Source organism: Bos javanicus, chromosome 3, assembly GCF_032452875.1.
Source record: "Bos javanicus breed banteng chromosome 3, ARS-OSU_banteng_1.0, whole genome shotgun sequence".
NCBI lineage: Eukaryota > Metazoa > Chordata > Mammalia > Artiodactyla > Bovidae > Bos > Bos javanicus.
The window spans coordinates 390,531-529,965 of record NC_083870.1 but is presented as its reverse complement, the minus strand read 5'-3'; the positions used below and the strand labels follow the sequence as shown (position 1 = coordinate 529,965).

General features: G+C 40.0%; 1 protein-coding gene across 2 annotated transcripts; it reads left to right on the top strand.

Annotated features, from left to right (window-relative positions):
• The first annotated feature begins 37,831 nt into the window (after positions 1 to 37,831).
• TIPRL (TOR signaling pathway regulator) lies at positions 37,832 to 108,772 on the top strand. 2 transcript variants are annotated; one of them, XM_061399334.1, is made up of 8 exons: positions 38,035 to 38,123; positions 45,800 to 45,919; positions 46,634 to 46,813; positions 47,564 to 47,663; positions 58,089 to 58,220; positions 102,561 to 102,656; positions 105,593 to 105,655; positions 106,612 to 108,772. In XM_061399334.1, exons 2-8 carry the CDS (start codon positions 45,906 to 45,908, stop codon positions 106,753 to 106,755), a joined length of 729 nt encoding a protein of 242 aa, XP_061255318.1. In that variant the 5' UTR covers positions 38,035 to 38,123; positions 45,800 to 45,905; the 3' UTR covers positions 106,756 to 108,772. The 2 variants fall into 2 exon arrangements, with proteins under 2 accessions (XP_061255311.1, XP_061255318.1); XM_061399327.1 differs by lacking the exon at positions 45,800 to 45,919 and having other exon boundaries at positions 37,832 to 38,123.
• The last annotated feature ends 30,663 nt before the right edge of the window (positions 108,773 to 139,435 follow it).

Here is a 139,435-nt window from a genome sequence, read left to right as displayed (position 1 = left end):
CAGTCATCACTCTGGTTACAGGTAGAGTGGAATCCTAGATTGCTGGTCAGTGAATGACCTTTAAGATCCAGCCAGAGAGTCTTTGGCAATTGCTCAAGATAACCAGGATTGACTGTTTGCACCCTCTTCAGCTTGCCGCCCCTCTCCCCCTCCCCAGCCACCACTCCCACCCCACTTGAATCTGAAGGGTTCTGCTGGACCTGATTCTGCACAGCTGTTAGAGGCAGAGGTGTAGGGGGTAAAAAAGCCCAGGTCTCTCAGGTCCAAATCTGGGCTCCCATTTACAAAATGCGAATGTTGGGTAATTTGGTTAATGTTTCCTCACTTCAATTTTCTCCATTGCAATATGGAAATAGTAATAAAGTACCTTGAGGATTTCTCCTGGGAGTTAAGCGTTGTCATACACATAGTGGTTTAAAACCTGAAAACTGTGGAGTTAGACTGCCTAGGTTGAAACCCCATCACCAGCATTCAGTGACTGAGTATCAGGGCAAGTTACTCCCTTTTACTCTCCCTCAGCCTTATTTTCCTCCCGTGAAAAATGGGTTTGATAATAAGACCTATTTCATAGAGTCGTGCTAAGGATTAAATGATATGTTTGTAAGATGCCTTTGTAAGTTCTAGCTAGTTAAAACTAGTTTGTTAGGTTTAGCTATTACCATCTATTTTATTATCATTATTATTGCTATATTAGAAGCTGTCTTAAACTATAAGAACTGAATAGGAATATAAAAGATTACAATAATTCTTACTATTATTATAACTCTCCCCCCAAAATAGCATATACCAAACCAATAAAGTTTTTGCCCAGGAGATAATTCAAGAGTTTACGCAAAGGGTAAATCCTAAATAGATCAGAAATCTAAATGTCAGAAATGAAATCCAAATAAATTCTAGAAGAAAATGAGGATTAATTCCTTTATAATTATATATAATAGGAAAAACTTTCCTATGACACCATATCCAGAAGTAATAATAATAAAAAAGATAAGTTTTATTACAGAATTTAAAAAATGTTTTGTGTGTGTGAAAAATCACCATAAGCAAAGTCAAAGAAAAGAATGACAAACTGGGGAAAAAATGTTTGCAACTCATGTCACATAAAAACCAATAGGTGACCATCAGGATCCTGGCAGGAATGAGAATTCACTCCCAAATTGCTTAAATAAAGATATTTTAATGAAGGGATTATATACAGAGCTCTGAGCAGGGAACAAACCAGGGGTGTGACCTTCCCAGAGGCAGGAGCATCAGGACATCCTCAGTTCCCCTAGGGCTGAAGAGGCAAGGACGAAATAATGTGAGCAGAGTCCACTGGGGGCTGAACTATTGAGAAGGAATTACCCATGAGAGTTTTATCAAGGTAATAGGGATAGAGTAAAGGGACAAAGTAGGCGATTAAATACTTAATCTCACTAGGGGATTGTAAGTAGAAAAATATGGGAGACCCCTGTAAATTAATGATTACTCAATAGAGCAGGTTTGCTTAATCACAAAACCAAGCAGGCTTATATAGCACCAAAATCATGCAACAGAGGCTGAGACATGCTCCCAAAACAAGGGTGGCATAAGACCAATGTACTGCCCAATGAGCTCAGTAAGTTAGGACATTCTCTCTGCACACACAAAAAATAATCATTTGTGGACCTAGCTTGACCATTGGCACCCCACTCCAGTACTCTTGCCTGGAAAATCCCGTGGACGGAGGAGCCTGGTAGGCTGCAGTCCATGGGGTCGCTAAGAGTCGGACAGGACTGAGCGACTTCACTTTCACTTTTCACTTTCATGCACTGGAGAAGGAAATGGCAACCCACTCCAGTGTTCTTGCCTGGAGAATCCCAGGGATGGAGGAGCCTGATGGGCTGCCGTCTATGGGGTCGCACAGAGTCGGACACGACTGAAGCGACTTAGCAGCAGCAGCAGTAGCAGCAACTTTACCATAGGAACAAGAGAACTCCCCTGCCCAACTTGGAGGGGGAGCTGATGATGGAAGCATGACATCTACTCAAGAAAGACAGAGAAAGTCTTCTCCCCCTCCCCACCTTTCCTTTGATTATAAAACTGTAACCCAGTAAGTTCTCAGGGCATGGCACCCCCTTGCCCACCCACTTGTAAGCCTCACAAGTGTCCTAATAAATCACTTTGCCTCTCGCTGAATTCTTTTCTGCACTGAGACATAAGGGACTATAGTACTGGAGCTCTTTGGAGACCCTGAAATGACACCTCAATGGTTTCAAAGGGAAATATAGCCACTGTTGAACTAGGAAGATGAAAAGGAAAATAGCTCAACCTCTCTCATCCCACCCTCCTTTTTCCTGCCATTGCCTCCCACTGGCCACACCCAACCAGAAGCCAACTATCAAGGGGGTGAGGGTGATGGAATATGTAAGGTTTAGCCTCCCAGGCATCCATTCAGACAGTCAGTTGGGAGGTGTCAAACAGATAATAACCAGCCAGGCTAATATCTCTAATCAGTGGAGAGCTGTTAAAAATTCAGAAGCAGAATACCAAGCAATTAAAATGAGCAAGTGATGAAGACAGTTCACAGAAAAAGAAATGTGAAATGCCCCATAAACATAGGAAAATATGCTCAGTTTCACTCTTAATAACTTAAGTGTAAATTAAAACTGCTCTAGAACCAAGTGTTGATGAGAATGTGGAGCAACCAACACTTGGACACACTGCTGTTGGGCGTGTAAACTGGAACAGCCTCTTTGCAAAAATGTGAATCATTGTCTACTAAACCTAAACAAATATATTTTATGACTTGGAAATTCCCCTTCAGGGAGAAATGTATACAAATATTTCATGAAGGACATGTATCAGAATGTTCAGAGCAGCAGTGTTTATAATAGCCCCGAACTAGAAACTACCTTGGAGAAGGCAATGGCACCCCACTCCAGTACTCTTGCCTGGAGAATCCCATGGATGGAGGAGCCTGGTAGGCTGCAGTCCATGGGGTCGCTGAGAGTCGGACACGACTGAGCGACTTCACTTTCGCTTTTCACCTTCATGCATTGGAGAAGGAAACGGCAACCCACTCCAGTGTTCTTGCCTGGAGATTCCCAGGGACGGGAGAGCCTGGTGGGCTGCCGTCTATGGGGTCTCACAGAGTCGGACACGACTGAAGCGACTTAGCAGCAGCAGCAGTAGCAGAAACTACCTAGAGACCCATCAATAATAGAATGCATAAATAAATTATAAAATATTTCCACAATGGAATACAGTTCAGTGATGAGAAGGAATGAATGACTTACAACTTTATATAGCAGTTGGATAAAATAAAAGATGCACAACATGAGAGCTGTGAGTTTCAGTTTTATTTAGAAACCTGTTGACTGAAAAAAAGTTGCACAACATGAGAGTTGCAAGTTAAGCTTTTTGGGGGGCAAAATGAGGACTGCAGACCAGGAGACAGCACCTCAGATAGCTCTGAGAAACTGCTCCAAAGAAGCAGGGGGGCATATTAGTATATACGAGATTTGGGGGAAGGGAGAATATATGCCATCGAACACATAATTTTCCATAATTTTCTGCTATTCTCATGAACCTTTTACTAGTCACAGGGAACAATCATTACCATGAAGGATTTTTGTGTTTTTCTAAACAAGAGGAAATAAAAAATTGGGGTCATAAAATCGACTCCTGAAAATACCTGAGTATCTGAAGACCTGTCCTGTCAGTTCTGTGCCCACTTCACCACCACCACCCCCCAACTCCCGCCACCTGCCCCACCTTCCCTCCCCACCCACCCTGAGCACAGAGTACATCATTTCTGCTCCTTTCCACTCTGAACTCCTTTCAGGGAGTGTTGAAGTTCAGCAGCTGCAGCAGCACATGATTTGATCCTTGTAGAGGTAGATGGCAAGCACCCAGGGCAAGTGCCAATTTGTAGTTGACAAACCTGGCTGAGGACTATAGACCAGAAGAAAACCTCTCAGAGAGCTGTGAGCAACTGGTAAGGACCCAGTACTTATGAATTTTTTGGCTGGGAAATACATGTAGTCAGGCAAGAAATGACTGCTCATCCCAAGAAACACATATCTCAAGTTAATGACTTTACTGTTTTTCTATATATATTCTGTACTTAGTCGCTTAGTCTTGTCCTACTCTTTGTGACCCCATGGACTATAGCCTGCCAGGCTCCTCTGTTCATGGGGATTCTCCAGGCAAGAATGGGTTGCCAGTGGGAGTGGGTTGCCATGCCCTCCTCTAGGGGATCTTTCCAACCCAGGGACTGAACCCAGGTCTCCTGCATTGCAGATGGAATCTTTACCATCTGAGCTGCCAGGAAAGCCCATGAATACTGAAATGGGTAGACTATCCCTTCACCAGGGGAACTTCCCAACACAGGAATCAAACTGGGGTCTCCTGCATTGCAGGCAGATTCTTTACCAGCTGAGCTACAGGGGAAGCCCTTTTCTATATACATGAAGATGCAAAAATCCAGGGTCATTGAAATTCTTCCCTAGATATGCATGTTAAATATCCAGCAGCCCACATATCTACAACACAGAATGCTTCATCATATTTTTCATCCTAAACTCTTTTCAGTGCGTATAGCGGATCAATGGCTAACTGCAGTGGCTAACGACTTGATCCTTGTAGAACTGCATTTCAGGCAACACTCCTTGTTTTACATGACAATATGGGTGAATCTCACAAGCAGAATGTTAAGTTCTTTAAAAAAAAAAAAAAAAAGACCCTAAGGAGCTATATTATATGATTCCCGTTTTTAAAAGTACAAAAAGAGGTAAAACTAATCTCTGCTTTTATAATTTGGGTTAATTAGTGCAATGAGGTAGGTAGTGATTGGAAAGGAGTGTGGAGGGGATAGAGCAGGCAACTTTATATTTTTTGAGCTGGGTGTTGGTTGTACAAATGTGTTCACTGTGAAAATTTATTGAGCTGCATATTTCTTGTAGGGCTTCCCTGGTAGCTCAGATAGTAAACAATCTGCCTACAATGCAGGAGACCCAGGTTTGATCCCTGCGTCAGGAAGATCTCATGGAGAAGGGAGTGGCTACCCACTCCAGTATTTTTGCCTGAAGAATTGCATGAACAGAGGGGTCTGATGGGCTACAGTCCATGGGGTTGCAAAAAGTCAGACATGACTTAGTGACTAACACTTTCACTTCACTTTTCATACTTCTGCTGTGTGCACTATTACACTTGATGACTTAAAAAGTTCACAAACTGAAAGTTGACAGTTATGTTTTATTTGATGGTAAGTTTTAGGACTTCAAGCCCAGGAAGCAGCATCTCAAGTAACCATGAGAGAACTGATCCTAGAAGGTGAGGGGGAGTTAGGTTATACAGAAGTTTTACCACAAAGGGTAGGTAGGTTGGAACATCAAAAGATTATTGTTAATTAAAGGAAACCAGATTTGTCAAGTTAAGAAATTTAGCACTTTTCTTTGTATGGGAAGACAAAAGTCTGGGTCCACTGAAATCACTCCTTTGATATGCACATCAGGCTTCCCTGGGGCCTCAGCTGGTGATGCATCCTGCATCTTTAAAGTCAACCAAGGCACGTCAAGTCCTCCTCACACTCTGAATCTCTCTGGTATCCTCGTAAACCCACATTCTGCCACACACAGCTCATTGCTTTTCAGGGCACATGTGATTAGGTCAGTTCAGTTCAGTTCAGTCGCTCAGTCGTGTCCGACTCTTTGTGACCCCATGAACCGCAGCACACCAGGCCTCCCTGTTCATCACCAACTCCCGGAGTTCACTCAAACTCATGTCCATTGTGTCAGTGAGGCCATCCAACCATCTCATCCTCTGTCGTCCCCTTCTCCTCCTGCCCTCAATCTTTCCCAGCATCAGGGTCTTTTCAAATGAGTCAGTTCTCTGCATCAGGTGGCCAAAGTATTGGAGTTTCACCTTCAACATCAGTCCTTCCAATGAATACCCAGGACTAATCTCCTTTAGGATGGACTAGTTGGATCTCCCTGCAGTCCAAGGGACTCTCAAGAGTCTTCTCCAACACCACAGTTCAAAAACATCAATTCTTCTGAGCTCAGCTTTTTTTATAGTCCAACTCTCACATCCACACATGACTACTGGGAAAACCATAGCCTTCACTAGATGGACCTTTGTTGGCAAAGAAATGTCTCTGCTTTTCAATATGCTGTCTAAGTTGGTCATTACTTTCCTTCCAAGGAGCAAGCATCTTTCAATTTCATGGCTACAGTCACCATCTCCTGTGATTTTGGAGCCCAGAAAAATAAAGTCAGCCCCTGTTTCCACTGTTTCCCCATGTATTTGCCATGAAGTGATGGGACTGGATGCCATTATCTTAGTTTTCTGAATGTTGAGCTTTAAGCCAACTTTTTCACTCTCCACTTTCATCAAGAGGCTCTTTAATTCTTCTTCACTTTCTGCCATAAGGGTGGTGTCATCTGCATATCTGAGGTTATTAATATTTCTCCCAGCAATCTTGATTCCAGAGTGTGCTTCCTCCAGCCCAGCGTTTCTCATGATGTACTTTGCATAGAAGTTAAATAAGCAGGGTGATAATACACAGCCTTGACGTACTCCTTTCCCAATTTGGAACCAGTCTGTTGTTCCATGCCCAGTTCTAACTGTTGCTTCCTGACCTGCATATAGGTTTCTCAAGAGGCAGGTCAGGTGGTCTGGTATTCCCATCTCTTTCAGAATTTTGCACAGTTTATTGTGATCCACACAGTCAAAGGCTTTGGCATAGTCAAGAAAGCAGAAATAGATGTTTTTCTGGAACTCTCTTGCTTTTTCCATGATCCAGCGGATGTTGGCAATTTGATCTCTGGTTCCTCTGCCTTTTCTAAAACCAGTTTGAACATCTGGAAGTTCACGGTTCACGTATTGCTGAAGCCTGGCTTGGAGAATTTTGAACATAACTTTACTAGCGTGTGAGATGAATGCAATTGTGTGGTAGTTTGAGCATTCTTTGGCATTGCCTTTCTTTGGGATTGGAATGAAAACTGACCTTTTCCAGTCCTGTGGCCATTGCTGAATTTTCCAAATTTGCTGGCATATTGAGTGTAGCACTTTCACAGAATCATCTTTTAGAATTTGAAATAGCTCAACTGGAATTCCATGGACTCCACTAGCTTTGTGCTTCCTAATGCCCACCTGACTTCACATTCCAGGATGTCTGGCCCTAGGTGAGTGTGAGTGATCACACCTTTGTGATTATCTTGGTCGTGAAGATCTTTTTTGTACAGTTCTTCTGTGTATTCTTACCACCTCTTCTTAATGTCTTCTGCTTCTGTTAGGTCCATACCATTTCTGTCCTTTATTGATTAGGTCAGGTTACCTGGATAATATTCCTATTTTAAAGTCTCCTGTGCCGTGTAACAACATAATCACGGACATGATATCTTATCATATTCAAAGGCTTAGGGATTATGGCAGGACACCTTTGTGAAGCCCTCTTCCTTCAAATTCTACCACAACAAAGTAGAGAAAAAGTTTCAAGTGAGTTTAGAATATTTTGACTGTACTTCCCTAGTGGGATAAGCTCTAAGGATAAAAAGAATCTTATAAAAATTTAACCTACTTTAATCATATTCTGTCAATAGTAATTTAGTATTGTTTGAAACAATTATACCTATTGTGTAGGAAAAAGCAAATAAGTAATTATGTTTATATTATGAAACCTGAGATTTTTTAGTGATGAAAAAAAAGAGATTAAGTAAAAACTTGAAAAAGTTAAGCAAAAACCGTAAAAGAGCAACTTGAAGTGGGAATGTTAGCATGAATTTATAACTTTTTCCTTGTAAATGGTGTGTATTTTCTAGCTCTTCTTATTTAAAAGGCAAAAAGAAACGACAACCCAGAAGCAATGAGCACTTTTGAGTAATGAATACCACTAGCAACCAGATGTGGTCTCAGAATTCCATTCATCATTAAGGAGAACTAAGGCTCTTTGCCTTTTCATACTCTTCATATTGTTCATGGTGTGATCAACCACTTAGAGCCAGACATCCAGGACTGCAAAGTCAAGCAGGCCTTAGGAAACATCACTATGAACAAAGCTAGTGGAGGTGATGGAATTCCAGTTGAACTATTTCAAATCCTAAAAGATGATGCTATGCTGCACTCAATATGCCAGCAAATTTGGAAGACTCAGCAGTAGCCACAGGACTGGAAAATGTCAGTTTTCATTCCAATCCCAAAGATGGCAATGCCAAAGAATGCTCAAACCACCGTACAACTGCACTCATCTCATATGTTAGCAAAGTAATGCTCAAAATTCTCCAAGCTAGGCTTCAACAGTATGTGAACCAGAACTTCCAGGTGTACAAGCTTGATTTAGAAAAGGCAGAGGAACCAGAGATCAAATTGCCAACATTCATTGGATCATAGGAAAAGCAAGAGAATTCCAGAAAAGCATCAACTTCTTTCATTGACTACCCTAAAGCTGTTCACTGTGTGGATCACAACAAATGGTAGAAAATTCTTGAAGAGATGGGAATACCAGACCACCTTACCTGCTTCCTAAGAAATCTGTATGCAGGTCAAGAAGCAACAATTAGAACTGGACATGGAACAACAGACTGGTTCCAAATTGGGAAAAGAGTACATCAAGGCTGTATACTGTCATCCTGCTTATTTAACTTATATGCAGAATACATTATCATGCAAAAGTGGGTTGAAGGAATCACAAACTGGAATCAAGATTGCTTGGAGAAACATCAATAACCTCAGATATGCAGATGACACCTTCCTTATGGCAGAAAGTGAAGAAGAACTAAAGAACCTCTTGATGAAAGTGAAAGATAAGAGTGAAAAAGCTGGCTTAAAACTCAACATTCAAAAAATTAATTAAGATCCTGACATATGGTCCCATCACTTCATGGCAAATAGATGGGCAAAAAATGGAAACAGTGACAGACTTTATTTTCTTTGGCTCAGAATCACTGTGGATGCTGATCGCAGCCATGAAATTAAAAGATGCTTGCTCCTTGGGAGAAAAGTTATGACCAACCTAGACAGCATATTAAAAAACAAAGACATCACTTTGCCAATAAAGATCCATATAGTCAAAGCTATGGCTCTTCCAGTAGTTATGTATGGATGTGAGAGTTGGACTATAAAGATAGCTGACCATCAAAGAATTGCTGCTTTTGAACTGTGGTGTTGGAGAAGACTCTTGAGAGTCCCTTGGACTGCAAGGAGATCCAACCAGTCAGTCCTAAAGGAAATCAGTCCTGAATATTCATTGGAAAGACTGATGCTGAAGCTGAAACTCCAATACTTTGGCCACCTGATGTGAAGAGCTGACTCACTGGAAAAGACCCTGATGCTGGGAACAATTGAAGGTGGGAGGAGAAGGGGACGACGAGAATGAGATGGTTGGATGGCATCACTGACTCAATGGACTTGAGTATGAGCAAGCTTTGGGAGTTGGTGATGGACAGAAAAGAAAGAATCCATCACGACTGAGTGACTGAACTGAACTGAAATGAAGGCTGTTTGCAGAAACGACGACTTACTGTTCTGGATCAGATAATGTATAAAATGGGTCTGGAACATCTTAAACAGGAAAAGAGCTATCAAAGATTGATAAAGCCGCTTCAAAAAAATACAAGAGTCAATCTAGAGAGACAGTTTGAGCATCAGAAAGAAAAATAATTGCAATGGAATGGAACATAGCCAAACATATAAAAGTCTGAGTTTGTAGATTTTTTTTTTAATCTATTGGTCACCATTGGTGATTTCTACATAGCCAACTCATTCCTCTGAAAAATTAATAAATAAGAGGAAGAAATCAAACACTGATTCCACTCTTCTGTAAGAATTGTATTTCAGTTTAACCCAAGAGTAGGTGAGAGAAGTTTTTCTTAGTAGTAAAATTCCAGCAAATAAATACCCAAGAAAGGATAGAATTTTATTTAATTTCTTTTTTTTTTTTTTTGGTTTGCATAGTCTGCACATTTAATCACTTTAAAACCTGTAACATTATCTGTGTCCACTAAATAGAACCAGTAGTGCTGGGCCTGTTTTATAAGAAATAAATCACTGTGCACTAACCTAGTATCTTACAAAACCAGCTGGGCTGGCTACAAGGGTGGGAGGGATGGGAGGGGAGGGCACACATCTGGGAAAATGGCTGGGTGCCCGGAGGGACTAAGGGAGAGAAAGAAAAGGGGGCTCCTAAAGCAGAGGGGACTATTATCCTAATTGGAGTGGTGCAAAAGGCATCTCAGAAGAAGGGGGGCTGGCGGCAGGACAGTCGGTGCTTTCAGGGCCCAGTCATTAGGGAATGGTTGACGGACAACTGATTGATCTTAATATCACATAAAAAATGAGATGCAATATGCAATAAGAAGCACAAAACCCCATATAGAAATATTCTGGTATAACTATTATGATGGGGGATAGATGCTGAGCAGGGGAAAAGAGGACAAAAAATTGGCTATGCTAAACTGAAAGCAATAATTACTCATTTCGCTGATTGCCAGCTGAGAAAAAAGGCCCCAAAGAAGAGGAGACAAAGTTAGGAACATTACCAACATTTTCCCACCTGCTTTATTATTTTTACCCTGAATAGGTTTTTATCCACTTACTGTCAGTTTGTTGCAGTGCTAATTCCAAGTTGCCTCGTAAAAATTGGCTTTGGCTAGCACGAAGTGACTTAGCAGCAGCAGTAGCAATGGAACATAAATCCTTAGTACACTGAAAGCATCCTCTCAGATTAAAACACGAGTCTTTGAAAACCAGTACACTGCAGGGTGGAGAAAATTATTTTTTTCCCAATGAATGTATGAACTAGCTGAGAAGGCATGCTGCTGCTGCTAAGTTGCTTCAGTCGTGTCCGACTCTGTGCGACCCCATAGATGGCAGCCCATTAGGCTCCCCCATCCCTGGAATTCTCCAGGCAAGATCAATGGAGTGGGTTGCCATTTCCTAGCTGTGAAGGCATAGATGTATTTTATTCTGCACACTTAATTTGTTCAGTTTTAGAACTCAAGATTGGAACTTCCTTGGTGGTCTAGTAGTTAAGACTCTGTTCTTCCACTGCAGGGGACATGGGTTCCATCCTTGGTTGGGAAATTAAGGTCTTTGTGGCCAACAAAAACCAAACAAAATAAAAAAGCCTCAAGATTCAATAGTGTTGCTAGAATGTTAAATGCTTACCTTTTTATTTTTATTGTCACTGTCATATATATATCTGTATGTGTATATGTATGACACACACATACATATGTCACCTCCACATACGGCCCTTTGAAAGAGATTTTTATTATAGTGTAAATGGCAGTCCACATGTTGGGAGTCAAAAGACCTGGGTTCTGATCCTGACTCTGCCCCCCAGCTTGCTGATAGTGGTGACTTCACAGTGAGATGGGGATGAAGAGTCAAGTCAGAGGCTAGCAAGGGAAGCAGTTGAAGGGACCAAGACGTCCCATACTGACAGTCCTAGTGACCTCTAAAGAGCTAAAGAAACACCTGTGAGGCAGGTGCAAGACCAGTGATGTTCCCTCTGGGCCACTGGAGAGAGAGTCAGAGATCAGGATTGCTCCAGAGGAAAATCTCGCCAGGATGAAGAAGCAGGAGCAGAGAGGATCCTCCTAAGTTCATGCTAAGAGAGATGGGTAAGAGCGAAGTGTTGGAGGCAGTAAGCTGCCTGCTAACTTTCACATCATGGTCAATTTAATTTTACCTTTGGTCTGTTTTCTCACTATGGAAGGAGAGGAATGAAGCCTGTGTCCAATTAGTTGTCTCAATCAGACAGCTAGGAGTAGGTTTTGGGGCTTCCTGGGTGGTATATTTGTAAAAAATCTGCCTGCCAATGCAGGGGACACAAGAGATTTGGCTTTGATCCCTGGGTCGGGAAGATCCCCTGGACGAGGAAATGGCAGCCTGCTCCTGTATTCTTGCCTGGAAAATTCCACGGACAGAGAAGCCTGGCAGGCTACTGTGGGGGTTGCACAGGGTAAGACACAACTGAGCAAGCAAAGCAGAGAAGAGTAGGTTTTAGACAACTTAAACTCAGAAACGACATTTACTGTTTGAAGCATCTTTTCTTTATACTTTTTAATTTCCCTTGGTTTGTTCTGGGACAATCTTTTGAAAATACCTGTGAGACTTATTTCTATTAAGAAAATTGGAAAAGAGTAAAGGTGTTTCTCTTCACTCAGGCCAGGGGAGCAGAGGACCCCTAGTGGCCAATGATGGATCTGCAGTAACCCCTGCCTAAGACCTGGTGGGCTTGGAGCTAGATCTGCGGCTGCTGCTCCTGCTGCTAAGTCGCGTCAGTCGTGTCCGACTCTGTGCGACCCCATAGACGGAAGCCCACCAGGCTCCTCTGTTCCTGAGATTCTCCAGGCAAGAACACTGGAGTGGGTTGCCATTTCCTTCTCCAATGCATGAAAGTAAAAAGTGAAAGTGAAGTCGCTCAGTCGCATCCGACTCTCAGCAACCTACCAGGCTCCTCCGTCCATGGGATTTCCCAGGGAAGAGTACTGGAGTGGGGTGCCATTGCCTTCTCCGGGTGTTTGTAAATGACAGGGATGTTGGGAGGGTCAGAAGTTAGAGGGAAGGGAGAGAAAGGGACAGGGAGAGAGGGAAGAAAGGAGAGAGGGAGAGGCTGGGAAGGAGATTGGGAGGGAGGGCGTCAAGAATAGAAAAGAGAAGAAAAGATGAAGAAATGCCAGTACAGGCTTATAAAACATATGCTATATTCAGTAGTTATTTTTAGTAAATAAATAGTTTTATTTATCTTCTCCAAGTATTGTGCTAATTTGTTTCTCTATCCAGGAAAATTGTTGTTGTTCAGTCACCAAGTCTTGTCCAACTCTTCTTGACCCCATGGATTACAGCACACCAGACTATTATGTCCCTCACAGTCTCCCAGAGTTTGCCCAAGTTCATATCCAGTGAATCAGTGATGCCATCCAACCATCCCATCACCCTCTATCACCCTCTTCTCCTTCTGCCTTCAATCTTTCCTAGCATCATGGTCTTTCCCAATGAGTCAGCTGTATAAATCAAGTGGCCAAAGTACTGGAGCTTCAGCTTCAGCATCAGTCCTTTCAAAGAATATTCCGGGTGGATTTCCTTTAAGATTGACTGGTTTGATAACTTTGTTTTCCAGTTCAGTTCAGTTCAGTCGCTTAGTCATGTCCGACTCTTTGCGACCCCATGAATCGCAGCACACCAGGCCTCCCTGTCCATCACCAACTCCCAGAGTTCACTCAGACTCACGTCCATTGAGTCAGTGATGCCATCCAGCCATCTCATCCTCTGTCGTCCCCTTCTCCTCCTGCCCCCAATCCCTCCCAGCATCAGAGTCTTTTCCAATGAATCAACTCTTTGCATGAGGTGGCCAAAGTACTGGAGTTTCAGCTTTAGCATCATTCCTTCCAAAGAACACCCAGGGCTGATCTCCTTCAGAATGGACTGGTTGGATCTCCTTGCAGGCCAAGGGAATCTCAAGAGTCTTCTCCAACACCACAGTTCAAAAGCATCAATTCTTTGGCACTCAGCTTTCTTCACAGTCCAACTCTCACATCCATACATGACCACTGGAAAAACCATAGCCTTGACTAGACTTTCTGGACCTTTGTTGGCAAAGTAATGTCTCTGCTTTTGAATATGCTATCTAGGTTGGTCATAACTTTCCTTCCAAGGAGTAAGCGTCTTTTACTTTCACGGCTGTCACCATCTGCAGTGATTTTGGAACCCCCAAAATTAAAGTCTGACAGTGTTTCCACTGTTCCCCCATCTATTTCCCATGAAGTGATGGGACCAGATGCCATGATCTTCGTTTTCTGAATGTTGAGCTTTAAGCCAACTTTTTCACTCTCCACTTTCACTTTCATCAAGAGGCCTTTTAGTTTCTCTTCACTTTCTGCCATAAGGGTGGTGTCATCTGCATATCTGAGGTTATTGATATTTCTCCCGGCAATCTTGATTCCAGCTTGTGCTTCTTCCAGCCCAGCGTTTCTCATGATGTACTCTGCATAGAAGTTAAATAAGCAGGGTGACAATATACAGCCTTGACATACTCCTTTTCCCATTCCTTGTTTTCCAAGGGACTCTCAAAAATCTTCTCCAGTACCACAGCTTGAAAGCATCAATTCTTCAGTGCTCTGCCTTCCTTATTGTCCAGCTCTCACATCCATATGTGACTGCTGAAATGACCATAGCCCTGACTGTATGGACCTTTGTCAGCAAAGTGATATCTTTGCTTTTTAACACATTATCTAGATTTGTCATAGCTTTCCTGTCAAGAAGCAATCAGATACTAATTTCATGGCTGCAGTCACCATCCACAGTGATTTTAGAGCCCAAGAAGAGGAAATCTGTCAATGCTTCCAACTTTTCCCCTTCTATTTGCCATGAAGTGATGGGACCAGATACCATGATCTTAGTTTTTGGAATGTTGAGATTTAAGCTGACTTTTTCACTCTCCTTCTTCACCCTCATCAAGAAACTCTTTAGTTCCTCTTTGCTTTCTGCCATTAGAGTGGTATCATCTGCATAGCTGAGGTTGTTGATATTTCTCCTGGCAATCTTATTCCAGCTTTTACCTCATCCAGCCTGGCATTTCCCATGATGTGCTTTGTGTATGAGTTGAATAAACAGGGTGACAATAAACAGCCTTGTTGTACTCTTTTCTCAATTCAGAACCAGTCAGTATTCCATACAGGATTCTAACTTTTGCTTCTTGACCCACATACAGGTTTCTCAGGAAACAGGTAAGATGGTCTGGTATTCCCATCTCTATCTCTTTAAGAATTTTCCACAGTTCGTTATGATCAATGTAGTTAAAGGCTTTCAGTTCAGTTCAGTTCAGTTCAGCCACTCAGTCGCGTCTGACTCTTTGCGACCCCATGAATCACAGCATGCCAGGCCTTCCTGTCCATCACCAACTCCCGGAGTCCACCCAAACTCATGTCCATTTTGTCGGTGATGCCATCCAACTATATCATCCTCTATTGTCCCCTTCTCCTCCTGCCCTCAATCTTTTCCAGCATCAGGGTCTTTTCAAATGAGTCAGCTCTTTGCATCAGGTGGCCAAAGTATTGGAGTTTCAGCTTCAACATCAGTGCTTCCAGGGCTGATCTCCTTTAGGATGGACTGGTTGGATCTCCTTGCAGTCCAAGGGACTCTCAAGAGTCTTCTCCAACACCACAGTTCAAAAGCATCAATACTTTTGTGCTTAGCTTTCTTTATTGTCCAACTCTCAGATCCATATATGACTACTGGAAAAACTATAGCCTTGACTAGATGGATCATTGTTGGCAAAGTAATGTCTCTGCTTTTTAATATGCTGTCTAGGTTGGTCATAACGTTCCTTCCAAGGAATAAGCGTCTTTTCATTTCATGGCTGCAATCACCATCTGCAGTGATTTTGGAGCCCAGAAATTGAAACAGAGGAAGATGATTTTCTGGAATTCCCATGCTTTCTCTGTGATCCAGTGAATGCTGGCAATTTGATCTCTGGTTCCTCTGCCTTTTCTAAACCCAGCTTGAACATCTGGAAGTTCTTGGTTCACATAATGCTGAAGCTTAGAGGATTTTGAGCATAACCTTACTAGCATGGGAGACGAGTGCAACTGTCCTGTGTTTTGAACATTCTTTAGTACTACCCTTCTTGGGAGCTGAGGTGAGGATTGACCTTTTCCAGTCCTGTGGCAGCTGCTGGGTTTTCCAAGTTTGCTGACATATTGAGTGCAGCACTTTAATAGCATCATCTCTTTGGATTTTAAATTCCATCACCTTCACTAGCTTTATTGACAGCAATGCTTCCTAAAGTCCTCTTGACTTCACATTCCAGAATGTCTGGCTGAGTGAGAGACTACAGCATTGTGGTTATCCAGGTCTTTAAGATCTTAATTGTACAGTTCTTCTGTGTATTCTTTCCATCTCTTCTTGATCTCTTCTGCTTCTAATAGGTCTTTACTGTTTCTGCCCTTTATTGTGCCCATCTTTGGATGAAATGTTCCTTTGATATTTCCAATTTTCTTGAAAAGATCTCTAGTCTTACTTTCTCTGTTGTTTTCCTCTATTTCTTTGCATTGTTCATTGAAAGATTAGCACATTGAAATATTTTTGATTTATAAAAAGGGTAGTTTTTTTTTTTACAGAAAAATGATATTGAAAAATTCCTCTAATTTATCATTTGAATAATGACCACACATCATACCTAAGGTATGGACTTAACTGAATTTAAAATGTTCCATCACAGATGGCAGTGTTCTACCATATAATTGTGCTGATGACAAAAATTTATTAAAATATAAATATTGCCAGTGAGGATTATCAATAACAAAATATAAATTTAAGGTTAAATTATAAATATTTTCTTTTTTAGTCCTATCAGGGTACCTTTGTTACATATTACTCTTTATAACATGTAATGTCTAAAGTGGAGACCCTTTGTGAAAGGGAATCCCCACTGAATGATTTTCTTAATCCCTGCCCCTTATTCCTCCCTTATGGTAGATCCTGCAGGGAAGCAAACCTATTAATGAACCTATTAAAGTACATGGAGAGACTACTAAATGGACATTTCTGGAGGTGTGGTTGTCCTCAGACTAGCATTTGAATCTAGAGCACTGCTGCTAAAAGTGTACATTTGTTAAACAATTTGAAAAGCAATCTGGCAATATCTGTGAAATTAAAATAACATATGACCCAGAAATTCAGTCATCTGGGACTCTGACCCAGAAATCCAGTCATTTAGCCCAAAGAAACAAAAGCACTGGTACAGGAGACTATACACACTCAAGAAAGTTTATTACACTGCTGTCGGCTGTGACAAAAAGGATAATGCCCATCTAAAGAGGAAAGGCTGAATGAACTGTAGAATGACTCTGCTGCTGCTGCTGCTAAGTCGCTTCAGTTGTGTCCGATTCTGTGCGACCCCATGGACTGCAGCCTACCAGGCTTCTCCATCCATGGGATTCTCCAGGCAAGAACACTGGAGTGGATTGCTATTTCCTTCTCCAATGCATGAAGGTGGAAAGTGAAAGTGAAGTCGCTCACTTGTGTCTGACTCTTAGCGACCCCATGGACTGCAGCCCACCAGGCTCCTCCGTCCATGGGATTTTCCGGGCAACAATACTGGAGTGGGTGCCATTGCCTTCTCCCAGAATGACTCTACTATGGCTTATATTAGTCAACAAGAAAGCACTGTTGTTGTTCGGTTGCTCAGTCATGCTGACTCTTTGCAATACCATGGACTGCAGCACACCAGTCTTCCCTGTCCTTCATCAACTCCCTGAGTTTACTCAAACTCATCTCCGTTGAGTCGGTGATGCCATCCAATCATCTTATCCTCTGTCGTCTCCTTCTCTTCTGCCTTCAGTCTCTCCCAGCATCAGGGTCTTTTCCAATGAGTTGGCTCTTCACACTAAGTGGCCAAAGTATTAGAGTTTCAGCTTCAGCTTCAGTCCTTCCAATGAATATTCAGGGCAGATTTACTTTAGGATTGACTGATTTGATATCCTTGCAGTACAAGGACTCTCAAGAGTCTTCTCTAACACCACAGTTTGAAAGCATCAATTCTTCAGCTCTCAGCCTTCTTTATGGTCCAACTCTTACATCCATACATGACTACTGGAGAAACCATAGCTTTGACTATACAGACCTTTGTTGGCAGAGTGATGTCTCTGCTTTTTAATACCTGTCTAGGTTTGCCATAGCCTTTCTTCCAAGGAGCAAGCATCTTGGAAGTCACCATCCACAATGAAGTCACCATGTACAGTGATTTTGGAGCCCAAGAAAATAAAGTCTGTCATGGTTTCCACTTTTTGCCCATCTATTTCCCATGAAGTGATGGGACTGGTTGCCATGACTTAGTTTTTTGAATGTTGAGTTTTAAGCCAGCTTTTCCCACTCTCCTCCTTCACCTTCATCAAGAGGCTCTTTAGTTCCTCTTCACTTTCTGCCATTAGGGTGGTGTCATCAGCAAATCTGAGATTATTGATATTTCTCCTGGAAATCTTGAGTCCAACTTGGGCTTCATTCAGCCCAGCATTTCGCATGATGTATACTGCGTATAAGTTAAATAAACAGAGTGACAATATATAGACCTGATGTACTCCTTCCCCAATTTGGGACCAGTCCATTGTCCCATGTCTGGTTCTAACTGTTGCTTCTTGACCTGCATACAGGTTTCCCAGGTAGCAGGTAAGGTGGTTTGGTATTCCTATCTCTTTAAAAATTTTCCACAGTTTGTTGTGATCCACACAGTGAAAGGCTTTAGGGTAGTCAATGAAGCAGAAGTAGATGTTTTCTGAAATTTGTTTTTTCTATGATCCAATGAATATTGGCAATTTGATCTCTGGTTCCTCTTCCTGTTCTAAATCCAACTTGTACACTGAAATTTCTCAGTTCATATACTGTTGAATCCTAGCATGGAAGATTTTGAGCATTACCTTGCTAGCATGTGAAATGAGTACAACTGTGCAGTGGTTTGAATATTCTTTAGCATTGTCTTTCTTTGGAATTGGAATGAAAACTGACCTTTTCCAGTCCTGTGGCCACTGCTGAGTTTTCCAAATTTGCTGACATATTGAGTGCAGCATAGAATCATCTTTTAGGGTTTGAAATAGCTCAGCTGGAATTCCATCACATCCACTAGCTTTCTTTTCAGTAATGCTTTCTAAGGCCTGCTTGACTTCGCACTCCAGGATGTCTGGCTCTAGGTGAGTGATCACACTATTGTGGTTATCTGGATCATTAAGATATTTTTAATATAGTTCTTCTGTGTATTCTTACCACCTCCTCTTAATATCTTCTGCTTCTGTTAGGTCCATACCATTTCTGCCTTTTGTTGTGCCATCTTAGCATGAAATATTCCTTTTGTATTTCTAATTTTCCTGAAAAGATCTCTAGTCTTTCCCATTCTATTGTTTTCTTCGATTTATTTGCATTGTTCACTTGAAAAGATTTTCTTATCTCTCCTTGCTATTCTCTGGAACTCTGAGAATGGGTATATCTTTCCTTTTCTCCTTTCCCTTTCACTTCTTTTCTTTTCTCAGTTATTTGTAAGACCTCCTCAGACAACCGTTTTGCCTTTTTGCATTTCTTTTTCTTGTGGATGGTTTTGATCACCACCTCCCATACAACATTATGAACCTCGTCCATAGTTCTTGCAGGCTGTCTATCAGATCTAATCCCTTGAATCTATTTGTCACTTCCACTGTATAATCATAAGGGGTTTGATCTAAGATACAATTAGAGTAATATCAACTGAGCTGGAAAGACTTTCACAATGTACAGCATTAAAAAAATAAAACTACATGTAAAAATACATATTTCACAGAAGTAGAAGAGTATAAAGGGGCTTCCCTGGTAGCTCAGCTGGTAAGGAATCTGCCTGCAATGCAGGAGTCCTTGGTTCACTTCCTGGGTTGGAGAGATCCCCTATAGAAGGAATAGGCTACCCACTTCAGTATTCTTGGGCTTCTCTGGTGGCTTAGATGGTAAATAATCTGCCTGCAATGTGGGAGACCTGGGTTTGATCCCTGGGTTGGGAAGATTCCCTGGAAGAGGGCATGGCAACCCACTCCAGTATTCTTTTTTTTTTTTTTAATTCAACCAGAAAGAATTTATTTTTTTTTAATTTTATTTTATTTTTAAACTTTACAATATTGTATTAGTTTTGCCAAATATCAAAATGAATCCGCCACAGGTATACACATGTTCCCCATCCTGAACCCCCCTCCCTCCTCCCTCCCCATACCATCCCTCTGAGTCATCCCAATGCACCAGCTCCAAGCATCCAGTGTTGTGCATCGAACCTGGACTGGTGACTCGTTTCATACATGATATTATACATGTTTCAATGTCACTCCAGTATTCTTGCCTGGAGAATCCCCATGGACAGGGGAGTCTGGTGGGCTATAGTTCATGGGGTTGCAAAGGGTCAGACATGACAAAGCGACTAAGCACAGAACAGCACAGCACAGAAGAGTATAAAACTATGTATTGTAAGATGTCTATAAAATAATCAGTGGCCAGTCCCCCAGTCCAGGAGGACACAAAAGAGGCAGACATGACCATTAAACAACAACACAATCCCCCAATACCTGCATTATTATGTGATTGTATGACTATGGGGAAATGTATGGGCAATACACACTAAACTGCAATAGTTTTTGTTTGTGGAGAGAGGTGAGCATAGGAAGAAGCTAAGGGTATTGTAAGAGAAAGAAATAACAAGATTATATTATTTAAAAATAACAAAAAATACAAGAAATATTTTATGCTTGTATATATTAAATAAAATAAAGTTGATGTATTTATCTATAATATATAAAGTGTATAGAATATATTAAAACAATGAGACTGGAGCTGTATAATGGCAATTGAAAATGTAGACTATAAAATTCTATTTATGATATTATGGTAAATATGTAAAAATTAAGTATGCAAATGCAAAGTTCCAAAAGGTGATTAACACGAAATTTGATTTGAGTTTTTTATGAGACAAATTTGATTTGATTTTACAGAGAGACTGTGAATTATGCTCTCAGTATGGTGCAGTGAAGAGAACTTAGGTTTTCCAGCTAGACATTCTTGAAGTTGAGTTTTGATTCTACCACTTAGGAGACTTGTGATCTTAAGTGAGATATTTGATTTCTCTAAGCTCTGGCTTCTTCAACGATGAGAATAATCATTCTTCTTCAATAATGATTGTATCCACCTCCTTCATAGAGGGCTTGGTGTAGTCCATGCCATGCAGCAAATGTTAAAAATGTTAGCTATTTGTGATAGATCAGTTTATTGAGATATTAATTTGCATTTCCTTTTTCTTTTGACTACTATGGATTTGTCCAAAAGAAAAAGCTATCTGTGTTTTGAGCTCCTAGTTTCAAGGGAGATTCGCAGCATTTGGTGGGAGAGGGTAGGTGGAGACAGGCATAAGGATCCAGGGACTTCTCCAAACTGGAAAGGATACTGAAAATTGGGGCTTCGCTGATGGTTCAGTGGTAAAGAATATGCCTGTAATGCAGGAGACCCAGATTCAATCCCTGGGTTGGGAATACCCCTTGGAGAAAGGAATGGCTACCCACTCCAGTATTCTTGCCTGGAGAACCCTATGGACGGAGGAGCTTGGTGGGCTAGACTCCACAGGGTCACAAAGGGTGTCAGTATCAGTTAGGGGCAGGAACCCCCCACCCCCATCCTGCCCCCAGCCCCACTTCATCCTGCCTCTCCTGAAGCCTGAGGAGGAAGCCAATTCTTAAAGGGATGAAACACCTAGGAGGCTGAATACAGACAGCAGAGATTCTGGAAACCTGCAGACTGGGGCTGTGGGCATATCAAGGTGAGTATGTGGGACAAGATCAGAGGCCTCCTCAAGCATTTTCCCCTTTCTAAAATCTAGAACCTTATATCTCTGTATTATCCTAGGGATAGTAGTGAATGGGACTGGGGTGAGGAGTCCTTTTCTTTTCGGTAAGGGTCTGAGTTGAATTTAATTTGATTTAAAGAATATACATAGGCTATATCAAATACCTGTCATATTTTTATTCTTTTTCTTATCTGCTGTAGTACTGTATGATATAGGGAGGTGGGTTATTTAACTCTTATTCTCAGCTTCCTCATCTGTAGAATGGGCAATAATTACAAATACATAACTCACAGAGCTGTTGTATGTGAAGACTGGATGGGAGTTTGTCCCTGACATTGTGCAGAAGAGTCCATCACTGCCCATTTTTACTGCCCCTTTTCTCATTCTCTTGGACATTCCTAACTCTTGGTCACTGGACATGATGATTCAGCATTTGGGGTAACTTTTCCTTCTCTGTTATTTGAATCCCACGTTGTCCTTCAAGTCCTAACAAAAGGGCTGTCCATTTATGCCTTTCCTGACCATTGGGCAGACTTTCCTTCTCTGAACTCTCAAGGCATTTATCTTGTTCAGCCCTTCTTTCACACATCTTCTAAACATCCTCCTCAGTTCAGTTCAGTCGATTAGTCATGTCCGACTCTTTGTGACCCCATGAATCGCAGAACGCCAGGCCTCCCTGTCCATCACCATCTCTGAGTTCACTCAGACTCATGTCCATCGAGTCAGTGATCCAGCCATCTCATCCTCTGTGATCCCCTTCTCCTCCTGCCCCCAATCCCTCCCAGCATCAGAGTCTTTTCCAATGAGTCAACTCTTCGAATGAGGTGGCCAAAGTACTGGAGTTTCAGCTTTAGCATCATTCCTTCCAAAGAACACCCAGGGCTGATCTCCTTCAGAATGGACTGGTTGGATCTCCTTGCAGTCCAAGGGACTCTCAAGAGTCTTCTCCAACACCACAGTTCAAAAGCATCAATTCCTCGGTGCTCACCTTTCTTCACAGTCCAACTCTCACATCCATACATGACCACTGGAAAAACCATAGCTTTGACTAGACGGACCTTTGTTGGCAAAGTAATGTCTCTGCTTTTGAATATGCTATCTAGGTTGGCCATAACTTTTCTTCCAAGGAGTAAGCGTCTTTTAATTTCATGGCTGCAGTCACCATCTGCAGTGATTTTGGAGCCCCAAAAAACATCCTCTTAGTGGCTGATTTATTAGAGGGAAGTAAAGTCTGCCTCATGGAGCTCACATAAGCATATTATCTCCATGTCTTTTTTTCCTCCAAAGTTTTCAAGGTTCTATTTACCACAAATAAAGAATGTTCATGAGTTGTTTATTTGCTTTCTTCCCTGTGCAGTCTGGCATTGGGTTTAGTGACTCTCACAGCCAGCTGGGCTGTGCTTTCCAAGATGGCTCTGCCAATTTTGAAGGAAATATCAGGAATTTCAGAACAGTAAGAGCTGTTGTGCCGGGGACCAGCCCCGGCTGATCCAGGGTATTCGAAGCGGGGACGGCGTCAGCGACCTATTTATTTAAATATTTATCAAAGATATAAAGAGTAATAGGATGAGGATAGCTCAGTAAGAAAATTCAGTGGACAAAAGAGGCTGAGTAGCTTGGTTTATGCAGGAGACCAATAAAACTTCAAGACAAGAAGTTTGCACCACTTACGTAGGCCGCAGGCATCCTTCCGTTCTCCCAAAGGAGAGGAGACACTGAGGCCTCCCGGGTCGGATCTTAGAAGCCCAGGCATAATTAGCAAGCATGGCGGGTTCCACGCTCCAGATGGAGACTCAGCCAGAATTTGGGAGAGAGAGCTACATGGGGAGACCAAGTTTCGGTGAACAAGGCCCGCACTTTATTTTCCAAAGTAGTTTTTATACCTTAAGTTGTGCATAGAGGATACTGGGGGAAGGGGTGGAGTCATGCAAGGACAGCAGTTCCTGGTCCTAATCGAAGCCAGGCTTTCAAACTTATCATATGCAAAAGTTCAGGTGAATTACATCATCTTCTGGCCAGGAGGCCTGTTAACATTTTAAGAAACTTATCTTTCTCTAAAGGTGATTATTCCAAAGTCAGGCACCAGCCTCCAAAAAAGCACTGGACAAAGCTGCATTCCTATAGGGCAAAGGTGAGGTGGGCTCAATCAAGAAAAGAATTAACTCAAGGGTCCAAGGTTACAAACTTGAGACTACTACTTACATTTCTATACACCCATTATATCAATCAATACACTGCCAAGGACACAGTAGGTAAGGAGTATGGAGACTTAGCAGCAAACATTGGCCCAAGAGGGAGGGGAGGGGAGGGAGGAGGGTGGAGGGTTGAGGATGGGGAACACGGGTATACCTGTGGCGGATTCATTTCGATATTTGGCAGAACTAATACAATATTGTAAAGTTAAAAAAAAAAAAAAAAACCAATACAATTTCTAATCAATCTTTTAACTACTCAAAGGAATCTGTGTTTAGACAGTTTAGAACATCTCCTGCCTCTCACAGTTGGGAGGCTCTGAACAATCACATGTGGCCGGAAAAACCTATTCAGGCAGGCTAGAGGATTTCCAAAGGAGTTTGTAGGTTAAACACTGTCACACCCAGGAATTATTAACTGGAGCTGTAAGCTAACTCTTTTTTCAGAGAGAGGTAGTGGGGGACAGCCCCCCATAAAGTCAGAGGTGTAGGTAAAAGCACAAAGCAGAAAGTAGGCAGACTCTGGTTTTGGGGGTAGATGCTCAAGAATTTCCAGGGGGACTCCTGAGGCTTGATCCCGCCTTTGCGTATGCCGAGCCTCCTTCCTCATGACCTTTGTCATGGATGGAGCTCCTCACTCTGGCTCCCAGCAGAGATAGATTCCAGTTGAGCTATTCCAGATCCTGAAAGATGATGCTGTGGAAAGTGCTGCACTCAATATGCAATATGCTGGCTCCTGGCACTGTTGCATATTGGCAGTGCTTCCAGCTCCTTGATGTCATGGACGAGGATCTTCCAGAAGCCTCTGGGTAACACGTGCCTTATTTTTCTGTTGCCCCAAAACCCAGTGTTGAGCATCTCCATTTAACTCTTGAGGGCACTATGATGCTGGGTAGGAGATGGCTACCACCGGGGCTGGTAGTGCTAAGTGTCTTTTAAAAAATGGAGATGTGTCACTTTCCCATATACACTATCTGCTTCCTACGGTAAAAATGATGTTTTTAATCTCAATGTTAATCTAGAGCAGTGCCTAAAATACAGATGCCACATCATGTACTGAGTGGCTGTCCCTTGAATGAAGCAATTTCTCCTTCTCCCCTTTTTGATATACCCAAGCCCTCCCTTCTGTCAGTAACTGAAGTTCCTGGGTGATGTTAATCATATCACTGGTCTCTATCCCCCAGTTCAGTTCAGTTCAGTTGCTCACTTGTGTCTGACTCTTCGTGATCCCTTGGACTGCAGCATGCCAGCCTTCCCTGTCCTTCACTAACTCCCGGAGCCTGCTCAAACTCATGTCCATCAAGTCGGTGATGCCATCCAACCATCTCATCCTCTCTCGTCCACTTCTCCTCCTGCCTTCAATCATTCCCAGCATCAGGGTCTTTTCTAATGAGTCAGTTCTTCGCTTCAGGTGGCCAAAGTATTGGAGCTTCAGCTTCAGCATCAGTCCTTCCAATGAATATTCAGGATTGATTTCCTTTAGGATTGACAGGTTTGATCTCCTTAGTCCAAGGAACTCTCAAGAGTCTTCTCCAACCCCACAGTTCAAAACCATCAATTCTTTGGTGCTCAGCTTTCTTTATGGTCCAACTCTCACATCCATACATGACTACTGGAAAAACCATAGCTTTGACTATACAGATCTTTGTTGACAAAGTAATGTCTCTGCTTTTTAATATGCTGTCTAAGTTGGTCATAGCTTTTCTTCCAAGGAACAAGCATCTCTATCCCTAGTCCAGCACAAACCAAGCTTGTAAATGTTGGAATGAACAGAAATACTATCTTTGCAAGCTGGCCAACTTAGGATTGTTGTATGCTATGTGGCATTCTTGGCCTCCGCCCTGCAGATCTGTAAGATCTGTACTTGCCCATCCTTGACACTGAAGAAAGAGCCTGGAGTCAGTGATGAGACATCAGGGGGATAATAGATGGGGGATCTTACATGTCTGAAGCAAGGTTCTGGAGTGATGCCTTACTTTGTGTGGCAGGTGGAAGGTGGAACATGGTGGCAGTCTTCACTTCCTGGTGGGATTAGGGTGAATTGGTGTCAGGTCGACTTCCCTGGTGGCTCAGACAGTAAAGTGTCTGTCTACAATGTGAGAGACCTGGGTTTGATCCCTGGGTTGGGAAGATTCCCTGGAGAAGGAAATGGCAACCCACTCCAGTACTCTTGCCTAGAAAATCCCATGGACGGAGGAGCCTGGTGCAGGCTACTGCTCATGGGGTCACAAAGAGTCAGACACGACTGAGCAACTTCACTTTCACTTTGGCTTATTGATTTGGAAAAGGAAATGGCAACCCACTCCAGTATTCTTGCCTGGAGAATCCCATGGATGGAGGAACCTGGTGGGGTGTAGTCCATGGGGTCGCAGAGTTGGACATGACTGAGTGACTTCACTTTCACTTTTACTGGCTTATTAATTACCAGGAAAACTAGCTGAGGGGCATGCCTCTCTTTGATAAGCTATCATGGTAGAGATGTTCTGATCTAAAGATTAGAACAGTCACTAGCTAGGGCCAGGGGCAAGTGTGTAGGAACATCAGTCAGGTGAGTAGCATGTAGGTGAAGTAGTTGCTAGTCGAGCAGGGGATGTACAGAAAGCAAAAGAACAGTCATTTTGGGTGACCTGATCATACAGGCATGGACCTGAACAAAGTGGTCATCAAATATTCTGAGAAGATGCTTCCACCAAGGACCCAGTCTTTACCTAATTTATCATCTGAACTGGCTTTGGATTCTTAGACTTGTAGGAGAATAAAGAGCTAAAATCATTGGAAATTTCTAGAACTCTAGGTTAGGGGTCAAGTAATAGTCTTCTGTTGGAGAAGGCAATGGCACCCGACTCCAGTACTCTTGCCTGGAAAATCCCATGGGCGGAGAAGCCTGGTGGGCTGCAATCCATGGGGTTGCAAAGAGTCGGACACGACTGAGTGACTTCACTTTCACTTTTCACTTTCCTGCATTGGAGAAGGAAATGGAAACCCACTCCAGCGTTCTTGCCTGGAGAATCCCAGGGACAGGGGAGCCTGGTGGGCTGCCGTCTCTGGGGTCGCACAGAGTCGGACACGACTGAAGTGACTTAGCAGCAATAGTCCTCTGTAACTTTCCACATTTGCTTCACAATCAAGAATATGGAGCTGTATGCTTGAGCATTTTAACCATTATAATAACTGATATTTGCATAAGAATGAATGGTCTATGAATGGCCATAATATTCATGAAGAAGCTAAGGGAAGTTATATACTACCATTCTTATTGTTATTGCTACTATATTATAGAAAAAAAGATTCAAAAACATGATTTAAAGCTGTCAAACAGCAAGGACACAGCAGATCCAGAAAACTAACAGGTCTATAGATTCTAAATCTTGTGTTCTTTACATTATACCACACAGTTTTTAACATAACTTTCTCAGAACTCCACCTCATTTAGCCCTCAAATATTTTATTATTAAGAAGCAAAAAGGCTTACTTCTTGACAAATCTAGTTTATAGTCAAACGTTAAACTAGTTTATAGCCTAGCTTAAGTAAACACCCTTGGTTTCAAACGCCCTGCCATCTATTTTGGGGACAACCACTGGAATTTCCAGAAGTTTTCATACCAGATGTGCTTTTCAGGAGAAAAAAAGAAAGACATTTCTAAGGCGGGAAGTTAATAGGATAGAGACTGGGAGACTTAATGTGATATTGTAATCAAGTTGATTTGTTAATTGAGCTTTTATTAGAAAATATTTATTAAACTGAATTATGGTTATGCAGAAATCAATTAGCTCCAGCTCTATTAGTAAAAACTAATCATTTCTTTGTTGATGTAATAAGAGAGCCCAGTATAATCTGGATGTCTTTATTTACTCTCCAATTTAAGTTAGCTAATGTAGTTCTCTGAAATCCTCAGAGCACTTGCAATGGCTGGCTTTTATTTCTCCTTTACTAATGAGTTAGTTTTATTTCTATGTCATGCCATGATGAGAACAGGCAAAATTTCTTTTTCAAAAAAATATTTGGATGCAATTGCTTCTGCTCTTCTCTCAGCTTTTCAGATCCCATACGTCTTCTACGTCCTCTCTCACTACCCCTAACTCTGCTGAAATATTTATATTCTCATCCCTAGTATGTCCTTCCCTCGTTTTTGAGCTCTCCAAAGTCTGGATGCTCTTATTCTATTCCTTCTTTTCTGCAGAACAGAACTTGGCATCCCTTATATATATATCTTATGTGAATATTTTCACATGACTAGTTCTTGCCTGGAGAATCCCAGGGAAGGGGGAGCCTGGTGGGCTACCATCTGTGGGGTCACACAGAGTCAGACACGACTGAAGTGACTTAGCAGCAGCAGCAGCAGTTGTGGACAGGGGAATTCCAGGGGATGTTGAAAGTAACACTGTTTCAATTGGACTCTTTGGAACAGAGATTCACCTGAGTTTTTCAAGTTCCAAGGAACCTGATGTAATGATACACATGAGACCAAGGAAAGAGCACTCACAGCTCAGGAACTAAGTACTTCCTTTGTTTCTCCATGACTTAGTCTCTGCCTGGAGTAATCGAGACCCGCTTTCTCTCTCTGTGCCAGATACTTGGATGTAATTCCCTGCTGGCAAAATACTTTTTGGCGGATGTGGTTCTGCCTTCCTCTCTTACTCCTAAGGAACTAGAGTCCTGCTCTCGGTCCTCAGATTGTGCCTGGATCTTCTGCCTGAACTGCATCTTCCTTCTCTTTGTGGTATGAGGTCCCCCGCCCCCCACCCCTACCCCTTCTGCCCCTGAACAAGAGAATCTCTGCTTGCCTGTGTTGGACTTCTCCTGAGGGGGCCTATTTGTCCTCCTCTGCTTTCTCACATCAACTCTCTCTGGAATTCATCCGAATCCTTGTGTTGACTCTGTAGGTCCATATAATCCCCTGTCTGCCCTTCCTACCACTTACCAAGCCTTGGATCATCTGTCTATTTCCTTGAGTGCTCTGTTGAAATGACTGTCTCAGACAGGCTCCGAGGACATAAATATGAGTAAGACAGAGGTCCCTGCCCTTGAAGGGGTCACTCTTGAGGACTTTTGAAAATATCTTCAACTTAATGGATAGATCAATGGGAATTTGGGAGTTTGGAACTGGGAAAAAGAGAACTAAGAAGGCAACAGATGGACTTAAGGAAGTAGAAAGGAGAGTTTGTGACATCAAGGTCACAAAAGTTGTGTAAAAACAGCCCTGTATATCTATGGTTTATTTCAGTGTGGTTCATTTGGAAGGTAGAATTAGACCACTAAGATACAAAAGCAATTATTTTATTGTTCATCCTTCTGATTGTGACTCACAAGAAATTGGACAGAATAGAATATTTTTCACTCTATTATCTTATTTATTTAGACCCAGCCCAGTTCTCTCATATGTGTTACAGATTCTCTTTATGTGCACATAGGTGATTTACCATAGAGATTCTGGAAGAAAAGTTCAGTTCTAAGCTGGCTTTTCCTGACACTTTGAAGGTTCCTGGGTCCCATTCCTCCTATCAGAGTTTGTTTGGGGAAAGCAAAACCAATTTTAAAAGGCCTTCCAAATTATTTTGTTTTACTAGAAATATGGTTTTAATGTTGAGATCTTAGAATAATTGGGTTGTCAGAAATCTTTTTTTAAATGTTATAAAATTATTTTTCATAATGAGATTAAACTTTCATTAACTGCTTATTGATAGCACAGTCAAAACAAGCAACAAAAAAATCCAATTGGTTTTTGAATAAGAATAAAGTATGTTGGTTACTAATTTTTAGAGAAATGGAAATTGAAATTAAGAGGGGAGGACTTCCCTGGTGATCCAATGGTTAAGAACCCACCGTGCAATGTAGGAGATGTGGCTTTGATCCCTGGTCAGGAAACTAAAATCCCACACGCCATAGAGCAACTAAATCTGTGCTGCAGCTACTGAGCATGTGCGCTCCAGAGCTCTGCACCACAACTAGAGTCTGTGTGCTGCAGTGAAAGATGCCCCATGCTGCAGCTAAGACCCAATGCAGCCAAATACGTTAATTAAAAAAAACTATAATGAGGTACTACCTCAGACTGGTCAGAATAGACATCATAAAAAGTCTACAAATAACAGATACTGAGGAGGCTGTGTAGAAAAGGGAACGCTTCTACACTGTTGGGAATGTAAATTGGTGCAGCCAGAATGGAAAACAATATGGAGGTTCCTTAAAAAACTAAAAATAGAGTTGCCATATGATCCAGCAATTCCACTCCTGGGCATAAATGTGGAGAAAACTATAATTGGAAAAGATACATGCACCTGTGTGTTCACAGTAACACTAGTCACAATAGCCAAGACATGGAAGCAACTAAATGTCCATTGACAGAGAAATGGATAAAAAAGACGTGGTAAAAATGTACAATGAATACTACTCAATCATAAAAAGAATGAAATAATGCCATTTGCAAGAACATAGATGGACCTAGAGATTATCATACTAAGTGAAGTAAGTCAGAAAGAGAAAGACAAATGCCATTTGATATCACTTCTATGTGGACTTTGTGGGAGAAGGTGAGGGTGGGATGATTTGAAGGAATAGCATTGAAACATGTATATTACCATATGTGAAATAGATCACTAGTCCAGGTTTGATGCATGAAACTGGGCCCTCAAAGCCACTGCACTAGGACAACCCAGAGGGATGGGATGGGGAGGGAGGTGGGAGGGGGTTCAGGATGGGGAACACTGGTACAACCATGGCTGATTCATGTCAATGTATGGCAAAACCACCACAATATTGTAAAGTAATTAGCCTCCTGCTTGTTTGTTCAGTAGGGTGACTAAAACCTGAACTCAGCCATGACTGAGGATGACAGAACTAGAGATAGAGATTTTTCGTGGTTTAATGTAGAAGTAAACCAAAGATACAGAGTGATAAGAATGTTGGAGTGGGTTTCTCACATGTCACCTGCTCATCCACCTCCTAATTATGTCCCCTGGGAAGACTAGCAGATGTGTTTTTTTTTTTACCAAGAACTGCAATGGTGAAGAGAACCCCCATCCTTGGAAAGTGCTCTGATGGTTGACCTCTGTACTTTAGAGATGGATGTGGAAGATGTTTCATTTAAATAGACTCCCTGATTTCTATAGGGGTGTTGCTAAGTCACTTCAGTCGTGTCCGACTCTGTGCGACCCCGTAGACGGGAGCCCACCAGGCTCCCCCGTCCCCGGAATTCTGCAGGTAGGAACACTGGAGTGGGTTGCCATTTCCTTCTCCAATGCATGAAAGTGAAAAGTGAAAGTGAAGTCGCTCAGTCTTGTCCGACCCTCAGCGACCCCATGGACTGCAGCCTTCCAGGCTTCTCCATCCATGGGATTTTCCAGGCAAGAGTACTGGAGTGGGGTGCCATTGCCTTCTCCTATAGGGGTGTAGGGATGTCCAAGATAGAAAAAGCCAAATAGGCGCACTTAATTGACAGAGGCAATGTGAATATGATAAGTACAATAGGCTATGAAGACATTGCCTCTTTTGTACCCTTCATTGCCTATTGTACTTATCAAGTCATCAGAATGAACTGATCCACAGATCTTGGGCAGGGACAGATGATGATGGGTCCCTAGGGCAGGTGGTCCACTGGAGAAGGGAATGGCAAACCACTTCAGCATTCTTGCCTTGAGAACCCCATGAACAGTATGAAAAGGCAAAAACATATGATACTGAAAGATGAAGCTCTCAGGTTGGTAGGTGTCCAATAAGCTACTCAAGAAGAGTGGAGAAGTAGTTCCAGAAGAAATAAAGAGGCTGAGCTACAGAAGGAGCAAAGAGACCGAGTCAACATGGAAGCAACTCCCAGTTGTTTCTGGTGGTGGAAGTAAAGTCCGATGCTGTAAAAAGTAATACTGCACAGGAAACTGGAATGTTAGGTCCATGAGTCAAGGTATCTTGGAAATGGTCAAACAGGAGATGGCAAGAATGGATGTCGACATTTTAGGAATCAGTGAACTAAAATGGAGAGAAATGGGCAAATTGTAGCCAAAAAAGTTGGCTTAAAATGCAAATTTTATTCAGATGACCATCATATCTACTACTATGGGCAAGAATCCCTTAGAAGAAATGGAGTAACCCTCAGAGTCAACAAAAGAGTGAAATGCAGTACTTGGGTGCATTCTCAAAAAAGAGCATGATCTCTGTTCATTTCTGAGCCAAACCATTCAATATCACAGTATTCCAAGTCAACGCCCCAGCCAGTAATGCCAAAGAAACTGAAGTTGAATGTTTCTATGAAGATCTACAAGATCTTCTAGAATTAACACCAAAGAAGATGTTCTTTTCATCATAGGAGATTAGGGTGCAAAAGTAGGAAGTCAAGAGATACCTGGAGTAACAGGCAAGATTTGCCTTCAGTACAAAATGAAGCAGGACAAAGGCTAATAGAGGTTTGCCAGGAGAATGCACTGATTATAGCAAACACCCTCTTCCAACAACACAAGAGAAGACTCTACACATGGACATCACCACATGGTCAATACTGAAATCAGATTGATTATATTCTTTGTAGTTGAAGATGGAAAAGCACTATACAGTCAGCAAAAATAAGACCGGGAGCTGACTGTGGCTCAGATCATGAACTCCTTATTACAAATTCAGACTTAAATTGAAGAAAGTAGGGAAAACCCCAAGGCCATTCATATATAACCTAAATCAAATCTCTTATACAGTGGAAGTGACAAGTAGATTCAAGGGATTAGATCTGATAGAGTGCTTGAAGAACTATGGACAGTGTATAGGAGGCAGTGATCAAAACCATCCCCAAGAAGAAGAAAGGCAATATGGTTATCAGAGGAGGCCTTACAAACAGCTAAAAAAGAAGACAAGTAAAAGGCAAAGGAGAAGAGGAAAGATATACCCATCTAAACGTAGAGTTCCAGAGAATAGCAAGGAGAGATAAGAAAGCCTTTTTAAGTGAACAATGCAAATAAATAGAAGAAAATAACAGAATGGGAAAGACTAGAGATCTTCTCAAGAAAATCAGAGATACCAAGGGAACATTTCAAGCAAAGGGGGGCACAATAAATGACAGAAACAGTATGGACCTCATAGAAACAGAAGATATTAAGAAGAGGTGGCAAGAATACACAGAACTGTACAAAAAAGATATTAATGACCTGAATAACCACAATGGTGTGATTACTCACCTAGAGCCACATATCCAGGAGTGTGAAGTCAAGTGGGCTTTAGGAACCATCACTATGAACAAAGCTAGTGGAGGTGATGGAATTCCAGCTGAGCTATTTCAAAACCTAAAAGATGATGCTGTTAAAGTGCTGTACTCAATATGCCAGCAAATTTGGAAAACAAAGCAGTGGCCACAGGACTGGAAAAGGTCAATTTTCATTCCAGTCACAAAGAAGGGCAATGCCAAAGAATATTCAAACTACTGCACAATTGCACTCATCTCACATGCTAGCGAAGTAATGCTCAAAATTCTCCAAGCCAGGCTTCAACAGTACTTGAACTGTGAACTTCCAGATGTTCAAGCTGGATTTAGAAAAGGCAGAGGAACTGGAGTCAAATTGCCAATATCCCCTGGATCATCAAAAAAGCAAGAAAGTTCCAGAAAAACATCTATTTCTGCTTTATTGACTACACCAAAGCCTTTGACTGCGTGGATCACAACAAACTGTGGAAAAATTTTTCAAGAGATGGGAATATCAGACCACCTTACCTGCCTCCTGAGAAATCTGTAGGCAGCAACAGTTAGAACTGGACATGGAACAACAGACTAGTTCCAAATCGGGAAAGGAGTACATCAAGGTTGCATATTGTCACCCTGCTTATTTAACTTATATGCAGAGTATATAACATGAAATGCTGGGCTGGATTAAGCATAAGATGGAATTAAGATTGCCAGGAGAAATATCAATAACCTCAGATTCGCAGATGATACCACCCTTATGGCAGAAAGCAAGAGAGAACTAAAGAGCCTCTTGATGAAGGTGAAAGAGGAGAGTAAAAAAGTTGGCTTAAAATGCAACATTCAGAAAACTAAGATCATGACATCCACTTCCATTACTTCATGGCAAATAGATGGGGAAACAATGGAGACAGTGACAGACTTTATTATTTTGGGCTCCAAAATTGCTGCAGATGGTGACTGCAGTCATGAAATTAAGACACTTGCTCCTTGGAAGAAAAGTTATGACCAACCTAAACAGCATATTAAAAAGCAGAGACATTACTTTGTCAACAAAGGTCTGTCTAGTCAAAGCTATGGTTTGTCCAGTAGTTATGTATGGATGTGAGAATTGGACTATAAAGAAAGCTGAGTGCTGAAAAATAGATGCTGTTGAACTGTGGTGCTGGAGAAGAATCTTGAGAGTCTTTTGGACTACAAGGAGATCAAATCAGTCAATCCTAAAGGAAATCAGTCCTGAATATTCATTGGAAGGACTGATGTGGAACCTGAAACTCCAATACTTTGGCCACCTGAAATGAAGAACTGACTCACCTGAAAAGACCCTGATGCTGGAAAAGTTTGAAGGTGGGAGGAGAAGAGGATGACAGAGGATGAGATGGTTGGATGGCATCACCAACTCGAAGGACATGAGTTTGAGTAAGCTCTGGGAGTCAGCGATGGACAGGGAAGCCTGGCATGCTGCAGTCCTTGGAGTTGCCAAGAGTCAAACATGACTGAGTGACTGAGAGACAATGCCTTAGCATGTGTCACAGAGAACAAAGTTCCTTGAAGCTGGGGAATGCCATAGCTTACTCATATTTTTCATTGTAATATCTTTCTCCCAGTACTGTGCTTCAGATCCAAGAAATATAAATATTCATTGAAAAAACAGATAGGTGAATGAATGGAAAGGTGGACAATATAAGTAAATGGATGAATGAAAGAGAAGAAAGCTGTTTTGAAATAAGAGCAGTCATGAGGAAGGGGGAATATGCTTGTTCCATGGTGAACCATAGGGGAAGACCAACTTCAAATAACATAAGTAACAAGGAAGTAGATTTTACTTCAAACAAATGGCTCAGTGGTTAAGAAGCCACCTGCAATGCAGGAGACATGAGTTTGATCGATTTTTGGGTAGGGAAGATCCCTTGGAGAAAGAAATGGCAGTGTACCCCGGTATTCTTGCCTGGGAAATCCCATGGACAGAGGAGCCTGGCAGGCTACAGTCCATGGAGTCACAAAAGAGATGGATACCAGTTAGCGACTGAACAACAACAGCAACAAGCTCTAAACAATAGACCTTCATAAATGGTACAGGCTATTTAGAGACAATGAGCCTCTGCTTAACAAAACTTTTTGTTTTTGTTTTTTAAAGACATATACATTAATTTGATAAGCTTGCCAAGAGAGAACATGATATAGCTTACAAATTATCTATGTGGTGGAGAACTTACTTGCCTCTCTGGACTCTTCCCAGTTTCCTTTTACTCCAGTCACACTGGCCTTCTTGCTCTTCCTAAAATGTGACAAGTCCATTGCCTCCTCTAGACCTGAATACCTGATGCTTGGAATGTTCTGTCAGATTTTCTCATGGATCTTCTTTATTATCAGCAAGTCTATGCTTAAATGTTACCTCCATCGATAGGGTTCTTCTGATCACTTCATCTACATAGTCTCCCCACCTCCCAAACACACACACACACAAACACACACATACATGCATTTCCACTTAATTCGCTCAACATTCTGCACAGAATTTATCCATATCTGAAATTATAAATTTTGTATTTACTTATTACCTGTCTTTTATTTTTCCATTAGAACTCCAAGATGAAAGAGATGTTGCCTTTTTTATCCACTGCTCTGTCCTTGTACCTAAAACTTTCTGGCATCATAATAGGTGCCCAAAAATGTTTGTGGAATGAGTTAATTTCTATAATAACCAGTTGACTGTTCTCAGAACTGAATCTTGATAAACTTGTAGATGATTTGATTTGGTGACTCTAACATACTTTGTCAATTTGGTTGAAAATAAATCCACCCTCCCCATCATCCCCATCAAGTCCCAGGAATTATTCCATCCTAAGAACCAGCTTTATAAAGTAGACAGTTGTTGCATGATGGCTCTGGCTCTCTTTGGTTTTTGGCCTAGCCATTTAGCATGTGGAATTTTAGTTCCTCAACCAGGGATCAAATCCATGCACATTGTATTGGGAGAATGGAGTGTTAACCACTGGACCACCAGGGAAGTCTTGCATGATGATTCTTGAATTGACACTGAAAAATACCCTGTTAATGCCTAAATATCTCTTTTCCTAATGTGTGAGTGCTTGATATTGTACTTTTAAAGATTCATTTTCTTATATCCTCAAAGAATTTTAAAGTCCCCTAACACGTTTCTGAATTGGAGGCCATCGAGATAATTGGTTTAATTTTTAGATTTTAGATTTAAATTAACATACCCTTCTAATAAGAAATCTTCATCATATCTTTTCTAGGAAAATTTTGGAAGGGAATAAATGTTTTAGGAGAACAGGTGGGAAAGCACTGACTCAGCTTTGGATAGGGTGGCCTGGTACTTCTCTATCAAGGCTACCTCAAAGCCAGCTCATAGAAAATGATATAAAAATCATTTATACTAAGATGTAAATGACCAACTAAGCCAATCAATGGCCTGTTGCCATATTGAAAAGCAATTAAAATTTTAGATAAAATGTGACAGATGGATAACATATTTTGAGGGGCAGTGAGTCTTTCCATGAATCACTGAAATCATATATTAGAATTCCATTGTCAATCTCTGTTGTAAGTAAGGGGGTGAGTGCTGTTTTGTAATAAAATAAACCCTTGGCAAATAGCAGGTGCTCAAATTTTGACATTTGGATTAATGAATTAACAGTGGTAACTGAAGTGAGAGAAGTTGACAAATCAACATGTTGGCTCAAAGAAAGAAGTGATTAAATCCAGCTCTAGGGTTCAGGAAAATCCTTTTGAAGGAGATGTATCATTCCAAGGATGATCATTCCAATCTAGCGAAAAGCACAGGTGTTGGGGCTGCTGGGAGGAGAGCAAGACAGATTCCATCTTGAAGACTGTCAACCATCTTAAGGCAGGATGTGAACTGGGCTTGAACCCTGTTTACCATCATTGAAGAAAAACCAGGAAACCCCTTCCTACAGACAGCAAACAAAGATTGGAAGGAAAGATCAGGTTGTCTCAGTTAGATTAATGATAGTGCCTGCACTTGTGTCTTGTAACTGTTAATTCTTCCACACCTGCATGTTGTAAAACTAATTACTGATATGTATCCAGTCATGTGGGGGGTGGGTATAAAATCAAGTCCTCCGAAATCATTTGGGTTCTTGTTGGGAAACTATTCCCCTTGGACATGCTGGTGTAATAAACTGTACTCCACTGTTTTGAGTGTTCTCTGAGGTGTGTTTGTGACTTTGGATTCTACAATACAGGGACTGGGGAATCTATACTTTTAGAAAAGTTCCAGGTTGACTCTAAGTGGGACAGGTTTGAGTATGACAGTTTCACGCATATAGAACAGTAAGAGTAAGGTCTCAGTAGTAGGGAGGAGTGCAGGTGAGTAGACCTGAGAGGAGTTGCTGGAAATGAAGCCGGAAAGAAAGATTTGGGAGATCCTCTAACATAAAATCATATCATTTTGAGGCAGCTGAAACCAAATCATTAGTTAAGTGGTTTACCAAGGATTGGGCTTCCCTGGCGGCTCAGAGGTAAAGAATCCACCTGCAAAGCAGCAGACGAGGGTTCAATCCCTGGGTCAGGAAGATCTCCTGAAGGAAATGGCAACCCACTCCAGTATTCTTGCCTGGGAAATCTCATGGACAGAGGAGCCAGGCAGGCTACATACACTCCATAGGGTCCTAAAAGAGTGGGACAACACTTAGCGACTAAACAACAATTGCCAAGCATGCACAGAACAGCATTGCAACGGTGGATGTAGCACCAGATCTCCAGTGTTATTTCCACTGTAACAGAAGCTTAGGTAATAGCTAGATCAGGACAGTCTTGAAATGTCTGAAGGATGAAATTTTAAAGGTCCACTTGTCTTGCCGGACTTGATGCTGAACCTCCTAAACTCTAAGTGATTTTAAAACTTTGTCCTCAACGGAAAATTATTGGGCATTTCCTCTACACCAAATCAGTAACACGCAAAGTAGTTCACTGCTTTGCAAGGTCTACAGGGATCACGTCGGATTCTCCAAACTGGGCTTCCCCCGAAGGGGCCAAGATGATGTCATCCAATGATGTGCACGCCCCTAACCACTTCCCCTGCGGCCGAAGCCTCGCCCCTCGGCATTTTCTCCCCACCTTTTTCAGGTGCGTCGTGACGTAAGACGTGGGTCACACAACCTCGGCAACTGGTCCCGGAAGCAAAAAGTCGAGGGACGGAGAAGGAGGCGGAAAGGAGGGCTTGCGTCCGTGTCGCCGCCAGGGGGCGGGGTGGGGCGGGGCCGGGCATGGTAACGGCTAGGCTGCTGGGCTGGAGGGAGGAGGAGGGACCGGTATCTGCCGCCGCTACCGCTGCCGCCGGTGCTCCAACCTGTTCCGTGTGGCCCACGCTGGCCTTGCCGCGGCCATGATGATCCACGGCTTCCAGAGTAGCCACCAGGACTTCTCCTTCGGGCCCTGGAAGCTAACGGCATCCAAGACCCACATCATGAAGTCGGCGGATGTGGAGAAGTGAGGCTCTAGGGCTGGGATCGGGGTTGCGGGCCTTGGAGCTCGGCCTGGGCGGGAGGCAGAGCGAGGCCTGCGAAGCCCCAGCCCTCCTCTAGGGCGGAGGCTCGTGTCCCTCTGGACGGGACCTTTGAATTGACAACACCAGGAAATATTCCTGTCACTACTTCCTGTCCTTCGGTTCGGGTTCGCCAGGCTCTGGCTTCGTGAAACAGTCACTCCGCCGGGGTTTGAGTAGAGTATGACTGTTCTGGTGGACTGCCCCCTCCCGTAGGTCTCTACCTGCCACAGCCGGCGCCACCTTTAGATTATTTCTGGGTGGCTGTGACCTATTTTCTTGAGGGTTAATAACGGGGGTGGTATATATGCTTGGTTTTTAACGTGTCAGGTGCCATGCCAGGCGCTTGAGATACAGAAGATGAAAGCCTCTTCCTCGAGGAATTCACAGTCTTGTGAAAGAGACAGTTGTACAGTGGGAATTGATAGAGGTGTACCTGCAGGGTTATTTGGGAATTTTTTTTTTTTTTTTTGAGGTGGGGAACAAGGCATCCAGGAAATTGAGATGCCTGAAATGGATCTTACTAAAGACGGTGGGATGGGGTGGGGCTGGGCTCGTGTGTAGCGCCGCAGGGCCAGTGAGAGTGACAACCGTGATGCATTGTGATGCCCGAGCTGAATCTTGACAAGGTATGGGGAGGTCCAGGGGGACGTACAAAGCCAGGGGAGTCAGAGAGAGTGGGAGGCATGAAGAACAGTTCCTGTGTGATTAGAGCATGAGGTATTAGAAGGGAAGAACTGCAGTGAGAAGCCAGTGGCAGATAGGCTCCGGAGCAGCGAAGATACCACGGAGAGAACTTTTATGCCAGGCTAAGGAGTTTTGTTGGATTTTATCTGACTACCAGCAGGTGTTATTTTATACTAAGGGACGACATTATCAGATGTACACTCTGAAGGATCTGAACAAAGAATCTGAACATGATGTGGCAGTTGGATTGGAGGGCTGCAGGACCGGGGAAAGAGATCAGTTAGAAGGGTAGAGAGGAGAGGAGAGGTTTTAGAGATTAAGTGATTTGATGGTCACTTAATAGGAGGAGTAAGGGTAAAAGGAAGAATCTATACCCTTGGCAAGATTTCTGGCTTGGGTCATGGAAAGTTTTGCCATTGGATATGGTGAGAAATACAGGAGGAAGAGCAGTTGGGGGCAGGTGTTGGATGGAGGATGAGTTTAGTTTGTTGAAAGATGAATTGAGTGTAGTTTATAAAGTGGAGATGTCTTAGGCACTTATCTTGGAGCTTAAAAAAGATGATTTATTTATGGGTTTATGTTTGGGAATCATCAGTTGGTACCTGGAGGCTTGAGAGTGCATTAAGACTGTCTAGAAATCATCCAGAAGAAAAGAAAAAGGTCATGAGGTGAAACTCTAGGGAGCAATGACAGATTTAGGCAGAGGAAAGTGACCAGAAGAGAGTTTGAAAGGATGTTTAGTATCATAATTAGTAAAAAGGTAACTTTCTTGCAGAGTCACTAAGAAAAATTTTGTTTCATCCCACCACAGGTTGAGTTATTCTCTGAGTTTTCCTCTGTTGTATAACTTTCTGCTATATATTGCGCCATATATATATAATTGTGGTATATATTAAGTTCAGTGCTGGTGCAAATCTAATTGTGATTTCGGATTGTGAATTTTAAATCGTTGTAACTAGGCTCAAGCACATCTTTATTAATCAAAATAGGAACCATTACAGTCATCACATTTTTACCTATGAGAAATGTTTGTTTATTTCTGTAGTTTAAAAATCTGTGCTTTGGGATTCAGCAATGAACTCTTGGTAGCATTTTCTGCCTCCTACTTGTTGTGGAAGCGTTTTCCCTGCAAAAAGTTGAGATGCTTGGAGAAGTGGTCATCAGTTGGTGAGAGGTCAGGTGAATATGGAGGATGAGGCAAAACTTGGTAGCCCAATTCATTCAACTTTTGAAGCATTGATTGTGCAACCTGCAGTCAGGCATTGCTGTGGAGAAGAATTGGGTCCTTTGTGTTGACCAGTGCTGGCTGCACCCTTTGCAATTTTCAATGTACCTCATCAGTTTGCTGAGCATACATCTCAGATGTAATGGTTTCCCCCAGATTCAGAAAGCTGCCGTGGATTGGACCGGCAGCAGACCACCAAACAGTGACTCTAACCTTTTTTTTCTGATGCATGTTTGGCTTTGAGAAGTGCTCTGGACAACCACTGAGCTGATTGTCGCTGGTTATTGTATATTAATATTTAAGTGAATTAGGAAAATTTTGAATTAATAATGGCTCAGATGGTAAAGAATCTGCCTGCAGTAAGAGACCCGGGTTCTATCTCTGGGTTGGGAAGATCCCCTGGAGAAGGAAATGGTAACCCACTCCAGTATTTTTGCCTGGAGAATTCCATGGACAGAGGAACCTGGTGGGTTACAGTCCACAAGGTCACAAAGAGGCAGACACAACTGAGCAACTAACGCTTTCACTTTTCTTTGAATTAGTGAAATTTCCTTTAATGAGTTAAGGCATCTTAATCCTATAAAGGCTTCCTGTCTTCTTGGCCTTATAAATTTGTTGTTCAGTTGCTCAGTGAATCTGACTCTTTGTGACCCCCATGGACTGCAGCATGCCAGGCTTCTCTGTCCTTCACTAACTCCCAGAGTTTGCTCAAACTTGTCTCCATTGAGTCGGTGATGCCATCCAACCATCTTGTTCTCTGTCGTCCTCTTCTCCTCCTGCCCTCAATTTTTCCCAGCATCAGGGTCTTTTCCAGTGAGTAGGCTCTTTGCGTCAGGTGGCCAAAGTATTGGAGCTTCAGCTTCAGCATCAGTCCTTCTAATGAATATTCAGGATTGATTTCCTTTAGGATTGATTGGTTTGATCTCCTTGAAGTCCAAGGGTCTCTCGAGAGTCTTCTCCAGCACCATAGTTCAAAAGCATCAATTCTTTGGTGCTCAGCCTTCTTTATGGTCCAACTCTCACATCCATACATGACTACTGGAAAAACCATAGCTTTGACTAGACGGACCTTTGTTGGCAAAGTGATGTCTCTGCTTTTTAATATGCTGTCTAGACTTGTCATAGCTTTTCTTTGAAGGAGCAAGTGTCTTAATTTCCTGGCTTCAGTCACCATTTGCAGTGATTTTGGAGTCCAGGAAAATAAAGTCTGTCATTGTTTCCATTGTTTCCCCATCTATTTGCCATGAAGTGATGGGACTGGATGCCATGATCTTAGTTTTTTGAATGTTGAGTTTTAAGCAGCTTTTTCACTCTCCTTTTTCACCTTCATCAAGAGGCTCTTTAGTTCCTTTTTGCTTTCTGCCATCCGGGTGGTGTCATCTGCCTATATGAGGTTATTGATTCAGGCAATGAGCTTCATCCAGCCTGGCATTTTTCATGATATACTGTACATATAAATTTAGAAGCAGGGGCTTCCCTGGTGGCTCAGCTGGTAAAGAATCCACCTGCGATGTCGGAGACCCTGGGTTCGATCCCTGGGTTGGGAACTCCAGTATTCTGACCTGGAGAATTCCATGGACTGCAAAGAGTCAGAGACAACTGAGAGACTTTCATTAGCACTAACTAGCACTAAGCAGGGTGACAATATACAGCCTTGACGTACTCCTTTCCTGATTTTGAGCCAGTCTGTTGTTCCATGTTGGGTTCTAACTGTTGCTTCTTGACCTGCATTCAGGTTTCTCAGGAGGCAGGTAAGGTGGTCTGGTATTCCCAACTCTTCAAGAGTTTTCCAGTTTGTTGTGATCCACACAGTCAAAGGCTTTAGCACAGTCAATGAAGCAGATGTTTTTCTGGAATTCCCTTGCTTTCTCTGTGATCCAGTGGATGTTGGCAATTTGATGTCTGGTTCCTCTGCCTTTTCTAAATCCAACTTACACATCTGGAAGTTCTTGGTTCATGTACTATTGAAACCTAGCTTGGAGGATTTTGAGCATTTGCTAGCATGTGAAATGAGTGAAGTTGTATGGTAGTTTGAACATTCTTTGGCATTGCCCTTCTTTGGGACTGGAATGAAAACTGACCTTTTCCAGTCCTGTGGCCACTGCTGACTTTTCTTTGACCTTATAAATAGGCATGCTGCTGCTGCTGCTGCTAAGTCACTTCAGTCATGTCCAACTCTGTGCGACCCCATAGTCTATGCCCACCAGGCTCCGCTGTCCCTGGGATTACCTGTATGTTACAAAGAGTAAAATTTGCCATTAAAAATGGGGTTAAAACACTCTGTTTGGCCTGTATTCAAGATACTCTGAATTTAGGATGTTTGAAGAAATGTAAGTTATTGGCAGGTATTTTTTTGACATATATATAACTGGAGTATTTCAGAGGACTACCAGATTTTTTCAGATATGTTGGGAAAATCCACAGAATCACATCTTATGTTAGTTTATATTTCATATGCACTTTGCAGTGGTTGCAGGTTATTTATATCTAATCTTTTTATGAAATGTTTATTCTGATTATAATCCATCCTATTTAGTCTTTTAAGTATTTAATATTTTCTTTTTTTAAAAATTTTGTTTTATTGTGGTAAAAACACTTAATATGAATTCTACCCTCCTGACAAATTAATAAATTTAGAATGCATTATTATTGGCTATAGGGACAGTGTTGTATAGCAGATCTCTAGAAGTTATTCATCTTGCTTGCCTGAAATTTTACATCTATTGATTAGCAACTTGTTTTTCCCTTCCTCCAACCCTTGGCAACTACCATTTCACTCTTTGATTCTATGAATAAGTGGAATCATGTAGTGTCTGTCTTTCTATGACTGGTTTGTTTTACTTAGCATAATGTTCTTAGGTTCATACATGCCGTCACAGATTGCAGAGTTTCCTACTTTTAAAGGCTGCATAATATTCCGTTGTATATATAAACCATATTTTATTTTCTCTCTTTTTTTAAAATAATATTTTCGCTGTCTGTCATGTCTATGGCATTTGCATGGGAGTATTGATCTTTCTAGTATTTGTTATTTTCTATTTCCTAATAACAAAAGAATAAATTTTACTTAAATTTATGATGAAAATTAATGGTATCAGGTATCACCCTAAAGATGTGCAACTTAAAATGTTAGATCACTGATAAGTGCTTATATACATAAACACAGAGATCTGATGAATAAACAGTGAGCCTGATTTTTTCCTTACTGTTGTATCATAAGCATTTTTCAACATTATTATATTCTCCTTTTAAATATTTTTAATGATTCGGTAATGTTTTATCATTTGGATAGACAGTTGTTTGTGTGCTCAGTCGCTTGGTCATGTCTGTCTTGTGACTCCCTGGACTGTAACCTGCCAGGCTCCTCTGTTCAAGGAATTTTCCAGGCAAGAATATTGGAGTGGATTGCCATTTCTACCCTAGGGGAATCTTCCCGACCCAGGGATCGAACCCGTGTCTCTTACATCTCCTGCATTGGCAGGTGGATTCTTTACCACTGCACCATCTGGGAAACCCAGACAACAGTTTACATAACTATTTATTTCCTTATCATTAGATTGTTTCTTTATTGTTATAAATGAGATGATTATGAGTATTAATGTACATAGTTTTTTTCTTCCCTGCATTGGGGATTATTTCTTTATTACAGATTTCCCAAAGCTGATATTTTGAGTCAAAGAATATAAATTTGATTAAATTATTGGTACTTTTTTTCTTAATTTTTGCCCCAGGGTGGAATGTAAATTGACATAGTTCTTCTGAAAATCTAAGCGAGCAAGTGCTGGTTTCCCTCAGTGGGTGTATTTGCTTTTTTCATTATCACCTTTTAAAGCTTGCAACAAGTTGAGAATTTTACTGGCAAAGGTGTTTTCCTATAAGAAATAGCAGCTTTAATTTTTTAGTGTTTTTTTCTTTGTTTCATAGCCAAAATTAATTGTTATGTGAGAACAGAAAATTCAGCAGAGATAGGAAGCCTATGGAAACATGCGGCTGTGGTACATTAACTTCTCTTCTGGGCAGTCATGGTAAAATTAGAACCCATCTTCATTCTTAAAAGTGGTGAGGCTTTGATGATCCAGGAATGAAATAGATGTTTCTACTATCAATATTTTTTACATTAAAAGTTTAAATAATTTGTTTATGCATAGTTTTTACAATATTTGATTGGTATGTCTAATTGGGAATAGATTTAAAGCAACTGGAAAGAGGATAATTGTGGTCTTGGGATATACATAGATCTTTGTTAGCTTTATGTAAAAATACATTCTGTAATATATTGTTTCACCTTACCTAACTTGTATAGCTATATAGCTTTCAAAAATCTGGAAGTCTTAAAAAAGGAAAAAAAAAGAAAACCTGATCTGCTAAAGTAGCTGTCATATACCACTTGCACTAAAATCCTGTGCTTTGTTCAGGATCCATTAGAACTTCATTCAAAGCATTTTTAAACTTTGGACTCTATTGCATACTTTATAACTGTATTAGAAATGTAAGGAAGGAGAAAAGATCCCTACAGTCTCTTTGCCCTAATAAATGAATTATTATTATTTTTCCTGTTCTCTTTTTATTCATTATGCAGTTTAAAGATGTGTGCTTGTTTGCTTTTTCCAGCCTTTGATAGGTTAAAACAAAATAAAAAGGGATCAGGGTGTTTCAGGGGCAGATACCTACATTCTAGAGCAGCTAGAGGTATAAACCCTCGAACTTGAGGACCTTGTCTTAACAAGTTTGTTAAATATGATGATCTTTGATCAGTAGGAAAAGATGAAATAACATTTTAAAGTTTTTGTTTGTGAACAAAGTACCTAATACTTTTTGAAAATTTTCTGAAAGCAATAAAATTAAAAAATTGATATAAAAGATAATTAGAAAATTGCTTCCATGGAGCCTCTGTGTTAGTTATGCTTTCAGGTTGCAAGGAAAAGAGAATCCCTGCCCCACCCCTCAGCCCCCTTCCCATCCCTGTCCACCTCGGTTGCCTTGAGTGATGAGAATTTAATAGTACATGAAGAAATAATTAAACACAGGATTTAGCTCAGAAAATGAACAGTTCTTATGACCAAAACAACTGTAGATGTTTCTAATCTTATTATCCTTATTTTTCAGTTTCTCCTTTGCTCTGTCTGCTTCTCTGGCTGTTACTTAAAATGTTCACTCTCCCCTCCTCACTACCTCATGGTTCTGTGTCATGCCATATCTCTTGGTTTGTGCTTTATTTAACTGTCATCCAAACTTATGAAAAGAGGGATCAGAATAAATTTAATTGGCCATTATTCAATTCAGCATGACTGTATTGGGCAGAGTTCTCAGGCTAAAATTCAGGGGTTCCTGTTCCTGCCAGCCCATAGATAATTGCTGTTGTTTGAGAAGCTGAACTTTCATCCCTAAACTGAATGTCCTGTTTATAACTGAGGTGATAGGGTTATAAGGCATGGTAACCTATACATAAAGGGCTTCCCTGGTGGCTCAATGGTAAAGGATCCACCTACCAATGCAAGAGACACAGATTCAATCCCTGGGTGAGAAAGATCCCCTGGAGAAGGAAATGGCAACCCACTCCAGTATTGTTGTCTGGGAAATGCCAGAGACAGAGGACTCTGGTAGGCAAAAGAGTCAGACATAACAACTAAACAACAACAACAAAAAACCTATACATAGAGTTACTTTTTCCAGAAGTAACTAGTAGCCACTTCAAAATCTTTAAAACAGGGCTTACAAACTCAGCTTTCTAAAGAGTCAAGGGGACTGGTGAACCAGCAAGCTCATACCCCACGTAAAGAGAGAAGCCTCTACTCTGTTCCAGCCAGTTGGTGTCATGTGGAAATACAGGTGCAGTATTGGCCAAATCTTCCTTTTTATTTTCCAAAGAGAAACCGAAAGTCCAGATTTCTCAAAAATCTCTCCACTTTTATTGGCAACTCAATAATTTCGCCAGTTATTTCAAATATTAAAAAAGTATTCTGTGTAGGCTAGTCGTAACATATCTGTGAGTTAATAATTTGTGATCTTGGCCTCATAGTAGGTCTAATATAACTTTCTTGTGTAATAAGACTAGCCAGGTGAGGTCCAAGTTTTTATAAAGCAGGCCAGTATAATGGAAAGAGGCCTAGTTTTACCACTTACTAGCTCTGTGATTTCAGTTAGCTACTTAAGTTCTCTGAGCCTTTCTTAGCTCACAGGATAGTTTTGAGGCTCAGATTCAATTATCTCAGACTTCGATCATCCTACCTTAAATGGTACCCTTCCATTGCTTTGCTTCAATTTTCGTGTATCACTTATTACTAGCTGACATTATATTATGTATTTTTTGTATATTTGTTTATTACTTATCTTGTTATTTAGCCCACTACCTAGTACAGGCCAAAAAGGTATACACAAAGACAATGGATGATGAAAGCATTTCTAGACTTCACAACTATATCATCTTATTAAATCATATTATTTAACTCACTTAGGAGTAGAAGGTATTCTGTGGAGATCAGAAGGAAACAAGAGTGCCAACAGTGATATAAAATAATCCTCCTGCCTTTTGATTATGCATAGGTTAGCTGATGAATTGCATATGCCGTCTCTCCCCGAAATGATGTTTGGAGACAATGTTTTAAGAATCCAGCATGGCTCTGGCTTTGGAATTGAGTTCAATGCTACAGATGCATTAAGATGTGTGAACAACTACCAAGGAATGCTTAAAGTAGCCTGTGCTGAAGAGTGGCAGGAAAGCAGGTGAGAACCTGGGCAGTTAGGGGTTGAAATAGAAAAGAGTTGAAAAAGTATTCAGTTGTGATATTTTATTAGAATGAAGGGCTAGTGTTATTATTAAATTTGATAGTTGAATCTAGAGTTCATTTTTCTCATTGATAAAAGAGATCAATTACCCCCTTTTTAGTACTTCTTGAGTTAAATTGAATGATAGTTGAGGTGAGCTATGGAAGCTTTAGTTTTTTGAGCTTTCAGTGTTCTTTCGTGAGACCCATTACACTGTGTACTTTAATGTTCCTGTTTTTGAAGAAAAATGTTTGCTTATGATTTGCATTGAAAATCTAAGGAGGATTGAAATCAAGAAAAATGAAAAATGTATTTTATTTTGTAATCAAATCGAGAGTTATTTATTTTGTTCCTGTTATGTATTAGGTTCTTTGAAAAAAGTATAAACCTTTAAAACCATGTCCTTAGGCAGTGTACAGATTAACTGGGGAGACTACATTATCAATTCATGAATAACAGGTTAAATAACAATACATGTACAGAAAAGCTAAGAAAGATCTTATATTAGTGAATTTTGACAAGTATATGTGTTTATTAATAGAATACTTTATATTATGTATAGAATGTAATTTGGTGTGATGCGTGAATACTACAGTCCAGGGGGTCACAAAAGAGTTGGACATGACTTATCAGCTAAACAACAAAATGAATGCAGATGTTCTATATTCTACCTCACTGAATCTGATCCTTCTCATTTTGGTATTTGAGGACGGAGGGTGAACACTCTAAAGAGGTTATTAAACCGTATGATTGGACCTATACAACGGATTATAAGGGAACATTACTTGGAGAATCACTTAAGTTAAAGGTAAATCTTATTTTTTGCTTTTATAAATCATTGATTGCTTTGGATAGTCTCAATATTAAAGCTTCCTAGTAATGGGTTATTTTATGCTGCTACTTTCATCCTACTTACTTTGTATTGTGGGAGGCTTTAGAACCTATTGTGAGGGAATTTTGCTCATTGATTATCAGCACAAAATAAAAGAAGGCCATAGTGGAACAATTTTTATTAAAAATATGGTTGTAGTAGTTGGCAGATTGCCTTAATGTTATTATGTAATATCAAGAAGCATTAAAATGTATTGTCCTTGGTGTACTGTATTAGGTGTTTTAGACAAACCCTGCTTGCTAGTAGCTTGCAGTTTTACAGATAAACGGATATGTGGGCAGGGAGGAATTTTGATCAGACAACTGGGATTATTTTTCTGTCTGCACTGTGTGTGAATCAGGTATGACTTTAGGTGAGTTATTTAATGTCTGATTCTATTTTATAAGTAAATTGGATAAACAGAAATATCTACCTTATAGCAGAATTTTGATATAAAATTATCTGTGGGAGTTTTCAGTGAATTCTGAAACTCTGTATTGATTTTAAACTGCATCTGTATAAGACCTGCTTAAGAAGAAATTCACTTCATGGTAAATGACACTAGGAATGTGGAACCGGCAGGCCTCGTATTGGGAGCTTAGCTACATAGAGTCATGGATACAGCAGAGTACAGACAAATAATCCCTCCACTACAGTCTAATGGGGGAGGAAGGTCATTCTAGTCTGTTAATACTTTATAGATTAATATTCCCTCTTTTCATTCCTGATTGAAAAACTTTTCAAAGTGTGTAGACCGTTTGCTGTTTCATTGCAGAAAGTGAGGAAATGAGAATTTGTTTTCCCTTATGCAATACTGATGACTTTCTTTGTGGGAGACAGGAGTGTGAGAGCAGTAGGAGGTGAAAGGCATATGCTCAGTGCTCTTCATTGGCACTTCACCCTGTCATCTGATTTGTCCTAAGGTGTTGCTGACAAATGTCAGTATGATCAACCACTCATTAGTGGTCAGGAGCTGAGGCTTTGGCAGACCTTAGTTCAAATCTCAGCACCAGTACTTAACAGCTTGGAAAAGCAATTTAATCTTTGCTAAGCCTTTGGGCTTCCCTGATAGCTCAATTGGTAAAGGATCCGCCTGCAATGCAGGAGACCCCAGTTCGATTTTTGAGTCAGGAAGATCCGCTGGAGAAGGGATAGGCTACCCACTCCAGTATTCTTGGGCTTCCCTTGTGGCTCAGCTGGTAAAGAATCTGCCTGTGATGTGGGAGACCTGGGTTCCCTCCCTGGGTTGGGAAGATCCAGTATTCTGGCCTGGAGAATTCCAGGAGATCACAAAGAGTTGGACACAACTGAGCACCTTTCATTTTCACTTTCAAGCCTTTGGTAAACTAAGGATAATACCAGTTGTGATGTAGTAAAGAATATATGTATTAAGTGTTTATAGCACAGTGTCTGTTAACACAATTAGGTCTTAATAGCAGCTGCTATTATTATAGTATCATATTTCAAATGTCAAGTTAATATTATTGAAATACCAAAAATAAAAGTAGATACATTGTCTAAATAGTATTTATCTCTTGCTTTATGATCTAAATAGAGTTGATAAATGTGTTCCTTTGTTGCCTTAAAAAATAGTGACTATTTTCCAGGTAAAATTGTTAGGACTTTGTTGCTTAACTCTCAAAATAATCTTGTTAGATAGGCATTATTCTCATTTTGTAGATGAAGAAATGGGTTCAAGATCTTTAAGTGTGTATCTCTTAGTAAGGTAACACTGATGCTAGAGCTTATTGTTAAGCACATTTGTTACATGCGGAAGATCACTTTCATAGGAACATATTTTACATTTAACTTTCTTTTAATACCTAAGAATTTTTTGACCTATAATATATATATTTTTGACCTGTAATATTATTTGAGATTTTTAATTATTTAATCCTTCAGCTGTTCCTCAGAACACTTATTCAGAAGCCCTAGTATATATAGGAAGTGTATGCCAGTGTAGGAGAAGGTATTTTATATGTATAGTAAGAATATCAGAGAATGAGGCATTAGAATGAAGCCTTTCCTTTGCCCTTAAATTTTTGCTTTTTAGTTGCTGGTGGCTTCTGGTGTGTGTGTATATTTAATGTTTTCTCACTCTTCAGATTGTTTAACCCATTACCCTCAGTTGTATCATGGTGTAATAGGAGAGAGAGCCAGTCACGGAGTAATACTGACCTTGCTGGATTCATACCCAGCCTTGTCATTTGTTGTCTGGGCTACCATGGGCACTTCTCTTAGATTATGGTATGAGGATATTATGAGAAAACAGGTCAAATGCATAATATGTACCTGGCCCATAGTAACCTATCAACATTTGGCTGTTTTTTTTTTTTTTCTTTCCTATAAAATAAATGGGCTTCCTTGATAGCTCAGTTGGTAAAGAATCTGCCTGCAATGCAGGAGACCCCAGTTTGATTCCTGGGTCAGGAAGATCCACTGGAGAAGGGATGGGCTACCCACTCCAGTATTCTTGGGCTTCCTTTGTGGCTCAGCTGATAAAGAATCCGCCTGCAATGCGGGAGACCTGGGTTTGATCCCTAGGTTGGGAAGATCCCCTGGAGAAGGGAAAGGCTACCGACTCAAGTATTCTGGCCTGGAGAAATCCATGGACTATATAGTCATGGGGTTGCAAGGAGTTGGACATGACTGAGCAACTTTCACTTATTAAATAAATAAATTGGATATACAGGAAGATAGAAGTACAAGGTTGCCTCTTCTATTGATACTGTGTTTTAGAAATAAAACATGCTTAGTGTGCATGCATTTTAAAAAGTTTTTTTTTTTTTTAAAGCACATTGGAACATTTGCCCAGTTATTTTAGTATGATTCAGTATCTTAAATTTTCTTTTTCTTTTTTCCTTTTGGTAAAAATGTATATAACATAAAACTACTATCTTAGTTATTTTCAAGCATATTAATTAGTGTTAAAGTATATTCATGCTGTTGTGCCACCAATCTCCAGAACTTCCTCTTTAAAAACTGAAAATCTATACCTATTGAACATGAACTTCTCCATTTCTTCCTTCTTCAGCACCTGGCAACTGCCATTCTCCTTTCTGTTATTGTGAATTTGACTACTTTAGATACCTCATGTAAGTGGAACCATACATTGCCTTTTTGTGACTGGCTTGTGTCACTTAGCATAATGTCCTCAAGGCTTATCCATGTTGTGGCATGTGTCAGACTTCCCATCCTTTTTAGGGCTGGATGATATTCCATTGCATGTATACACATTTTGTTCTTCCATTCCCTTCCTCTTGACTATGGTGAATAGTGCTGCTATGAACATAGGTGTGCAAATATCTCTTCAGAATTCCGCTTTCATTTCTTCGAGTGTATACCCAGAAGTGGAATTGCTAGATCACATGGTAATAATTCTATTTTTAATTTTCTGAGGAACCTCTGTACTATTTTCCATAGCAGCTATACGTTTCACATTCTACCAGCAGTGTGTGAGAGGTTTTGATTTGCATTTCCCTAATGACTTGTGATGCTGAGCATCTTTTCATATGCTTTTTGGCCATTTGTATATAATCTTTAATATTTTGAGCTTTAAAAGTAAATTAAGTGGGAGGGCGGGGGTAACGTGCTGACACAAACATTGGAAATGAGTGGAATTTGTAAGATAAAAGGCAAGAAGAACATATATGAATACTGTATGCTTCTTGATAGTTGTTTACCACAGAAGTGTAGGTTAACAATTCTGATACTGTTTTAGTTTTGCAAGATGAAAAAGTTTTAGAGATCTGTCTGACAACAATGTGAATATAATTAACACTATTGAACTGTACACTTATAAATGATTTACATGGTAGATTTCTTGTTACTTATTTTTTCTCACCAGCAATTAAATAAAGTTAAGCACAGTTATCATGTAACCCAGCAATTCCACTCCTAGGTATACACTCAAGAGAGAAAACTATATATCCACATAAAAACTTATATGCAAATATTCATAGCTGCATTACTCATAATAGCTAAAATGTGAAAACTACCCAGATGTTCATCATTGGATAAGCAAAACTGGTATATCTAGACAGTGAAATATTATTTAGTCTTGAAAAAGAAACAAAACAGTGATACATACCTTGGAAATGTTATGCCAAGTGAAAGAAGCCAGACACAAAGTTACACGTATATGATTCCAGAAGGATTTGCAAAACAAATCTATAAAAAAAAATTAGAGTAGTGGCTTCCAGGAACTGTGGGAAGTGGGGAATGGAGAGAGACTGCTAGTGGGTATGACAGTTTCTTTTTGGGGTGATGATATGTTCTGGAATTAGGTAATAGGGATGTCTACACAGTCTTGTGAACATACTAAAAACCAGTGATTTATGGGAGTTGTATCTCTTTTTCTTTTTAAAGAAAGAAATCACCATAAAACATAGCAATTTCATGGTATTTCCTAATGGGATGTACATACACACACACACTATTTTCAGTAATTTTTGAAAAGGAAATTTAACATTGGGTTCTTAACATTTGCTATTAATTAACTTTATAGGATAAATATAAAAGTATTTATATCAAGTAATTTCCCTATTATAAACCTTCATCTGATGTGAGAGATAGAGAGACGTTCACTTGAAAGATGTGATCAAGACTTACTTTTCTTGCAAGGTATCAAGAATATTTTTAGCTTGAATATTTGTACATTTTTAAGCCTTTGAAAATTGTGAAATAACTTATAAAAGTTCATGAAATATGAAAATACAGTTTAATGTAACCACAGAGTAAAAGAAATAGAAGATTGTTATCACCCCCTGCACCCCCAGCAGGATTTGCCTGATCATAATTCTGTTTGAAAAGTATGTCTTAGTTTCTTTTGATATGTTCAACCTTAATTTTATTTCCTTGAAATAAAACTAGTGTACCTTGTTGTTTATAGCTTGGGCCTCGTTATTTTCAGCATTTAGAGTCTCTAGTGTCTTTTATTGTCTTATTTCTGTTGGTTCTGATTTACGGTGTCTAGACTCCTAATAAATCAGTACCAACAAATCACTGCAGATGGTGACTGCAGCCATGAAATTAAAGACGCTTACTCCTTGGAAGAAAAGTTATGACCAACCTAGATAGCATATTCAAAAGCAGAGACATTACTTTGCCAACAAAGGTCTGTCTAGTCAAGGCTATGGTTTTTCCTGTGGTCATGTATGGATGTGAGAGTTGGACTGTGAAGAAAGCTGAGCACTGAAGAATTGATGCTTTTGAACTGTGGTGTTGGAGAAGACTCTTGAGAGTCCCTTGGATTGCAAGGAGATCCAGCCAGTCCATTCTAAAGGAGATCAGCCCTGGGATTTCTTTGGAGGGAATGATGCTAAAGCTGAAACTCCAGTACTTTGGCCACCTCATGTGAAGAGTTGACTCATTGGAAAAGACTCTGATGCTGGGAGGGATTGGGGGCAGGAAGAGAAGGGGACGACAGAGGATGAGATGGCTGGATGGCATCACTGACTTGATGGACGTGAGTCTGAGTGAACTCCGGGAGTTGGTGATGGACAGGGAGGCCTGGTGTGCTGCGATTCATGGGGTCGCAAAGAGTCGGACACGACTGAGTGGCTGAACTGAACTGACTCCTAATATACCTTATTTTCTTTGAATCCTAGGATGATGATATTTTCCTCCACAGAGGATTTTTGTTTATTTCTCATAAGCTACTAAGGGCATTCATAGTCAAGGCCATAGGTCTGCAATCTGTTTATGTAAAGGATCAGATAGTAAATATTACAGGCTTTGAGGACCATAGAGTTATGTTGCAGTTACTCAGCTGTGCTGTTGTAGTTGAAAGCAGCCATAGACAATATGCAAACAAGTAGGCACAGCTGTGTTTCAACAAATGTTTTTTATGGACATGGAAATTTGCATTTCATATAGTTTTTTATTCATGAAATATTAAAAAAAATTTTCCCCACAGTCATTTGAAAAAATGGAAAGATGATTCTTAGCTTGCATTCATACAAAACTAAGTAGCAAACCACATTGGCCTGGAAGTCTTAGTTTGCTAACCTCTTTTATGGGATCAGAGCTTGAGGTTTCAGTTCAGTTCACTTCAGTTGCTCAGTTGTGTCCAGCTCTTTGTGACCCCATGGACTGAAACACACCAGGCCTCCCTGTCCATCACCAACTCCCAGAGCTTGCTCAAACCCATGTCCACCGAGTCGGTGATGCCATCCAGCCATCTCATCCTCTGTCGTCCCCTTCTCCTCCTGCCCTCAGTCTTTCCCAGCATCAGTCTTTTCCAATGAGTCAGTTCTTCACATCAGGTGGCCAAAGTATTGGAGTTTCAGCTTCAGCATCAGTCCTTCCAATGAATATCCAGGACTGATTTCCTTTAGGATGGACCGGTTTGATCTTCTTGCAGTCCAAGGGACTCTCAAGAGTCTTCTTCAACACTACAGTTCAAAAGCATCAATTCTTCGGCACTCAACTTTCTTTATAGTCCAACTCTCACATCCATACATGACTACTGTAAAAACCATAGCTTTGAGTATATAGACCTTTGTTGGCAAAGTGATGTCTCTGCTTTTTAATGTTCTGTCTAGGTTGGTCATAGCTTTTCTTTCAATGAGTAAGCATCTTTTAATTTCATGGCAGCAGTCACCATCTGCAGTGATTTTGGAGCCCCCAAAAATAAAGTCTCTCATGTTTCCACTGTTTCCCTTTCTACTTGCCATAAAGTGATAGGACTGGATGCCGTGATCTTAGTTTTCTAAATGTTGTTTTAAGCCAACTTTTTCACTTTCCTCTTTCACTTTCATCAAGAGGCTTATTAGTTCCTCTTCACTTTCTGCCATAAGGGTGGTGTCATCTGCATATCTGAGGTTATTGATATTTCTCCCAGCAATCTTGATTCCAGCTTGTGCTTCATTCAGCCGGAATTTCACTTGATGTACTCTGCATATAAGTTAAATAAGCAGGGTGACAATATACAGCCTTGATGTACTCCTTTCCTGATTTGGAACCAGTCTGTTTTCCATGTCCAGTTCAAACTGTTGCTTCTTGACCTGCATACAGATTTCTCAGGAGGCAGGTAAGGTGGTTTGATATTCCCATCACTTTAAGAATTTTCCACAGTTTATTGTGATCCACACAGTCAAAGGTTTTCGCTTAGTCAATAAAGCGGAAGTAGATGTTCTTCTGAAATTCTCTTGCTTTTTCTATGATCCAGTGGATATTGGCAATTTGATTTCTGGTTCCTCTGCCTTTTCTAAATCCAGCTTGAACATCTGGAAGTTCATGGTTCATGTACTATTAAAGCCTGTCTTGCAAAATTTTGAGCATTACTTTGCTAACGTGTGAGATGAGTGCAACTGTGCTATAGTTTGAACATTCTTTGCCATTGCTTTTTGGGATTGGAATGAAAACTGACCTTTTCCAGTCCTGTGGCCGCTGCTGAGTTTTCCACATTTGCTGGCATATTGAGTGCAGCACCTTAACAGCATCATCTTTGAGGATTTGAAATAGCTGAACTGGAATTCCATCACCTCTGCTAGCTTTGTTCGTAGTGATGCTTCCTAAGGCCCACTTGACTTCACATTCTAGGATGTCTGGCTCTAGGTGAGTGATCACACCATCCTGGATGTTTGGGTCATGAAGATCTTTTTTGTATAGTTCTTCAGTGTATTCTGAAGAAGGAAATGGCAACCCACTCCAGTATTCTTGCCTGGAAAATCCCATGGACAGAGGAGCCTGGTAAGCTACAGTCCATGGGGTCGCAAAGAGTCGGACACGACTGAACGACTTCACTTCACTTCACTTCAGTGTATTCTTGCCACGTCTTCTTAGTATCTTCAGCTTCTGTTGTGTCCATGCCATTTCTTTTATTGTGCCCATCTTTGCATGAAATGTTCCCTTGGTATCTCTAATTTTCTTGAAGAGATCTCTAGTCTTTCCCATTGTTTTCCTCTGTTTCTTTGCATTGATCACTGAGGAAGGCTTTCTTGTCTCTCCTTGCTATTCTTTGGAATTCTGCATTCAAATGGGTATATCTTTCCTTTTCTCCTTTGCCTTTAGCTTAGTGGGCCTGTAATATAAGAAGTTGTGGATCCACTGTAGTACTTTGAGATGTCTTTGCAAAACTGGGAGCAGGGTAAGGAATTCTCCAAGGCCTCTGCTCCTGGTGAAGACTGAACAGTGTCACTTTTCTGCACTCCAGTCCTCTTCCAGATCTCAGTCCAGTCCTTCTTCACTTCATTGGCTATATAATGCTTTTAAGAAGTTTTTTTTTTTTTTTTCATCCCGCTTTTTAAATTGCCTTTAGCTTACTTGGGCTTCCCTGATAGCTCAGTTGGTTAAGAATCTGCCTGCAATGCAGGAGACCCCAATTCGATTCCTGGGTCAGGAAGATCCGCTGAAGAAGGGATAGGCTACCCACTCTACTACTCTTGGGCTTCCCTTGTGGCTTAACTGGTAAAGAATCCGCCTGCAATGCGGGAGACCTGGGTTTGATCCCTAGGTTGGGAAGATCCCCTGGAGAAGGGAAAGGCTACCCACTCCAGTATTCTGGCCTGGAGAATTCCATGGACTGTATAGTTGATAGGCTCACAAAGAGTCTGACACAAGTGAGCGACTTTCACTTTTACCTTTCACTTTCAGCAAGAAAGTTTGTCTAGATTATTTATTTTGACAATGCCAGAAGCCAGAAATGTTCAGTATCTCTTAAGTTTAACTGTTTTACCTCTTCAGATGCTTGAGTTTAGAGAGGAGATAAGTGGAGTTGAGGAAGAAAAAAGGCTGAGATATATTAAGTTTTAAATATATTTTTCCTTATGAATGAAGAAAATAGTATATAGCTAAGCTAAATATAATGAATTTCCCTAATCCACATGTTATCTAATTATTTTTTGTCTTTCTGTTTCAAACATTTTATGAGAACTCACTTGGCAAACGGATGGATTCATGTTCACCAATCACTTACTGAAGGCTTATTTGAAATATTAGTGAAATGGCCATTTACTAACGAGATGTAATGGTTAATTTTTGGAAATCAGATGTATCTATAAGGAGGATCTTTCAAATGTGTTCCTTTGAACTAAAACTAAATAAAAAGTAAGGAATTAAAAGTTGTATTTATTTAATACTAACTAAGTTTTATGCTCTTAGGCGGTCCTAGAGGCACGGACCTTTGTCTTAAATAGATCACAAACATGCAGGTGATGCAAGGCACTGGTCATATGCCCTAAATCCTATCCCTACCCCTCACCGTCCTTCCGCCCCCTTTAGTTTCACCTCCATTGTGGTCTCATGTCTGCTGGATGTTGAAATAAAATTGTAGAGAGCTAAAATATCATCTCTAAGTAAACATGGAAGAACTATGGACATTTTTTTCACCTCTTGGGAATCAAACTGCCAGATTCTTTCATAGCACCCTTTCCTCCTCTGCATTACTTAATAGGGAGCTAAAACCATTTTCCTACAAAGTCTGTGTAATCACTTAGACATCCATTGTCATATTTTTCTAATTCTTATCCAGTTTTCTGAAGCTACTCTAAATTTCTTAATTCTGTCCTTGAATGAAAAAAAAATGACCTATTCAACAGCTTCTAAGTAAAGTACAATAATAGCTACCATATACCAAATACTTATAGTTTGGCAGGCATTGCTTTGTTGTGTTTATTCATGATACAGCTTTTTTAAAGAGTTGAAAAGCTGAACATTTTATAGTAAAAATGAATGTAGTATTGAATAGTACCACAAAACATACTTTCATGTTACGTTAGGAGATACTTGGATTTAGTGAATTACTGATGTGACCCACCTTGAGATTGTTGGTGCTTTTGTTGGGTTTTATATGTTTGTGTCTTGTAGCTGTAAAATAATACTTAAAAAAAAATATAGCCAGTATCTTCTAAAGCTCTTTGGAATGCTAGGAGTTTCCCTTAAAATTTCTCTGAAGTTCTTATTTATCTCAATATTTAAAACACTTTTGTTTGTAGACTTGGAGATAGATCTAAACTATGTAACATCATTCTTATAGGAAAGATTTTTTTTAAGTTGCAAAAAATGTCTTATAAGTAGACTTTTATAGCACCAAACTGCTTTGAACTTCTATGATAGTAGTAGTTTATTCTTCACATTGACTAATTTTCAGATAGTTAATTTTCTCATAGTCACAATAGAGCAGTTGATTTTACTGTGTCCTATTTCATGATTTGAATGAGATGATGAATTTTGACTGTATGTGTTGTGAAGCTATAATATTGGACATTTTCTGTTTTTCAGGGACAAGGTATATATCTCATGTTGTGTGTCTACCTATAAAATCAAAATTTAGAACCATGCTCTGGGTATGCAGAAAATATTGGTAGGAAAACTGTTTAATTTTTTTTTATGTGCCCATTCTTAAATTTTTTCTTTCAGGTTGTACCTACAACAGATCATATAGATACAGAGAAATTGAAAGCCAGAGAACAGATTAAGTTTTTCGAAGAAGTTCTCCTATTTGAGGATGAACTTCATGATCATGGAGTTTCAAGCCTGAGTGTGAAAATTGTGAGTACTGTGAATTTGTTTAAAATTAACTTCTTTCATTTTTGCTATTGGTTAGAAATATGACTCACTTCAAATCACAGTGTTAACATGATGTCATGTAGAGTTTCACTTGAATCTAGGATACATCTTATTAACATCCATTATAAAATTCACAAGTCTTAGCATATTGCTAAGACTTTAGCAAAGCATTTTTTTTTTTTGTAGTTTAGCAAAGCATTTTTTTTTTGTAGGCCCTTCTAGTTACTTTGTGGTTTGTTTATTGTTTAATCTGAATGAAAATTATAGCTTAATTTCCTTTTGTTAATGAAGTTTCTTTTTTATCATCTATTTGTTTTTGGCTGTGCTGCATTTCCGTTGCTTCACACAGGCTTTTCTGTGGCTTTTCTGGTGAGTGAGGGCTGCTCTCTGCTGTGGTGCATGGTGGCTTCTCTTGCTGCAGAGTGCAGGCTTCAGGCATACGGGCTTCAGTGGTCGCAGCTTGTGGGCTCTAGAGTGCAGGCTTAGTAGTTGTGGCACAGGGCTTTTTTAAAAAACAAAACTAATGTATTTATTTTAATTGGAGAATAATTACTTTACAGTATTTTGATGATTTTTGCCATACATCAGCATGAGTCGGCCATAGTGTCGGCCGCATGTGTCCCCCCCGCCTCCCCCCATTTTGAACCCTGCTTCCACTTCCCTCCCCACCCTATTCCCAGGGCACTGACGTTGGGTACCCTGCTTCATTCATCAAACTTGCATTGCTTATACGTTTTATATATGGCACTATATATGTTTTAATGCTATTCTCTCAAATCATCCCACCCACTCCTTCTCTTACTGAGGCCAAAAGTCTGGTCTTTACCTCTCTGTTTCCTTTGCTGCCCTGCATGTAGGATCGTTGGTACCATCTTTCTAAATTCCATATATATGCATTAATATACAATATTTGTCTTTCTTCTTCTGACTTACTTCACTCTGTATAATAGGCTCTAGGTTCATCCACCTCATTAGAACTGACTCAAATGTGTTCCTTTTTATAGCTGAGTAATATTCCATTGTGTCTGTGTACCACAACTTCCTTATCCATTCATCTGCTGATGGATGTCTAGGTTGCTTCCATGTCCTAGCTATTGTAAATAGTGCTGCAGTGAACACTGAGGTACATGTGTCTCTTTCACTTCTGGTTTCCTCGGGGTATATGCCCTGCAGTGGGGTTGCTGGGTCATATGGCAGTTCCATTCTTGGTTTTTTAAGGAATCTCCACACTGTTCTCCATAGTGGATGCACCAATTTGCATTCCCACCAACAGTGTAAGAGGATTCCCTTTTCTCTATACCCTCTCCCGGAGAAGGCAATGGGACCCCACTCCGGCACTCTTGCCTGGAAAATCCCATGGACGGAGGAACCTGGTGGGCCACAGTCCATGGGGTCACTAAGAGTCAGACAAGACTCAGTGACTTCACTCTCACTTTTCACTTCTATGCATTGGAGAAGGAAATAGCAACCCACTCCAGTGTTCTTGCCTGGAGAATCCCAGGGATGGGGGAGCCTGGTGGGCTGCCATCTATGGGGTCGCACAGTCGGACACGACTGAAGTGACTTAGCAGCAGCAGCACACCCTCTCCAGCATTTATTGTTTGTAGACTTTTTGATGATGGCTGGAACATAAAATTAACTGGACCAAAAAGAAGGCTGAGTGCCAAAGAATTAACATTTTTGAATTGTGGTGCTGGAGAAGACTCTTGAAAGTTCCTTGGACAGCAGGGAGATTAAGCCAGTCAATCCTAAAGGAAATCAACCCTGAATATTCATTGGAAGGGCTGATGCTGAAGCTCCAGTACTTTGGCCACCTGATGCAAAGAGCTGACTCATTGGAAAGGACCCTAATGCTGGAAAAGATTGAGGGCAAGAGGAGAAGGAGGTAACAGAGGATGAGATGGTTGGATGGCATCGCTGACTCAATGGAGATGAGTTTGAGCAAATTCAGGGAAATAGTGAAGTATAGAAGAGCCTGTCGTGCTGCGGTCAATGGGATCACAAAGAGTTGGATATGACTTAGTGACTGAAAAACAGCAACAGTAATTCTAACTGGTGTGAGATAATACCTTATTGTGGTTTTGATTTACATTTCTCTAATAATGAGTGATGTTGAGCATGAGTAATGTTTATTAGCTATCTGTCTTCTTTGGAGAAATGTCTGTTTAGGTCTTTTGCCCACTTTTTGATTGGGTTTGTTTTTCTGGTATTGAGCTACATGAGCTGCTTGTATATTTTGGAAATTAATTCTTTGTCAGTTTCGTTTGCTATTGTTTTCTCCCATTATGAGGGCTGTCTTTTCACTTTGTTTATAGTTTTCTTTGTTGTGCAAAAGCTTTTATGTTAGGTCCCATTTGTTAATTTTTGTTATTATTTTCATTACTTTGGGAGGTGGGTCACAGAGGATCTTGCTGTGATTTATGTTGGAGAGTGTTCTATGTTTTCCTCTAAGAGTTTTATAGTCTCTGGTCCACATTTAGGTCTTTAATCCATTTCGAGTATATTTTTGTGTGTGGTGTCAGAAAGTGTTCTACTTTTATTTTTTTACATGTAGTTGACCAGTTTTCCCAGTACCACTTGTTGAAGAGACTGTCTTTTCTCCATTTTATATTTTTTAATTCTTTATCAAAGATTAGGTGTCCATAGATGCATGGATTTATCTCCAACCTTTCTATTTGGATTTATATTTTCTTTGTGTCAGTACCATACTGTCTTGATGACTGTAGCTTTGTAGTATACTCTGAAGTCAGAAAGGTTGATTCCTCTATTTCCATTATTCTTTCTCAAGATTGCTCTGGCCATTTGGGGTCTTTTGGGAACATGGGCTTTAGTTGCTCCATGGTGTGTGAAATCTCCTCAGCTAGGGATCAACCCCATGTCCTCTGCTTTGGCAGGTGGATTCCTATCTACTGTACCACCAGGGAAGTCATATATCTTAACTTTCACATTTCTGAATTAAAATGTTTATAGTTTCCCTTCTTGTGCAGAAGCTTTTAATTTTAATTAGGTCCCTTTTATTTATTTTTGCTTTTATTTCCAATATTCTGGGAGGTGAGTCATAGAGGATCCTGCTGTGGTTTATGTCAGAGAGTGTTTTGCCTATGTTTTCCTCTAGGAGTTTTATAGTTTCTGGTCTTACATTTAGATCTTTAATCCATTTTGAGTTATTTTTGTGTATGGTGTTAGAAAGTGTTCTAGTTTCATTCTCTTGCAAGTGGTTGACCAGTTTTCCCAGCACCACTTGTTAAAGAGATTGTCTTTTCTCTGTTGTATATTCTTGCCTCCTTTGTCAAAGATAAGGTGTCCATAGGTGCATGGATTTATCTCTGGGCTTTCTATTTTGTTCCATTGGTCTATATTTCTGTCTTTGTGCCAGTACCATACTGTCTTGATGACTGTGGCTTTATAGTAGAGACTGAAGTCAGGCAGGTTGATTCCTCCAGTTCCATTCTTCTTTCTCAAGATTGCTTTGGCTATTTGAAGTTTTTGTATTTCCATACAAATTGTGAAATTATTTGTTCTAGCTCTGTGAAAAATAACCATTGGTAGCTTGATAGGGATTGCATTGAATCTATAGATTGCTTTGGGTAATATACTCATTTTCACTATATTGATTCTTCTGATCCATGGACACGGTATATTTCTCCATCTATTAGTGTCCTCTGTGATTTCTTTTACCAGTGTTTTATAGTTTTCTATATATAGGTCTTTTGTTTCTTTAGGTAAATATATTCCTAAGTATTCTTTTCATTGAAATGGTGAATGGAATTGTTTCCTTAATTTCTCTTTCTGTTTTCTCATTGTTATTGTATAGAAATGCAAGGGATTTCTGTGTGTTGATTTTATATCCTGCAACTTTACTATATTCATTGATTAGCTCTGGTAATTTTCTGGTGGAGTGTTTAGGGTATTCTATGTAGAGATCATGTTATGTGCAAACAGTGAGAGTTTTACTTCTTCTTTTCCAATCTGGATACCTTTTGTTTCTTTTTCTGCTCTGATTGCTGTGGCCAAAACTTCCAAAACTATGTTGAATTGTAGTGGTGAGAGTGGGCACCCTTGTCTTGTTCCTGACTTTAGGGGAAATGCTTTCAATTTTTCACCATTGAGGATAATATTTGCTGTGGGTTTATCATATATAGCTTTTATTATGTTGAGGTATGTTCCTTCTATTCCTGCTTTCTGCAGGGTTTTTATCATAAATGGATGTTGAATTTTGTCAAAGGCTTTCTCTGTATATATTGAGATAATCATGTGGTTTTTATTTTTCAATTTGTTAATGTGGTGTATTTCGTTGATTGATTTGTGGATATTGAAGAATCCTTGCATCCCTGGGATAAAGCCCACTTGGTCATGATGTGTAATCTTTTTACTATGTTGGTGGATTCTGTTTGCTAGGATTTTGTTAAGGACTTTTGCATCCATGTTCCCTGGTGGCTCATACGGTAAAGCATCTGCCTGCAGTGCAGGAGACCCGGGTTCGATCCCTGGGTGGGGAAGATCCCCTGGAGAAGGAAATGGCAACACACTCTAGTACTCTTGCCTGGAAAATTCCATGGACTGAGGAGCCTGGTAGGCTACAGTCCATGGGATTGCAAAGAGTTGGACATGACTGAGTGGCTTGTTTCAGTTTTATCAGTGATACTGGCCTGTAGTTTTCTTTTTTTTGTGGCATCTTTGTCTGGTTTTGGTATTAGGGTGATGGTGGCCTCATAGAATGAGTTTGGAAGTTTACCTTCCTCTGCAATTTTCTGAAAGAGTTAGCTCTTCTCTAAATTTTTGGTAGAATTCAGCTGTGAAATTGTTTGGTCCTTGACTTTTGTTGGCTGGAAGATTTCTGATTACAGGTTTGATTTCTGTGCTTGTGATGGTCTGTTAAGATTTTCTGTTTCTTCCTGGTTCAGTTTTGAAAAGTTGTACTTTTCTAAGAATTTGTCCATTTCTTCCAAGTTGTCCATTTTATTGGCATATAATTGCTGTTAATAGTCTTTTACAATCCTTTGTATTTCTGTGTTGTCTGTTGTGATCTCTCCATTTTCATTTCTAATTGTGTTGATTTGATTTTTCTCCCTTTGTTTCTTGATGAGTCTAGCTAAAGGTTTGTCAATTTTATTTATCTTCTCAAAGAACCAGCTTTTGGCTTTGTTGATTTTTGCTATGGTCTCTTTTGTTCCTTTTGCATTTATTTCTGCTCTAATTTTTAAGATCTCTTTCCTTCTACTAACCCTGGTGTTCTTCATTTCTTTCTTTTCTAGTTGCTTTAGGTGTAGAGTTAGGTTATTTATTTGAGTTTTTTCTTGTTTCTTGAGGTAAGCCTGTATTGCTATGAACCTTCCCCTTAGCACTGCTTTTACAGTGTCCCATAGGTTTTGGGTTGTTGTGTTTTCATTTTCGTTTGTTTCTATGCATATTTTGATTTCTTCTGTGATTTGTTGCTTGTTCAGCAGTATGTTGTTCAGCCTCCATATGCTGGAATTTTTAATAGTTTTTCTCCTGTAATTGAGATCTAATCTTACTGCATTGTAGTCAGAAAAGATGCTTGGAATGATTTCAACTTTTTTGAATTTACCAAGGCTAGATTTATGGCCCAGGATGTGGTCTATTCTGAAGAAGGTTCCGTGTGCACTTGAGAAAAAGGTGAAATTCATTGTTTTGGAGTGAAATGTCCTATAGATATCAATTAGGTCTAACTGGTCTATTGTATCATTTAAAGTTTGTGTTTTCTTGTTAATTTTCTGTTTAGTTGATCTATCCATAGGTGTGATAGTCTCCCACTATTATTGTGTTATTGTTAATTTCCCCTTTCATACTTGTTAGCATTAGTCTTACATATTGTGGTGCTCCTATGTTGGGTGCATATATATTTATAATTTTTATATCTTCTTCTTGGATTGATCCTTTCATCATTATGTAGTACCCATTTTTGTGTCTTTTCACAGCCTTTGTTTTAAAGTCTATTTTATCTGATATGAGTATTGCTACTCCTGCTTTCTTTTGGTCTCTATTTGCATGGAATATCTTTTTCCAGCCCTTCACTTTCAGTCTGTATGTGTCCCTTGTTTCAAGGTGGGTCTCTTGTAGACAACATATATAGGGGTCTTGTTTTTGTATCCATTCAGCCAGTCTTTTTCTTTTGGTTGGGGCATTCAACCCATTTACATTTAAGATAATTATCGATAAGTATGATCCCCTTGCCATTTACTTTATTGTTTTTGGTTCGAGTTTATACGCTCTTTCTGTGTTTCCTGTCTAGAGAAGATCCTTTAGCATTTGTTGGAGAGCTGGTTTGGTGGTGCTGAATTCTCTCAGCTTTTGCTTGTCTGTAAAGTTTTTGATTTTTCCTTCATATTTGAATGAGATCCTTGCTGGGTACATTAATCTGGGGTGTAGGTTATTTTCTTTCATCACTTTAAGTATGTCCTGCCATTCCCTCCTGGCCTGAAGAGTTTCTGTTGAAAGATCAGCTGTTATCCTTATGGGCATCCCCTTGTGTGTTACTTGTTGTTTTTCCTTTGCAGCTTTTAATATTTGTTCTTTGTGTTTGATCTTTGTTAATTTGATTAATATGTGTCTTGGGGTGTTTCAGCTTGGATTTATCCTGTTTGGGACTCTCTGGGTTTCTTGGACTTGGGTGATTATTTCCTTTCCCATTTTAGGGAAGTTTTCAACTATTACCTCCTCAAGTATTTTCTCATGGTCTTTATTTTTGTTGTCTTCTGGACTCCTATGATTCGAATGTTGGAGCGTTTATCATTGTCCCAGAGGTCTCTGAGGTTGTCCTCATTTCTTTGAAATCTTTTTTCTTCTCTATTTCATTTATTTCTGCCATTCTATCTTCTGCCTCACTTATCCTATCTCCTGCCTCCGTTATTCTACTGTTGGTTCCCTCCAGAGTGTTTATGATCTCATTTATTGCATTATTCATTATATATTGACTCTTTTTTATTTTTTCTAGTGAACCAGTGAAGTTGCTCAGTCATGTCTGACTCTTTGCCATCCCATGGACGGTAGCATACCAGGCTCCTTCATCCATGGAATTTTCCAGACAAGAGTATTGGAGTGGGTTGCCATTTTCTTCTCCAGGGGATCTTCCTGACCCAGGGATCGAAAACCCAGGTCTCCTGCATTGCAGGCAGATGCTTTACTATCTGAGCCACCTTTAAACCTTTCTTGTATCTTCTTGATTCTTGTCTCCAGGCTATTTATCTGTAACTCCAATTTGTTTTCAAGATTTTTGATCATTTTCACTATCATTTTTCAGAATTCTTGATCAGGTAGATTCCCTAACTCTTCCTCTTTTATTTGGTTTGGTGGGCATTTATCCTGTTCCTTTACATGCTAGGTATTTCTCTGCCTTTTCATCTTGTTTATATTGCTGTGTTTGGGGTGGCCTTTCTGTATTCTGGCAGTTTGTGGTTCCTTTTTATTGTGGAGTTTCCTCGCTGTGGGTCGGGTTGGATGGGTGGCTTGTGAGGATTTCCTGGTTAGGGAAGCTTGTGTCGGTGTTCTGGTGGGTGGAGCTGGATTTCTTCTCTGGGGTGCAGTGAAGTGTGCAGTAATGAGTTTGAGTTGTCAGTGGGTTTGGTGTGACTTTGGGCAGCTTGTATATTGAAGCTCAGGGCTATGTTCCTGTGTTTCTGGAGAATTTGCATGGTATGTCTTGCTGTGGAGCTTTTTGGCCCTTGGGTGGTGCTTGGTTTCAGTGTAGGCATGGAGGCGTTTGATGAGCTCCTATCGATTAATGTTCCTGGTATTCAGGAGTTCTATGGTGTTCTCAGGATTTGGACTTAAGCCTCCTGCCTCTGGTTTTCAGTCTTATTCTTACAGTAGCCTCAAGACTTCTCCATCTATGTGGCACCAATGATAAAACATTTAGGTTAATGATGAAAAGTTTCTCCACAGTGAGGGACACCTGGAGAGGTTCACAGAGTTACATGGAGAAAAAAAGAGGGAGGAGGGAGATAGAGGTGACCAGGAGGAGAACAGGGGGAATCAAAAGGGGCAAGAACAAGCTCGCCAGTAATCACTTCCCTATGTACCCTCCACAGTCTGGATCCCTCAGAGATGTTCACAGTGTTACACAGAGAAGAGAAGAGGGAGGAAGGAGACAGAGGTGGCCAGAGGGCTAAAGGGGGAATCAAAAGGAGAGAGACAGATCCAGCCAGTAATCAGTTCCCTAAGTGTTTTCCACAGCCCGGAACGTACAAAGAGATTCACAGATGTGGGTAGAGAAGAGAAGGGGAAGGGAGGAGATAGAGGTGACCTGGTGGAGAAAAAGGAGAGTCAAAAGGTGGAGAGAGCAATCAGGCCGGTGATCTCGCTCCCAAGTAAAAATGGATACTGAAGATTGGGTTCTTATAGGTACAAAGTTGATAACAAATACCAAGAAGCAAAAATTAAATATCTAGAGTAGAGGTTAGATTCTCAAAAATACAATATTAAAAAAAAACATGACAAAGTCACAAAAATTATAAAATATATATATATATGAAGTTTGCTTTAAAAATAGGGTCTTTTTTTTTTGGCAAGGTAATAGGTTATAAAAATGAAAACTAAAGGAGTAATAAGGGACTTAAAATTTTTTTCTTTTTTTTCAATTTAAAAAATGGTAGTAGTAAAAATATATTTAGGACTTTCTCTGGAGCTGTTGTGGACAGTGTGGGGTCAGTTCATTTTCAGATAGTTCCTTGATCCGGCTTATACTTCTCAAGATCTATAGGCCCTTTTCTATGTAGTTGGTGCTAACTACAGGGTTTTAATCTATTGCACCTGTCACTTCCAAAGCGGTTCCCTCTGTTTATTTTAGATTCTTCTGTTTACTGGTCTCTTCAGTGTCTAATTTCCACCCTGACACAAGGGGGGTGGTGGTGGTCACTTTTTTTAGGCTCACTTGTTCAGTTGTGCTTTGGGGAGGGAGGAACACTACAAACAAATATCACTGGGGTGTGTGGGGAGTGCTTGCAATATCTTGGCCGCACTGGTTTTGCCCCTGCTCACAGTGTGTGTGCTTTCCCAATCTACACTGTTCAGGCTCTAGTTTGCTCTGATGGGGAACTGTCTGAGGCAGGCCCAGGGTTGCATGCAGTCCCCAGGTCTAAGCTGCTCAGGTTCAGGTTCTCGGGTACTCTACAAAGGTGCAGACTTGGTTGGGCCTTTTGGCATTTTGTGCCCTTCCCAGGTCTGAGCAGCTCAGGTGACCAGGTGCTTGGCGAGTGCAGTCACCCCCAGTTGAAGGCTGCGACTTAATGCATACCCTGTCCCTGGCACTTGGTTTTCTGGGTGTATAACAGGCACGCCTTCTCAGGTGTGCCATGTGTCTCTTCTGGGGAGCTGATCTCTGGCTGCGACCCTCCTGGCGGATGTCGACCATCCAGAATCCCAAGAAGTCTTGGTTGGCAACGACGTCTGCTTGCAGTTTGGTAGATGATACCTCTCTGGGGCCGTGATTGCCCCCTTCCAGCTCTGGCTGCCCTCGCCTGCCTATCTCTGGCGGGGGATGGGCCGGTCCGCAGCCGGCTAGTTCTGCTCAGTCCTTTGTTCTGTGAGCGGGCCTGGCAGGGTCTTCAGTTCAGTTTAGTCCCTCAGTTGTGTCCGACTCTTTGCGAACCCATGAATCGCAGCACTCCAGGCCTCCCTGTCCATCACTAACTCCCGGAGTTCACTCAAACTCATGTCTATTGAGTCACTGATGCCATCCAGCCATCTCATCCTCTGTCGTCCCCTTCTTCTCCTGCCCTCAATCCCTCCCAGCATCAGAGTCTTTTCCAATGAGTCAACTCTTCGCATGAGGTGGCCAAAGTACTGGAGTTTCAGCTTTAGCATCATTCCTTCCAAAGAAATCCCAGGGCTGATCTCCTTCAGAATGGACTGGTTGGGTCTCCTTGCAGTCCAAGGGACTCTCAAGAGTCTTCTCCAACACCACAGTTAAAAGCATCAATTTTTCAGCTCTCAGCTTTCTTCACAGACCAACTCTCACATCCATACATGACCACTGGAAAAACCATAGCCTTGACTAGATGGACCTTTGTTGGCAAAGTAATGTCTCTGCTTTTGAATATGCTATCTAGGTTGGTTATAATTTCCTTCCAAGGAGTAAGCGTCTTTTAATTTCATGGCTGCAGTCACCATCTGCAGTGATTTTGGCACCCCCAAAAATAAAGTCTGACAGTGTTTCCACTGTTTCCCCATCTATTTCCCATGAAGTGATGGGACCAGATGCCATGATCTTCGTTTTCTGAATGTTGAGCTTTAAGCCAACTTTTTCACTCTCCTCTTTCACTTTCATCAAGAGGCTTTTGAGTTCCTCTTCACTTTCTGCCATAAGGGTGGTGTCATCTGCATATCTGAGGTTATTGATATTTCTCCCAGCAATCTTGATTCCAGCTTGTGCTTCTTCCAGCCCAGCGTTTCTCCTAATGTACACTGCATATAAGTTAAATAAGCAGGGTGACAATATACAGCCTTGACGTACTCCTTTTCCTATTTGGAACCAGTGTGTTGTTCCATGTCCAGTTCTAACTGTTGCTTCCTGACCTACATACAGGTTTCTCAAGAAGCAGGTCTGGTGATCTGGTATTCCCATATCTTTCAGAATTGTCCACAGTTTATTGTGATCCACACAGTCAAAGGCTTTGGCATAGTCAATAAAGCAGAAATAGATGTTTTTCTGGAACTCTCTTGCTTTTTTGATGATCCAGCGAATGTTGGCAATTTGATCTCTGTTTCTTCTGCCTTTTCTAAAACCAGCTTGAATATCTGGAAGTCCACAGTTCACGTATTGCTGAAGCCTGGCTTGGAGAATATTGAGCATGACTTTACTAGCGTGTGAGATGAGTGCAATTGTGTGGTAGTTTGAGCATTCTTTGGCATTGCCTTTCTTTGGGATTGGAATGAAAACTGACCTTTCCAGTCCAGTGGCCACTGCTGAGAACTGGAATTCCATTACCTCCACTAGCTTTGTTCGTAGTGATGCTTTCTAAGGCCCACTTGACTTCCCATTCTAGGATGTCTGGCTCTAGGTGAGTGATCACACCATTGTGGTTATCTGGGTCATGAAGATCTTTTTTGTACAGTTCTTCTGTGTATTCTTGCCACCTCTTCTTAATATCTTCTGCTTCTGTTAGGTCCATAGCTATCCCACAGTCTGGGTTACTATCTCAAGCTAGTTCCCTCAGATTGCCCTCGGGGCATTCAGGTCCAGTCCTTATCCTTAGCAATGCAGCCCGCGCCTCCCTGTCCAGCCCCTGTTTGCTAGTGGCGGATGTGAGCCTCTGGGCTGCTGCTCTGCTGGAGTTGCTGTTAGGCACGTAATCTGTGGGTTTTAATTATTTATTTGTTTTTCCTTCCGATTATTTTGCCCTCTGAGATTCCAAGGCTCGCCACAGGCCCACCGGAGAGAGTGTTTCCTGGTGTTTGGGAGCATCTCTTTTTTAAGACTCCCTTCCCAGGATGGATCTTTGTCCCTACCTCTTTTGTCTTTCTTTTTGTCTTTTTTATTTTGTCCTACCTCCTCTCCAAGACAATGGGCTGCCTTTCTGGGTGCTTGATGTCCTCTGCCAGCATTCAGAAGTTGTTTTGTGGAATTTGCTCAGCGTTCAAATGTTCTTTCGATGAATTTGTGGGGGAGAAAGTGGTCTCCCCGTCGTATTCCTCTACCATCTTAGGACCGCCTCCCACCTACTTCTTTAAATACTTTTTTTTTAACCCCTCCATTATAGCACTTATCATAAAGACTGCCAAAAACAAAGGCCCAGCATCAAACATTGTTTTTGGAGCATGATACTGATATTGTGATTTAAATAATAATAAAGAATGAAAACAGTAAGTCAAAAGCAGCAATAAATGTGTTTTAAAGCTGAGTTTTCTGTAGAATCATAGGATTTGAGAATTGTAATGAATTTTTAGAGAATCATTTAGCCTAGCCTCTCTAGATGAGGCCCCAAAAGTTAATCTAAGGTTGTGACACTAACTAGTGACAAAGTTTTCTTTGTATCATTTAACATATTTCATTATTCTAGCATTAATTGGTTGTTTCTTGTTCACCTGTAACTTTTTCCCAGTTTATCTCTTGTAATTTAGATTTGTCCATTCTGCAGCTCATCTAGTCATGTACCTTTCCACTTGTCTGCCTACCTACAGAATTGACTGTATTGAATTTTTATTATGAGTTTGCATATCTGGGTGTGCATTTGTATCCCAGTGGGTAGATATGTGGGGAGCACATGTATTTTTTTTGCAGTTGAAGGAGTTGGAGAGGCTATGGGCATAAATGTATGATGTGTGTACCAGAATAAATAGTAAGTCTCAAACTGAAGAGTAACAACATCTTAAAGTATTTTTTTCTTACCTCATGTAACTTTTAAAAAGTTATGTGATAGGGTTTCATCTTAAGAATGTCTGGAAGGATTTCATTAGAATAGTGAATTTCTTTTCTGGGTTGGTCTCTTTCTAAGAATGTAATAGATATTGCTGTAAATAAAATAAATGTCATAATTTCTGGCTTAGAGGTAATAGGGGATGGACAAGTGAAGTTTTCTTCCAAAGACTAGCCTGACTAGCCTAAAAGCAAAGACTAGCCTGGTAAATATGAATGTAGGTGGGAAAGCAGGAAAATGATGCCTGGAAAGTGAAGGGAGTAGAGCTTTTCAAGAAGGATGGTATGGAGGTCAGTGTCATGCTGAAAAGAGATCTCAGTAAACTTAGAATAGCATGGTGTCCACTAGACTAAAACATTTGTTTATTGGTTTTAGCAGTTAGGTATTGTTATTCATCTTGACAAGGTCCATGCAAGTTAAATAGTTAGGGGGTAAATGAAAGATGTGGAGGTGGAGACAAAGTGTAGATTACTTTCTTAAAACTTACTGGATTAGGGGGAGAAACAGACATGGCTAAGAGAGAACATGAGGTTGACAAAGGAGTGTGTGTGTGTGTGTGTGTGTGTGTGTGTGTGTGTGTGTGTGTTTTGTTTTTCTTAAATATGGGGAAAACATTAGCATGTTTAAGGGGCAGAAAAGAGTCACTGGACTTGTAGAGTAAGGGGTGAAAATGGATAGAATGAGGTTTCTGAGGATGAGTATGGGAGGAAGGAGAGGGCTTTGAGCCTTTGCTGTATGTGAAACTGATTGTAAAAACTCCAGTTTTCTCCTGTATTTTCCTTTATTCTCACACTACTATTTACCCATAATGCTTCTGACACCAGATATGTGAGTTTTTATCCTAACACCAAGCAGTTTGTGACATCAGCTGGATATCCTATAATTTAACCCAGTTCTGATATTATCTACCTGGAAATAGCGTCAGGTCCCACAGGTTAAGTGGTCCCATGAGAGTGCCTTCCCTCCTTCAGATGCCAGTTGCAAACAGTAGAACCTTGGGTTATCCACAACCCCTGTTGGATTTGGCTACAAATTGGAGGTTCCCATGAAATTCTCCATGGATTTGATTATTTGCTGCTGCTGCTGCTGCTAAGTCACTTCAGTTGTGTCTGACTCTGTGCGACCCCATAGATGGCAGCCCACCAGACTCCAGCGTCCCTGGGATTCTCTGGGCAAGAATACTGGAGTGGGTTGCCATTTCCTTCTCCATGATTATTTGCTAGAACTTATAACTCAGGGAAACACTAATGTTCACCAGTTTATTAGTTCAATTCAGTTGCTTAGTCATGTCCGAATCTTTGTGACCCCATGGACTGCAGCATGCCAGGCCTCCCTGTCCATTACCAACTCCAGGAGTTTACTCAAACTCATGTCCATTGACTTGGTCATGTCCATTGAGTTGGATGGCAACATCTTATCCTCTGTCTCCCCCTTCTCCTTCTGCCTTCCATCTTTCTCAGGATCAGGGTCTTTTCAGATGAGTCAGCTCTTTGCATCAGGTGGCCAAAGTATTGGAATTTCAGCATCAGTCCTTCCAATGAATATTCAGGACTGATTTCCTCTAGGTTGGACTGGTTGGATCTACTTGCAGTCCAAGGGACTTTAAAGAGTCTCCAACACCACAGTTCAAAAGCATCAATTCTTTGGTGTTCAGCTTTCTTTATAGTCCAACTCTCACATCCATACATGACTACTGGAAAAACCATAGCTTGACTAGACAGACCTTTGTTGGCATGTAATGTCTGCTTTTTAATATGCTGTCTAGGTAGGTCATAGTTTTCCTTCCAAGGGGTAAGCGTCTTTTAATTTCATGGCTGCAGTCACCATCTGCAGTGGTTTTGGAGCCCCCCAAAATAAAGTCCTCCACAGTTTCCCCATCTATTTCCCATGAAGTGATGGGACCAGATGCCATGATCTTAGTTTTCTGAATGTTGAGTTTTTAAGCCAACTTTTTCACTCTCCTCTTTCACTTACATCTAGAGGCTCTTTAGTTCTTCACTTTCTGCCATAAGGGTGATGTAATCTGCATATCTGAGGTTATTGATGTTTCTCTGAGCAATCTTGATTCCAGCTTGTGCTTCATCTAGCTCAGCGTTTCTCATGATGTACTCTGCATGTAAGTTAAATAAGCAGGGTGACAATATACAGCCTTGACGGACTCCCTTTGCTATTAGAACAAGTCTGTTGTTCCATGTTCAGTTCAAACTGTTGCTTTCTGACCTGCATACAGATTTCTCAAGAGGCAGGTCAGGTGGTCTGGTATTCCCATCTCTTTCAGAATTTTCCACAGTTTATTATGATCCACACAGTCAAAGTCTTTGGCATAGTCAATAAAGCAGAAATAGATGTTTTTCTGGAACTCTCTTGCTTTTTCCATGATCCAACGGATGTTGGCAGTTTGATCTCTGGTTCCTGTGCCTTTTTTAAAGCTAGCTTGAACATCTGGTAGTTCATGGTTCGTGTATTGTTGAAGTCTGGCTTGGAGAATTTTGAGCATTACTTTACTAGCGTGTGAGATGAGTCTAATTGTGCAGTAGTTTGAGCATTCTTTGGCATTGCCTTTCTTTGGGATTGAAATGAAAACTGACTTTTTCCGGTCCTGTGGCCACTGCTGAGTTTTCCAAATTTGCTGGCATATTGAGTGCAGCACTTTCACAGCATCATCTTTCAGGATTTGGAATAGCTCAACTGGAATTCCATCACCTCCACTAGTTTTGTTTGTAGTGATGCATCCTAAGGCCCACTTGACTTTGCATTCCAGGATGTCTGGCTCTAGGTGAGTGATCGATCACACCGTCATAATTATCTGGGTCATGAAGATCTTTTTTGTACAGTTTCTTGTATTCTTGCCACCTATTCTTAATATCTTCTGCTTCTGTTCTGTCCATACCATTTCTGTCCTTTATTGAGCCCATCTTTGCATGAAATGTTCCCTTGGTATCTCTAATTTTCTTGCAGAGATCTCTAGTCTTTCCCATTCTGTTGTTTTCCTCTATTTCTTTGCATTGATTGCTGAGGAAGGCATTCTTATCTCTCCTTGCTATTCTTTGGAACTCTGCATTCAGATGGGAATATCTTTCCTTTTCTCCTTTGCTTTTCACTTATCTTCTTTTCATAGCTATTTGTAAGCCCTGCCTCAGGCAGCTATTTTGCTTTTTTCCTTTCTTTTTCTTGGGGATGGTCTTGATCCCTGTCTTGATCCCTTGTACAATGTCACGAACCTCCATCCATAGTTCATCAGGCACTCTGTCTATGAGATCTAGTCCCTTATATCTATTTCACACTTCCACTGTATAATCATAAGGGATTTGATTTAGGTCATACCTGAATGGTTTAGTGGTTTTCCCCACTTTCTTCAGTTTAAGTCTGAATTTGGGAATAAGGAGTTCATGATCTGAGCCACAGTCAGCTCCCGGTCTTGATTTTTCTGACTGTATAGAGCTTCTTTTCCATCTTTGGCTGCAAAGAATATAATCAATATGATTTCGGTGTTGACCATCTGGTGATGTCCATGTGTAGAGTCTTCTCTTGTGTTGTTGGAAGAGGGTGTTTGCTATGACCAGTGCATTGTCTTGGCCAAACTCTATTAGTCTTTGCCCTGCTTCATTCTGTACTCCAAGGCCAAATTTGTCTGTTGCTCCAGGTGTTTCTTGACTTCCTACTTTTGCATTCCAGTCCCCTGTAATGAAAAGGACATCTTTTTTAGGTGTTAGTTCTAGAAGGTCTTGAAGGTCTTCATAGAACTGTTCAACTTCAGCTTCTTTAGCATTACTGCTTGGGGCATCGACTTGGATTACCGTGATATTGAAAGGTTTGTCACGGAAGCGGAGATCATTCTGTCCTTTTTGAGATTGCATCCAATTACCAGTTTATTAAGGTTATGTTAAAGAATACAAATGAAGAGATACATAGGGTGAAGTCTGGGAGGATCCTAAGCCTGAATCCATGATCCTCTCTGAATCACATTTTTATGGAGACTTGTTCTTAAAGGCATAATCAATTATTAATTCCATTTCCAGCCTTTCTCTCCTTCTCTGGAGAATGAAGGGGTTCTGAAAACTCCAAGCTTACAATCATGGCTTGGCCTTTCTGGGGACCAGCTTCCATCTAGGAGCCCATCCAGAGTCATCTCAGTAGAACAAAAAGTATTTGCTTGTACTTCTCTTATCAGTTGGGAATTTACAAGGGTTTCAAAGTCCTGTTTTGGGAAACAGGGGTAGAGACTAATGTATGATTCTGTATTATCTCACAGATAGCATGCTAGATAATTATCAGTATTACCTCATTTAATCCTCATGAAAATTCTATGCAGTGAATACTTACCCTTGTTTTTGCAGATATTAAGTTACTTGCCCTACATAAGTCATACAGTGGATGAGTTTGTCTCTGCCTTGTTCATAATCTTCTAGAATCTACATCATGAGTATAAGGACTAGCTTTAGGAAAGAGAGATGCTTCTTCCCTAGTGATCAGAGGAAAGGGGAACAGCGTTAGATAAATCTGCCTCCATGCCAGTGATTCCTAAACCTGGAATTTAATCAGAATGCCTAGTTATGTTGGAAATTTAGTTGCTTTTTAAACTGTAGGACAAAGGATATTTCTTGTTTGACAGCATATCAAGCACTCGCCACATGTCTGTTGACGGAAAGGTGGACAGACAGATGCAGAAACAGAGGGGATAGGCCAGGGAAGGCTCTTCAGAGGAAGTGGCCCTTGATCTGAGCTTGAAGTGTGTAAGTTTCTCCAGCTAGACTAGAGAGGCATCTAGCAGTTGAACACAGTGACATTGATGTATTTTCTGAGTTAATTTCTTCAGGCTGTCATGTTCAGGCTAATATCAGAAAATTAAGTATGATGATTAAATAAATAAAATTAAATATCATTTCCAAAGTCCTTGCTAAGTTCTTTCCACTTTGAGCTCACTTAATTGGCCTTTTTCCATAGAGTTTTTTCCTGACTTAAAATCTACATTTTTCCCAATATCTGTCAAATAAAATGTGGACCATCAAAGATTATTTTCAGTTTCTCAAAGTTTTCCAAAGAACTTCTAAAAAAAAAGCATATATTTTAAGAAGTATCTTAGGTCTTTTCTTATTGTTAGACATTTGATCGGAGAAGGCAATGGCATCCCACTCCGGTACTCTTGCCTGGAAAATCCCATGGACGAAGGAGCCTGGTAGGCTACAGTCCATGGGGTCGCTGAGGGTTGGACACGACTGAGCGACTTCACTTTCACTTTTCACTTTTATGCATTGGAGAAGGAAATGGCAACCCACTCCAGTGTTCTTGCCTGGAGAATCCCAGGGATGGGGGAGCCTGGTGGGCTGCCATCTGTGGGGTCGCACAGAGTCGGACACGACTGAAGTGACTTAGCAGCAGCAGCAGCAGCAGCAGACATTTGATTGGGGGTGTGGAACATATAGATATCTCACTTTCAAAATGTTCTTAGCATCATTGGTAATACAGTTCATTGCTTTTGTTTGGTGTTTTAACCTTGGCTGAAAAACTACTAAATAGTTAATGTTTTAGAATCACAAATCTAGTTGGTTATGAGTGTTTGTTTTTTCAGTTTCCATAATAACTATAAAACATTCTGAAAAGAAATGTGGAAGATACTTATATAAACAAAGTAACATACTTTAGAATCTCGATGTTATTGGATTGAGCCTTTTAGGTTACTCTTAATTTATTTAACCATTTCAGATTTTAAAGTGTTTTCACTTAAATTTTCAATTCTAAACATGGACAGTTTTTATTAAAAAAAATCATAATTTCATTGTCGTGCATTTCCCCAGTGACAAAGAGTGGATTTAGAGCTCTGTGCACCATGAGTCCTGGAATGTTTTGGATTTGTTTCATTGAGTTTATTACGAGTTTTGATAGCTTTGTGTGGCTGGCATTACCTATACATAATTAGGAGATGTTGCAGAAATTAATCTTCTTTTGTGTTTCTAAATTAGTTTCTCTCAGCAGTGTTTGTTTTTAGTTTAGAATTTTGTGTCTTAACCTACTGTCCTTGTTAGGGCTTTCAGCTTGTGGGACTGTGCTGTCACAGAGATCTTTTTTGTCAAGAGAAGCTCTTTTTTTGTGCTGTCAGTTTCTAGCTTTCAAAGAAAATTAGTTTCCTATCTGCAAAAGAGCTGCCTCATTGGAAAAGATCCTGATGCTGGGAAAGATTGAAGGCAAAAGGAGAGGGGGCAGCAGAGGATGAGATAATTAGATATCATCATCAACTCAGTGGACCTAAATTTAAGCAAACTCTGGGAGATAGTGGAGGTCACAGGAGCCAGGTGTGCCCGAGGACCCCATGGATCACAAAGGTTTGGATATGACTTAGTGACTGAACAGCAACAACAATCTGCCAAATACTGGCAGTGCTGTCATGTTATGTAATGGCTTTTATAGCTAATGGTTAATTCCATTCTGAGTCAGGAGTGAACATTGTCTACCTTCTGCTTCCATGTTTTGTTTTTGTTTGTTTTTTTTGGCTGCACCATGCAGCATGTAGGATCTTAGTTCCCTGCATTGTATGTGTGTGCTTTGTCATGTTCCATTCTTTGCAACTCCATGGACTGTAGCCTGCCAGGCTTCTCTGTCCATGGAAATTTTCAGGCAAGAATGCTGGAGTGGGTTGTCATTTCCTTCTCCGAGGGGTATTCCCCACCCAGGGATTGATCCTGTGTCTCTTGCATCTCCTGCATTGGCAGGTAGATTCTTTACCACTGAGCCATTTGTTAGTTCCATCACCAGGGATCAAACCCATACCCCCTGCATCCCTGCATTGGAAGTGTGGAGTCTTAACCACTGGACTACCAGGGAAGCCCCTCCTTCCATGTTTTATTTCGAGTCCAAGTGTAGTGGGCAGAGACATAGCTTTCACCTTTGTGTACAAAGAATTCTACAGTGCCTGTGCAGAGGTAACTTTTGCTGGACATGTAGTCCCATAGCATTGTTATATTTTACAGACATAGGGACCAAGAGACTGTTTCTTTACATCCCCTGTTTTTGTAGGTGAAAGAGATGACTTTGGGTGGGTTTGGTAACTTGATGGTTCTCAACCTTATCAGACCCATTGCTTCATTTTTTTTTTTTTTTAAACCAAGTACTTTAACCTTTTGCTGTCCTGAAAGAAATTCATAGATAATATAAGCCACCTTCTTTCTAAGAAATCAACATAATGCCCTATTTATAAGCTAAAAGGAAACTTTGAAATTGATTTAGAATAAAATGAGTATTTCTCTATGTAAGTGCACAGTATAACTGCATAAGTAGTCAGATACTTACATTTGCATGTGAGTCACTGTGAATATGACAGCTGCAAGTGTAGACTGACAGATATGCCAAGTGTCAGTCAGTGACTCAGATAACACCCATCAGTGATGTAATTTTTCAAAATGGTGGACAACTCTTAGTGAAGTGTCAGATCCAAGTATAATATTCCCTTGATTTACAAGGTAATTGCCTTCCTTGGAAATTGAGTGATTTTATGTTTAAATAATATAAAATAGAATAAGGTTCTGCTGCTGCTAAGTCGCTTCAGTCGTGTCTGATTCTGTGTGACCCCAGAGACGGCAGCCCACCCGTCCCTGGGATTCTCCAGGCAAGAACACTGGAGTTGGTTGCCATTTCCTTCGCCAATGCATGAAAGTGAAAAGTGAAAGTGAAGTTGTGCAGTTGTGTCCGGCTCTTAGCGACCCCATGGACTGCAGCCTACTAGGCTCCTCCGTCCATGGGATTTTCCAGGCAGGAGTACTGGAGTGGGGTGCCATTGCCTTCTCCAAAGGTCAGATAATTAATTATAAGTTTATTTTTTTTTCACCTACATGAATGCCAGGTGAGATTATTTGGCAGTTTTGTGGGAAGCAGAATTGGACTTTGTTGTAAAGGATTGACCTGGGCACTATCGAACATTAATGTGTCTGGTCTTTAACTGCTAAATGTTAGTATTGGCTGCTCATTTTTGTGACAGTGAAAAAATACCCTCAAATTTTCAGATGTCTCTTTGGAGAAAACGCCTATCTTAAAATATATAGTTGAATTGTAGAATTGGAGATAGAACTTGGATCCCTTAGATTCTCCATTGTACCATGCTGAAGTGATACTTCAACTTGCTTCATGTGTTGTGCCTGGATGATTGTTAATAATTTTGAAATTTAAAAAATGTTGCAAATGAATCCAACAGCACTCTGCCAGATAATGATGTGCTTCTCAACCAATTGTAATATCAAGTTATCATAAGTCAGGGTCTTTCTTCAGCTCTTCATTCCTGTAAGCCTTGCTTTTGAAAGTCTGTTGTTAATCTGCAGAATACAGTTTGACTCAGAGGTTTTTCTCCACCAAATAGCTTCTGGCCTCCATTTCATTCAGTCAGTAGTTAGCACCTGCTGTGTGCTAGCAACTTTTTTAGGCAGTAGAGACATTGTGATGAATGAAGCAGTTATTCCCACTGTCTTAGAACCTGCAGTCAAGTGGAGAAGAGATAGACTTTAAGCAAGTAAGCACATAAATGAGTATAGTTACAGATCTGCTCATTTGTAATGGAGAACTATGAGAAACAATAACAAGAAAAATCTCTGTGATTATGGGACAGTGGGAGAGGCATTGACATTTATTCTGAGGTTTGAAGGACAAGTAAGCATTAACCAAGAGAACAACTCCAGGATAGGGAACAGGATGTTGAAAGGTCCTAGGGCAGGAGAGCTTGGCCTGCCACTGGTGACTCTCCAGGCGGTGAAGCTACTTTTGTTTCCTGGGTTATCTTGTTGTTTCTTTCATTAGCATTACCCTGTGCTTATCTGGAACTATTTCATGCTTCAGTACTTTTATTTTTATTGTACGTGCTATTTCCTCTTTCTAGAATTCTCCTTCCCACTCCAGCTTTTCATTTCATGATCAGCTCTTCTCTGACTTTCTCCAGCAGACTTAACTACTTCTTTATTTGAGCACTTATTGAACCTTGTATGTACCTCTGTTACAGCAGCTACCACATCATTTTGTCTGTTTTCCTTTTTGATAAACTTCTTAGGAATTGAGATTGTACTTCATTTATGTACCTCCAAGGCCTACTAACTCTGGGAGATGGTGATGGACAGGGAGGCCTGGCGTGCTGCGATTCATGGGGTCACAAAGAGTCAGACACAACTGAGCGACGGAACTGAACTGAAGGCCTACTATAATAAGAACCTGACACTTAGTAGACAATAGTATTTGTTTAGTAAATGGTCAAATATATTTACTCTTTTTAAAATAATCCTTTATTATAAAACTTCCATATTCAAAAGTAGATGCAATTCTCTTTTTTATTTAAAAAAATTTTATTGAAAGTCTAGTTGATGTACAGTATACAGATATACAATATAATGATTCACAGTTTTTAAAGATTATGCTTCATTTATAGTCATTATAAAATATTGGTTATAATCCCCATGTTGTATGACATATCCTTGTTGCTTACTTTATGCCTAATAGTTTGCATGTCTTGATACCTTATCCCTGTGTTGCCCCTCCTCCATTCCTTCTCTGTACTGGTAACCACTTGTTTGTTCTCTGTGTCAGCGAGTCTGCTTCCTTTTTGTTATATTCACTACTTTGTTGTGTTTTTAAAATTCCACATGTAAGTGATATCATGTAGTATTTGCCTTTTCTCTGTCTGATATATTTCACTTAGCATAATGCCCTCCGAGTCTATCCTTGTTACTTCAAATGGCAAAATTTCATTCTTTTTTTATGGCTGAATAGCATTCCATCATATCCATATCTTCTTTATCCACTCATCTTAGGACACTTTAGATTGTATCCATATTCTTGGCAATTTTAAATAATGCTTCTATGAACATTGGAGTGCATGTATCTTTTCAAATTAGTGTTTGTTTTTTTCAGGTATATACCTAGGAGTAGAATTTTTTGGTCATATGGTAATTCTATTTTTAATTTTTGAGAAACCTCCATACTCTTTTCAACAACAGCTGCACCAGTTTACATTCCCGGCAACAGTACATGAGGGTTCTCTTTTCTCCGCATCCTTGCCAGCATTTGTTATTTGTGTTCTTTTTAAATGATAGTTATTCTGACAGATGTGAAGTGGTATCTCACTGTGGTTTTGATTTGCGTTCTTTGATGATTAGACAAAATTCTATAATGAATCAGTATATATTTGTCATGTACCAATTCATGTCAATCTTTTAAAAATTTTTAAATTTTTTATTGCAGTAACATGGATTTACAACATTATACAAGTTTAGTTATTTTGTAGAAATATTATATTTCTACTTCTGCATACCCTACAATGTGCTCACCACCAAAAATTTACTTTTCATTTGTCACCATATGGTTGACCTCCTTTAACCATTTTGCCCTCCCCACTACGCTTCCCCCTCTATCTACTACTCTGTTCTCCATATCTGTGTGTTTCTTTGTTTGGTTTATATACATATGAGTGAAATCATACAGTTTTTGTCTTTTTCCATTTGACTTATTTTGCTTAGGCTTTCCTGGTAGCTCAGATGGTAAAGAATCTGCCTGCAAAGCAGGAGACATGGGTTTGATCCCTGGTTCGGGAAGATCCCCTGGAGAAGGGAATGGCAATCCACTCCAGTATTCTTGCCTAGAGAATTCCGTGGACAGAGGACCCTGATGGGCTACACTCCGTGGGGTCACAAAGAGTAGGACAGGGCTGAGCAGCTAACACTTTCACTTTTTTTACTTGGCATACTTTCACTTTTTTTACTTGGCATAATGCTCAGCAGTAAGGAATTTACCTGCCAATGCAGGAGATGCATGTTTGATCCCTGGGTCAGGAAGATCTCGAGAAGGAAATGGCAACTTACTGCAGTATTCTTGCTTGGGAAATCCCATGGACAGAGGAGGCTGGTGGGCAATAGTCTATAGGGTCGCAAAGAGTCAGACAAAACTTAGTAACTAAACAACAACAGCAACATGATTATTGATAGATAAGGATTTAGTCTTGCCCTGTTTCTTTTATGTTCTGGGGATTTCCTATGATATTTTTCTTAGTTTCCTCTTTCTTTGTTCTGTATCTCTGCTCTGTGTGGTTACCCTGAAGTTTGTATGAAACCTCTCATAGAGATGATAGTGCTTTTCCTGCTGATAACATCTTACTTTCTTTAATCTGTGGAAGTTCTGTCCTTTTCCTCTTCCCTTTTTATGTTTTTGTTTTCTCTAATTATCTACTTTTTAAAAAAAAATTATTTTACTTGGAGGCTAATTACTTTACAATATTGTGGTGGTTTTTGCCATATATTCACATGAATCAGCCATGGGTATACATGTGTCCCCCATCCTGAACCCCCCGCCCACGTCCCTCCCCATCCCATCCCTCAGGGTCATCCCAGTGCACCAGCCCTGAGCACCCTGTCTCATGCATCAAAACAGGACTGGTGATCTATTTCACATATGGTAATATACATGTTTCAGTGCTATTCTCTCAAATCATTCCACCCTCCCCCTCTCCCACAGAGTCCAAAAGTCTGTTCTTTACATCTGTGTCTCTTTTGGGGTCATTGTTAACATTTTTACAATTCCATATATGTGTGTTAATATAGTGTATTGGTGTTTTCCTTTCTGACTTAAACTTTGCTCTGTATAATAGGCTCCTGTTTCATCCACCTCATTAGAACTGATTCAAATGCATTCTTTTTAACAGCTGAGTAATATTCTATTGTGTATATGTACCACAGCTTTCTTTATCCATTCGTCTATTGATGGACATCTAGGCTGCTTCCATGCCCTGGCTATTATAAACAGTGCTGTGATGAACATTGGGGTACATGTGTCTCTTTCAATTCTCGTTTCCTCGGTGTATATGCCCAGCAATGGGATTGCTGGGTCATATGGCAGTTCTATTTCTAGTTTTTTAAGGAATCTCCACACTGTTCTCGATAGTGGTTGTACTAGTTTGCATTCCCACCAACAGTGAGAGAGGGTTCCCTTTTCTCCACACCCTCTCCATCATTTACTGCTTGTAGACTTTTGGATAGCAGCCGTTCTGACTGGCGTGAAATGGTACCTCATTGTGGTTTTGATTTGCATTTCTCTGATAATGAGTGATGTTGAACATCTTTTCATGTGTTTGTTAGCCATCTGTATGTCTTCTTTGGAGAAATGTCTGTTTAGATCTTTGGCCCATTTTTTGATTGGGTCGTTTATTTTCCTGGAATTGAGCTGCAGGAGTTGCTTGTATATTTTTGAGATTAATTCTTTGTCCATTGCTTCGTTTGCTATTATTGTCTCCTATTCTGAAGGCTGTCTTTTCACCTTGCTTATAGTTTCCTTTGTTGTGCAGAAGCTTTTAAGTTTAATTAGGTCCCATTTGTTTATTTTTGCTTTTATTTCCATTACTCTGGGAGGTGGGTCATAGAGGATCCTGCTGTGATTTATGTCAGAGAGTAAGTTTTGCTTATGTTCCCCTCTAGGAGTTTTATAGATTTTGGTTTAGATCTTTAATCCATTTTGAGTTTATTTTTGTGTATGGTGTTAGAAAGTGTTCTAGTTTCATTGTTTTACAAGTGGTTGACCAGTTTTCCCAGCACCACTTGTTAAAGAGATTGTCTTTTCTCTGTTGTATATTCTTGCCTCCTTTGTCAAAGATAAGGTGTCCATAGGTGCATGGATTTGTCTCTGGGCTTTCTATTTTGTTCCATTGATCTATATTTCTGTCTTTGTGCCAGTACCATACTGTCTTGATGACTGTGGCTTTGTAGTAGAGACTGAAGTCAGGAAGGTTGATTCCTCCAGTTCCATTCTTCTTTCTCAAGATTGCTTTGGCTATTCGAAGTTTTTTGTATTTCCATACAAATTGTGAAATTATTTGTTCTAGCTCTGTGAAAAATACTGTTGGTAGCTTGATAGGGATTGCATTGAATCTATAGATTGTTTTGGGTAGTATACTCATTTTCACTATATTGATTCTTCCAATCCATGGACACGGTATATTTCTCCATCTGTTAGTGTCCTCTTTGATTTCTTTCACCAGTGTTTTATAGTTTTCAATATATAGGTCTTTTGTTTCTTTAGGTAGATATATTCCTAAGTATTTTATTCTTTTTGTTGCAATGGTGAATGGAATTGTTTCCTTAATTTCTCTTTCTGTTTTCTCGTTGTTATTGTATAGAAATGCAAGGGATTTCTGTGTGTTGATTTCATATCCTGCAACTTTACTATATTCATTGATTAGCTCTAGTAATTTTCTGGTGGAGTGTTTAGGGTTTTCTGTGTAGAGGATCACGTCATCTGCAGAGTTTTACTCCTTCTTTTCCAATCTGGATTCCTCTTATTTCTTTTTCTGCTCTGATTGCTGTGGCCAAAACTTCCAAAACTATGTTGAATAGTAGTGGTGAGAGTGGGCACCCTTGTCTTGTTCCTGACTTTAGGGGAAATGTTTTCAATTTTTCACCATTGAGGATAATGTTTGCTGTGTGTTTATCATATATAGCTTTTATTATGTTGAGGTATGTTCCTTTTATTCTTGCTTTCTGGAGAGTTTATCATAAATGGATGTTGAATTTTGTCAAAGGCCTTCTCTGCATCTATTGAGATAATCATATAGCTTTTATTTTTCAATTTGTTAATGTGGTATTACATTGACTGATTTGCGGATATTGAAGAATCCTTGCATCCCTGGGATAAAGCCCACTTGGTCATGATGTATGATCTTTTTAATGTGTTTTTGGATTCTGTTTGCTAGAATTTTGTTAAGGATTTTTGCATCTATGTTCATCAGTGATATTGGCCTGTAGTTTTCTTTTTTTGTGGGATCTTTGTCAGGTTTTGGTATGAGGGTGATGGTGGCCTCATAGAATGAGTTTGGAAGTTTACCTTCCTCTGCAGTTTTCTGGAAGAGTTTGAGTAGGATAGGTGTTAGCTCTTCTCTAAATTTTTGGTAGAATTCAGCTGTGAAGCTGTCTGGACCTGGGCTTTTGTTGGCTGGAAGATTTCTGATTACAGTTTGAATTTCCGTGCTTGTGATGGGTCTGTTAAGATTTTCTATTTCTTCCTGGTTCAGTTTTGGAAAGGTGTACTTTTCTAAGAATTTGTCCATTTCTTCCACGTTGTCCATTTTATTGACATATAATTGCTGATAGTAGTCTCTTATGATCCTTTATATTTCTGTGTTGTCTGTTGTGTTCTCTCCTTTTTCATTTCTAATTTTATTGATTTGATATTTCTCCTTTTGTTTCTTGATGAGTCTGGCTAATGGTTTGTCAATTTTATTTATCCCTTCAAAGAACCAGCTTTTGACTTTGTTGATTTTTGCTATGGTCTCTTTTGTTCCTTTTGCATTTATTTCTGCCCTAATTTTTAAGATATCTTTCCTTCTACTAACCCTGGGGTTCTTCATTTCTTCCTTTTCTAGTTGCTTTAGGTGTAGAGTTAGGTTATTTATTTGACTTTTTTCTTGTTTCTTGAGGTATGCCTGTATTGCTATGAACTTTCCCTTAGCACTGCTTTTACAGTGTCCCACAGGTTTTGGGTTGTTGTGTTTTCATTTTCATTGCCTTCTATGCATAGTTTGATTTCTTCTGTAATTTGTTGGTTATTCAGCAGCGTGTTGTTCAGCCTCCATATGTTGGAATTTTTAATAGTTTTCCTCCTGTAATTGAGATCTAATCTTACTGCATTGTAGTCAGAAAAGATGCTTGGAATGATTTCAGTTTTTTTGAATTTACCAAGGCTAGATTTATGGCCCACGATGTGATCTATCCTGAAGAAGGTTCCGTGTGTGCTTGAGAAAAAGGTGAAATTCATTGTTTTGGTGTGAAATGTCTTATAGATATCAATTAGGTCTAACTGGTCTATTGTATCATTTAAAGTTTGTGTTTCCCTGTTAATCTCTGGTCTTTCCAATTTGTTCCATTGATCTATATTTCTGTCTTTGTGCCAGTACCATACTGTCTTGATGACTGTGGCTTTGTAGTAGAGCCTGAAGTCAAGCAGGTTGATTCCTCCAGTTCCATTCTTCTTTCTCAAGATTGCTTTGGCTATTCGAAGTTTTTTGTATTTCCATACAAATTGTGAAATTATTTGTTCTAGTTCTGTGAAAAATACTGTTGGTAGCTTGATAGGGATTCAATGCAATTGAATAGGGATTGCATTGAATCTATATATTGCTTTGGGTAGTAAACTCATTTTCACTATATTGATTCTTCCAGTCCATGAGCATGGTATATTTCTCCATCTGTTTGTGTCCTCTTTGATTTCTTTCACCAGTGTTTTATGGTTTTCTATATATAGGTCTTTTGTTTCTTTAGGTAGATATATTCCTAAGTATTTTATTCTTTTTGTTGCAATGGTAAATGGAATTGTTTCCTTAATTTCTCTTTCTGTTTTCTCATTGTTATTGTATAGGAATGCAAGGGATTTCTGTGTATTGATTTGATATCCTGGAACTTTATTATATTCATTGATTAGCTCTAGTAATTTCTGGTGGAGTGTTTAGGGTTTTCTACGTAGAGGATCATGTTATCTGCAAACAGTGAGAGTTTTACTTCTTCTTTTCCAATCTGGATACCTTTTGTTTCTTTTTCCGCTCTGATTGCTGTGGCCAAAACTTCCAAAACTATGTTGAATAGTAGTGGTGAAAGTGGGCACCCTTGTCTTGTTCCTGACTTTAAGGGAAATGTTTTCAATTTTTCACCATTGAGGATAATGTTTGCTGTGGGTTTGTCATATATAGCATTTATTATGTTGAGGTATGTTCCCTCTATGCCTGCTTTCTGGAGTGTTATTATCATAAATGGATGTTGAATTTTGTCAAAGGCTTTCTCTGCATCTATTGAGATAATCATATGGTTTTTATCTTTCAATTTGTTAATGTGGTGTGTCAGATTGATTGACTTGTGAATACTGAAGAATCCTTGCATCCCTGGGATAATGCCCACTTGGTCATGATCTTTTTAATATGTTGTTGGATTCTGTTTGCTAGAATTTTGTTAAGGATTTTTGCATCTATGTTCATCAGTGATATTGGCGTGTAGTTTTCTTTTTCTGTGGCATCTTTGTCTGATTTTGGCATTAGGGTGATGGTGGCTTCATAGAATGAGTTTGGAAGTTTACCTTCCTCTGCAATTTTCTGAAAGAGTTTGAGTAGGGTAGGTGTTAGTTCTTCTCTAAATTTTTGGTAGAATTTATATTCCCACCAACAGTGCAAGAGGGTTCCCTTTTCTCCATATCCTCTCCAATATTTACTATTTGTAGATTTTTTGATGATGACCATTCTGACTGGTGTGAGGTGATATACCTCTGGGTAGTTTTGATTTGCGTTTCTCTAAGAATGAGAACTAAGGTCCGTCTAGTCAAGGCTATGGTTTTTCCAGTGATCATGTATGGATGTGAGAGTTGGACTGTGAAGAAAGCTGAGAACCGAAGAATTGATGCTTTTGAACTGTGGTGTTGGAGAAGACTCTTGAGAGTCCCTTGGACTGCAAGGAGATCCAACCAGTCCATCATAAAGGAGATCAGCCCTGGGATTTCTTTGGAAGGAATGATGCTAAAGCTGAAACTCCAGTACTTTGGCCACCTCATGTGAAGAGTTGACTCATTGGAAAAGACTGATGCTGGGAGGGATTGGGGGCAGGAGGAAAAGGGGACGACAGAGGATGAGTTGCCTGGATGGCATCACCAACTCGATGGACATGAGTTTGAGTGAACTCCGGGAGTTGGTGATGGACAGGGAGGCCTGGCGTGCTGCGATTCATGGGGTCACAAAGAGTCGGAGACGACTGAGTGACTGAACTGAACTGAAGAATGAGTGATGTTGAGCATTTTTTTCATCTCTTTATTAGGCATCTTCATGTCTTCTTTGGAGAAATGTCTAGGTTTTCTGCCCACTTTTTGATTGGGTTGTTTGTTTTTCTGATACTGAGCTACATGAACTGCTTGAGCTTTTTGGAGGTTTATCCTTTGTCAGTTGTTTCAGTTGCTGTTGTTTTCTCCCATTCTGAGCACTGGGTTTTCACTTTGCTTATAGTTTTCCTTCATTGTGCAAAAGCTTTTAAGTTTAATTAGGTCCCGTTTGTTTATTTTTGTTTTTATTTCATTACTCTGAGAGGTGGGTCATATAGGTTCCTTCTGTGATTTATGTTTTAAGGGTGTTCTGCGTGGTTTCCTCTAAGAGTTCTATAGTTTCTGGTCAACATTTAGGTCTTTAATCCATTTCGAGTTTATTTTTGTTATTGGTGTTAGAAAGTGTTCTAATTTCATTCTTTTACACATAGCTTCCCAGATTTCCTAGCACCATTTATTGAAGAAACTGTCTTTTCTCTATTGTATATTTTTGCCTCCTTTGTCAAAGATAAGGTGTTCATATGTGCATGGATTTGTCTCCAGGCTTTCTATCTTGTTCCATTGGTCTATATTTCTATTTTTGTGCCACTTCCATACTGTCTTGATGAGTGTAGCTTTGTAGTATAGTCTACAAAGTCAGGAAGGTTGATTCCTCCAGCTTTCATTCTTCTTTTTCAAGATTACTTTGGCTGTTTGGGGTCTTTTGTCTCTCCATACAAATTGTGAAATTGTTTGTTCTAATTCTGTGAAAAATATCATTGGTGGTTTGATAGGGATTGTGTTGAATCTATAGGTTGCATTTGGTAGTATAGTCATTTTCACATTATTAGTTATTCCAATCCAAGAACATGGTATATTATTCCATCTGTTTGTGTCATCTTCAATTTCTTTCATCAGTGTCCTATAGTTTTCTGAATATAGGTGTTTTGTCTCTTTAGGTAAATTTATCCCTAAGTGTTTTATTTTTTTTGTTACAGTGGTAAATGGGATTGTTTCCTTAATTTCTCTTCCTGATTTTTCATTGTTAGTATATTGGAGTGCAAGAGATTTCTGTGTCTTTAATTTTGATCCTACAACTACTGTATTCATTGATTTTTGTTGTTGTTCAGTTGCTCAGTCATGTCTGACTCTTTTCAACCCCATGGACTGCAGCATGCCAGGCTTCCTTGTCCTTCACTATCTCCTGGAGTTTGCTAAAACTCATGTCCATTGAGTCAGTGATGACATTCAGCCATCTCATCCTCTGTCACCTCCTTCTCCTCTTGCCCTCAATCTTTCCCAGCATCAGGATCATTTACAATGAGTTCGCTCTTTGCATCAGGTGGTCAAAGTATTGGAGCTTCAGCTTCAGCATCAGTCCTTACAGTGAGGATTCAGGGTTGATTTCCTTTAGAATTGACTAGTTTGATCTCCTTGCAGTCCAAGGAACTCTCAAGACTTCTCCAGCACTACAGTTGGAAAGTATCAATTCTTTGGCTCTTAGTCTTCTTTATGGTCCAAAGCTCACATCTGTACATGAATACTGGAAAAGCTATAGCTTTGACTAGATGGACCTTTGTAGGCAAAGTAATGTATCTTCTTTTTAATACACTGTCTAGGTTTGTCATGGTTTTTTTTTTTTTTTTTCCACAAGGAGCTAGTGTCTTTTAATTTCATAGCTGCAGTCACTGTCTAGTCATTTTGGAGCTGAAGATGATAAAGTCTGCCACTGTTTCCATTTTTTGCCCCTCTATTTGCCATGACCAGATGTCATGATTTTAGTATTTTGAATGTTGACTTTTAAGCCAGCTTTTTCACTCTCCTTTTTCACCTTCACAAGAGGTTCTTTAGTTCCTCTTTGCTTTCTGCCATTAGGGTGGTATTATCTGCATGTCTGAGATTATTGATATTTCTCCCAGCAATCTTGATCCAGCTTGAGCTTCATCCAGCCTGGCATTTAGCATGATGTACTCTGCATATAAGTTAAATAAGCATGATGACAGTATACAGCCTTGACATACTCCTTTCGCAATTTTGAACCAGTCTATTGTTCCATGTCCAGTTCTAACTGTTGCTTCTTGACCTGCATACAGGTTTCTTATGAGGAAGTCAAGGTGGTCTGGTATTCCCAATTCTTTAAGCATTTTCCACAGTTTGTTGTGATCCACATAGTCAACGTCTTTAGTGTAGTCAATGAAGCAGAAGTAGATGTTTTTCTGAATTTTCTAGTGGCATCTTTAGGGTTTTCTATGAAGAAAATCATGACATATGTAAACAGTGAGAGTTTTGCTTCTTTTCCAATCTCGATTCCTTTTATTTCTTTTTCTTCTCTGATTGCTCTGGTTAGGACTTCCAAAATTCTGTTGAATAATGGTGGCAACAGTGGGAAACCTTGTTTTGTTCCTCATTTTAGAGGAAATGATTTCAGTTTTTCACCATTGTGAACAATATTTGCTATGGATTTGTCTTATATGGCCTTTATTATGTTGACTTATGCTCCCCCTGTGCATACTTTCTGGAGAGTTTTCATCATAAATGAGTGTTGAATTTTGTCAAAGAATTTATCTGCATCTGTTGAACTAATTATGTGGTTATTATTTTTCAGTTTGTTAATATGATGTATCATATTGGTTGATTTATGAATATTGAAGAATCCGTCCATCCCTGGGCTAAAGCCCACTTGATTATGATGTATATTCTTCAGTTCAGTTCAGTCACTCAGTCGTGTCCGACTCTTCGCGACCCTATGAATCGAAGCACGCCAGGCCTCCCTGTCCATCACCAACTCCCGGAGTTCATTCAGACTCACGTCCATCAAGTCAGTGATGCCATCCAGCCATCTCATCCTGTGTCGTCCCCTTCTCCTCCTGCCCCCAATCCCTCCCAGCATCACAGTCTTTTCCAATGAGTCAACTATTCACATGAGGTGGCCAAAGTACTGGAGTTTCAGCTTTAGCATCATTCCCTCCAAAGAAATCCCAGGGCTGATCTTCAGAATGGACTGGTTGGATCTCCTTGCAGTCCAAGGGACTCTCAAGAGTCTTCTCCAACACCACAGTTCAAAAGCATCAATTCTTCGGTCCTCAGCCTTCTTCACAGTCCAACTCTCACATCCATACATGACCACAGGAAAAACCATAGCCTTGACTAGACGGACCTTTGTTGGCAAATTAATGTCTCTGCTTTTGAATATGCTATCTAGGTTGGACATAACTTTCCTTCCAAGGAGTAAGCGTCTTTAATTTCATGGCTGCAGTCACCATCTGCAGTGATTTTGGAGCCCAAAAAAGTAAAGTCTGACACTGTTTCCACTGTTTCCCCATCTGTTTCCCATGAAGTAATGGGACCGGATGCCATGATCTTCATTTTCTGAATGTTAAGCTTTAAGCCAACTTTTTCACTCTCCACTTTCACTTTCATCAAGAGGCTTTTGAGACCTCTTCACTTTCTGCCGTAAGGGTGGTGTCATCTGCATATCTGAGGTGATTGATATTTCTCCCGGCAGTCTTGATTCCAGCTTGTGTTTCTTCCAGTCCAGCGTTTCTCATGATGTACACTGCATATAAGTTAAACAAGCAGGGTGATAATATACAGCCTTGATGTACTCCTTTTCCTGTTTGGAACTGGTGTGTTGTTCCATGTCCAGTGCTAACTGTTGCTTCCTGACCTGCATACAGATTTCTCAAGAGGCAGGTCGGGTGTTCTGGTATTCCCATCTCTTTCAGAATTGTCCACAGTTTATTGTGATCCATACAGTCAAAGGCTTTGGCATAGTCAATAAAGCAGAAATAGTTGTTTTTCTGGAACTCTTTTGCTTTTTCCATGATCCAGCGGATGTTGGCAATTTGGTCTCTGGTTCCTCTCCCTTTTCTAAAACCAGTTTGAACATCTGGAAGTTCACGGTTCACATAGTGCTGAAGCCTGGCTTGGAGAATTTTGAGCATGACTTTACTAGCATGTGAGATGAGTGCAATTGTGCGGTAGTTTGAGCATTCTTTGGCATTGCCTTTCTTTGGGATTGGAATGAAAACTGACCTTTTCCAGTCCTGTGGCCAGTGCTGAGTTTTCCAAATTTGCTGGCATATTGAGTGCAGCACTTTCACAGCATCATCTTTCAGGATTTGGAATAGCTCAACTGGAATTCCATTACCTCCACTAGCTTTGTTCGTAGTGATGCTTTCTAAGGCCCACTTGACTTCACATTCCAGGATGTCTGGCTCTAGATGAGTGGTCACACCATCGTGATTATCTGGGTCGTGAAGATCTTTTTTGTACAGTTCTTCTGTTTATTTTTGCCATCTCTTCTTAATATCTTCTGCTTCTGTTAGGTCCATACCATTTCTGTCCTTTATCGAGCCCATTTTTGCATGAAATGTCCCCTTGGTATCTCTAATTTTCTTGAAGAGATCTCTAGTCTTTCTCATTCTGTTGTTTTCCTCTATTTCTTTGCATTGATCACTGAGGAAGGCTTTCTTATCTCTTCTTGCTATTCTTTGGAACTCTGCATTCAGATGCTTATATCTTTCCTTTTCTCCTTTGTTTTTCACTTCTGTTCTTTTCACAGCTATTTGTAAGGCCTCCCCAGATAGCCATTTTGCTTTTTTGCATTTCTTTTCCATGGGGATGGTCTTGATCCCTGTCTCCTGTACAATGTCACGAACCTCATTCCATAGTTCATCAGGCACTCTATCTATCGGATCTAGGCCCTTAAATCTATTTCTCACTTTCACTGTATAATCATAAGGGATTTGATTTAGGTCATATCTGAATGGTCTAGTAGTTTTCCCTACTTTCTTCAATTTAAGTCTGAATTTGGTAATAAGGAGTTCATGATCTGAGCCACAGTCAGCTCCTGGTTTTGTTTTTGTTGACTGTATAGAGTTTCTCCATCTTTAGCTGCAAGAAATATAATCAATCTGATTTTGATGTTGACCATCTGGTGATGTCCATGTGTAGAGTCTTCTCTTGTGTTTTTGGAGGAGGTTGTTTGCTATGACCAGTGCATTATCCGGCAAAATTCTATTAGTCTTTGCCCTGCTTCATTCCGTATTCCAAGGCCAAATTTGCCTGTTACTCCAGGTGTTTCTTGACTTCCTACTTTTGCATTCCAGTCCCCTATAATGAAAAGGACATCTTTTTTGGGTGTTAGATCTAAAAGGTCTTTTAGGTCTTTATAGAACCGTTCAACTTCAGCTTCTTCAGCGTTACTGGTTGAGGCATAGACTTGGATTACTGTGATATTGAATGGTTTGCCTTGGAAACGAACAGAGATCATTCTGTCGTTTTTGAGATTGCATTCAAGTACTGCATTTCGGACTCTTTTGTTGACCATGATGACTACTCCATTTCTTCTGAGGGATTCCTGCCTGCAGTAGTAGATATAATGGTCATCTGAGTTAAATTCACCCATTCCAGTCCGTTTTAGTTCGCTGATTCCTAGAATGTCTACATTCACTCTTGCCATCTCTTGTTTTATGTTCTTTTTATTATGTTGTTGGATTGTGTTTGCTAGAATTTTATTAAGGATTTTTGCATTTATGTTCATCAGTGATACTGGCTGATAGTTTTCTCTTTTTTTGGGCATCTTTGTCTGGTTTCGGTATCAGAGTGATGGTGGCTTCGTAGAGTGAGTTTGGGAGTTGACCTTTCTCTGCAGTTTTCTGAAAGAATTTGAGTAGAATAGGTGTTAGCTCTTCTCTAAACTTTTGGTAGAATTCACCTGTCAAGCCATCTGGCCCTGAGCTTCTGTTTGTTGGAAGATTTTTGATTAGAATTTCAATTTCCATGTTTGTGATTGGTTTGTTCCTATTTTGTATTTCTCTCTGGTTCTGTTTTGAAGGGTTATATATACTTTTCTAAGAGTTTGTACTATCTGAAATGCAGTACTTGGGTGCAACCTCAAGAATGCCAGAAAGAGCTCTGTTCATTTTCAAGGCAAACAATTCAATATCACAGTAATACAAGTCTGTGCCTCAACCACTAAGGCCAAAGAAGCTGAAGTTGAATGGTTCTTTGAAGACCTTCTAGAAGTAACACCAAAAAAAGATTTCCTTTTTGTCATAGGGGACTGGAATGAAAACGTAGGAAGTCAAGAGATACCTCGAGTAACTGGCAAGTTTGGCTTTGGAGTACGAAATGAAGCAGGGCAAAGGCTAACAGAATTTTGCCAAGAGAATGCACTGGTTATAGCTAAGACCGGCTTCCAACAACACACGAGATGACTCTCCACATGGACATCACCAGATGGTCAGTACCAAAATCAAATTGATTATATTCTTTGGTTCCAAATTGAGAAAGGAGTACATCAAGGCTGTATATTGTCACCCTGCTTATTTAACTTATATGCAGAGTACATCATATGAAATGCCGGGGTGAATGAAGCACAAGCTGGAATCAAGATTGCTGGGAGAAATATCAATAAACTTCAGATTTGCAGATGACACCACCCTTACAGCAGAAAGTGAAGAACTAAAGAGTCTCTTGATGAAACCGAAAGAGGAGAGTGAACAAGCTAGCTTAAAACTCAACATTAAAAAAATAATAAGATCATGGCATCCAGTCCCATCACTTCATGGGAAATAGATGGGGAAACAATGGAAACAGTGACAAACTTAATTTTGGGGGGCTCCAAAATTGGTCAGATGGTGACTGCAACCATGAAATTAAAAGATGCTTGCTCCTTGGAAGAAAAGTCATGACCCACATAGACAGCATATTAAAAATCAGATGCATTTCTTTGCCGACAGAGGTCCATCTAGTCACAGCTATGGTTTTTCCAGTAGTCATGTTTGGATATGAGAGTTGGAGTGTAAAGAAAGCTGAGTGCCAAAAAATTGATGCTTTTGAACTGTGGTGTTGGAGAAGACTCTTGAGAGTCCCTTGAACTGCTAGGAGATCAAACCAGTTGATCCTGAACAAAATCAGTCCTGAATATTTATTGGAAGGACTGATGCTGAAGGAAACTAATACTTGCCCACCTGATGCAAAGAACCCAGTCACTGAAAAGACCGTAATGCTGGGAAAGATTGAAGGCACGAGGAGAAGGGTACGACAGAGGATGAAATGGTTGGATGGCATCACCGACTCAATGGACATGAATTTGAGCAATCTCTGGGAGTTGGTGATGGACATAGAAGCCGGGTGTGCTAAAGTCTATGGGGTTGCAAAGAGTTGGACCGGATTGAGCAAATGAACTGAACTTGAAAAATTTGTTCATTTCTTCCAAGTTACCCATTATATTAACATATAGATGCTGATAGTAATCTTTTATGATCCTTTTGTATTTCTGTGTTGTAATTTTACCTTTTTCATTTCTAATTTTAATGATTTGAGTCTTCTTTCTGTTTTTCTTGATGAGTCTGGCTAACCATTTGTCAATTTCAATTATCTTCTCAAAGAGCCAGCTTTTAGTCTTATTGATCTTTGCTATCGTCTCCTTCATTTCTTTTTGATTTATTTCTCCTCTGATCTTTATGATTTCTTTCCTTCTAACTGAGTTTTTTTCATTCTTCTTTTTCTAGTTGCTTTAGGTGTAAGGTTAGGTTGTTTGTTTGATGTCTCTCTTGTTTCTTGAAGTAGGCTTGTATTGCTATAAACTTCCCTCTAGCACTGCTTTTGTTTCATCCCATAGGTTTTGAGTTGTTGTGTTTTCAGTATCATTTTTTTCTAGGCCTACTATGATTTTATTTATTTCTTCAGTGACGTGTTGGTTATTCAAAAGCATATCGTTTAGCCTCCATATGTTTATGCTTTTCCTAGTTTTTTTTTTTTTTCTGTAGTTGATATCTAGTCTTATAGTGTTGTGGTCAGAAAAAAATGCTTGAGATAATTTTGATAGCTTATGGTGAATGATGTTGGATCCATGATATCTGAAGAAGATTTAACTTCAGAACCAAGGACCAAGCTTGATCACTCAGAGCTTTTGTTCGCAGAAGTTTTATTACAGTGAGAAAGGACAGAGAAAGCTTCTGAGACTGACATCAGGAAGGGGATGGAGAGTGCCCCACTCACTAGGCTTGTCAAGGCCTTACACACTTTTACCAGACTCATCTCCACAACATAAACCTTAAATTAACAAGCTTAGAAGTAACAATAGAAAAGTCTTGCCAGACCCACTCCCACAACTAGGTTTTAAGATAACAAGATTAGTCAGAAGGTTCTTGATAAGAAGGAGAAGGTGTCCTGGAGCAAGATACATTGTTGTTATATAATCATTAGTACAGAGTTTAAGGAAAAACATACCCTTGAGCAAGATGAGTTGTTTTGTTTAGATATGGGCTTAAACAAAGTTAGTCTTAAAGACTGTTGTTGTAACAACTCAGAGTTTAAGATAAAAAGTCTTATGTTACTAAGACAAAGAAGTGTAGAAAAGAAAAACTTTCTCCTCCTTGAGGGCCCTGGACCCCTTCCTCCTTCTCAGGAGCCCCAGACTCCTTATCAACCTACCAAAGAAATAACTCTCTCAATTCCAGTTTTTATTTTTTTTAAACCAAGGTTTGATTTATGGCCCAAGATGTATTCTATCTTGGAGAATGTTCCATGTGCACTTGAGGAAAAAGTGAAATTGTTCTATTGTTTTTGGATGAAATGCCCTGTAGATACCAATTAGGTCCAACTGGTCCAGTGTATTGTTTAAAGCTTGTTTTTCCCTATTTTCTGCCTATGATCTGTCCATTGGTGTGAGAGGGGTATTAAAGTCCCCCACTATTACTGTGTTACTGTTGATTTCCCCTTTAATAATTAGTTGTTAGCATCTGCCATATGTATTTAGGTGCTCCTATGTGCATATATGTTTGTAATTGTTACATTTTCTTCTTGGATTGATCCCTTGATTATTATGTAGTGTCTTTTGTCTCTTGTAACAGTCTTTATTTTAAAGTCTATTTTATCTGAGTATCGCTACTCCTGCTATCTTTTGATTTCCTATTTCATGGAATATCTTTTTCCAGCCCTTCACTTTCAGTCTGTGTTTATCCCTAGGTCTGAGGTGGGTCTCTTGTAGACAGCATATATAGTAGTCTTATTTTTGTATCTGCTCAGCCATCTGTTGTCTTTTGGCTAGAACACTTAGCCCATTTACATTTAAGGTAATTATTAATATGTATGATCCTGTTACTATTTACTTTATTGTTTGGGGTTTGTTTTTTAGGCCTTTTCTTTTTGTGTTTCCTATCTAGAGAAGTTCCTTTAGCATTTGTTGAAGAGCTGGTTTGGTGGTGCTGAATTCTCTTAACTTTAGCTTGTCTATAAAGCTTTTGATTTCTTCTTCGAATCTGAATGAGATCCTTGCTGAATAGAGTAATCTTGGTTGTAGATTATTCCCTTTCATCACTTTAAGTATACCCTGCTATTCCCTTCTGGCCTGCAGAGTTTCTGTTGAAAAATCAGCTGTTAGTCTTATGGGTATCCCCATATGTTATTTGTTGCTTTTCCCTTGCTGCTTTTAATATTTGTTCTTTGTGTTTAATTTTTGTTAGTTCGATTAATATGGGTCTTGGCATGTTTCTCCTTGGGTTTAACCTGTATGGTGGAGAAGGAAATGGCAACCCACTCCAGTACTCTTGCCTGGAAAATTCCATGGATGGAGGAGCCTGGTAGGCTACAGTTAATGGGGTTGCAAAGAGTCAGACACAACTTCGCTTTCACTTTCACTTATCCTGTATGGAACTCTCTGGGCTTTCTGGACTTGGGTGGCTATATCCTTTCCCATTTTAGGGATGTTTTCAACTAAAATATCCTTAAATATTTTCTCTTGCCCTTTCCTTTTGTCTTCTTCTGGGACCCCTATGATTCGAAAATTGGGGTGCTAAATGTTGTCCCAGAAGTCTCAGATTATCCTCATTTCTTTTTTATTATTTTTTCTTTAATGCCGTGTTCAGTGATGTGTTTTGGGGTGTCTATGGGATCAGTATGGCTTTGGGCAGCCTGTCTGCTAATGTTCCAGGGTTGTGCCCCTCTTTTGCTGAAGGATTGGCATGAGGTATCCAGCACTGGAACTTGCTGGGTTTTAGGTGGGGTTTGGTCTTAGTGTTGAGATGGAGGCCTTTGGGAGGGCTCTCACCTATTCATGTCCATGGGGTCAGGAGTTTTGGTGATCCAAAGTCCCAGGAGTCAAGTCTCCTGCATCTGGGATTCAGGTCCGATCCCTTACAATAGCATCAAGATTTCACAGTCCACATAGCACAGAAGACAAAATGCCTAGACTAATGGTGAAACAGCTCTCAACAGCCAAGAACACCCAAAGAGATTCACACACTGACATAGGAAAAAGGAGAAGAAAGATGAAGAAAAGGGGGTGAAGAAAGGCTATGAAGAAGAGTCAAAAGACAGCACTCAAGCTAATAATCAACCCCCTAAGTGAAAATTGATACTAAAAATTAGACTCTTAGAGATACAAAATTAAAAACAAAAAATAAAAAAACAAAAGTCAGAAACATGGAATTTATTTTAAAAATGGAGTGTTTTTTTATGGAATAAGTAGGTTATAAAAATAAAAACTAAAGAATTAATAAATAACCATATTAGGACAATATGATAAAATACTTTTTTAAAAGGGGGGAAAAAACATATATATATATAGAGAGAGTGGTACTGAGAGGAATGTCCAAATGATTCTTCCATTTTCCTGCTCCAGTTGATTTGCCTACCCAGAAAGTCCTCCAGTATTTCTAGAAAGGTCTTGACCTGTTGTGGGCATCTTCCCTTGCTCCAGTTTGTACTTGTTCTCAAAAGCTACAGTTGCCTCTAAAGCTTATGGTCTCAGGCTTAGAGTGGAAATGTAAACCATTGCACCTGCCACTGCCAGGGCAGTTTCTCCCTCTTCCCTTTGCTTATACAGCCACTGGAGTTCTGCTTTGGTTTGGAGCCCACCTCTCCTTATAAGGTGCCTTACCTCTGGAAAAGGTCAGTTTTCATTCTGATCCCAAAGAAGGGCAATGCCAAAGAATGTTCCAGCTAGTGTACTTTTGAGCTCATTTCACATACTAGCAAGGTAATGCTCAAAATCCTTCAAGCTAGGCTTCAATAGTATGTGAACTGAGAATTTCCATATGTAAAAGTTGGATTTAGAAAAGGCAGAGGGACCAGAGATCAGATTACCAACATCCACTGGATCATAGAGAAAGCAAGGGAATCCCAGAAAAACATCTACTTCTGTTTTATTGACTATGCAAAAAACCTTTGACCTTGTGGATCATAACAAACTGTGGAAAATTCTTAAAGAGATGGGAGTGCTGGACCACCTTACCTACCTCCTGAGAAACCTTTATGCAGTTAGAACTGGAACATGGAACAATGGACTGGTTCAAAATTGGGAAAGTAGTATGTCAAGGCTATGTTTTGTCACCCTGCTTATTTAACTTATATACAGAGTATATCATGTAAAATGCTGGGCTAGGTGAATCACAAATTGGAATCAAGGTTGCTGGGAGAAATATCAGCAGCCTTAGATATGCAGATGATACTATCCCAATGGCAGAAAATGAAGAGGAACTAAAGAACCTCTTGATGAAGGTGAAAAAGGAGAGTGAAAAAGCTGGCTTAACACTCAACATTAAAAAAACTGAGATCATGGCATTCGGTCTCATCACTTCATGGGAAATAGGTGGACAAAAAATGGAAATAGTGACAGACTTTATTTCCTTGGCTCCAAAATCACTGTGGACAGTGACTGCAGCTATGAAATTAAAAGACGCTTGCTCCTTGGAAGAAAAGCTATGACAAACCTAGACAGCATATTAAGTATAGTCAAAGGTATGGTTTTTTCAGCAGCCATGTAAAGATGTGAGAATTGGACTGTAAGGAAGGCTGAATGCTAAAGAATTGATGCTTTCAAACTGTGGTACTGGAGAACACTCTTGAGAATCCCATGGACAGCAAGGAGATCAAACCAGCCAATCCTAAAGAAAATCAACCCTGAATATCCCTTGGAAGGGCTGAAGCTGAAGCTGAAGCTCTAAGATTTTGGCCACCTGATGTGAAGAGCTGACTCATTGGAAAAGACCCTGATGCTGGGAAGGATTGAGGACAGGAGAAGGGAGCCACAGAATGAAATTGTTGGATGGCATTACTGAATCAATGGACGTGAGTTTGAGCAAATTCCGGGAGACAATGAAGGACAGGGAAGCCTGGCATGCTGCAGACCATGGGGCTGCAAAGAGTAGGACACGACTTAGTGACTGAACAAAAACTGCTTGTAAGTCTGTCTCCAGTGTCTGTCCACCTAGAAACGAGGGTGTGAAAATAGGAGCTTGTTAGGGCTCACTTGCTCAGTTGTGCTGGGATGGGGGAGGGGTACAGCAGATGTTGTTAGGGTGTGTGAGGAGTGCTCACCACAGCTAGTCCTTGCTTGGTCCCTGTGGGAGGTCCCCAGTCTGAGGAAAGCTGTGCACCTTCCCAGGGGAGTTGGTCCTGGTCCTTGGCAGAGTCGTGCTGCTCAGGCTCCCAGGAAGATGTGGGTAGCAACCCTTAGCCGCTCACAACTTGGTGGTAGTTGCAGTCTCTGGGGTCGGGACCTTATTGGTCCTCTACCTTCCACTTCTGGCGTTTGCCTCTCTGCCTCTGGGGCCATAGACCCCTGCCATCTTGCCCCCATTTGGCATTCACTAGGATTGTGTCCTTTTTTCTGTGAGCGTGCAGAGCTAGAGTGAAGCATTAGTCTTCCCATGGGAATGATCTTTTGCTTCTCTGGCATTTTCCCAGGTCTGCCTCTGCCGTGTCATGTTAGTACCCCCAGAGTATCTTCATGGCAGTCAACCCTGATCCTTTCCCTGAGGACCAAGCCCCAAGGGCTGAGCCTCTGCACCCAGCCCCTACTCAAATGCTGGGAGATGCGAGTGTGAGCTGCTTCTTGGCTGGGAAGTGCCAACCAGTGCAATCTCTATGGTGAATTTTCTCCAGTTTGCCTTCAGAGCACCTGGCTTGCTGTGTTCCCCTCTGAGGTTCTGAAGCTTCCCCCTGACCCCACCTGTGAGGGGGTTTCCTAGTGTGCAGAAACTTTTCCTCCTTCATAACTCCCTCCCAGGGGCTCAGGTCCTCGCCCGGAACTCCTTTGTCTCCCTTTTTGTTTTTATCTTTTGCCCTACTTTCTGAGGAGATTGGTTTGCCTTTCTGAAACTCTGGGGTTCTCTGTCCGCATTCAGAAGATGTTCTGTGGGAACTGTTCCACGTGCAGGTGAGTTTTTTGATATATTTGTGGGGGAGAAGGTCATCTCCCTGTCCTATTCCTCTGCCATGTTAAAGGTTCCTCCTCTGAGTTTTCTTAAATCTCATTAAGTTTTTTCACAATAGCTACTTTGAATTCTCTATCAGTTAGATTGAAATATTCTGTGACTTTAAGTTTGGTTTCTGGAGATTTGTCGTTTTCTTTTTGTGGTTTAGTATTACTATGGTTCTTCATGGTGCTTGATGAAGTGCTCCTCTGCTGGTGCATTTAAATAACAGGTTAAAAGTGAGAGTGCTTTCTTTTGTTGTCTGTTAGGTGGCACTATTGACTTCTGTCCCTCTTGACTTCCCTGGTGGCTCAGATGGTAAAGTGTCTGCCTATAATGCAAGAGACCTGGGTTCAATCCCTATGTCGGGAAGATCTTCTGGAGAAGGAAGTGGTAACCCACTCCAGTATTCTTGCCTGGAAAATCCCATGGACAGAGGAGCTTGGTGGGCTACAGTCCATGGGGTCGCACAGAGTCGGACACGACTGAGCGCCTTCCCTTTCACTTTCAGGTGACACTGTAGCACAGGTTTCGGTTTCTCTTGGCTGTGCTTCTTCTGTTATATTTGAGAATTGGCGCTTTCTGTGCTTTGTAAGAGGTATGGCTCTTTGGCTCTTCTTGTGCCTCTGGATTAGCTACTGCTTTGCTTCTGTTGGAGCTGCTGTGTCATGGGGATGGTGGGCTTTCCCTCGTGTCTGGGATCCCCTGAGACATAGGCTCTGCTCTGGGAGGAGGATGATAATTGGAGGGGAGCAGGGTTGTGCAGTCACCTCCACCATGTTGGGTGTTGTAAGTGTCTTGGGCTCTGCCATTGCAGACTGTGGGGCAGGTCTTTGGGTATGTCAGCCGCTGGAGGGACAGAGTCCTAGGCCCCACTGCTACTGCTTCCCAGTTCCCTGTGCCCACAGGTGCTCCCATATTCAGGACACCAAAGTCATGTGTGCTGCTTCCCGTGCTGCTGGGGTTTCTGAAGCTGTGGACTCAGCCGTACATAAGGCTGGGATTGCAGGCACGGACTCCACTGTTCCTTTGGTTCTGCCTCTTTCATATGTTCCAGTACACCCACCAGTAGATGTATGCAGCTGCTAAGTTGCTTCAGTCGTGTCTGACCCTGTGCGACCCCATGGACGGCAGCCCACCAGGCTCCTCCGCCCATGGGATTTTCCAGGCAAGAGTACTGGAGTGGGTTGCCATTGCCTTCTCCAATAGATGTATAGATATGTGGAATTCTCCAGTGACCTATTGAGTTGGGCACAGATATACTTCTGCTGAGTTGTGGATGTTTTGCAGGTTGTAGATTGAAGGGGAGAAACAAAGGTAACCTTGTTTCTGACAGCATTCCTATGAGGTTTAAAGACCTGAAGACCCCACACCCTATCCATCCTCTCCCTTCCTGACACCAGGACCCACACTCCACTTATTCTGACTTTCTTCGGTGGTAATACTGGAAAACAGAAATGTATAGATGTGACACAGGTCAAAGATGTTAAGAACATATTATAATGATCTCATAAACCAGACCTTGGCAGTATAAAATAGTAAATACTCAATTGGTTGCGTTGAATTAGACCATACCATTAAAGGCCTTCTGTCTTTATGTACAGTTAATGAAAGATGAGTAGCAACAAAGAACTAGGTTGTTTTCTCATTTTTATATTACTGATATTGACATTTACTATAAGTGTCAATTTTTTTATAGTGTACATTATAATTTTCATATTATTTAGGTATGTTTTAAGTGTTTAACCTCATTATTTTTGACCTAGAAAAAATATTTTTCTATTATAGGAAGCTGTTTATGTTATGTTACATAATAAAAAAACAGGTTTTCAGCTTTGGTTGGAACTAGGGCAAAGAACCTCTAGTTGAGAGATTTTATGCCTTAAAATTTTTTTTCTTTTAGCAAATTAATAAAATATTTAATTTTCATTAAAATATTGATATACTTTTTTCTTTTCCAGAGAGTAATGCCTTCTAGCTTTTTCTTGCTGCTGCGATTTTTCTTGAGAATTGATGGGGTCCTTATTAGAATGAATGACACAAGACTTTACCATGAGGTATCTCTTCTTCTTTAGTGAATATACTAGTTATTATTGGGCTTGTTCATGTTGTTACATTGTCAGTCTGAGAGTTTGAAATTCAACAGTGCTTTATATTATATGGTTATCCATCTAACCTTTAAGATTGAGTGTTTCACATTCACTGTTGACTGCACAGTTATCAAAACATTACAGCTTCTTTTCCAAAAGTTCTAGTAGCTGAAAATGTTTTTCTAAAAGACATTTCCATTAAGGGGAGCCTAATGCTTTTTTAAAAGAACTGTATTTACTCTGTTTAAGAAAACTATCCCTTAACTCTTACTTTTTTTTAATAGTATGTATTGTTTATGTGATGTCCTGATATTAGAAATATTAATCACATAGCCTCCAGAAATTTGTGTCATCCCATCATTTTAATAGTTGTTTTAATGCTTGGAAATTCTGTGTTCTATTTCAAGGAATTGTTAACCTACAAGATTCTTAAAAAATAAGTGAAGAAAGTATAGGGAGGCTTAATTGAGTAATAAAAATTCTTCTAGTAGCTTATAGCAGCCTATCCTTTTTTAACGAATTTTTGACATCAGATTTGTGATCATACAGAATGATAAATAAAAGAAGAGACCACCAGAATGACAAATGAGAGAAGAGTATCAGTATCAGTATCAGTCATGGTAGTTGTAGTAATAGTTAACTTTTCTAACAATCCTATAAAATAAATATTATTATCTCTGCTTTATAGCTGAGGCAACTAAGGCAAAGAGAAATTAACTAAATTGCCTGTTATACAATTAATAGGGCTTCTCTGATAGCTCAGTTGGTAAAGAATCCATGTCCAATGCAGAGACCCCAGTTCTATTCGTGGGTTGAGAAGATCCGCTGGAGAAGGGATAGGCTACCCACTCCTGTATACTTGGGCTTCCCTTGTGGCTCAGCTGGTAAAGAATCTGCCTGCGATGTGGGAGACCTGGGTTCCATCCCTGGGTTGGGAAGATCCCCTGGAGAAGGGAAAGGCTACCCACTCCAGTATTCTGGCCTGGAGAATTCCACGGACTATACAGTCCATGGGGTTGCAAAGAGTCGAATGTGACTTTCACTTTTTTTCATACAAGTAACAGGTGGCAGAACTGGGATTTGAACCCAGTAAGATAGAATTGGATTGGTATTTTCCTTTTTTTTTTTTTTTACGGCCACACTGTGTGGCCTCTGGGATAGCTCCCCAACCAAGGATTGAAACCCCCACCCTGGCTACCTTCAGTGGTAGAAGCTTGGAGTCTTAACAACTAGATCACCAGGAAAGTTCCTGGATCTTTTTCTTTTCAAAAGTGATAGCAAAGTACTAAAAATAGGCTACATTTTACTCCCTCAGAAAAAAATGAAATTTGCATTTTTAGAAATGCTTGCACTTTAGCTCAGAAATGTTGATTTCTTTTCAGGGTTTATCCTCAAAAAGATTCTTATATACAGTAACCCACAAATTTTAATTAGGCAGATGTATAGAGTTGTGTGTTGTGTGTGTGTATATATATATATATGTATTCATGGAAATGCTATTGTTTGTAACAGTTCAAGGATCTTCCAGGCAAGAATACTGGAGTGGGTTGCCATTTCCTTCTTCAGGGGATCTTCCCGACCCAGGGATCGAACCCGGGCCTCTGGCCTTCTAGTCAGACGCTTTACCGTCTGAGCTACCAGGGAAGCCCCAAAGGAAAGAAGGAAAGTGCTTTAATAACCATTGAATGAGTATTGATTAAATGGCCATTCATATCCTGTTAACCTGCAACAAATAGACTGCCAGATATTTCTCCAGCAAAATTGGATTTATTCAGGATCAGCAGAAAATTGCAGTTTGGGATCTGTAACCATGGTGAGCCATGTGCAAGTCCCTGCATGGCAAGGGAAGGAGAATACTTATATAGACTGGAAAAGGAAGGTGGGAGGGCTGTAGGAAACAGAGTCCATGGTTTTCCATTGGATGATTCCTTGCCAGAAACTAAGAGGAGTCTTTCTTTTTTTCTGTTGGGCTTTGCTATGGTTGCAGGATGTGAGAGCTTCCCATTTTAGTCTCCAAACTGTATTTAATTGAGGTTTCTATTTTTAATTTTTTACAATTCATATAGTAGAAAATATATAACCATTAGAATTAGTGGTTGATTTGAAGAGATGTACAAATTGATATTGACTTTTAAAGTGCAAGTATGAATATAAGATTTTCTGTAGAGATTTCTAAATGTTGAGGATAGTGTTATCTATAGAAGTTGTGATTATTGATAATTTATACTCTTATGTTTATATTATTTGATTTTTTTTACAATGAGCATCAATCTTTTTGTTGATATAGAAGATTGAAACTTTCAGGGAATGTAATCTTGTGATTTTTTTCTCTTATTAAATAATGTTTTACCAAAAACCAAATTGTAATAAATTGCTTTCTAAAACCTCCCTTTAAAACGTCTTAAATGGGAAAATTGAAGTATAGAAAAAGTGACTATAAATAAGCAATTTAACAAATTTTTAGAAATAGGAAAGAATAAAACTTGTTTAAGCTTTTTTTTTTTTTTTGAATATAAGGGTAGCCACAGTTATGTAGGTAGATGCTAGTATAACTTAAGGAAAAGGTGTGGTTCTAAACTTGACATGATATTTAAATCTCTTACATATTTCATTACAAATATATACATTTTCTTTCAGAGTAAAACCTTTGCTTATGTTTCTCTTACATGACAATTATTAAATATGTTCACATATATATATCTGATATTACTGTAGTTTATATAGATTGGAATTAATAATTCAGAATTCTTGAATTAGTTATCTCACTGTAGAATTAGATGGTCTCATCATACTTAATGCTACTTTTACAATCTGTTCTTAAATGCAGGCAATTCTATTTAATAGAAAGGATTTTGTAAATCAATATAAATAAATTTATTGCGATTTTTTATTTTTAAATATAGGCTGACAAGACCTACATGTTACGAGAATATACATCACGAGAGAGCAAAATTGCTAATTTAATGGTACAGTATTTAAATATCAATTTTTAAAAGTTAAGTTTTAATGTTTTACTTTAGGTATGGTATCCTCCCATGTCCCACCCATCTACCAAACCTGTATCCCTAAATCCATTCATTTACCTAATAGGTAGGTAAATCCTGCTGAAGTGTTTTTTTTCTGGTAGTCACCTCAATTACACTTAGAGTTGTTAGGTATATTAGTCATCATCCAACCCAGTTTCCGCTTGTATTCTGGAAAGACTGAGAGCCAGAGGTGTGACTTACTGTAGCTCTTACAACTGGTTCGTGGTGGACCTGCAATAGGATGTTCTTTCCAGTACTTATTTTGGGGGACATAATACCCCCCTCCTTTTTTTGCTCCCCTGGAGTTTGTAAAGGGCTTCTGCAAGTCTATAGGAGTTAATAATGGCTTGTTTAAAAAGTGATACCTTCCTGCTAAGTTGATATTTTTAAATTCACCCTTAGTGCTTATTTCTATCTGTATGTATTGGGTTGGCCAACAGGTTTGTTTGAGTTTTGATGTTAAGATATTATGGAAAAATCTGAATAAACCTTTCGGCCAACCAAATAGAATATATGAGTTAGAAAAGTTACTTAGAGTCTATTGGAGACTACATGTTGGCATCTAACTGAAGACTGGTGCTTTCAGTATACAAAAGTAACAGGAAAAGGGAATTGGAATAAGATGTATTGAATTCTTAGAACATTTAATGGTGCATTATAAAAGACATCTCCCTATGATTTTTGAGGAAACCCTCTAGTAACAGACTAAATGAGTCAGTAACAAGAGATATTATTAGGAGTATCTAATGATGTTCCTTTTATATATATATATATATATATGTATATAGTACCTCATTTTAAAATTGCCATGCTTTAGGAATGCTTAAACCAAAGCATTTCCAAAATTATCATTGTAGTAACTTCATATATACTAATATGATTTATGTATTTCCTAGCATGTTTCACCTTCCCTCTTCACGGAACCTAATGAAATATCACAGTATTTACCGATAAAGGAGGCAGTTTGTGAGAAGCTAATATTTCCAGAAAGAATTGATCCTAACCCTGCAGACTCAAAAGAATGTACACCTGTGGAATAGAATGTGTTATAACATATACTTACTGTGGAATCTGATTGGCTATTTGGAGGGGGGTATTTTTATTTTGAGAATTAATTGCCTTGTCTATGTACAGATTTTCTGTAACCTTAAAGGAAAAGAAAAAATAAAGGATTGTTGCAGGCAGATTCCACTCAACTGCTGTTTGTACCCTGTCTTCAAATTCATATTCCAGGAATTTATATTCTCTGGAATTAAGTTCAGATTTCTAAATTGTAATGAAGCAGAGTCTCACTAAGAAGAAGGTGATGTGTGTATGTCTCTGAAGGAGTGAGCACAACCTGCATCTATCATGAAATGCTATCTTCTACCATGAGGAGAAGTTGTTTTAAATCACTCAATCATCGCACCTTGTGGCTTTCATTGGATTCCTAATCATGCACATTGATACAGTTTAGTGGCTCTTTACCTTGTTTTTTACCTCCTAGGAAATTGATCTGTGCCCAGGAATTAAAAAAAAAAAAAAATTACCCCTTAAATTTTAAATTGGCTTTTGAAGTTTAAAGAAAGATACAGAACCAAATAAACTATATTTTTGGATAACGTAAGGTGTTATGTCAATGAAAACACATGAACGTGGTTTGCCACCAACAGCTAGGGTGTCAGAGCTGTCTCCTTCCATCTTTAGGTGCTTTTTCTGTATTTGTTACTGTTTGTACTGACATGTATTTTACTTCCATCTTCCATTGGATATTGAGTTTGATATTAGTCCTAAAAAGTTTGAATTAAAGTGGATTATTTTAAGCAAACATTACATCAAACCCTAAAACAATCAGATTAATTTTCTGCTTAAAATATTTGAAGGATAGCTGTGAAGGACGAGGAGGCTTATTTTAAAGTCTGAAAGCCAGTTTTTCGTTTTTTTTAAGATTCATGTTTTTAACATTACAGGGGATCCAGGAAAGTGTAATTAATTAGGACAAAACCTCAGTAGTATGGAAAGTACACAGAGGTAAATTAAAAATCCATTTGGTTATTTTGATGACCTTTAAATATTTTATATTCTTTTTTGCCTTTCTAAATGATCTCCATAAAGTAGAAAGTAGTTATAAAGCACCAAGTAAGAAATTATTTTAAATGGATTTTTAAAAATATTTTATTTATAGGGCAGGGGAAAAGAATTACCCTCCCCCCCACTTTTTCTAGTTTGAAATGTCTATTGTACATATTTCCACTTGATGCATAAGTCATTAAAGAAGAATATTTAATTTTAAGTATTAGAAAAACTCTTCAGGTATTGGCCTGAAGATAAATTTTAGTGAAACAAATACAATTGGATATTCATCATTGCTCAGACTCTGGTGTAGTGTTGTGTGTATTTTTTTTTTTGCTTATTTTATTAGCTAAATTTAGTCACAGATAATTTGTGTATTTGTGTTCTGCTTCATCAATCTTCAAGGTGTAAAAGAATCAGGATTTTTTTGGCTATAAGAAAACACATGACATACTCACTGTATATTAAATATATCTGTACTTAGTGTTTCCTCCGAGGACAGAAAACTGTATGTTTTGTACTCTGCTTTCTGTTTATTTGCCATGCAGATTTGAATAGAACAGACTCTTTAGCTATAAAAATTATAAAAAATGGAAAGCATAAGAATATTCATGAGTTGAATTAGTTGAGGTTTCTGGGTAACAACATATTATACATATATTTTTAACTTAATTCAGATATCTTAGTCACAAAATAAGTCTTATATTACTTATTTTGAGAATCCATTATTAAAAATTGTAGAATTGATCTTTTTATAGAGGGTGGGAGGTGGGTAGGATGAGGTGAATGGATAAACTTATAAAAACCTCACTAGCTTATTCCTTGGAGAATACCAAGAAAACTTGTATTTGCCCATTGCTTAACAAGACCAATACCATTTTATATTTATTGTTCCAAGTGTCTTTTTGTAAGAGGAGAATAAACAATAAGTAATTGCCGATCTGTGTTTTGCTATTTCATTTGATTTGATTTTTCTTGAAACTTAATTAAAAATGGTTTGGTGTATCTTTCTTGTTTGTGCTTTATATATATATTTTAAAAATATTTATTTATTTGACTGCGTTGGGTCTTAGTTCTGTGGCACTTGGGCTTCGGAGTGTGTGGGCTTTAGTAGCTGTGGCATGTGGCCTTAGTAGCTCTAAGACCTGTGAGGTCTCAGTTTCCCGACCAGGGATCAAACCTGTCTGTGGCTCCCGCAATGCAAGGCAGAGTCTTAACCACTAGATCACCAGGAAAGTACCATGCTATAAATGTTTGTGGTAATGTATCATTCCATTTCAAGTACTATATGTCCTATATGGTGCTAGATATAGGGATCACAATAATGAAGAAGATACTCAGTCAGCCCTCTGCTGGTTCGACATCTGCAGATACAGCCAACCATGGATCAAAAATACTGAAAAAGAATTTCCAAAAAGCAAACCTTGAATTTGTTGTGTACCTGCCAGCTATTTACGTAGCATTTACGTTGTACTTAAAACTATCTACATAGCCTTTACATATTATAAGTATTTAGAGATGACTTAAAGTGTATGGGAAGATATGTGTAGGTTATATGTAAATACACCATTTTGGAATATGAAGTCAAATGGGCCTTAGGAAGCATCACTACAAACAAAGCTAGTGGAGGTGATAGAATTCAGTTGAGCTATTCCAAATCCTGAAAGATGATGCTGTGAAAGTGCTGCACTCAATATGCCAGCAAATTTGGAAAACTCAGCACTGGCCACAGGACTGGAAAAGGTCAGTTTTCATTCCAATCCCAAAGAAAGGCAATGCCAAAGAACACTCAAACTACCACACAATTGTACTCATCTCACACTTTAGTAAAGTCATGCTCAAAATTCTCCAAGCCAGGCTTCAGCAATACATGAACCGTGAACTTCCAGATGTTCAAGCTTTAGAAAAAGCAGAGGAATCAGAGATCAAATTGCCAACATCTGCTGGATCATGGAAAAAGCAAGAGAGTTCCAGAAAAACATCTATTTCTGCTTTATTGACTATGCCAAAGCCTTTGACTGTGTGGGTCACAATAAACTGGAAAATTCTGAAAGAGATGGGAATACCAGACCACCTGACCTGCCTCTTGAGAAATCTGTATGCAGGTCAGGAAGCAACAGTTAGAACTGGACATGGAACAACAGACTGGTTCCAAATAGGAAAAGGAGTACGCTAAGGCTGTATATTGTCACCCTGCTTATTTAACGTATATGCAGAGTACATCATGAGAAATGCTGAGCTGGATGAAGCACAAGCTGGAATCAAGATTGCCAGGAGAAATATCAATAACCTCAGATATGCAGATGATACCACCCTCATGGCAGAAAGTGAAGAAGAGCTAAAGAGCCTCTTGATGAAAGTGAAAGAGGGGAGTGAAAAAGCTGGCTTAAAGCTCAACATTCAGAAAACTAAGATCATGGCATCTGGTCTCATCACTTCATGGCAAATAGATGGGGAAACAGTGTCAGACTTTGTTTTTCTGGGCTCCAAAATCACTGCACATGGTGATAACAGCCATGAAATTAAAAGATGCTTACTCCTTGGAAGGAAAGTTATGACCAACCTAGACAGCATATTAAAAAACAGGAAAAAAAAAAAAAAAAGGCAGAGACATTACTTTGCCAACAAAGGTCCATCTAGTCAAGGCTATGGTTTTTCCAGCAGTCATGTATGGATGTGAGAGTTGGACTATGAAGAAAGCTGTGCACCAAAGAATTGATGCTTTTGAATTGTGGTGTTGGAGAAGACTCTTGAGAATCCCTTGGACTGCAAGGAGATCAAACTATTCTAAAGGAGATCAGTCTTGGGTGTTCATTGGAAGGACTGATGCTGAAGCTGAAGCTCCAATACTTTGGCCACCTGATGAGAAAAGCTGACTCATTGGAAAATGCCGTGATGCTGGGAAAAATTGAAGGCAGGTGGTGAGGGGGACGACAGAGGATGAGATGGCTGGATGGCATCACCAACCCAATGGACATGAGTTTGGGTAAACTCTGGGAGTTGGTGATGGACAGGGAAGCCTGGCCTGCTGCAATTCACGGGGTCGCAAAGAGTTGGACACAACTAAATGACTGAACTAAACACCATTTTGTATAAGGGACTTGAACCATCCTCTGATGTTGGTAGGGGGAAGGAGGCCTGGAATCAATCCTCTGGATACCAAGGGATGACTGTGCTGCTTATGTCTTCATGGAGTTAAAGACTAATGGAGGAGACAAAGTAAAAATAATTATAAATTTTAGTAATTTCAATGATGGAAATAATACTGTTTTAAGAGATTGACAAAATCACCTTTGGTGTAGAGGTAGAGTTCTACCTGGAAGAGGATGTAGAAAGCCTCAAGGGAATGCCAGTTTTACCTGGAAGGGGATGTAGAAAGCCTCAAGAGGTACAGTAGTCAAGATTATATGACAGTTTTTCAGGGAATGCCTATCTTAACCAGGAGAAAAAGCTGGATAATTTATGTACTAAGATTGAAGGTGCTGGGAAGAATTGAAGGCAGGAGGAGAAGGGGACGACAGAGTATGAGATGGTTAGATGGCATCACTGACTCAATGGACATGAGTTTGAGCAAACTCTGAGAGATAGTGAAGGACAGGGAGGCCTGTGTGCTGCAGTCCGTGGAGTCACAAAGAGTCAGACATGAGTGAGCGACTGAACAACAACAACAATCTATATAATTACAGTTTTTCATGAGCACATCAGACAAGTAAGTTTGCAAAGAAAAGTCAACTGTATCACAAAGTGATAAGCCCTCAAGAGATGGACCATACCAATTGTTCCATCTTAGAGCATGAGAGAAAGAGGTGGCCACTGTACAAGCAGGTAAGAAATCAACTAAGATTTTAACAAATTCTGAAAGGCTAATTATGGGCTAGTGTATCTATTTGGAAGAGCCAAGAGTCTCAAAAAAGAGACATCATACACTCAAGGGTCTACCCCAGTGCTTACAGCAAATGGGCAGGACAAGGGACCAGAAAGTCCCTGTCAGTAGTTCAGGCATGCAGGAGACCACTGCTGAGGGATACGTATGAAACCTGCCCATTTACCCTAGACCCTTCTTTTGAAGGATGCAAAAGACTTAAGCTGCTGGGGGAAGAGCAACAAATATCACCTCCAAGGCCCCAGAAAAATCCAGTATTTCTGGGAAAGGAATAAAAGCAAAACCCATCTGCTTCTGGGAGAAGAAATAGGAAATGCTCTGCCTTCAGGACCCAACCATTATTGCTGGAGAAGGAGTATAAGCAAGTAACCTCTGATCTCAGGAGGAACAGAAAAACCTGGCCCTGGGATACCACATGGATAACAAAAAATGAAGTCTGCTACCACTGGGAAATGGGCATGAAATTTACACAACAGTAGAATTCACATCATTTTCAAGTGCATCCAGAACAATCACCAAGGTAATGAATATTCTAGGCCATAAAACAAACCTCAACCAATACGTAAAACACTTCAAGTCATGTGGATTATGTTTTCTGACCATACCAAACTAGCAAAAACCAGTAACAGAAATCTGGGAAATACCCGAATAACCTCTGATGAAAGAAGTAAAGGGAGCAAATACCATGGTCATAGAATGAAAGACTTAAGATATGAATATGGCCTATGGAATATTCGCCAGATTGGCTTACAGAATCAATGTAATCCCATTCAAATTCCTAGTGCTTTTTTACATTAGACATTTATAAGATAGGATTCTAAAATATGTGAAATTCCAAAGAATCTAGAATAGCCAAAACAATTTGGAAAAAGAATAAAGTTGGAGGACTCAAAATACCTGACTTCAAAACTTAGCCTAGAGGTACAGTAGTCAAGACTATATGACAGTTTTTTAGAATAGACATGTCATAGAGTCCAAGCTTGCTCTGCTCACCACACGACAGACCAATAAGTCTATAGATGAGATGTTGAGGCAAGGAATAAGACTTTATTTGGAAAGCTGGCAGACCGAGAAGATGGCAGTGTCTTAAAATAGCTATCTTATCTGGGTCTAGGTGCCAGGTTCTATTACAGAACAGAGAGTGGGAAGGTGAAGAAGTAAAGTAAAAAGGCCATTTACTCTTGCAAATATTTCCTGGAATGACCAGCTCTGGGGAAGGGATGTGTTAATTTCTTCCTTCTTCCATCCATCCACAGGTAGACAGGTTCCTGAACAAAGGCATGTTGGCTTAACATTTAGGCAGAAGAGCAGGGTTCCCTGAGGTAGGCCACTGTATGAACGGTATCCTTTTGGTGAACAAAAACAAAGCTTAAAGTAACAGATCCAACATGGAGTCAAAATTGGCTCTTCCCTGTAACAGACATATAGATCAATGGAACATAATAGTAAATCAAGAAAGAGACCTACAAATCTACCTTGAACAAAATGCAAACATAATTAAATGGAGAAATGATAGTCTTTTTTTGTGTGATATTTAAAAAAAAATTTATTGAAGTACAGTTGATTTACTATGTTGTGTTGTACAACAAAGTGACCAGAAAGTTGGTATATATATCAACTTTAAAAAGTAGTCACAACCTAGAAGTTGAGGGTTATGTTTTATTTGGTGAGAATTTTTAGATCTTCAAGCCCAGGAGACAGCATCTCAAATAACCTTGAGAGAACTGTTCTAAGGAGGTGAGGGAAGGAGTCAGGTTATATAGAAGCTTGCAACAAGGAGCAGGTAGTCTGAACATCAAAAGATTATTGTTAATTAAGGAAAAACATATCTCAAGGAGTTTAGTGCTTTTCTACGTATGGGAAGATGCAAGCGTCTGGGCCTACTGAAAACCTTCCTTTCATATGCACCTCAGCTATCTGGGGCCAGCATCCTGCGATTTGATTTTTCACATCTTTTTAGTTCCTTACTCACAGTAGGGAGTGGCAGCAGTTCGTGGCAGCTGCCAGAAAGTAGGCATTGTTCTTCCTGGGTTCAGAAATTCACATTTGAAGGGCCAATATCCCTGAGGCTGTGGCATTCTTGTTTATCCTTACTGCAGGAAACACTCCGTTTCACAGTCTCCATAGTCAGAAATTTGATCAGTATTTGGGAGATATTTCCTGACCATTTTTTGTCCCACAGTACTGGGAGGCTCTCTTGTTAATATGTCACTCCAGGTGTTAATTTCCAGATTAAGCCCATTGATAGATAACAAAAGATTCTCTGGATCTTCTATCTTCTTACCTGTTAGGATCCAGGAGATATTTCGCTTATTGCTTTTTCCCATACCTAGAATCACACTATTATAATTATTGATGTCATACAGAACTATATCTCTGTTAGTTGTTTCAAGTTGCCTAGTCACCATTACATTTATTGGTGATGTGATTATATACTGTAAGAGACAATGATCTTATAAAATAGATATAAGTAACATAGCTCCTTATTGCCAAATTCAGACATAAATTGAAGAAAGTAGGGAAAACCACTACACCATTCAGGTATGACCTAAATCAAATCCCTTATGATTATACACTGAAAGTGAGAAATAGATTTAAGGGCCTAGATCTGATAGATAGAGTGCCTGATAAACTATGGAATGAGGTTCATGACATTGTACAGGAGACAGGGATCAAGACCATCCCCATGGAAAAGAAATGCAAAAAAGCAAAATGGCTGTCTGGGGAGGCCTTACAAATAGCTGTGAAAAGAAGAGAACCGAAAAGCAAGGAGAAAAGGAAAGATATAAGCATCTGAATGCAGAGTTCCAAAGAATAGCAAGATGAGATAAGAAAGCCTTCTTCAGCGATCAATGCAAAGAAATAGAGAAAAGCAACAGAATGGGAAAAACTAGGGATCTCTTCAAGAAAATCAGAGATACCAAAGGAACATTTCATGCAAAGATGAGCTCGATAAAGGACAGAAATGGTATGGACCTAACAGAAGTAGAAGATATTAAGAAGAGGTGGCAAGAATACACAGAAGAACTATACAAAAAAGATCTTCGTGACCCAGATAATCACGATGGTGTGATCACTGACCTAGAGTCAGACATCCTGGAATGTGAAGTCAAGTGGGCCTTAGAAAGCATCACTACGAACAAAGCTAGTAGAGGTAATGGAATTCCAGTTGAGCTATTCCAAATCCTGAAAGATGATGCTGTGAAAGTGCTGCACTCAATATGCCAGCAAATTTGGAAAATTCAGCAATGGCCACAGGACTGGAAAATGTCAGTTTTCATTCCAATCCCAAAGAAAGGCAATGCCAAAGAATGCTCAAACTACCGCACAATTGCACTCATCTCACATGCTAGTAAAGTAATGCTCAAAATTCTCCAAGTCAGGCTTCAGCAATACGTGAACCGTGAACTGCCTGATGTTGAAGCTGGTTTTAGAAAAGGCAGAGGAACCAGAGATCAAATTGCCAACATCCGCTGGATCATCAAAAAAGCAAGAGAGTTCCAGAAGAGCATCTATTTCTGCTTTATTGACTATGCCAAAGCCTTTGACTGTGTGGATCACGATAAACTGTGGAAAATTCTGAAAGAGATGGGAATACCAGACCACCTGATCTGCCTCTTGAGAAATGTGTATGCAGGTCAGGAAGCAACAGTTAGAACTGGACATGGAACAACAGGCTGGTTCCAAATAGGAAAAGGAGTACGTCAAGGCTGTATATTGTCACCCTGCTTATTTAACTTATATGCAGAGTACATCATGAGAAATGCTGGACTGGAAGAAGAACAAGCTGGAATCAAGATTTCCAGGAGAAATATCAATAACCTCAGATATGCAGATGACACCACCCTTATGGCAGAAAGTGAAGAGGAACTCCAAAGCCTCTTGATGAAAGTGAAAGTGGAGAGTGAAAAAGTTGGCTTAAAGCTCAACATTCAGAAAATGAAGATCATGGCATCCGGTCCCATCATTTGATGGGAAATAGATGGGGAAACAGTGGAAACACTGTCAGACTTTATTTTTCTGGGCTCCAAAATCACTGCAGATGGTGACTGCAGCCATGATATTAAAAGACGCTTACTCCTTGGAAGGAAAGTTATGACCAACCTAGATAGCATATTCAAAAGCAGAGATTACTTTGCCAACAAAGTTTCATCTAGTTAAGGCTATGGTTTTTCCTGTGGTCATGTATAGATGTGAGAGTTGGACTGTGAAGAAGGCTGAGAACCAAAAAATTGATGCTTTTGAACTGTGATGTTGGAGAAGACTCTTGAGAGTCCCTTGGACTGCAAGGAGATCCAACCAGTCCATTCTGAAGGAGATCAGCTCTGGGATTTCTTTGGAAGGAATGAAGCTAAAGCTGAAACTCCAGTACTTTGGCCACCTCATGCGGAGTTGATTAATTGGAAAAGACTCTGATGCTGGGAGGAATTGGGGGCAGGAGGAGAAGGGGACGACAGAGGATGAGGTGGCTGGATGGTATCACCGATTCGATGGACGTGAGTCTGAGTGAACTCCAAAAGTTGGTGATGGACAGGGAGGCCTGGTGTGCTGCGATTCATGGGGTCGCAAAGAGTCGGACACGACTGAGTGACTGATCTGAATGTAGCTAGTAATGTTGATGAAGCATAGCAGAAAGACAATGGCATACACAATTTGGAAACAACAAATTAAAATAATGATTAGTATAACTGCTGGTGCTGCTGCTAAGTTGCTCCAGTTGTGTCTGACTCTGTGCGACCCCATACACGGCAGCTCACCAGGCTCAAGTGATCACCAAGAATACATGCTGGGGAACTAGTGCCCCGTGAAACATGTCTATCCCGCAGTGTAGTTACTAAGCCCATTTAAATATACCGATTTATATACTTTTATCAAAATTCTGTTAACTTTTACACCTTTAACTTTAGTTTTATTAGGATCCCATCAACAAGCTTTGGTCTCTAAGAGGCGTTTTATTTTTGTTCCCTGTCCATTTTACTTTACATAAAAAGCTCTGGAATCCCCAGAGGTTGAGCCAAGAAGTTCAGGCCCTTTGGCCTAACTGTCTCAAATAGTCAAATAGTGTAAAATTTTTGAGCCCCTTAAATATATAACTTAAAATTGGGGTAAATAGAACAGAATTGTTTGGCTTTTAATGTTGGGGAACAGTAGGGTGTCCTTTTTGGCCCAAGAGTCGGACACGACTGAGCGACTTCACTTTCACTTTTCACTTTCATGCATTGGAGAAGGAAATGGCAACCCACTCCAGTGTTCTTGCCTGGAGAATCCCAGGGACGGGGGAGCCTGATGGGCTGCCGTCTATGGGGTTGCACAGAGTCGGACACGACTGAAGTGACTTAGCAGCAGCAGCAGCAGGGGGGCACAAGTGGTCTCTGATGGTACCAAGGCTCCGGATCCTTGTAGAGTTCAGGTAGAGGAGGGGAATCTGCTCTGGGTCCCTTCATGGGTCAACAAACTGTTGATTTTAAAAAGTAGTCACAACCTAGAAGTTGAGAGTATGTTTTATTTGGTGGGAATTTTTAGGACTTCAAGACCAGGAGACAGCATCTCATGTAACCTTGAGAGAACTGTTCTGAAGAGGTAGGGGGAGAAGTCAGGATATATAGAAGCTTGCAAAAGGGGGAGGTAGTCTGAAGATAAAAAGATTATTGTTAATTAAGGAAAAAACAGATATCTCAAGTTAACAAATTCAGTGTTTCTCTATGTATGGGAAGATGCAAGAGTCTGGGTCTACTGAAATCCTTCCTTTCAGTTATCTTGGGCCAGCACCCTGTGGTTTGATTTTTCACATCCTAGGGAACGGCAGCAGCTTCTGGTGGCAGCTCTGTAGGGCTGGGTAGCAGGCATTGTCCTTCCTGGGCTCAGAAATTCACACTTGGGGGCTAGGATCCGTGATGTCCCTGACATCCTTGTTTATTGATATGACAGAAAATGCTCCATTTCTCTCTCTCTCTCTCTCACACACACACACACACACACTGTCTTTCAGATTCTTCCCTGTGCTATACAGTAGGTCTTTGTTATTTATCTGTCTTATATGAAATGAAGTCTTTTCAACAAATGACTCTGGAACAATAAGACATACACAGGCGAAAAAATACTTAACCTTATCTCATACCACGTACAGAAATTAAATCATAGACATCAATGTAAATCTAAAATTGTGAAAGTAAACAAAAATCTTTGTGACTTTACGTGGGCAAAGACTTCTTCAATAAAACACAAAAAGCACTGAACATAAACAGAAAAAAATGATAAAATGACCTTCATTAAAATGAAAAACTACTCTTTGAAAGACATTGTTGAGAATATCAATAGATAACCCACATACTGGAGAAAATATTTGTAAGACAATTATCTGATCAAAGGACTTATATCCAGAATATGTAAAGAACTCAACTCAATAATAAGATAAATGCTCCAACCAAAAACGTATGGGTGGTAAATAAGTATATGAAATGATGCTAAAAAAACATCAGTTATGGGACTTCCTAATGGTCCAGTGGTTAAGAATCCACCTTCCAATGCAAGGGATGTGGGTACTAAGATCCCACATGCTGTGGGGCAATGAAGCTCTTGTGTTGCAACTAGAAAAGTCTGAGTGCCACAACAAGAAGCCCCCATGCCTCAAACTAGAGAAAGCCCATGCACCACAACAAAGACCCAGGATAGCCAAAATTAAAAAAAAAATCATCAGTTATTAGGCAAATACAAATGAAAACTTCAGTGAGATATCATTATGCTTATTATAATAGAGTCTGGAAACTATTCTGAGGATTTGGCATTTAAGCTAAAACCTGAAGGATGAAGATAATTTAGCTATGTGATTTGTTTGGGGGTGGGAAGAGCTTTTTAAGAGAGGAACAGTATAAGAGTTCTCCAGGTAAGAAAGACTGGCAAATTCATGGAAGTGGAGAGACCTGGGTTGTTTGAACACAAAGTGAGGTTAAAAAATTAAGTCCAGATCATTTAGGAGTTTACAGTTCATGTTTAAGGAGGATAGATTTCAATGCAGTGAGAAACAATGAAAAGTATAGATGCAAGTGATCTGATTTATATTTTACACTTACTTTAGCTGTGACATTGGGATTGGCTGAAGGTGTGAAGAGGCAAAGCAGAGAATCAATTAAGGAGGCTGTAGCAGTAAGACAGGTGAGGGGTTGATGCCATTTGAACTAGGTTTACACTGTGGAGGGACCTATAAAAATCAAAATGAAGTCTAATATACACCTATTTCTGTAACTCAGCTTGCTCCTTGCATTATCACATTGATCATGTAGTTTCAGGGAAATGGAAACTTACAACAATGTTAAGAACTGAAGCTTATCTTGCCCCTGCTTTGCAACTGCTCAGCCCCTGTAATCTTGATTAGCCATGCTTGTCTGTGAAGGTCAGGCAGTTCCCCGACCCCTCCCCATCCTGCATGTCTAAAGTATCCAACAGAAGCTATAGAATGCAAACCTGTAATTGGGATCCTTTAATAGAGCTGTATACCCAACAGTCTGGGCTCAGAACTTGGAGTCCTATGGGCCCGCTGGCTTAATAAACTTGAGTTCTCCAACTCTCCGAGTGTTGCTTGGTTTCTCCACAGCCAGTTTCTGCAATACCACCAGTGCATATTAAGAAAAATGGACTCAAAGTTGAATTTATTGGGTTTTCTAAAGAACAAAATGGGGGAATTAAGGCGGATGTTTAAGTTTTTGTCTTGACTGAGTAGGGAGATATTAGTGCTATGACATGTGATGGGGACAGAAAGGAGGGACAAGTTTAGAGGAATGAAATTTCTGTTTGAACACTTGAGATATGGAATGCCTAAGAGAAGTCCAAATGGAAATTCTTAATGCGTATTTTAATGAGTAATGAAATCTGTAGCTCAAAAGTTGTCCGAGCTGGAAATCAGGGGTGTTATCACCAATATAGATAACATTTAAAGTCATAGCAATGAACAAGATCACTTTGAGAATTTTTAAAGGAAATTAAGAAGGCCTTCAGAGAGGGGGAAAGAACAGCCAGTAAGTAGGCAGAAATCAGGGAAGAGTGGTGGAAGTCAAGGGAAGAGCAGAATGTTTAAAGGAAGGAGCTATCATCTGTGTGGAATGCTGTCAAGGGAACTATTGATAGTAAGAGGACAGGGGTTTCTAATGGAAGCATGGAGGTATAGCTGGTTTTGATAGTTTTGGGGGAGTGATGATGGCACAAGCCAGCATGGACTGTGAAGATCAAATATGGCGATGACAGAACTTTCAGCAAAACTGCTTTTACAGAAATGGGTTGGTAGCTGTGGTCTTGTGGAGACAGTCATGTTTATGTCTATGCGAATAGTCCAATAATCAGACTGGTGATTCAGGAGAGGATACAACCAGTGGAGCAATCAGTGTTATTGTAAATGAAGCAATTAAAAGAAAGCCTCATGCTTTATACTTACTTGCTTATCAGACATTTCTCACAGTAATTTTGTAAAGAATGACTAAGTCTACCAAAATAAGTTTCCAGATAACACTGGCTCCAGAAACCAGGAATTATCTAGTTTCTTTCCTTACATGCTTAACTACATAGCTTCCCTCAGGCATTTAGAGAACATCAAAGGCTTTCCCTAATCTTTCCTAGGAGTGTGAACTTAGCTGTCCCTAAAATGTGATACTCCTATAGATGTGAGACCTGTTATTGCTTTGGGGCTTTGCTGAGTTGCACTGTAACTATTAGATCAGGTGATGCATCTGGGAAATCTGCCTGTGCTGGTGTCATCTCAGTACACATCTTTGGGGGTGTGGATTTTCCTATTCAGGGTTATTTAGGGCACTGGCAGAAAAACACCTGTTTGACTGTGAGGGCTGGACTAGTGTTACAGTGACAGCTGTCTCTGTGGGTATGGGATTTGACTTTGTCAGAGATAGAAATAAAAGTCCATTACAGCAAATACCACCCCTGTCTTGGTTTGGGTTTTCTCCAAAGCATAGCCTGAAACCAGCGCTAAGATGCAGGTAGTTGGGAGGTGATCTCAGGAAGAACAAATAAGTGAGAAGATGGAGAAAGGGAGATAAGGGAGGCCAGGCAAAATGACGTGTAATGAATGAGTAGATTTCCTCTTGCTGAATACTTCTGAGATGCTTTGTGGGACATGTCTTAGATTGTCCTAGCACAGGAGAAGGTCCTGTGCATTTATCATCCCAACTTCCTGGGCCTGGCTCCAGATAATAGGTCCCCCCTTAAGTGCCACACCTTAGCACATATGCACACACATACACAACCACACACACACACAAACACACACACACAAGCAAGAAAGGGCTTAGGCAGAGATGCTGTCTGTAAGCCAGGATGTCTGCCACTGGCATAGGTGGATTCAGGTGGGCCAAAGAATATGAGATGGGGCATCAACTGCTGCTGCTGCCAAGTCACTTCAGTCGTGTCCGACTCTGTGTGACCCCATAGACGGCAGCCCACCATGCTCCCCATCCCTGGAATTCTCCAGGCAAGAACACTGGAGTGGGTTGCCATTTCCTTCTCCAATGCATGAAAGTGAAAAGTGAAAGTGAAGTTGCTCAGTCGTGTCTGACTCTTAGCAACCCCATGGACTGCAGCCTACCAGGCTCCTCCATCCATGGGATTTTTCAGACAAGAGTACTGGAGTGGGGTGCCATTGCCTTCTCCGGGGCATCAACAGCCCTTGTTAAAACCCTCCAAATTCATGTATTGCAAACTCACTCCCCCGAAGACATGAGGAGAAGAGTATTGTTTTTATTTGGCCCAATTCTGTGCACTCCTGAACTGAAATTGTTTCTTTGTCCTGCCCATATAACTGTTCCTTTATCAGCCAGCTGTGTTGTAATTGATCAAGGGACTACTGGACAGTAAGTATCCCTGAAGAGGGTTGATAAGATGGTAAACAATTACTCTTTAGTTCTTTTTCCTCCTTTAAATGATCATATGTCTCCCCAAAGGGACTTTGAAAAATGTGAACACCACCACTAAAATCAAAGCAAAGCAATATAGGGCTTGTGAAAAAGAAAACTGATGTCCATTTCCCTGCTGAGCCTGGGTTCTCAACCATGCACCCACAGTCAGTGGCTGAACTTCTGCTCTACATAACTCCCCTGGAATTGAAGGCAACTTTTCTGCATGTGGGCCTACGGAGAGAGGCTCTATGACAATTATAGTCTCAAAATAAAATAAGAATCGCTATACTCATTGGCTTGCCTACTTCACTTATTTATTTCATGTGAAGGATTCAAGAAAGGCAAGAATACCCATCAGATGGAGAGAAGAAGCCTGGCTGCCCAGACAAATCCCCACAGGGAGACATAACCCTGAGGAGCACCTCTCCGGCTCCAGTCCAGCCTTTCAGTTTCACAGTTTCAAGGTCTGACTTCTGTCCACTTAGAGGATAGACAGCTCCCTGGGCACAGCAGATTATAATGGAGAAGGCTGCTTGGTAAGCAAGAAACCAGAGCAAAAGAATAAAGTTCAGGATTTGCACAATCAGTGGCCCCATGTTCTCACAAGTATGATGGGGATGTAGCTGCTTTAGGCAGAATTCATGTACCCAAACCACATCTTACTTGCTCTATGATTAAATGGGCTTTACCAACATTGCCTTAGACTTTTTTTTTTTTTGGCATTTAGGATGAATCAGTCTGAGGAACTGGCTTTGCTTCCCTCTCCCCTTTCTCCTTTCCCAATATATTAAAACATTCAATCTCAGTATCTTAACATCTTTTAGGTCTTTCTCTTTGAAATCACCAGGAATGCATATCTCAGGTCTGATAGTTTCTGTCTTAATATCATGCATTATCACTCAGAGATCTGTCTCGTTTTTCATTCCCTCAAGGCTACCTTTGTAGAGCACCCTGAATACAGTTTTCTTAGAGACCCTCTAAGGGCTGTTTTTCTTTTAGCTGTTGCTAAGGGGAGGATGAAATGCAACAAGGCACACATGAAATTTCATTTAAAAGATGCCTAATACAGCCACTATGGAGAACAGTGTGGAGATTCCTTAAAAAACTGGAAATAAAACTGCCTTATGATCCAGCAATCCCACTGCTGGGCATACACACTGAAGAAACCAGAAGGAAAAGAGACACGTGTACCCCAATGTTCATCACTGCACTGTTTATAATAGCCAGGACATGGAAGCAACCTAGATGTCCATCAGCAGATGAATGGATAAGAAAGCGGTGGTACATATACACAATGGAGTATTACTCAGCCATTAAAAAGAATACATTTGAATCAGTTCTAATGAGGTGGATGAAACTGGAGCCGATTATACAGAGTGAAGTAAGCCAGAAAGAAAAACACCAATACAGTATACTAATGCATATATATGGAATTTAGAAAGATGGTAACAATAACCCTGTGTACGAGACAGCAAAAGAGACACTGATGTATAGATCAGTCTTATGGACTCTGTGGGAGAGGGAGAGGGTGGGAAGATTTGGGAGAATGGCATTGAAACATGTATAATATCATATATGAATAGAGTCGCCAGTCTAGGTTCGATGCCCGATACTGGATGCTTGGGGCTGGTGCACTGGGACGACCCAGAGGAATGGTATGGGGAGGGAGGAGGGAGGAGGGTTCAGGATGGGGAACACATGTATATCTGTGGCAGATTCATTTTGATATTTGGCAAAACTAATACAATATTGTAAAGTTAAAAAAAAAAAAAAGAGATGCTTGCTGGAGCAGCAGTGGAGACATGGACATTGAGAACAGACTTACGGACACGGCTGGGGTGGTGGGGAAGAAGGAGACGGTGGGGTGTATGAAGAGAGTAACATGGAAATATACACTACCAAATGTAAAATAGATAGCCAATGGGAATTTGCTGTATGACTCGGGGAACTCAAACTGGGGCTCAGTAACAACCTAGAAGGTGGAATGAGGAGGGAGGTGGGAGGGATGTTCAAGTGGGAGGGAACATGGGTAAACCTACGGCAGATTCATGTTGATGTTTGGTAGAAACCAATACAATACTGTAAAGCAATTATCCTTCAATTAAAAGTAAATATATTTTTTAAATGATAAAAAGAATAAAAAATTTAATATAGGAAAAGTGGTATGCTAAGAGCTAATTTGCAATTATTTTATTACACAAGACTGTAGACATAAGTGCAATTGTTAACCACTTAGTTTCTTAGTCAAAAATTGCCAGTGAGAGTCCTCTGTTTTTATGTAGTGGGTTGGAGTGTTTTCATTACTCTCTTCCATCCGTTCTTTCAAAATGAATTGGATTTTTTTTTCCACACAAAAAAAGAATCCAATTCTGAAACAGCTGAAAAGCTGCTCTGGTTTGCACACTTAGAACTGTCTCCCATCCACCTTATATTCATTGTCTCGATTTTCTGCCGAAACCTCCCTATGTCTCTTGGGCCTCTACATTGTTATATGTTTCTGACAGTTTCTAGGATCTCTCTAGTTCAGCCCTGATGGAAAACAAAGGCTTTTTGCCACTTTCCCTCAAGGGAAAATGAGCAGAAATATATTTACTCTCCATTATATTTTCCACCTTTACAGGTGAGGATAGGGATTGATGTTATGCAAAGGAAAACAAACAAAAATCACATGCTTTTTATAGATTAAGGTAGTTTTTAAAAAATTAAACACTATTAATTAGAGAGATCTACAAAAGGATCCTGATTTCTAGAACTGATGTCACTTGAAAGATAAATTTGGGGGATAAGCATATAAAAAAGTGAATGCAACCACTTTAAAACATTTTACAACTTGATTACATTTTACGTCTAATTTTATTCTGAGTATCAATTACAAGAAAAGTGTTTTAAGCCACAGAATTTTTCATAAATAAGTAAGCTCCATAAAAGTTCAATAGCTGCATTTAGAGATGTATTACAAAGTAAATACAGTGAGGAGCTGGATTCAAAACTGAAGAAAATTATACACATTACAGTGACTAGAATTACCATTATAAAGGCCAGAGGATGATTGGAATTACTTCTTTAATGGTATTTCTAAAATGCATTATTCATAGTGATGGTAGTAACTATCCACAGGTTTTCAAAAACTATAGAGGGAGAGATACTTTCTTTCATTTATTTTATTCTTTTTTTTTTTTAAACAGAGCTTATATCTGGGCAAAAATTACTACCAAAATTGTATAAATATAGAACCAGATATTTGATTATTTTATATTTATTTGTATACCTTAAAGAGAAATAAATCTAAAGTACTTGGTATCATATAGATAAAGAGTAAAATCTTTCTCTATATAGCCATAAATATTAGGACAAGTTAAAAGAAGAAAAAATATTGAGACAAATTTCACAAAACCTCTGAATTCTAAATTTAAGAATAGTTTTTCATTGTACCGAAGTGATTTAAACTTATGAAAGGAGATAAGATATAGAAAAAGCTAGAAGGAAACAACTAGGAGATATTTAGTATACGTAGGGAGAATTTGAGGGGCAGGAAGAGAAGGGGACGACAGAGGATGAGATGGCTGATGGCATCACCGACTCGATGGACATGAGTTTGAGTGAACTCTGGGAGTTGGTGATGGACAGGGAGGCCTGGTGTGCTGTGATTCATGGGGTTGCAAAGAGTCGGACACGACTGAGCGACTGAACTGAACTGAACTGAACTGAAAATAATGTAAGTATCTACGGACTTCTTTTCAGGAAGCTTACAAAGAACTACCCAGAAAAAGATGCAATTTTTTGCTCCCCAAGTCACCTCTAGAATATAGCCAAGATGTTTTCAATTTTGCTATAATATCTAATTTATTGCTGATGTGCAATATACATGAAAGAACTACTCAGTTTTACAAAGAGGCTGCTTCTGTTCAAGTTGACTTTATCATCTGCTGGGATTTTACAAAAACTGCTTCATTTTTATATTTTCCATCTCATATTTGAATCTTGTGTTTTATGTATATGTGTGATATTTACTTTTAAACATTTTATGATTAAAGTGCCATATATTATGTAAGTATATAATACACTTAAAATTTGCAACAGTTTCATATCACTATATTGTTTGATTGTTTGAGTACATTATAAGGCTAACTGTAACAAATAAACAGGTATGAAGTTTCAAAAAAGAAAAGCTGCCCGCTGGACTTCCCTCATGGTATCAGTTCAGTTCAGTCACTCAGTCGTGTCCAACTCTTTGTGACCCCATGAACCAGACCATGCCAAGGCCTCCCTGTCCATCACCAACTCCCAGAGTTCACTCAAACTCATGTCCATTGGGTCGGAGATGCCATCCAGCCATCTCATCCCCTGTCATCCCCTTCTCCCTCCTTCAATCTTTCCCAGCCTCAGGGTCTTTTCAAATAAGTCAGCTCTTCGTATCAGTGGCCAAGGTATTGGAGTTTCAGCTTCAATATCATTCCTTCCAATGAACATCCAGGACTGATCTTTAGGATGGACTGATTGGATCTCCTTGCAGTCCAAGGGACTCTCAAGAGTCTTCTCCAACACCACAGTTCAAAAACATCAATTCTTTGGCACTCAGCTTTCTTTATAGTCCAACTCTCACATCCATACATGACTACTGGAAAAATCATAGCCTTGACTAGATGGACCTTTGTTGACAAAGTAATATCTCTGCTTTCTAATATGCTGTCTAGGTTGGTCAAAACTTTCCTTCCAAGGAGTAAGCTAATTTGATGGCTGCAGTCACCATCTGCAGTGATTTTGGAGACCCCAATAATAAAGTCAGCCACTGTTTCCACTGTTTCCCCATCTATTTGCCATGAAGTGATGGGACCAGATGCCATGATCTTCATTTTCTGAATGTTGAGCTTTAACCCAAAATTTTCACTCTCCTCTTTCATTTTCATCAAGAGGCTCTTTAGTTCCTCTTCACTTTCTGCCATAAGGGTGGTGTCATCTGCATATCTGAGGTTATTGATATTTCTCCTGGAAATCTTGATTCCAGCTTGTGCTTCATCCAGTTCAGCATTTCTCACAATGTACTCTGTGTACAAGTTAACTAAGCAAAGTGACAATATACAGCCTTGACGTACTCCTTTTCCTATTTGGAACCAGCCTGTTGTTCCATGTCCAGTTCTAACTGTTGCTTCCTGACCTGCACACAGGTTTCTCAAGAGGCAGGGCAGGTGGTCTAGTATTCCCATCTCTTTCAGAATTTTCCAGTTTATTGTGATCCACACAGTCAAAGGCTTTGGCATAGTCAATAAAGCAGAAATAGATGTTTTTCTGGAACTCTCTTGCTTTTTTGATGATGTTGGCAATTTGATCTCTGGAACCCTCTTGCTTTTTTGATGATGTTGGCAATTTGATCTCTGGTTCCTCTGCCTTTTCTAAAACCAGCTTCAACATCTGGAAGTTCACAGTTCACATATTGCTGAAGCCTGGCTTGGAGAATTTTGAGCATTACTTTACTAGTGTGTGAGATGAGTGCAATTGTGCAGTAGTTTGAGCATTCTTTGGCATTGTCTTTCTTTGGGATTGGAATGAAAACTGACCTTTTCCAGTCCTGTGGCCAGTGCTGAGTTTTCCAAATTTGCTGGCATATTGAGTCCAGCACTTTCACAGCATCATCTTTTTTTTTTTTTAATTTAATTTTATTTAATTTTACAATATTGTATTGGTTTTGCCATATATCAAAATGAATCTGCCACAGGTATACATGTGTTCCCCATCCTGAACCCTCCTCCCTCCCCATACCATCCCTCTGGGTCGTCCCAGTGCACCAGCCCCAAGCATCCAGTATCATGCATTGACTTTTAGGGTTTGAAATAACTCAACTGGAATTCCATCACCTCCACTAGCTTTGTTCATAGTGATGCTTCCTAAGGCCCACCTGACTTCATATTCCAGGATGTCTGGCTCTAGGTGAGTGATCTAGGTGAGTGATCATTGTGATTATATTATCTGGGTCATGAAGATCTTTTGTGTACAGTTCTTCTGTATATTCTTGCCACCTCTTCTTAATATCTTCTGCTTCTGTTAGGTCCATACCATTTCTGTCCTTTACTGAGCCCATCTTTACATGAAGTGTTCCCTTGGTATCTCTAATTTTCTTGAAGAGATCTCTAGTCTTTCCCATTCTATTGTTTTCCCTCATGGCATATTGGATAAGAATCCGCCTGCCAATGCAGGAGACACAGGTTGGATCTCTGGTTTGGGAAGATTCCACAAGCCACAGAGCACCCAAGCCCCTGTACCACAACTACTGAGCCCACAGTAACTAAAGCCTGTGCTCTGCAACAAGAGAAGCCCACTCACCACAATTAAGAGTAGCTCTTTCATGCCACAACTAGAGAAAGTCTGAGCACAGCAAAGAAGAGCCAGTGCAACCTAAATTAATTAATAATAATTTAAAAGTGCTACCTGCTTGTCAACCCTAGCAGGACAGGTGTACAGAGAGTCTGTGCAGGAGTGCATCATGCAGCCTGAGGAGCTGGTAGCCTCTGCATTGTGCAGTGGAGAATCAGGAGAATTGGCTGTCCATAGCAAGAAAATGGACAATGATGCAGTAGGGCTTTGATGCTAAATTTATTCATTCATTAGCACTTCCTTTGTGTCCTGGCACTGTGCTTGGTGCTGGAGATGTGAAGGCAAATAACATAGGTTCCATGCCCTGTATGGACTCTTATGTAGATAGGAAGAACAGCAAATTAGAGCATATTACGCCAAGTGTTAAAATAGAGGTAAGAATCAGGTGACTTGGGAGTACTGTGTGTTGGGAGAAAGAAGGGGAAAAGGATGAGCGGGAGCAGAAGTTTTTCAGAAAGACAAGGTGGCAAATGCAATGAGTTCAGGAACTATTGTCTCTTAAGCTTGGGGCCTCGCATGTCAGAGAAAGGGAAGAAATGAGACCATGAAGGAAGGGTGTAGGTGGTGAGGACCCACGTGCGTTAGTTTCCTGGGGTTGCTGTAACAAATTATTACAAATTTGATGGCTTAAAATGGTAGAAATTTATTCTCTCACACGTAGAAAGGATCCCTCTTACACCATTGGTGGGAATTTAAATTTGTAGAGCCACTATGGAGAACAGTATGGAGGTTCCTTAAAAAAACTAAAAATAGAGCTACCATATGACCCTGCAATCCCACCCCTGGGCATATATCTGGAGAAAAACATAATCTGAAAAGACACATGCACCACAGTGCTCATTGCAGCACTGTTTACAATAGCCAAGACATGAAAACAGCCTAAATGTCCACTGACAGAGGAATGGATAAAGAAGATGTGGTACATATACACAATGGAATATTATTCAGACATTAGAAAGAATGAAATAATGCCATATGCAGCAACATGGATGGACCTAGAGATTGTCATACTGAGTGAATTAAGTTAGTGAGAGAAGGAGAAATATTGTATGAAATCCCTTATATGTGAAACGATGCAAATGAACTTACAAAATAGCAAGAGACTCACAGACTTAAAGAATGAATTTATGGTTGCCAGCGGGGAAGGGATAGTTAGGGAGGTTAGGATGGAAAAGTATACCCTGCTGTATTAAAAATGGATAAGCAACAACAGCCTATTGTATAGCACATGGAACTCTGCTCAATGTTATGTGGCAGCTTGGATGGGAGAGGAGTTTTGGGGAGACTGGATACATGTATATGTATGGCTGAGTCCCTTTGCTGTTCATCTGAAAGTATCCCAACATTGTTAACTGGCTATATCCAATGCAAAATAAAAAGTTTTTTAAAAATAAAGAAATGTATTTTTTCACATGTCTGGAGGCCAGAAATGTACCAATCAAGGTGTTGGCTGGGCTATGATCCCTCTGGAGGCTCTAGGGGAGAATCCTTTCTTTGCCTCTAATAGCTTCTGGTGGCCTCCAGCATTCCTTGGCTTGTGGCTTTTGTCAAATCTTCTGCCTCCTTCTTCTGGGGATGTGATTGCACTTAGGACCCACCTAGATAAACCAGAAGCTGAAGCTCCAACACTTTGGCCACTTGATGTGAAGAACTGACTCATTGAAAAAGACCCTGATGCTGGGAAAGATTGAAGGCAGGATAAGGGATGACAGAGGATGAGATAGTTGGATGGCATCCCCGACTCGATGGACATGAGTTTGAGCAAGCTCTAGGAATTGGTGATGGACAGGGAAGCCTGGCTTGCTGCAGTCCATGGGGCTTCTAAGAGTCGGACCCAACTGAGCCACTGAACTGGACTGAACTGAGATAAACCAGAATAATCTCAAGATTCTTTCTTTTTAAAAAATGGAATCATGTAATATGTGACCTTTTTTGTCTGTATTTATTTTTGAATAGTAGACATATTCAAAAGTTTCATAATTGAAAAGTCAATGAAAGATATACAGAGATATGTTCTCTGCCCATGGCAGGATGTTAAATAGCTCAACTGGAATTCTATCACCTCCACTAGCTTTGTTCATAGTGATGCTTCCTAAGGCCCACCTGACTTCACATTTCAGGATGTCTGGCTCTAGGTGAGTGATCACACCTTCATAATTATCTGGGTCATGAAGATCTTTTTGTACAGTTCTTCTGTGTATTCTTGCCACCTCTTCTTAAATCTTCTGCTTCTGTTAGGTCCATATCATTTCTGTCCTTTATTGAGCCCATCTTTGCATGAAATATTCCCTTGGTATCTCTAATTTTCTTGAAGAGATCTCTTTCCCATTCTCTTGTTTTTCTCTATTTCTTTGCATTGATCACTGAGGAAGGCTTTCTTATCTCTCCTTGCTATTCTTTGGAACTCTGCATTCAAATGGGTATATCTTTCCTTTTCTCTTTTGCAGGATATTTCATGTATATAAAAGCAAGTATATTACTATATATACATAGTCTATGTTTACACCTATCTATCTATCTATACACATATATATGCTTAGTCGTTCAGTTGTGTTAGACTCTTATGACTCCATAGACTGTAGCCTGCCAGGCTCCTCTGTCCATGGGATTCTCCAGGCAAGAATACTGGAATGGGTTGCCATTTCATTCTCCAATAAACATATATAGGCTTCCCTTATGGCTCAGCGGTAAAGAATCTGCCTGCCAATGAGGAGACTTAAGAGATTCAGGTTTGATTCCTGAGTTGGGAAGATCCCCTGGAGAAAGAAATGGCAACTCACTCCAGTATTCTTAGTATTCTTGCCTGGGAAATCCCATGGACAGCAGGAACCAGGTAGGCTACAGTCCATGGGGTTGCAAAAGAGTCAGACACAACTAAACAAACAAACAAAAACATATATATATATAGGTTTCCCAGGTGGATCTAGTGGTACAGAACCTGTCTGGCGATGCAGGAGATGTAAGAGACAAGCGTTTGATCCCTGGTTTGGAAAGATTCTCTAGAGGAGGGCATGGCAACCCACTCCAGTGTTCTTGCCTGGAGAACCCCATGGACAGAGAAGCTTGGTGTGCTATGGTCCATAGGGTCACAAACAGTTACACACGACTGAAGTGACTTAGCACACACGCATGCATATATATACATATATATCTATTTATGTGTTCATCATCTATTTATCTTCTCCAGCACTCTTTGAACGGCTTTCTCAGGTAATGCTAATGGTAAAGAACCCACTGTCCAGTGCAGGAGATGTGAGAACCATCAGTTCACTCCCTGGGTTGGAAAGATCTTCTGGAGGAGGGCATGGCAAACCACACCAGTATTCTTGCCTGGAGAATCCCATGAACAGAGGAACCTGGAGGATTATAGTACATAGGGTCGCAAAGAGTCGGAAAGGCTAAAGCAATTTAGTACACACACGCACACTGTTGGACCTGATTTTTTTTTTCTCCTGACAGTATATCTTGGAAATAGTTTCATATAAAAGTACTAAGAATGCCCTCATTCTTCTTCTAATAGTCTTTTTTTTTTTCTTTTTTGTATAGTTCTTCTGTGTATTCTTGCCACCTCTTATTATCTTCTATTTCTGTAGGTCCATACTGTTTCTCAGAGAAGGCAATGGCACCCCACTCCAGTACTCTTGCCTGGAAAATCCCATGGACATAGGAGCCTGGTAGGCTGCAGTCCATGGGGTTGCTAAGAGTCAGACATGACTGAGAGACTTCACTTTCACTTTTCACTTTCATGCATTGGAGAAGGAAATGGCAACCCACTCCAGTGTTCTTGCCTGGAGATTCCCAGGGACGGGGGAGCCTGGTGGGCTGCCGTCTATGGGGTCGCACAGAGTTGGACACGACTGAAGTGACTTAGCAGCAGCAGCAGCAGCATACTGTTTCTGTCCTTTATTGTGCCCATCTTTGCACAAAACGTTCCCTTGATATCTCCAGTTTTCTTCAAGAGATCTCTAATCTTTCCCAACCTATTGTTTTCCTTTATTTCTTTGCATTGATAGCTTAGGAAAGCTTTCTGATCTCTCCTTGATATTCTTTGGAACTCTGCATTCAGATAATCTTTCCTTTTCTCCCTTTTCTTTCACTTGTTTTCTTTTCTCAGCTATTTGTAAGGCCTCCTCAGACAACCATTTTGCCTTTTTGCATTTCTTCTTCTTGGGGATGATTTTATCACTGCTTCCTGTACAATGTTTTCTTTTTTTCAGTTCAGTTCAGTCGGTCAGTGTGTCCAACTGTTTGTGACCCTATGGACTGCGACACGCCAGGCCTCCCTGTCCATGACAACTCCCAGCATTTACTCAAACTTATGTCCATTGAGTCAGTGATGCCATCCAGCCATCTCATTCTCTGTCATCCCCTTCTCCTCCCACCTTCCATCTTTCCCAGCATCAGGGTCTTTTCAAATGAGTCAGTTCTTCACATCAGGTGGCCAAAGTATTGGAGTTTCAGCTTCAGCATCAGTCCTTCCAACGAATATTCAGGACTGATTTCCTTTAGGATGGACTGGTTGGATCTCCTTGCAGTCCAAGGGACTCTCAAGAGTCTTCTCCAACACCACAGGTCAAAATCATCAATTTTTCAGCGCTCAGCTTTCTTTATAGTCCAGTTCTCACATCCATACATGACTACTGGGAAAACCATAACCTCAACTAGACGGACCTTTGTTGGCAAAGTAATGTCTCTGTTTTCTAATATGCTAAGTTGGTCATAGCTTTTCTTCCAAGTAGCAAGAGTATTTCAAATTTCTTTTTTAAAAAAAATTATTTATTTTTAATTGGAGGGTAATTGCTTTACAGTATTATTGTAAATTATTATTGGTTTCTACCATATATCAACATGAATCAGCCATAGGTATACATATGTGCCCTTCCTCTTGAGCCTCCTTTGCACCTCCCATCACATCCCACTCTTCCAGGTTGTCACAGAGAATTGGGTTTGAGTTCTCTGTGTCATACAGCCAATTCCCACTGGCTATCTATTTTACATGTGGTAAAGCATAAATTTTGATGCTACTTTCTCAATGGGTTCCACCCTCTCCTACCCCCACTGTGTCCACAAGTCTGTTCTGTATGTCTGCATCTCCACTGCTGCCCTGCAAGTAGGTTCATCACTACCATCTTTCAAGATTCGATGTATATATGCATTAACACACAGCATCTATTTTGCTCTTTCTGACTTACTTCATTCTGTATAATAGACTCTAGATTCATCCATCTCATTAGAAGTGATTCAAATGCATTCCTTTTTATGGCTGAGTAATATTCCACTCCAGTATTCTTTCCTGGAAAATCCCATGGACGGAGGAGGCTAAGTCCATGGGGTCACAAAGAGTCGGACATGACTGAGCAACTTCACTTTCACTTTCAATATTCATATATATATATATATATATATATATATATATATATATACCACAATTTCTTTCATTCATCTGTCAATGGACATCTAGGTTGTTTCCATGGCCTGGTTATTGTAAATAGTGCTGCAATGAACATTGAGATACATGTGTCTTTTTCAATTATGGTTTTCTCAGGGTATATGCCCAGTAGTGGGATTGTTAGATCATATGGTAGTTTTATTCCTAGTTTTTAAAAGAAATCTCCATACTATTTTCCACAGTGGCTATACAAATTTGCATTCCCACCAACAGTGTAAGAGGGTTCTTTTTTTCCCAGATCCTCTCCAGCATTTATTGTTTGTAGGTTTTTTTGATGATGACCATTCTGACCAGTGTGAGGAGACACCTCTTTGTTGTTTTGACTTGCCTTTCTCTAAGAATGAGCCATGCTGAGCATCTTTTCACCTGTTTATTAGCCATCTGTATGTCTTCTTTGGAGAAATGTCTGTTTAGGTCTTTTGCCCATTTTTTGATTGGGTTGTTTGTTTTTCTGGTTGAGCTATATAAGCTGCTTGTGTATTTTGGAGATTAATCCTTTGTCAGTTGCTTCATTTGCAATTATTTTCTTCTATTTTGAGGGTTGTCTTTTTGTCTTGTTTATGGTTTTCTTTGCTGAAGCTTTTAAGTTTAATTAGATCCCATTTGTTTATTTTTGGGCTTTCCCCCCCATTATTTTAGGAGGTGAGTCATCAAGGTTATTCCTGGGATTTATGTCAGAGACTGTTTTATAAATTTTACTGTTTTATAAATTTTATAGACTCTGGTCTTAGATTTAGGTCTTTAATCCATTTTGAGTTTATTTTAGTGTATGGTGTACAGGGTCAGAATACAGCCCCACCCATCAGCAGAAAATTGGATTAAAGATTTACTGAGCATGCCCCCACCCCCAACCTTTTCATACTGATGATGGGATTCTTACACTGGGACACCACCCTTATGGCAGAAAGTGAAGAATAACTAAAGAGCCTCTTGATGAAAGTGAAAGAGGAAAGTGAGAAAGTTGGCTTAAAGCTCAACATTCAGAAAACTAAGATCATGGCATCTGGTCCATCACTTCATGGCAAATAGATGGGGAAACAATGGAAACAGTGACAGACTTTATTTTCTTGAGCTCCAAAATCTTTGCAGATTGTGACTTCAGCCATGAAATTAAAAGACGCTTAATCCTTGGAAGAAAAGTTATGACCAACCTAGATAGCATATTAAAAAGCAGAGACACATTACTTTGCCAACAAAGGTCCGTCTAGTCAAGGCTATGGTTTTCCCAGTAGTTATATATGGATGTGAGAGCTATAGCAATAGCTCAGCTATAAAGAAAGCTGAGCACCAAAGAATTGATGCTTTTGAACTGTGGTGTTGGACAAGATTCTTGAGAGTCCCTTGGACTACAAGGAGATCCAACCAGTCCATCCTAGAGGAAATCAGTCCTGAATATTCATCGGAAGGACTGATGCTGAAGCTGAAACTCCAATACTTTGGCCACCTGATGTGAAGAGCTGACTCATTTGAAAAGACCCTGATGCTGGGAAATATTGAAAGTAGGAGGAGAAGGGGACAACAAAGGATGAGATGGCTGGATGGCATCACCAACTTGATGGATTGATTTGAGTAAACTCTGGGCATTGGTGATGGACAGGGAGGCCTGGTGTTCTGCAGTCCATGGGGTCACAAAGAGTCGGACATGACTGAGCAACTGAACTGAAGTGAACTGAACCCCCCACCAGAGCAAGACCCATTTTTCCCTAAAGCCAATTCCTCCCATCAGAAAGCTTCCACAAGCCTCTTATTCTCATCCATCAGAGGGCAGACAGAATAAAAATCACAGTCACAGAAAACTAATCAAAATGATCACATGATTCATTGTCTAACTCAATGAAACTATGAGCCATGCCATGTAGGATCACCCAAGATGGACGGGTCTTGATGGAGAGTTCTGACAAAAAGTGGTTGACTGGAGACAGGAATGGCAAACCGCTTCAGCATTCTTGCCTTGAGAACCACACAAACAGTATGAAAAGGCAAAAGATTTGACACTGAAAGATGAACTCCCCAGGTTGGTAGGTACCCAATATGCTACTGGAGAAGAGTAGAGAAATAGCTCCAGAAGGAATGAAGAGGCTGAGTCAAGGCAAAAACAATGCCCAGTTGTGGATGTGTCTGGTGGTGGAAGTAAAGTTCAATTCTATAAAGATCAATACTGCACAGGAACCTGGAATGTCAGGTCCATGAATAAAGGTAAACTGGAAGTGGTCAAACAGGAGATGGCAAGAGTGAACATTGACATTTTAGGAATCAGTGAGCTAAAGACCAGGATGGGCTAATTTAATTCAGATGACCATTATATCTACTACTGTGGGCAAGAATCCCTTAGAAGAAATGGAGCAGCCCTCATAGTCAACAAAACAGTCCATAATGCAGTACTTTGGTGCAGTCTCAGAAATGATGGAATGATCTCTGTTCATTTCCAAGGCAAACCATTCAATATCACAGTAACCCAAGCCTATGCCCCCACCACTAATGCTGAAGAATGAAGTTGAACAGTTCTATAATACCTAGAAGGCCTTTTAGAACTAATACCAAAAAAAGTTGTCCTTTTCATCATAGGGGATAGGATTACAAAAGTAGGAAGTCAAGAGACACCTGAAATAACAGGCAAATTTGGCTTCAGAGGAAAATGAAGCAGGGCAAAAGCTAACAGAGTTTTGCCAAAAGAATGCACCTGTCATGGCAAACAACTTCTTCCAACAATGCAAAAGATGACTCTACACATGGATATCCTCAGATGGTCAATACTGAAATCAGATTGATTATATTCTTTGCAGCCAAAGGTGGAGAAGCTCTATACAGTCAGTAAAAACAAGACCTGGAGCTGACTGTGGCTCAGATCAAAAAAACCTTGTTGCCAAATTCAGACTTAAACTGAAGAAAGTAGGGAGAACCACCATGCCATTCAGTTACAACATAAATCAAATATCTTACAATTATACAGTGGAAGTAACAAATAGAATCTAGGGATTAGATATGATAGATAGAGTGCCTAAAGAACTATGGACAGAGGTTCATAACACTGTACAGGAGGCAGTGATCAAAACCATCCCCAAGAAGAAAAAATGCAAAAAGGCAAAACGGTTGTCAGAGGAGGCCTTAAAAATAGCTAAGCAAAGAAGACAAGTTAACGGCAAAGGAGGAAAGGAAAAATACATCCATCTGAATGCAGAGTTCCAAGAAATAGAAAGGAGAGTAAGAAAGCCTTCCTAAGATATCAATGCAAAGAAGTAGAGGAAAACAATAGTTTGGGAAAGACTAGAGATCTTTTCAAGAAAATTACAGATACCAATGGAACATTTCATGCAAAAATGTTCACAAAAAAAGAAAGAAATGGTGTGGAAGTAGAAGATATTAAGAAGAGGTGGTAAGAATACACAGAAGAACTATACAAAAAGATCTTGCTGCTAAGTAGCTTCAGTTGTGTCTCTGTGCGACCCCATAGATGGCAGCCCACCAGGCTCCCCCATCCCTGGGATTCTCCAGGCAAGAACACTGGAGCGGGTTGCCATTTCCTTCTCCAATGCGTGAAAGTGAAGTCTCTCAGTCCTGTCCGACTCTTAGTGACCCCATGGACTGCAGACCACGAGGCTCCTCAGTCCATGGGATTTTCCAGGCAAGAGTACTGGAGTGGGTTGCCATTGCCTTCTCCAACAAAAAGATCTTAATGACCCAGAAAATCACGATGGTGTCTGGCTCACCTAGAGCCAGACATCCTGGAGTGTGAGGTCAAGTGGGCCTTAGGAAGCATTACTATGAACAAAGCTAGTGGATGTGATGGAATTCCAGTTGAGCTATTCAAACCCTAAAAGATGATGCTGTGAAAGTGCTGCACTCAATATGCCAGCAAATTGGGAAAACTCAGCAGTGGCCACAGGACTGGAAAAGTCAGTTTTCATTACAATCTCAAAGAAAAGCAATGCCAAAAAAAAAAATGTTCAAAGTACTGCACAATTGTACTCATCTCGCATGCTAGCGAAGTAATGCTCCAAATTCTCCAAGCTAGACTTCAACAGTGTGTGAACTGTGAACTTCCAGATGTTCAAGCTGGTTTTAGAAAAGGCAGAGAAATCAGAGATCAAATTGCCAACATCTGTTGGATCATCAAAAAAGCAAGGGCATTCCAGAAAAACATCTACTTCTGCTTCATTGACTATAGTAAAGCCTTTGACTGTGTGGATCACAATAAACTATGGAAACTTCTTAAAGCAATGGGAATACCGACCACCTGACCTGCCTCCTGAGAAACATGTATGAGGGTCAGGAAGCAACAGTTAGAATTGGACATGGAACAACAGACTAGTTCCAAATCGGGAAAGGAGTATGTCAAGGCTGTATATTGTCATCCTATTTATTTAACTTATTTGCAGAGTACATCATGAGAAATATTGGGCTGGATTAAGCACAAGCTGGAATCAAGATTGCTGGGAGAAATATCAATAACCTCAGATATGCAGATGATACCACCCTTATGGCAGAAAGTGAAGAAGAATTAAAGAGCCTCTTGATGAAAGTGAAAGAGGTGAGTGAAAAAGTTGGCTTAAAGCTCAACATTCAGAAAACTAAGATCATGGCATCCAGTCCCATCATTTCATGGCAAATAGATGGGGAAACAGTGGAAGCAGTGACAGGCTTTATTTTCTTGGTCTCCAAAATCACTGCAGATGGTGACTGCAGACATGAAATTAAAAGACGCTTAATCCTTGGAAGAAAAGTTATGACCAACCTAGATAACATATTAAAAAGCAGAGACACATTACTTTGCCAACAAAGGTCCATCTAGTCAAGGCTATGGTTTTTCCAGTAGTCATGTATGGATGTGAGAGCTGGACTATAAAGGAAGCTGAGCACCGAAAAATTGATGCTTTTGAACTGTGGTGTTGGAGAAGACTCTTGAGAGTCACTTGGACTGCAAGGAGATCCAACCAGTCCATCCTAGAGGAAATCAGTCCTGAATATTCATTGGAAGGACTGATGCTGAAGCTGAAACTCCAATACTTTGGCCACCTGATGTGAAGAGCTGACTCATTTTAAAAGACCCTGAGGCTGGGAAAGATTGAAGGTAGGAGGAGAAGGGGATGACAAAGAATGATATGGTTGGATGGCATCACCGACTCAATGGACATGAGTTGGTGTAAATTCGGGGAGTTGGTGATGGACAGGGAGGCCTGCTGCATTGGAGTCCATGGGGTCGCAAAGAATCCGACATGACTGAGTGATTGAACTGAATTATTGGTTCTGAGTCTTACCAATAAGTGGAACCGACTTGAAGAAAGAGTGGAACCGACTTGAGGAAAGAGTCAAGGGTAAATACATAGTTCTTTAACATAGCTTAAGAAAAACATTTCCATAAGAAAAACACATCGGTTAGCTCAAGGTTTGAGAAAAGTTAAGTTCAGGTGGTGCTAGGCCTCATCATGGCAGATAGAATTTTAAGAGAAACCTTTTTTAAAATTTTTATACAGAGTGGAAAAGAATTTAATACTAGTAGTTTTTTTCCTCCTGCTGCTTGAGAGGGAGACTAAAAAAAAAAAAAAAGTCTGACACTTGTAGCCTATTTCCTCCATTTGGAGACCCCTGGCCTTCCTTCCTGTTACCCTCTCAAGTCCACCTTCTCCCCAGGTAGCCAGCCTCCTGAATAAAGTAATCTGTCCAACCAACACTTATCTATTGAATATTGACTTTTGAGTGGCAAATAGTCAAACCTGAGTTCGGTAATACATGATTACAAAACTAATAAATACAGGAATCCAGATTTAAAAACATATCCTTCTGACACTAGGGACTACTTTACACAAAGAACTTTATAAATTGTAAAGTACTGTAGACATGTGTTGTTGAAATCCTGAAAGGAATAAACTTTCCAAAGATGAATGTATGAAGAGAGCAAACAGAAAACCCAGCCTGTTGAAACATTCATTTTATGGTTGGGAAAAGTAAATAAAGGTAGAGAAGAACTGGTTATAAATGTGATACATGAAACCAGTGGTTCTCAGACTTACAGATTTCCTAAGTTTTCCTAGTTTTCACAGTATGACAGCTAATCACATGACCACTTTACTACA

Excerpts from the sequence above, each read along its gene's own strand:
- TIPRL (XM_061399327.1), top strand. The coding sequence starts at position 38,020 with ATGATGATCCACGGCTTCCAGAGTAGCCACCAGGACTTCTCCTTCGGG. Across the intron at positions 38,124-46,633 it reads AAGTCGGCGGATGTGGAGAA|GTTAGCTGATGAATTGCATA; the intron begins GTGAGGCTCTAG and ends GATTATGCATAG. Across the intron at positions 102,657-105,592 it reads ACACAAGACTTTACCATGAG|GCTGACAAGACCTACATGTT; the intron begins GTATCTCTTCTT and ends TTTTAAATATAG.